The sequence below is a fragment of the Oryzias latipes genome, chromosome 19 (genome assembly GCF_053564925.1).
Source record: "Oryzias latipes strain Hd-rR chromosome 19, Olatipes_Hd-rR_3.1".
Taxonomy (NCBI): Eukaryota; Metazoa; Chordata; class Actinopteri; order Beloniformes; family Adrianichthyidae; genus Oryzias; species Oryzias latipes.
The window spans coordinates 9,252,005-9,396,148 of NC_136255.1; the positions used below are offsets into that span (position 1 = coordinate 9,252,005).

General features: G+C 42.2%; 1 protein-coding gene, 2 long non-coding RNA genes and 1 pseudogene across 12 annotated transcripts; 2 read left to right on the plus strand and 2 right to left on the minus strand.

The window, feature by feature from the left end:
• Window positions 1-6,448: 6,448 nt before the first annotated feature.
• On the minus strand, window positions 6,449-18,019 carry LOC105353809 (uncharacterized; annotated as a pseudogene). Its single transcript, XR_013651788.1, has one exon. The product of XR_013651788.1 is annotated as an uncharacterized LOC105353809 (transcript).
• Window positions 18,020-18,186: 167 nt separating this feature from the next.
• On the minus strand, window positions 18,187-42,501 carry si:ch211-214e3.5 (zinc finger protein 518A). Of its 9 annotated transcripts, none has more exons than XM_078938124.1 (6): window positions 39,559-40,373; window positions 35,962-35,993; window positions 29,956-30,066; window positions 29,367-29,419; window positions 25,352-25,366; window positions 18,187-22,447 (listed from the first exon to the last, which is right to left on the minus strand). In XM_078938124.1, exons 4-6 carry the CDS (start codon window positions 29,385-29,387, stop codon window positions 18,578-18,580), a joined length of 3,906 nt encoding a protein of 1,301 aa, XP_078794250.1. In that variant the 5' UTR covers window positions 29,388-29,419; window positions 29,956-30,066; window positions 35,962-35,993; window positions 39,559-40,373; the 3' UTR covers window positions 18,187-18,577. The 9 variants fall into 9 exon arrangements, with proteins under 9 accessions (XP_078794250.1, XP_078794251.1, XP_078794247.1 ...); XM_078938125.1 differs by having other exon boundaries at window positions 25,321-25,366; XM_078938121.1 differs by lacking the exons at window positions 29,956-30,066; window positions 39,559-40,373 and adding an exon at window positions 42,068-42,501.
• On the plus strand, window positions 38,966-48,530 carry LOC144988050 (uncharacterized). Its single transcript, XR_013651791.1, has 2 exons — window positions 38,966-39,115; window positions 40,838-48,530. It is a non-coding gene; the product is annotated as an uncharacterized LOC144988050 (long non-coding RNA).
• A 346-nt stretch (window positions 48,531-48,876) lies between these two features.
• Window positions 48,877-55,909, plus strand: LOC111946455 (uncharacterized). The gene is made up of 3 exons (XR_013651792.1): window positions 48,877-52,315; window positions 54,281-54,604; window positions 54,803-55,909. It is a non-coding gene; the product is annotated as an uncharacterized LOC111946455 (long non-coding RNA).
• Window positions 55,910-144,144: the final 88,235 nt, after the last annotated feature.

The following is a 144,144-nucleotide window of genomic DNA, read 5'->3' on the forward strand; positions in this document are numbered from 1 at the left end:
TCACTGTAAGGGTGGAGTCATGGGATAGCATAAGGGTTAAAAAGACGCGAGAGGCCTGTATTTTTTTTTTTATCATAAGTATACCTCAACTGTGAGAAAAAAAATCCAGAAAATCACAATCTGATTTTTAAAGAATTTATCCGTTAATTATGGTGGAAATTAAGTATTGGGTCAATTAGAAAATCTGAACTAAATACTGTGTTATGGCAATGTGTTTGGGATTATTGTCATGCTGAAAGACCAAGCCAGGTTTCATCTGCAATGCCCTTGCTGATAGAAGGAGGCATTCACTCAAAATCTGACAATACATCGCCCCATTCATTCTATCTTTACACAAGGGGTCGGCAACTTATGGTATCCGTGCCAACTGTGGCATGCAGAGGGAAAGACAGTGGTTTTGAGGTTGAAGAGTCATCATGCTGATCTTTTTAGAGACTTTTGCTCTGTTCTAACCCCTGTGGTTGAAAAAATATCAACCCTACAAGATGACATTAATTTCTGCAAAACCACAATTCAAACATTAATGGATGAAAGACGGAGCAAAGCCACCATTACATTTGGTGATGCTGGTGTTCAAACTCTCCTGGTAGCACAGCCAGATCAAGACCCTGTGGGTGTAGCCCGCGCACCTAGGTTGCAGTCTACTGTGCAACATGGATTTCCTGATGACCATATTGAAACTCCTGGAGGTTCTTTAATCCATGGAGAACCGAAATCCAGGTTCATTGGAAAAAGTCCTGTTAAATTACAATTTACAACTTTTGGAAGGATTGATGATGTTTCAGATCCTCTGCAGTATCTGGAAAGATGTGAGGATTTTCTGGCTCTAAATCCACTATCAGACGAGGAACTGGTTGCTACCCTTCGGAATGTGCTGCATGGGACAGCAAGAGACTGGTGGGATGCGGCTCGTCACAAGGTCCATACATGGAGAGACTTCAGTAATCAGTTTCGTACAGCATTCCTCTCTGAAGATTATGAAGATGAACTAGCAGAAAGTATCAGGAATAGAGTACAGGGTGAAGAGGAAAGCATTCAGGATTTTGTTTACGTGTATCAATCTCTGTGCAAACGATGGAAACCAACGATTCAGGAACAGGAAATTATAAAACTAATTTTGAAGAACATTAACCCACAACTGGCCAGCCAGCTGAGAAGTAGCCAAGTAACATCTGTGGACGCACTTGTTAGGCTTGGACAGCAACTGGAGAAAGATAAAGAAAACCAACAACAATATGAGCAAAGAAAAAGCTTAACAAGGAAACCAATCAAAACCATGACAGTTGAACCTCCAAAATTATCTCCTAACGAGATTCCAGCACAATTGCAACAAACCTATAAGCAAGGTCAAGCTTTTTGTTGGCACTGTAAGGGCAACCATTCTCCATCCTCTTGCCCCCTGTTGAATGCTACCGGGAATAACAAAAATCCTTTTCCTCCACAACGTCCTCCACCCTCTCAGCCTTCTGCCAGTGGTCAAGGTAGGCCTCCTATACTGAGTTCTCTTTCCTGTGACTTTCCCTCTCTAACTGAAAATAATCCATTCCCCAGTCAGTTATTCCTGCCACTTCATACTGGGACATGGAAAGGGGTTGCCATATTAGACACTGGATCTTCCTACACATTAGTGAACGAAAATGTATTGAAAATGATTAAGCAGCCACATGACCAGTTAACGGCCTGGATTCGTGGACCTTTATTCCTGGCAGACGGAGAAAGCAGAGAGCCATTAGGTTGGAGCCAGATGACTCTCACTTTACAGAACCAATCTGTGGTGTTGCCTTGTGTCATCATGCCCGCTAGCCATCTTACCTTTCCTGCTGTCATTGGATTGGATTTCCTCTGGTTGTCTGGTTTACAGTTCGATGTTTCAGAGAACTGCTACTGGTTCAAACATAAAAAAAGCAGAACTATCAGTTTTTACCTGAGCCTGCAGAAACCTCAGCCGTTTGTACTAATACTGCTCTGGCGTTGTATTCAGCTCTTCTTCCAATAACATCAACTCATGAGTATTTTGTTGTTAATCCTTTCCAGGAGGCAATTAAAGACGCTCATTTGGATGAATTCGGCAAACCCCAACTTTTGTGCCAGCTTAAGGAAAATGTAACCGTCTGCACTGAGAAATTGGGTCGTACTGACATGCCCACGCATAAAATATGGCTAAGTGATGATGTTCTGCTCAAACAGAAACCATACTGGGTCTCCCTTGCTAAGCAGCAAGTCATTAAAGAACATATAAAGGAGATGTTAGAGAAAAATATAATTGAACCTTCTAAGTCTTCATATGCTGCTCCTGTTGTTCTGGTGCCCAAGAAAAACAATCCCAAACCTCGGTTCTGTGTGGACTATAGGAAACTGAATGTTATCACACATACTGATGCATATCCTATTCCGAATATCCAGGAAATATTGGCATCCTTGTCAGGAGCTTCAGTTTTCACCACCTTGGATCTCAACTGCGGTTACTGGCAGGTAAAGATGGATGAAGACAGCAAGGAAAAGACAGCTTTCATCTGTCCAATGGGTCTTTACCAATTTACCGTCATGCCATTTGGTTTGAAAAAGGCAGCAGCTACTTTCCAGCACCTGATGGAAATGGTTCTAGCTGACGTAAGAGGAAAATGTTGTTTTGTGTATTTAGATGACATCATCATTTACTCACCCACATATGAGCAACATCACCTCGACATCCAAGCTGTCCTAGACAGGCTGAAAGAAGCCAATCTAACCATCAAAATGAAGAAATGTCAATTCTTCAGAACCTCTCTGCGATTTTTAGGTCATGTTGTTACTTCTGGTGGAGTTTAAGTGGACACAGAAAAGACAAAAGCGATCCAGGATTTCCCAGTTCCTCAAAACCTAAAGGATTTCCAGAGGTTCTTGGGAATGGCTGGGTGGTACCATCGCTTCGTACCACACTTCTCTGAACTTACTGAACCACTAAATGCACTCAAACGTAAAGTAGCCAAATTTGTTTGGACACCTTCATGCCACAACGCTTTTCAAACACTAAAAAAACATTTGATTTCTCCTCCTATTTTAGGCCATCCAAACTTCAGTCTTCCATTTTTTGTCTACACTGATGCCAGTGACGTCGGATTGGGTGCTGTTTTGACTCAGCTAACAGGATTGGGTTCCGAACGAGTCCTTGCCTTTGCTAGCCGCACTTTGAACCAGGCTGAAAGAAACTATTCTACGACGGAACAAAAATGCCTCGCTGTAGTTTGGGCTCTGGAAAAGTGGAGATACTACCTTGAAGGAAGGCCTTTTACAGTGATCACTGATCATTCATCCGGGAGCCGGTTTAGCTCGTGCTGGTTTGCGGCGCCTTCCGTCCGTGAAACCAGGGTTCGACTCCGGGCTGCTCCCTGTTCCCTTCTCTACTTCTGTGCCGGTCCCAAGCCCGGTTGCTTTGAGAGGGTTGCGTCAGGAAGGGCATCCGGCGTAAAACATTGCCAAGTTTACCATGCGACTTGTTTGCTGTGGCGACCCCTGATGGGAAAAGCCTGAAAGGGAAACAACAACTGATCATTCATCCCTTATCTGGGTTTTCAAAACACAAAAACCCAGCACCAGAATTCACATTCACAGTGGAATAACATAAAGGAAAATATAACACTGTGCCGGATGCTCTGTCAAGAGCTCCAGTGGATGACTTCCTGTATTCAACCGTCACTTGTGCAGCTGTCCTTCATTCAAAAGGGGACACATGCAAAGATTTTCAAATTACAGATGCGGACATTTGGAAAGCCCAACAGGAGGACTTGAAAATACAGAACCTGTACAAAAGAATTATGGACAATGGGGAGATAATTGAAAATGAAATAGTAAAATTCACGATAGTGGAGGACAAGATCTATCGAGTCATTCATCTACCACATAAAACGCTGTACCAGATTTACCTACCTGTTTCTCTGTGACAACAAGTCATTCATCATTTTCACGAGAATCCATTATCTGGCCATCTGGGAAGATACAAAACATATAAAAGTTTGCAAGCACTGGTATACTGGTCTAAGATGAGTTTGGATGTAAGCTCTTATGTTCAACGCTGCCATAATTGTCAGGTCCACAAACCTGCGAACCGGAAACCCCCGGGTAAGCTCCAACAGGTCACAGTACATGCTCCTTGGGAGATGCTTGGAGTTGACATTATGGGTCCTTTACCCCGAAGTTCAACCAACAACCAGTATCTTCTGGTATTTGTGGACTATTATACCAGATGGGTAGAGTTTTTCCCTCCTCGCCAGGCCACTGCTGAGACCATCTCTCAAGTCCTACGTAAAGAGATATTGACCCGTTGGGGGGTGCCAACGTACATTTTGTCTGACCAAGGCCCTCAATTTATATCATCTGTGTTTGAGGGAATGTTCAAACGATGGACTATCCAACAAAAATGAACTTCCCCATATCATCCCCAAACCAACTTAACAGAAAGAATCAACCGGAATCTAAAGGCGATGATTGCTTCTTATGTGGACAACAACCACAAAAGCTGAGATAAATATCTGCCTGAATTCCGTTTTGCATTAAACCCAGCAGTGCACGAGTCTACTGGTGTCACCCCTGCTGAGTTGAACTTGCAACGACCACTTAAAGGACCCTTTAATTCTGCACTTAGTCCTCAACTGTGTGCACCAGATATACCTGTATATATAACAGCAAATCAGATTGCTGAACTTCAAAAGTTAGTCAAAGCCAATGTTCATAAAGCAAGATTCCAATAAAAGAGCAACTATGACCGTGGACGAAGGGATGGGGAGTTCCAGGAAAAAGACAGGGTATGGCTGCGTGCACATCCATACAGCAGACTGGATAAGTCCTTTTCTGCAAAGTTGGCGCCACGATGGAAGGGACCGTATAGAATTACAAGACGAGTTGGACCTCTGAATTTTGAGGTTGTTCTTGAGGATACTGGTGAGGACCTGCGCATTGTCCATGTGGCCCAAATGAAACCATGTTATCCCACAGCAGCCGAACTGGACAGAGAACAACACCAGAGAGTACTCGCAATTTTCCAAGAAGATAGTGATGACGAGGACTTTGCAGGCTTTGTGTAATTCATTTACTGCATCTCAAAAAAAAAAAAAAAAAAAAAAAAAAAAAACAGGGGGAAGGGGGTGTGGCGATCTGACAGCTTGCATATCGCCCTGATGAAAATCACCTGTGCAGGTCAGAGAGGAGAGGCGTGCCCTCTAATCAGAGTGCCATCAGCTGTGGAAAAAGGGGACATTAAAAGACAGACGCAGAGGATCTGGGAGAAGAGCAGTCAGAGAGAGAAGGGAGCTGAAAGAGGATCCAATGACTAACCATGCGTGCTTCATTCTGAAAGACTGACGTCTTCTGAGAGGAAAACCTGATCAGATGCTGCAGAACTTTTCCAGACAGTTTACTGCACAAGGCCTCACCCTGCACTATCCACAACAGTGGTCCCCAACCAACGGGCCGCGGCCCAGTACCGGCCTGCGGGACACTTGGCACAGGGACGCACAGAAAAAAAAAAAAAAATTCCATTTTATTTTTTAAATTTTTTTTATCTCGAAAAATTTTTTGAAATGTGACCGGATTCTCTCTGTTACATCCTTCACACTTAACGAGGGTAGAAGTCGCGACACCAAACATCACGTGATACACCCCCTTAAAATTAAACCCAAACAACCAAAATGAGCAAAAACCAAACTTCTTTAGAAAGTTGCTTTGTCAAGGGGAAACGGTCCAATGAAGGGACAGAAGAGGAGACTGCACCCGCTTAAAATGGGAAATCTGCCTTTAACAGGCAGTATCAAGAAACTTATTTAAAATATGGATTTATCGCCACGGGCAATTCCCACGCACCAAACCCGCTGTGCGTAATATGCGGTGACCGGCTCTCCAATGAGGCGATGAAGCCTTCAAAATTGCCCCCCCACACACACACCGGTCCGCGGTAAACGTGCCTTGCGTTGCACCCCCCCACCCACCCACCCCCACTGGCCCACGGTAAACGTGTCTTGCGTTGTACCGGTCCGCGGTGACAAAAAGGTTGGGGACCACTGATCCACAAGACACCTGCTCAAAACCTGGATTAAAGTCACAACACAACAAATTGGACCAAGAACTTTAGGTTAAGAACTTAACCCCGGTTCTCTGAAACATGAGTGAGGTATCTCACTATGGGACACGCCCCCTGCGCTGTCCCCCAGAAGCTCTTTTACATTACGCCAGTCTTGACTGGCAGACAGAAGGTGACGTCTGCTCTCAGGAGGCGGGACTTCCTCCTGCTATAAAAGCCGGACGCCATCTTCTCTCCTCAGTCTAAGTAAGCACACCTCTTCTCGCTCCAGGCAAGGAGGGTGATCTGGTGAGATACCTCACTCATGTTTCAGAGAACCGGGGTTAAGTTCTTAACCTAAAGTTCTCTTTCAACATTCGTTTCGGTATCACACTATGGGATTTAGAGACTCCCGTATTGCCAGATAAGCTTACTCCGAAGACCAACAGAGATCATACAGGTGTAGGTGTGCACCCCACACCTAGCACTGCGTGAGGCAGCCCTGGTCTAGTGACATCCAATCTATAAAATCTGATGAAAGTGTGAGGTATTGCCCAACTGGCAGCCGTGCACACGTCATCCAGAGAGATACCCTAAAAAACTGCCCGTGATGATGCCATGCTGCGAGTGGAATTAGCGCGCAGGCCCGCCGGGGGTGTTAACCCCTTGCTGTTATAAGCCATGGTTATAGCGCCCACAACCCAGTGTGACAGGCGTTGTTTGATTATGGGCTTACCTGTGTGAGGAGAAGCCCACGACACAAACAGCTGCTCAGATTTTCTGAAGCCAGCCGTCCTCTCCACATACATGCGCAGCGCCCGCACAGGACACAATGTGTGAAGCCTCTCTTGCTCCGTAGAGGAAAATGGAGGCGGGTTGAATGCCAAAAACTCAATTGCGTGGTAAGGTATGGTAGGGTTGAAAACCTTGGGCATAAATGCCGGATTCAGTTTCAACAAAACCTTAAAATCCCCTCTGGAGAACTGCAAACAGGACGGGTGAACTGAAAACGCATGGATGTCGCTCACTCGCTTAGCAGAAGCTAGTGCAATAAGAAAAGCTGTTTTAAAAGAGAGCGCTTTGAGGCTCACTTGCCTAAGTGGCTCAAACGGTGCGCACGACAGTGCGTCCAGCGCCACCAATAAATCCCAAGGAGCAACAAGGCTCGGTCGGAGCCGACGTGCGCCCCTCATAAACTGACAAATAAGCAGGTGCTGGCCCACTGTTTTGTCATTAAAACCTATGTGACAGGCGGATATGGCCGCCAGATACACTTTAATGGTGGAAAAGGACAAACCTTTTTTAATCAGTTCCTGAAGGAACGATAGAATGACTGGGACGGGGCTCTGGAAAGACACTTCAGCCATTTTTACGCACCAGTCCTCAAAAAGGCGCCATTTGGCGCCGTAGGCGGAGCGGGTAGACCGCGCCCTGGCACTCTGGATCGTGTCCACGACGTTCTGCGGGAGTCCCGCTGCCATGAGATTCAGCCTTTCACGGGCCAGGCCCACAGAGCCAGGCGTTCCGGATGAGGATGAAAAATTTCCCCGCGGGCCTGGGACAGGAGGTCCCTGCATAAAGGCAGAGGCCACGGTTGGCTGTGCAGCATCTGAATGATGTCCGCTAGCCAGTGTTTCCCGGGCCACCGAGGGGCTACGAGGATGAAGAAGTGTTTCCCCTCCCGAACCCTGGTGAGGGTAGGGGCAATCAACTCCAACGGCGGGAACGCATACAGAAGTCGGCAAGGCCACTCGTGCGCTAGAGTGTCGACCCCCAGGGGGGCAGTGAAAGCCCCACAGACCGTTCACTGTCCTGCCCTCGTGAGTGGCTCCCCAGCCTGTCAGCGAGGCGTCTATGGTGATCACCTGTCTTGTTTGCACGGTTCCCATGACAATGCCCATGGTGAGGAAAGAGATATCCCTCCACTTGTGTAGGGCGAGAATGCACGTCACCGAAGCAAGCCCCATGGCGGGCGGGGCTTAGATTGAGCGACGCCACCCACCACAGAAAAGGACACATGTGTAAGCGACCAAAAGGGATGACGGACAGAGCCGATGCCATCAGCCCGAGGAGCCTGAGGCACAGTCTGAACGTTATCCACGCCCCCCTGCGGACAGACACGCTCGGAAGGCTGTCACTCTCTCTGCTGAGAGTCGCGCTCTGAACTCGACTGAGTTCAGGGATAAACCGATTAAAGTGATTGTTTGAACTGGTGTCAACACCCACTTTTCCCAGTTTACTGTGAAGCCCAGTGCAGTTAGGTGCGATGTGAGCAACCCGGCCTGCGTCCTGAGTTCTTCGGGAGACTGCGCTGCGAGTAGCCAGTCGTCTATATACGTTGCCAGCCGAACGCCCATCTGTCTCATGAGTGCGACCTCCGTGCATTTCACAAACACCCGCGGACTCAGTGAGAGCCCGAAGGGGAGCACTAGAAACTCGTGAATCTTCCCTCAAGAGGAAAATCTGAGATACTTTCTGTGAGGGGGGTATATTGGGACGTGAAAATATGCATCTTTCAAATCTATGGATATGAACCAGTCTCCTGGACGCACAAACCGTATCAGACCTGCGTGTGTTAGCATTCTGAATTTGTACTTCCTCAAGAATTTATTCAGTGCTCGCAGGTCTAGAATCGGACGCAGGCCTCCACCCCGTTTTGGGACCAGGAAGTATCTGGAGTAGAAACCACTGTGAGCCTGCTCCGGTGGCACTAGCTGAATGGCTCTTTTGCCTTGCAGTGTTTTGATCTCTTCCTGCAAAATGCTTGCGTTTTGCCCCCTGGCCAGCAGTATACCCTTGAAAAGGGGAGGGGGGGATGCAAACTGGAGTCTGTAACCTTTGGTTACAGTCCTTATAACCCAGTGTGGCGCCCCGCAGTGTCGCCATAGCTGTGATTTGTCCGAGAGCGGGACGAGCGGCTTCCACGCTGAGACACTGGTGGGCGTGGCCAACGCGAGCTGCGCTGACGCAGGGCTCGCTGCTACCACGGGGCTGGGCTGCTGTGCCACTGGTGGAGCAACAGCTCCCTCCTGTGGCCTCATGTGCAGCCGCGCCGCTCCCAGCCGGCTTCCCGTCATTTGTATGTGTTTTGTTTTTTGTTTTGTCTCTTTGTGTTGAGGCTGCGCCCTTGGCTCGGGGCCTGGTTGCATGCCTCGGGGATTTTTTTTGTGTGTTTGTTTTAAAAACCTTTTCAAACACTTTCTGGGACACAGCTGTGGCTCCACTGAGCTCTCTGTGGGTCCCTCTTTTTTCCTCTTTAACTGGCTGTGAACTGTGAGGGCCACCAGGGCCTCTGCACGCAGTTGGGTCGGGCTGGAACATGCCCTGGAGAAAAACGACGGGAACGGAATGTGTCGTGGAAGGGGGGAAGCAGGCTTCTGGTTGTGCCCGTTTCCCCCCCCCCCCCGGTGGTTGCGCCCTAGGTGGCACGCCTCTTTTTCTTTGCGCTCTCAGCGACAGGAGGCGCTGGCTGGGCTGCCGTTGTCACGTTGGGAGCAAACGGTTTCTTGGCCCAGGCCCCTCTGGCCTCAGCAGGCTTGCCGTGGCTCCGGTCACCTGGCTGAGGCTGGCGTTTTGGAGTGCGGTAAGCTGGTCTAGCTACCGCTTTCAGCGAAGGAAAGACACGGTGCAGCTGGGATAGGAGGGGGTACCTTCCTGGGCAGACACAGCTACAGCGCTTCACCTTCCCGTTTCTTCTCCTCACAGCGCCTTTGCATAGTGGCTACCACTGGTCCAAATAGGCTCTTTGGGTCCACCGGCACATCGAGGAGTTGAGTCTTCTCCTTCTGAGAGAGACTAGATAAGTTCAGCCACCGGGCTCTTTCCTGGACCACCATGAGGGCCATGGCTCGCCCAGAGGCTTGGACTGCGGACCTGTGGAGACGCAGACAAAGGTCTGTGACCACGCATCGCTCGTTCCACAGGTCTGGGGTTGGTGTGGCTGACATCTGTTCCTGCAGCTCTGCCTGGTAGGCTAGGAGCAGAGAAGATGCATTCAGGGCTTTCACTGATGAGGCAACGGCCTTGTAGCACTTTTCAGTGAGACTGGAAGCAGTCAGCTTTCGAGGGCAGGGCGGGGCCCGCGGAAGTCATGGTGGACTTCTGCGTCGGGTGCAGGTGGGATGCCAGCAGCGGTTCGACTGGAGGGATATGCGAGAATCCGTTATCCTCCATGTTAGCCCAGTCCAAAGCCGAGCCTCCCAGGATGGGGCTTTTGGCTGAAAAGGGGGTGCTCCAGGTCCTGGTCGCTTCCTCCAAGCACTCAGGGAACACTGGCAGCAGCTGTCTGCTGGAAGACTTGGCTTTAGGCAGTCTTTTTCCCTCATAGCGAGACGTGGTGGTCTCAGTGAGGGCTTCAGGCCACTTAATGCTCAGCTTTTCAGCTGCTCTTCTGCAGACATCATGCAGGTCCATCGCGGCGGTCGGGTTTGGGAAGCAGCCACACGCGTCGCCCGCAGCCAGCGGCTTTGCAGCCGATGGCAGAAGGAAAGGCTAGCTGTCCTCCATGTTGCAGCCCCAGACACGCAGCACATGCAGAATGGGTGTCTGCCCCGGCAATTTTGTTGCCGCATATGAAGGCTCTAGGCAGAGGTCTGACCGTTTCCATGGCGAGGAAAGGCTCAGGCTCCATGACGACTTCGTCGACTCCGGTTGAGAGCGAAGCGCGAAAAATACTAGTATGGTGACTAGTTCTAACGGGTGCTGTTTGGAGACAGACCAACCGCGTAACCCAGACAAGCTATGTAACACCCACTAGCGTTCAGCGACCGAGTTGTTAGCTCGCTCTAAGAACAGTTAAGCTAGCTTCGCATACTACACCTGCCGTCTGAGGATGCTTCCGGGAGCGAGAAGAGGTGTTAGACTGAGGAGAGAAAATGGCGTCCGGCTCTTATAGCAGGAGGAAGTCCCGCCTCCTGAGAGCAGACGTCACCTTCTGTCTGCCAGTCAAGACTGGCGTAATGTAAAAGAGCTTCTTGGGGACAGCGCAGGGGGCGTGTCCCATAGTGAGATACCGAAACGAATGTTGAAAGAGAACCCACAACTCTTTAACGTAAAACACGGAACTGCTCCTGTACAACAAAGACGGTTGGAAAACCTGGACCGGATCCCCTCTACCAAGGACTGGATTCAGGAAACAACGTCCCAGGAACCCGGAATGGATTTCGAAGGAGTACTGGACTGAACAAGAAACAAAAGGTACTCGGAAGAAGTAGACTGTGTGGCCTTGCTTCCTAACTTAATTTCAGGAATACCCCCCTCCCTAAAGTAATAGAGTTTAAACGAACTTTGGGCTTTTGTGTGTGTAAAGAGCAGAGGGTGTGGATAACATCCTTTGTGACCGTGGATTTTTTTTTTGTCTCTTATCTCAGGAGAGAGACCTGACTGGCAACTAAGAGAAAAGTCATCCACAAACTGTCACAATGTGACAACTGCCACATGTAAGGACTGTTAGTGGCTGAAAGATAGGGCGAATACATAAAATGAAGGATATTAAACAGCTAGGGAAAAGATCTGGGTGAGAGCACACACGCCATCAAAGAGGACCCGTTTTTTTTTGGCCACAACAACAATTTGTTAATAATAAAACCTGGCTGGTCACTGAGATGTGGTTAAAAACTATAAAATACATAAATCAGTTCTAAAAAGTCCTAGGAAGGATAAAATATAACAAAATGCTTAAACAGGTTAAAAACTACAAAAAAGAAATACTAAAAGGCTAGTGGACAGCTGGCACAGTAAAAAGCACCTCGGTTAGGCCACAGATCCGAGATTGAGCGGACGTCTTGATCATGGAAGTCCTCCGGTCACACGTACTAGGACCTGAAGGCAAACACATCTGCCAGCAGCAGAAGCGACCACGGCTGCCAAATGTGTCCCCCGTGCATACAGGGCCAGTGGTTCCCGGAGCGTGCTCCATGCTCCAGGGGGCGCGCAGGTCCAGGCGCCCCTGGGGCATGCGCCCTTCTGGCCGGGGGGGAACCTTTTCCCAGAGTCCAAAAACGTCCTTGAGCGAGCGCGCCTGTTCTGCTCTTCTCTCCCCCATATGGTCTCTGAATCAAGAGCAGGTGCATTCCACCTTGGGGGGAGGAGCAACTTGGCAGTGGTCCCCCTCCCATGGTTGCCGTATGGAATGGCCCCCCTCTCTCTCGGTTTTATTTGCACCTAGACATGTAGGGCCCTTGGTAGGGGGGCGTGCTTGGACATCACTGCCAGCAGGCAGCAGCTGTCCTCTTAGAGCCCTACCCGCCAATTTTAACTGCACCTTAGACATTTAGGGCCTCTTGGTGGGATGGGTGATGGGACACCACTGTGAGTAATCAGGAGATGTCCCCTCAGTGCCCTACCCGCCAATTTTAACTGCACCCCCTTAGTAGAATAGAATAGAATGCCTTTATTGTCACTATACATATGTACAATTCGCATCACACGCGCATACAGTGAAATGAAAGCCACTCACTATTCAGTGCAAACATGCATGAGAGAAGTAATTTTACAAAAATAATAGAATAATAAAATAAAATTATTTCACAAAAATAAAGAGCACAATTTACAAAGTACAATTTACAAAAGTACAAAATGTACAATAGAAATTTCTGAAGAAAGGTAGTTAAAAAAAAACAGCTGTGCCCATGATGATATTGCACTTAATAAATTGCTCATGAGATTATATTGCACATAATGAGATGGTGTTGACATGATGAGATGCGCATAGTGAGAGAGAGAGAGACATGGGGGAGCTGTCAGTGTCAGTGCATGTGTGAATTCAGGATGGTTATGGCTTTGGGGAAAAAACTTTTTTTAAGGCGGTTTGTTCTTGATCTGATGCACCTGTAGCGCCTTCCTGAGGGCAACAGGTCAAACAGTACAGAGCCAGGGTGGGAACTGTCTTTTAATATCTTCCCAGCTCTGATAAGACAGCGGGAGGAGTAGATGTCCGACAGGGAGGGGAGAGGGGAGCCGATGATCCTCTGAGCTGCTTTGACTACCCTCTGCAGTCTCTCCCTGTCCGCCATGGTGCGGCTGCCGTACCACGTTGTAATGCAGTACGTCAGAAGGCTTTCAATGGACGTGCGGTAGAAGGTTGTCAGCAGATCCAGATTGTGCTTCCTGAGGACTCGCAGAAAGGGGAGTCTCTGCTGGGCCTTTTTGATGACCACTGTGATGTGTTCTGTCCAAGAGATGTTGTTGGAGAATATGACTCCCAGAAACCGGAAGGTGTGGACCCTCTCCACATGCTCTCCATTAATGTAGAGGGGAGCTTTCCTTTCCTTGATTTTCTTGGTGTTCAGAGCTAAGTTGTTGTCTGAGCATCAAGTTGCCAGCTTCAGGACCTCCTCCCTGTAGGCTGCCTCATCTCCCTTATCTCTAGTACACACACCCTTCACTCCTCAAAATATACATTCCAACATAAACACACGCACATGCATGTAAACACACACCCTCACACACACACGCATTTTCTCCTGGGTGCCCTCCTCCTGGGCGGGAACATCTGGCCCCTGCCTTGCTCCTTCCTGGACCAACCGTGGGCCGGGTGGGTGGGTGGCTGCCTGGAGCGCGGAGCGGGTTTCCCTTGGGGGGTCCTGGCTCGTACCTGGGGTTGGGGCGGGGGGATGGGTGGTGATGAGGTGCTCTTCTGGGGCTGTGGGCACCCTTCTCGGGTGGGGGCGTCTGGCTGCTGCGGCTGCTGCGGCGGGGCTCTTGGTGTGGGGAAGGCTGGGCACTCTCCCTCCTTCTTTTCACATTTCACCATCCATTTTAGAAGAACATAGACACTCACTTGAGCACAGGTGTTAGCTCATCTTGGCACTAATAGTTTGTGTGATTGAATGAAATATTTCACACTAGTTGGTGTGAATGTATAAGTATGCATGTGTGAACACTATCTGTATTGTGTACATGTTGATATGTGAACATTTTTGCAGCTAACAGGTGTGTTTATAACATTTGAGTGTACGTGTGGACAGGCTCCGCCCTCAGAAATTTGTATTACATCTGAACCTTACCGTAATGATAAACATCCAGTAGCTTGTTGCTGTATGCCGCTTCATGGTCCCCCCCCCCCCCCATGATCACCCTCCTAACCCCCCCTCTCTAACATCCCTCTCTCTTCTTCCCTTCTTTCCTTTTCCGTCCGGTCCAACACAAAAGATTTTCAAATATAATTGAAATGAATAAAGTTTGGCCTCAATAACAAAAGGGGTTTATTCAGACATACCTCTGGTTTCTCAGAAGATTCATAACCCCTGTTGTTAAAGTAAAATATGTCCAACAGAAGAGGCCTTCAGCTCTCATCTGTTGGGCAGGACAAGTAAAAAAAAAAAAAAAAGCAGGTGCATCCAAGTCAGGGGCGTGTCCACATGCAGCATGCAAAGGGTTTTGAAACACAGCAAACATGTAAAACCACCCAATCATGCAGTTAGTCTCTGTCCCAAGTTGCTCACACGATACAAATCACTGTGAAGTCTAAACCAGCCCTTATACCCAGACATTTTGTTTCAAACAAACAGCTACAATACTATTTCAACTTTGGCCTATTTTCCTTGTGCAATCATTCATTTATATCATTCCACCACCACCCAAGGAGGACGAAAGTGCATAGAAAGCAAAACATTGTACAATTATAAAACATAAAAGAAATAAACATAAAACCAAAGTCAAACATTGAAGAGATATAAAATAGAAAAGAATAAAAAGCTAAAAACCAATTTAAAACACAGATTAAAACCAATATCATAACAGGGCTAGGCTGATGCTAAAGCACCGAAATGGAGGAACAATTATTTTTTAAAACTCTAAGAGTGAGACCTATATAATTGCCGGTGGCAACTGATTCCATAGTTTAGGAGCCAACACAGCAAATCTTCCCCATGCGCCAATATACAACCCTCCCGAAACTCACATTTGGTTCTTGGAACCATTAACACAAACTGGTCTGTGGACTTTAAGGTCTTTAACCCTTGTGCCATCCTAGGCACTTTGACATTGGTAGTCGGGTCATCTAGACCCACTAGACACTGCGCTGAACCCTTTTTTTTCAATGATTTGTGATCTTCACTGGTGTCCAAAGAAATCTTTCCACCTTTATCCACCTTTGTCATGGTAGGAATAACACGTTACATGACGCATTCTCTTTCCGATCAGGCGTTCTTTCCGATTACTTTTGCCCATGTAAACGCGGGTAATGGGGGACCTTTCTTTGTGGATTTTGCATGTTCTCCCCGTGCATGCGTGGGTTTTCTCCAGCATCTCCCACCGTCCAAAAACATGCTTCATGGGTCAATTGGAAACTCTAAATTGTCCCTAGGTGTGAGTGTGAATGGATGTGTGATATGTGGCCCTGCGACAGGCTGGCGACTTGTCCAGGGTGTCCCCTGCCTTCGCCCACAAGTGGCCGGGATAGACTCCGGCAGTCCCCTGACCCCAAAAAGGACAAAACGGAAGATGAACGAATAAAAAAAAAAGGATATACGTCAATTAAAAAAAACCTCACATTTATCGAAAAAACGGTTTTGCCCTTGGAGGAAATGGACATATTTCGCAAAAATGCAACTTAAATACTTTTTTCAAAATTAATGAGTCACTTGACCAACAACTTTGCACAGGTAGAAGTTTGCATCAATTTTTTTAACTGAAAGTTAACTGCGGTCGCTCTGCATCTGGGCATAGCAGCTTGCCATACCTGGCGGCAGAGCACATTTACTTGCCAAAGAGCACATTTATTTGTGCCAAATAGTACCCAATAGTTCCTGCAGTTCACCACTCTTCCAGGGGATGTATCAAATGCAGAGAACACATTTCACACACATTGGTGCGCGACAGCTAACAGAACTTTGACTTTAAGTTTATTTTTAAATACATACCAACCGCCCCGACCTCTCAGCAGTGACGTGGTGTCAGATTCTGCCAGGTCAAAAGATGTCCTGTCTATTTTCTATGTGAGCCTCTTTTTTCATACCATACAATACCAACAACTAAATGCAGCACTTAAAATACGTGCGAGCAATGCAGCAATGCGCATCTTGTCTGTAGGTACTACATGAGACCAGTATTAATTTCCATTACTTTTTGTGATGTTTGCATGTGAATACATTCAAATAACATCAGTCAATAAATAAATCCAATCTCAAAATATTTTTTGTGTCTACCATGCATTGTAATAAGATGTACACAGACAGAAATTTGAATCTCTTTTCTGTAAATCAAGATTTCACATCCGGGTTTTTGAATGACTTATCGAGTGAGATGGTTTGTGTTTAATTGCATAATAATTATTTAACGTAAACAGCCAAATTATGTTTATTTTAAATTTTTTAGATTTTTGATTAAGGTTTTGCACATTTGTGTTTTGGAAACACAGACTGTAATCATCTTTCCCTCTATACTGTAGATAACAAATGCTCAGGAGAGTTGTACAAGCCGTTAAGAGAGAACCATTCAAACATTTAAATCCGCATACAGTAATTTTGCGCTTTTAACCCTTATTCTTATTTTTATAGTTTTTCACTCCTGGTTCATCTGCGTTAACCCCAACAGACATGGGAAAATCTTTTGTTTCTTAAAGCTTTTGAAAGAATTTCGGAACGGAACAAGGTCTATCTTGGTTTATCGCCAATCTAGTGAGCATCGATGCACACCAGTTTTTGGCAAAGACTTCAGTGAAATTTATAGGGCACTCAATTTTGGAATTGTAAAGTCGGACAGCACAACAAATGCATCTAAGTGCGTGTCATAAAGGGGGGCGCGCGTGCCTCGAATTGCTGACTCACCACGTCTCGCGCTGCTGCAGTTACCCTGGCAAATGCTAGGAGATCGGATTGATGGTAAAACGTACTAAAATGTTCTCTCTGTTAATAACCATCCATCCATCCATCTTCCTCCGCTTATCCGGGACCGGGTCACGGGGGCAGCAGACTAAGCAGAGATGCCCAGACTTCCCTCTCCCCAGCCCTTCTGGGGGACAGACATGGTCTCTCCAAGGTGTCCGGGGTCTTCCCGGGCCCTCCGCCCAGTGAGACATGCCCGGAACACCTCTCCAGGGAGGAGTCCAGGAGGCATTCGGACTAGATGCCCGAGCCACCTTAACTGGCTCCTTTCGATGTGGAGAAGCAGTTCTACGCCAAGCTCTCCGCAGGTGACCGAGCTTCTCACCCTATCTCTAAGGGAGGGCCCAGCCATCCTACGGAGGAAGCTCATTTCAGCCGCTTGTATTCGGGACCTCGTTCTTTTGGTCATGACCCATAGCTCATGACCATAGGTAAGTATTGGAACGAAGATCGGCCGGTAAAGTGAGAGCTTTTCTTTTTGGCTCACCTGTCTCTTCACCACAACGGAGCGATACAGCGACCACATAACAATGGACCCTGCTCCAATCCGCCTGTCAATCTCACGCTCCGGTCTTCCCTCACTCATGAACAAGACCCCAAGATATTTAAACTCCTCTACCTGGGGCACTTTTGAAAGTCATAAAACCGATGTATGTATTTTCCAAGCGCTGGCAGCTACGTGCTAACGTAGATGAAGTGTCTGCAACATTCTTCCACAGTTAGGATATACTACCATTTACCATTTTTAAAGAATACCTGATCAACCATTTATTCATTCATTCATGAATGAAAAAAAAAGAATACCTGATCAACCATTTAGATTTGTAGGTCTAATAAGTTGAACTGCAGCCTTAATTTGACACTTATCATTTTTCACTTTTAAATGCATATAAATAAATCTGATCTTTACTATCATCAGTGTCTTCGATGTATTGTAAAGGAAATTTACATTCAATGCTTCCATTTAGTGATGAGGCTAAAAATTTTTGGCGGTAGCTCCTACCACATGAATCAAGAGCGTGAAGTTTAGGAACACATTTTTTGGACAAGCATTGAGCAGCGAATTTGACACTCGTTGAAAGAAAGGCATGTGGCATGAATTTGATGCGCAAATAGCCTTCAGTGGGAATGCTGAATTAAAGGTGTAGTGGGTTGAACATATCACTAAGAGAAGCTGACTAACCCTGACAGGAGAAGAAAAGAACACTTCTGACAGTACCTTATGAACAATCTATGAGTTTATTTAACATATTTTTGCTTGTCTCTGTACTCGTGAGCAAAAGTGTTTCCGTAAAATTAGAGTAAATCAACCCAGACAACACAGTAGTGTGAAATTATTCCACCTTTTTAATTAGGGTTTAGACAGAAAGATTTACTTTAACCAGGACAGTAACTCTGGGTTTTCATAGTCAGCTGTACAAACGTTTGGTTCCTGGCCCGATATGGGGAACAGGAAAATGTGAAAGAAAAAAAAAAATCACTTAAACTAAAGCCATGATTCTTTTTGACTAAAAAAGAAAGTAGTTTTATATAAATTACCTGAGGAAACTTGATTCCACTCTGCACAAAAACTTCCCTTCCAGTCATCTGTTGCTCTTAGTTTCAGTGTAGCATATTCACAGTTTAACCAGACTCTCGTGTACAAGGACCAGAATACACACCTACCAAAAGATAAAACATCATGTGCATTTATGTGGTCAGATAAAAAGATAGTGGAAAGTCAGAACAGCTTGTTCCAGTCTCTTGTGGCCTCCATCAGGTGCCTCTGACCATGACCAATCCAGTCTTCCTGGTTTGTGAAGATCCGCCCACAAAACCAGCAGTCAAACAGCACCGTGCTCTGTCTACAGCCAGATGATGGCTTAACCACCTCGTATTTCTTTTTGTTTTTTCTGCGCAGTTTCATTTTAAGAAGAAATCGCTCTCGTGCAAAAGTCTGAATCAGTCTAGGTCTTAGACGCTCCTCGTTAGACAAAGTGGAGTCTTCGTCAGGAACTCCAAGATCAGACAGTGCTTGAAGTGTTTTTTGACACAAAGAAACCTTTGTGACAGCACCCCTGTACCGATTTACAATCTTCATGATGTTGGCCACTTCAGGAATGTCAGCATCTGGATGATTGAGCACCACCACAGGCTGGTAACGACGGGGGCATTTGATCCGCTGAACTGAGCTGAAAGGGGCGAGCTTCAGTGTCCTTTCTACTTCCTTGGCAGCAGGAATCCATAATGCAGGAGTGTCTTTCTCAATCTGGAGTGTGTTGGACACTCTTCTTGCCTTGTGCACCATTGTTGCGGGCTCTTCAAATGTTTTCCTGCACCTTTTCCTTTGGCTTGGAGGTCTTATTGATCGTGGAGCTAAGGCTAGTTTCTCTGCTTCACACTGTTGGGCCTGTGGAAGGATCTGAGATAGCAAAATATCACATTTTTTGACATCTTTTTGAGCAGAGTTTTTTAAACCGATCAGAGTCTTTGCTCCACTATAAGCAGGTGCATCTGTTTTGTTTGACGACACTAGGAAACACTGGGTTTTAGGTCTGGTGGCAAGAAACAAAGGCTGGCCTCTTGAAGTGGGGGAACCGCTTGTGAGAAGGCTACCTGAAGGAGAGACTATTTTAAATATGACTTTGTTTCCAGAGTTTTCCCCTGTTTGGCTGGAAAGGTTTCTGGTTTTTGTCTCCTGGTTGTTAAGACACAAACCTGATTTGGGAGAAATGTATCTCAGCAGAAATGATTGGCGACCACTGGGCTTCTCTGCAGGGTTCACTGGCACTGCCAGGACTGGATGGGGGTTTTCCTGGGAGGCAGAAGCCATTTTGAGGACAGGACCACCAGGGCTCTTAACTGGGACAGATCTTTGCACTAAATAGCAAGTTTGTTGAGTTTTTGCCATTTTAACTTCGGGTGGAGTGTTGGATGAACTGGGAACAAGCGTCGGCCCCTTAAACCCTGCCCTGTTAATCAGGTAGTGGTTCTGAGTGGGATTTGTTGATGGCTGCAGAACTGAGGCCAGAGTGGTCCTGTTTTCATCAGACTGTAGCTTTGTTGGTGCAACCCCCACATTGTTTGATTTGTTCATCCCTGGCCTTATGTAAGACACGTTGATCAGGGATTTTTTAGAGTTAGTTAAAAGTCTAAAACCTGGAGAGGGGTTGACCTTCACAGGCACAGAAAACCGATTCTCTGCAGCTCTTAGGAGGATTGGCTGCTTTCTTTCAGGAAGCTGAAGAACATGTGAATTTGTTGCTTGTTTCAAAGAGTTGTTGCTGGTTCTGGAAGGTCCTCTTCTTTCCCTGTGAAGCTGCTGGCTGACAATTGCATCTGAGTGTTCTTCCACAAAGCAGCCCATGGAGGTCAAACAGCTCTGTAACTCTGGCTGCGTTGCAGAAATAGAAACAATGTCCTCCTCGACTTTGACAATATTCAAGTTCTGGAGCACAGAATCTGAATGGTCCTCATTTAGCTGATCAGCAACACTGGCCACACATTCATCCACTTCAATGTCTTCTTCTGAACTTTCTGTGAGACGCTCAGGAGATTCAGTCAATGTCAAGCTGAACAGTGATGGTTCACATTTGCTTTCACAGTCAGACAGGTTGGGATTGCAGTCCAAGTCTTGGGGAGGTTTAGGTGACATACTGAATGTTTCCTTGGAGTAGTTGTGAAAGGTAAAGACTTCCTGGTTTAGTGTATTCTGTATGGTCTTCCCTGTTCCTGAAGCACATTCTCCATTGCTGAGCAAAGAGGTTTGTAGTGACCATGGTGAAGAGTCAAGATCTGTAACATTTTGCTGATTTTGTTTGAAGTTTGAAGTTTTATCAGCCTGTGACGACAGATTTACAGCTCCAAAATTTTCTGCAGATTTCCTCAACCCTGAACTAAGATTTTTAGCTCTCTGAAGATCTGAAGGAGTAGATACACTTTTCACTTTACTAGCACTAATTTGACTGCTATTGCTTAGTACTGCACTAATTTGTCTAGCTGCAGTAGAAACACAACTGACCAGGGAGAGATTATTCCTCTCCTCAGTGCAACGTGCTTCATTTAGGTGAATTTGGTTGCAAACATGACATGAATCTTTCGTTACAGAGGTCATTGTATCTGCACAGGTTGTGATGCTGCTGTGTAAACCGTTTGTTTGGTCATCAACATTAACACTGCAAACTGAGGTCTCCTCCTCAATTTTCACTTGTATTGCCATTACATCACCCTGATGCACTCCTGACCCGCAGGAACCAGTTCTAGGTGAAACAGCTGAGCTCCTGGAATCCGAGTTTTCCTTCGTCTCACTGACTTTACCTCTGTCCAACACAGGCTTTGGTAACAAAGAAACATCACTGACTAAACAGTTGGATTTTGCCATCAAATCCTGCTTCGCTGATGGTATTACTTTAAGAACCAGGTGTTTTTTGCCATCAACCACTTTAAAGCCCATAACTTTGGTCGTGCAGTTAGGAGGAAGAGAAATTTTATTCTTCACCATGAGAACTGTGAGTCCATTAGCATTTGTGTGACATCCTGCGTCAGTGTTTTGAGATTCCTCTAACCCCACTGTCGCGGACTGCTCTGTGCTCTCAGGACTTTTGCTCCACACTCTGTGGTCTTTCTTCACAGGAGATCCTTCTGAACAGTGAAGAGCCTCAGGTAGATCTGGTTTGACTGATCTGCTGGTTTGGTTTTGTACACTACTTGACACACAGCTGGGATTAAAAATTCTCAGAGTCTCCAGTGACTCACCACTTTTCTTAAAGGTCTGCTTGGAATTTGCAGAGAAGTTTGCTAGTGCATCTTCAGCCACTTTCCATGTGTTCGTTGTCTCACTCATGTCTTTATGAACACTTGCTCTGTGTTTTCTGAGATACTCGCTGCTGGTTGCACCATAGCCACAGACCTGACAAGTGAAGGGGAATGTTTTCGAGTGAGCTTTCATATGACTCTGGTGGTCTTCTTCATTCAAACTGATATGTCTGCATTTTGAACATTTCCAGTGACTGTCATTGTGACGATGGATGTGCTGGACAAACGTCCCTGCATCACTGGTCCTAAACTCACACCAGTCACACTTGAACTGTCCATTGGTACTGTGACTCATCATATAGTGCCTCGTAATCAACAACAGGGAGTACTGAGTATTGTCATTGCAAAGCTCACAGGTAACTAGTGTATTCCTGTGCTCCATGCGGTGGCGCTGAAGAGCAGGGAACTCATTGGTGACAAAATCACACAGGTCACATGGGTATGTGGGAAGAGTTCCTTTATGAGCGGCTCTGAAATGTTTCAGTAGATCATTGGGACTGTAGGTGGAACTGTCTTTACACACAGAGCACCCAAAGCTCAGGATCTTTCCAGAAAAAACGGCGCCCTGCTGAATCTTACAGTGGGCTTTTAAGGTTTGTCTGTCAGTCTTTGAGGGGGCCCCGTGCTCCGTTATAGAGTCTTCTCCATTACTAAAAAGCTGCACATCTGCTGCTTCCCTCAGATGCTTGAACATCAGGTCCTTCACCTTGTTCTTTTCCTCCTCTATGGCAGAGACACTGCCATTTTTCACAGCTGCATCTTCAGGCCTTGTGAGGTCTTCCATGGCTGCAGACGTCTGGATGAAAACACAAAATAAAGTTCCACATGAAAACAGGAACAGTAAAGACACGCTACCACAAAACCGTGTGAAATCAAACTCTAAACCTAAACACAGGGCTGTACTCGAGACCTCCCTACATTATTGATCTTTGCGCTCTCATTAAGATTTGTTTGAGAAAGTTATCTACAGATGACAGATGATCATACTCATACCCCTTTTAATGGAAAAATAAAACCCTAAATCCAACACTGGCTTGGACAGTGCAAAAGCATGGCTTCCCAAAGTTGATTTTGTGGAATAGAGGGGAAATTGGGGAAAAAAACTGGGATGAAATGAGTATCACAGAGGTTATGATTTGAGGCCAGACTGGTAAAACTCGGAAAAACAATATATTCGTAAAGATCCTTAAATTGTTTAATACCTTTACCTTGCCATATAGTTAATATTGGGTCTAACAGATATGGGGGAAATAGGTGGTTATTGCACAAAGAACCCAGAGGAGAAGCTGCCTAAATTTAAAACGGCAAATAAATCTTAAATGTATTAAGGGCCACTTGGTTGTCAGTGTATAAAAAAGGTTTTGTAAAGATTAAAAGAGCAGAGCACATATGGACACAGTGCATGGTAATTGCTATTTACACCATGGAGAGCGAGGGGAATTTAATCAATAACATAGCTTTTGGATATGAGCAGCCCGATAATACGCCTGGAAATTAGGTAATTCCACAGATCTATTAAATGTACACCTGTGTAGTAGTTTTATGAGTCCTCTGTGGTTTTGCACCCCAAGTGAAAGCACCAATGATCTTGTCTAATGCATCAACAATTGTTTGGCAGAAAGAGAGGAATTGGCTAAAATAAAAAAAACCTAATTTGGGCGAAATATATTTATTTTGACAGTATTCATTTTCCCAATAAATGAGAGAGGGAGACTAAGCCACCTCTTGATATCAGAGTTTATCTTGGTGGCAAGAGGAGTGAAATTAGCAGATGCAAGATCTGAGAATGGGTCACGTTGATACCAAGATATTCGAATCCTACTGGACTGAATTTAAAGGGCAAGTCTGGTTGTCGGAGAGCAGGATTAATTGGGAAACGCTTTTTTTTTCAATTTAATTTGAAGCCAGATAGAGAACTGAACTTCTCTAAAATACTCAAAACCTAAGAAAGGCTAAATATGGGTTTAAAGACTTATAACAAAAAAATGATCAGCATTCAACAACAGTTTGTGTTTAAGCACACCTTTACATCAGTGTTAAGTAGTTATGTAAGGGTTAATGGCCGACGAAGTGTGCGGTTACTACTTTTTAACGCACGCCGTGGAAGCCTGAACCGTCCGACGCAAAATAAGGATTGCAAAAATTGAGATAAATGGTTGCCTTAAATATTTACACACATGCTAAAATCCAATTAAATTGAGACATTTTATGATGGGCCGGATGGACCCCTTTTATGTTAGATGCCCATCCCCTTTGTAGATGTTGGTCATTTGGAGAATAATTTAGATTATTTTCACTTTTATCTAAATAAACTGTAGCGGTGAAATGGAAATTATGTATTGTTTTGTTTTTTGATTTGCTATCCAGTGCCTTGCGAAAGTATTGGGCCCCCTTGAACTTTTCAACCTTTTGCGACATTTCAGGCTGCAAATATAAATATATAAAACTGTAATTTTTTATAAAAAAATCAACAACAAGTGGGACACAATCATGAAGTGGAGTGAAATATTATTGGATATTTCAAACTTTTTAACAAATAAAAAACTGAAAAATTGGCCGTGCAAAATCATCCAGCCCCCTTAAGTTAATACTTTGTAGCACCACCTTTTGCCGTGATTACAGCTGTAAGTCTCTTGCGGTATGTTTTTATCAGTTTTGCACATCAAGAGACTGAAATTTTTGTCCATTCCTCCTTGCAAAACAGCTCAAGCTCAGTAAGGATTGATGGAGAGCATTTGTGAACAGCAGTTTTTAGTTCTTTCCACAGATTCTCTATTGGATTCTTGTCTGGACTTTCACTTGGCCATTCTAACACCTGGATATGTTTATTTGTGAACCATTCCATTGTAGACTCTGCTTTATGTTTTGGATCATTGTCTTGTTGGAAGACAAATCACCGTCCTAGTCTCAGGTCTTTTGCAGACTCCAATAGGTTTTCTTCCGAAATGGTCCTGTATTTGGCTCCATCCATCTTCCCATGATTTCTAATCATCCTCCCTGTCCCTGCTGAAGAAAAGCAGGCCCAAACCATGATGCAGCCACCAACATATTTGACAGTGGGGATGGTGTGTTCAGGGTTATGATGAGCTGCGTTGCTTTTACGCCAAACAGGACATGCCAAAAATTTCAATTTTTGTCATTTCTTATGTCTATCTTACTTAACGATTGTTTATACAATTCAAATTTAGATATTTGTCTAACTAACTGTCATTTTACTCCAATTGAATTTAATGTTTATCCATCTTAACTTATTGTATTTCTTGAACTCTCACATCTAAGTTTTTTAACAATACAATGAATGATACAGCGTGGATTTGCACTATGAAACCTATGTTCAGTTATCATGAATCTGACTTTAACTTCAGCTCTTGCAACATTATTCTGCACAAGGGGTTTGGTCATCATCGTCTCCTTCCTTCTCACTCATGGTGCGTGTTAAGAATAATTAGAAACAGAATAGTTACAAACTCCTTTTTACTTTTTATTACACTAACATTTACTTTTATTACACTAATGGTTTAAACTTGATTCATTATGTGTTATCATCTCAAAATTATATTACATTTGAAGAAAGCACAACCAAGACTATTGTCTCATAACATTCCTTATCCTCCCTTTTTCCTTTTTGTGTGTCCTGGTGTTTATGCCCTGGTAAATGTTTGTGTTAACCTCAGAGATCTGACACTTGAAGCTTCCTGACCTTCGAGCATCTAGCCTGCAACAACAAAGCAAATAATTAAGTTAGATCAACAACATCGATTTACAACATCAATACGTGGTGTAATCAACCTCTCAAGGCAGAAAAGGTATTATCTGAGCTTCTTCATTCACTAAATATTCTTCAAATGGGCACGCCATGCTTCTCTGAAACCAACTAATCTTCAATTTAACCTGCTCCAGACTGGTTATGTTCAGAGCACGAGTTTCTATTTCAACTTCCATTTATAGAAACCGAAAGCGGAGGTTATCCGCTTCCTTATCCTCAAACTTAGTGAGCCAACTCACAAAACCTGCTTTCTGGAATACCCTTCAGAGGACCTTCTTCCACATGTTTGGTGTGCCTCCCAGGTGGTTTGTGGCAAACTTTAAACAACACTTTTAATGGATATCTTTAAGAAATGGCTTTCTTCTTGCAACTCTTCCATGAAGGCCAGGATCGTGCAGTATACGACTGATTGTTGTCATATGGACAGACTCTCTCTCCCACCTCAGCTGTAGATCTCTGCAGTTCATCCAGAGTGATGCCTTTTGGCTGCATCTCTGCTCAGTCTTCTCTTTGTTTGAGCAGAAAGTTTAGACTGACTGCCTGGTCTTTGTAGTTTTGCAGTGGTCTGATACTCATTCCATTTCAATATTATTGCTTGCGCAGTGCTCCTTGGAATGTTTAAAGCTTGGGAAATAATTTTGTATCCAAATCTGGCTTTGATATTCTCCACAGCAGTATCTCGGACCTGCCTTGTGTTCCTTGTTCTTCATGCGCTCTGCTTTAAACAGAACTCCGAGACTGCCACAGAGCAGGTGCATTTATACGGAGATTTGATTACATACAAGTGGATTCTATTTATCATCACTCGTCATTTAGGTCAACAATGGATCATTCAGAGATCCTCACTGAACATCTGGAGAGAGTTTGCTGCACTGAAAGTAAGGGGGCTGAATAATTTTGCACGCCCAATATTACAGTGTTTAATTTCTTAACCCTTGTGCTATCTTAGATGACCCCACCCTTACTTTGACGTGTTCTCCCTACCATGAAAAAGGTGGGTAAAGGTGGAAAGATTTCATGTAATCAATGGACACCAGTGAAGATCACAAATCATTGAAGAAAAAAGGTTCAGAGCACTGTCTAGTGGGTCTAGATGACCCAACTTCCAATGTTAAAGTGCCTAGGATAGCACAAGGGTTACACAAGTTAGAAATATGCAAATTAATTTTGTTACACTTCATAATTGTGTCTCACTTGTTGATTATCCACAAAAAATTACAGTTTTATATCTTTATGTTTGAAGCCGGAAATGTGGCAAAATGTTGAAAAGTTCAAGGGGGCCAAATATTTTCCCAAGGCACTGTATGGTCATGTATTGCAAATCATTAAACTCAGTGACGTGCGGTGAGGTTAATGGCTGGTGAGGCACTGACGTCATCAGTCAGATTTACAAACATATGAACCATACTGAGTATCTTATTCACCTTTTAATTGATAACAGTTAAAGTGTTTTGTTTAAAATATCATTTCAACGTGTTTTTTTTTTCATATACAAACTGCAGCATAGAAAAAAGCACAAACGTTATTATCATCTTACCTTTACTTGTAAATAAAGTCCATATGCCGCTCCTTCTGAAGAAAATGACTTGCTGCTTGCAATCACTTATTCTATTGTTTTTAGCGTCATAATCTCAGGGCTCACCGGCGCCCCCTAACATGAGGCACGAGAACTTCTGGCCTCACCCAGCGGCTTTTTCGCCGGCGTTTATCGCTCAGCACAAGAAACACGTCCCTCACATACAGTTATTTATAAAAACAAATACTGTACATCATATACATCTGCTAAATTATGCAAACTCAGCTCATATAGTACAAGTGATTGAACCAACATACAGAGAGACAGCAGTACCGTCTGACTGCATAGGTATTGCGCAATCCAAGGTGAGGCTCAGCGGGCTGGTGCCTCATCGCACGTCACTTCTTAGTATCTGAACGGCAAATGCGGAAATTCAGCGATTTTGAAAAGAAAAAACACCCAAAAATGGTACATTTAAATGGAAAATGACTGCAAAGCACAAATTACTGATTAAATATAATAATTGAATTTATTGTTTCTCTTTTCTTCCCATAATGACAGGTGAGGCTGTGCCTCACCTGCCTCTCCTGACTGCACGTCACTGATTAAACTACTGATCACTAATATCGCACATTGCCAGTTTTAATGGCATAAGATTTCTGTCCAAATAACACATATGTCCATAAACAAAATTGTGCACAAATTATTAATAGTGCTCAACTTTTCATAAAAATATGAATACAGTTTAATTTTACATTTACATGTGTGCTGTGAATAAGATTTGTCTTTGTCTTGAATACGACTTCTCTTGGTCTTTTTAAACGAAATTTCCGGTAACATTACTGTCTAAAAATTTGTCACTGGGATACAGGCAAAATTATTGAGTGCCACATAGGAGAAATTCATTTATTACCAAAACTCTGTTGAAATAAATAACAGTAAATAAAAGCAGCATTCTCCATTGTTTCTCTGCTGTTTTTGTAGCCAGGGACAACAGCTGATTATGAACAATTATCCATGGACCCTTTTAGATCTAGAAATGGTGGAAAATAGTCCAAAAAGGAATAACAGACATGCCACTACACTCATTAGGTGTAAAATTTAAAACAGTCTATGAAGGTCTATGTCAGTCAAAAAGATTGATAATAAGAGAATAATGACACAAATACACAAAAACAGGTAAGCTAACTCTGGTCTAAAGTAGTTGGGAGAATATAGTGCCGTCGGTTAAAAAAACAAAAACAAAAAGTCACATCAGTGAGATCAAAATACCCAACTATTTTTCCATTTCTGAAATTTCTTGCTAAAATTTGGCAAGATTGTTTTGTTTGCGCTTTTATGTACACAGACCTACATGTGGTGCAATTGTTTTTTTGTACTGTATTATTTATTGTTCATTATACCATGGTCTGGGTGAATACTCGATTTTGATTGGCTGCTGGATGTGCGTTAAAAAGTGATATACTACGGGATAACCGCTCGGTGAAAAAATAAGTTCCAGTCACCTAGCTTAAATGTTTTGTATCACTGCGCCAGCTTCTTTAAAACAACCTTTTGCTTCATCATTTGAACAAAAACAAGCGATAAGAGGTGAACTTTCTCTCTGAACTTCAACTCATCGGAAAAGATCACCATATATATATATATATCAGCAATTCTTGACTGCAGTGGTCACCACATAAAAATAGTTCACTTTTTGTGAGAAAAGCAATCCAAATTGGAAAAAAAACAAGAATTAAGGACTAAAAACTGGTTACTATTTATTTATTTTGTAAGTGACCATGATATAAGCGGGTTAATGGCCTTCGAAGTGTGCATTATCACTTTTTAACCCACGCCGTGGAAGCCTGAACCGTCCGACGCGAAACATGCTAATTGTTCATCGGTGCATGATTGTTCTCCATTGCAAAGGCAATTTTTATTACTTTTTATGTTCTCTATAGTGGTAGTCATGTTGTTGAATCGATGTTTCGGGAATTGATATAATATGTTTGTGACCCCGTGATGTATTTTGACAGTGACTTAACAGCATAACTTTTTCAATCAGTATACATTTCATTTTGACATTAATCTTACCCCATTAGTTTTCCTAATATTATGTAGCCCAATAACCTTCATGCTCAGTTCTGTGGTTCAACCCACAAATTTGGCGCCATCTATAAAGCTATAAAGGATATAAACATTCTTTCCAGAGTCAGGCAGTATTTTTTACAACAAAAAAATCATATAACAAACATAAAAGTCCTTATTCCTCAAGCCGTCTTTATAACCCGCTGCATATGAATGCAGATGTATTAAAGAACTTGTCAGTGATATCAAATAGCTTGAACTAATGCAAACCGAGACTTATCAAACTGAAACTCAAGATTGTAGAGATGAAGTTAAGCTGATGAGATCCACGGAAAAAACAAGGCTAATCCTTAAAGTTTTTACCTGCAATGTTGTCCTCAACATAATTGCATCCTGAGTGGGAGGGAACTGCTCATCTGAAAGACAGAACTGAGTGAGGCTGCAGACCATCACATAATAACAATATGCGTTCATTATAACCTAATCTAAATACAAACGCTGTTAGAGCACACACAGCAAGATGGATTTTAAACAATTTCTCAGATAAAAACATTACCAAAACATCAAATACAGCTTCTGTTTATTTCAACAAAGACAAGAAAAAATACACAAAGGTGAGAGGATTAAATGGTCTTTGACTCCATAGTCAGAGGATTCTTCAGAACTAGCTCCCTTATGGTTCCTACTCCAATATATTTGATCTGAAGTGACAGGAATCTCTGGATTTCATTGCTGATGTTCTCTTCCATAACAAGCCAGAAATTAATGTCCAAAATGTTTCTGTTAGTTTAAAGTCAAATTTATGGTTTTACGAATGGGCTAATTCACAAGACCCCCCATTTCTGAACATCTTCTCGAAGTTCCAGCAGTGGTCAAGCTTCTGCAGATAATCCAAATGCTGCCCTCCCCTTTGTGGCACCCACCTATTGAGTGGTCATGTCAGCAGCACTACCTGAGGTTCTTTATGCAAGTCTATGACCCCTCCTTCATAAAAAGCAGCAAGTGGTCTATGCAGCAGAAGATTACAGAGAAGATCCAGCATGCAGGAATGAAGGTCTGCAGCCTATAAGAAAATTTCAAAAAATGACAACTGACTCAATTCTGAGTGAGCCTGGCTTTCTGACAATCAGTCTTAGACGAAGTTCTGCTCAGGTGAAGTCAAGAATGAGCTGTCAGTATTCCAGTACAGGTATTTTTTAGCAAACCCAATGTTGTAACAATGTTGTACCATGACATTGGTTTCACTCTGAGAAATCGTCTAACCTCTGTAACAGTTTTCTTAAAAAACACTTTAAGATCACCTGTAAAGAAAATGTGCACAATTTATATAATATCAAACATAAATTCATTCAACCATCGACCTCATGTAAAAGTAAGAGTAAAACACTTCTCGAACTGGAGACACACCACCAATGCTGAAAACAATTAATTTAACCTAATCAGGGAAACTTTAAAGCATCTTTCTACAAAACACATTTAACTATAGATAATTTTTTAAGCCACAGAAATTCCTCCTTTGGCGACAGACTCAAGATAAGATGGTGACAAGACAAAAATTCAGGTCAGGAATTTCTAATACCGTATTTTCCGGACTACAAGCCGCTACTTTTTTCAAACGCTTACAGCCCTGCGGCTTATGTAGAGTTGCGGCTAATTTATGGATTTATTTAGCGGCCGCCTTGTGCGCTCGATCAATACTGGAGCGGAGGCTAAATGCATGATCCACCTTCGAACATCAAGCCAATAAGTTTTCGACACACCTGTAAGGAGCCAAACAGCATGGACCTCACTTCAGGTCTTAGACACTTCAGTCATGGTTCAACAAAAACGAAACACGCATGCCCAGCCGCATCCCACAATCCTTTGGTGCCATTAGACCCAACGTGCACGTGACCGCTAGGGTTGTGCCGATGGACGATACCATTGTCCATCGTGATGGGTGACTGACATCCCGATGGAGAGACACCATCGTGATGCCACGCCCCCGCCACGCTGCGAGTCGACACCATAAGCCGCGGTTACATGTGAAAAATATCTTGACCGGATCAATGGTCGGATTAGAATCCAACCGTGTACATGGTTCCAGAAAAATGTTTTCAGAATATAACAAACGTTCACATGGCTCACACTTTCGGTCGGAATAAATCATTCGCACATGCGCAGTAGGGTTTGAAAAATTCGGAAGCGGATATCAGTTCCGCCGAGCGGCTATTTTTTTCTCAAACTTTATTGAATGTAACAATTCAATACAAAACAATGTTGCCGAGCGGCTTTATACATTGATATGTCAGCTCGGTAATATACAAGACGATCTTCTAAACGTGCTTTTAATAATGTTACGATTATTATGAAGTGCCTGTTCGCTCATCATTTGAATTTTAATCCGTGTGGTCAGTTCTTTTTCTGTTGAAAAATGGAGCCGGAAAGAAGCCAGGATTAGCAGTATGCTAACACACGGGCTAACAACGTTAGCTTTGGGTGGTGCTGCAATCTGCATCTTGGCTGCATGTAAACATGTGGGAATAAGATCAGCCTTTATTTAGTCGGGACACGACTCGAAACACAAATCCATGTGATTGTTTGAACGATTTCTAAGGACTGAGCGGCCTTTCTGCTTTGAAGCTTACACCGCCCCAAAGCGCTGTGTGTGTGCTCACAATGACGATCCTCTGCTCAGACACACACTTTTAGACCCGGTTCTGAGTTCGGTAGCCCGTTTCCCTAGAGCTGCGGAACGGATCGCAGTCTTAAATCTCCCACATCCCGCTCATGTAACAAAGCACCTCCCCCCCTCCACTCAAACACAAAGCTGTAAGTCTGCGCTCTGCCGGTCCACTTGACTAGTTAAGTGCGGAAGTGGACCATTTCTTTTCTAGTTTGTTTGTTACTTCCCTCAGTTTATATTGGATAAACGCGGATGAGTCATTAGTTGGGAAATAAAATAAATAAAGTAAAATAACGAATAGCAATTATATAAGACCGAAATATTAAAAATAGCGCCCCCCCCCCACGACGATATCATCGTCCATCCCGATGGTTGACAGCAAACATCGTCAACGGCCAATTTAAGGGACATCGCCCAACCCTAATATATACAGTGCTGGACAAATTTGTTGGTACCCCTCAGTTAAAGAAAGAAAGTCCACAGTGCTCACTGAAATGACTTTAAACGTTAAAAAGTAGCAATAAATTAAAATGTATTGAAAATGAAATAATCAAAATCAGCTATTACTTTTGAGTTGTTGATGAACAGAATCATTAAAAAAAACACACTAATGAAATGGGGCTGGACAAAAACTGATGGTACCCATAACTTAATATTTTGTTGCACAACCTTTTGAGGCAATCACTGCAATTAAAAGGTTTCTGTATTTGTCAATGAGCCTTCTGCACCTGTCGACAGGTATTTTGGCCCACTCCTCATGAGCAAACTGCTCCAGTTGTCCCAGGTTTGACGGGTGTCTTCTCCAAATGGCATGTTTCAGCTCCTTCCACAGATGTTCGATGGGATTCAGATCTGGGCTCATAGAAGGCCACTTCAGGATAGTCCAAGGCTTTTCTCTTAGCCATTCTTGGGGGGGTTTAGGCTGTGTGTTTTGGAATCATTGTCCTGTTGGAAGACCCATGACCTGGGAATGAGACCAAGCTATCTGACACTAGGCAGCACATTTCTATCCGGAATGCCTGGATAATCTAGAGCAGGGATGTCAAACTCATTTTGGTTCGGGGGCCGCATTCAAGGCGTCTGATCCCAAGTGGGCCGGACCAGTGACATAAAGCAAAAAACAGTTTTCTTTTTTTTTTTTTTTTTTTACTTAGTTGGAAAAAAAGCCTCAGCCTACATGGTAACCTAATAATTTATTATTACACATTCATTTACAGAGGCCAATGGGTGTAAAATAAAATGCATTTCACTTAAAAAAATTGTTTTTTTATTAATTTTTATTCAGACTGAATATTTTACATCTGACACTGAATCAATTCCTATAATAAACTCAAGAGGGGCTACGGAAAAAAAATGAAACACCTGCCTACAATGTAAATCTGCAGATCAATAAATAATTAAACTAAATTAAACTTGCAAATATTTGTGAACATAACAAGAATTTGGAGTTAACCTCCTTTCTCCCCTCAAACTTCAGCCAGCCATCAATATCAGGATTCAGATCGATTCAATTTTATTTCTATAGCCCAAATTCACGACAACAGTCGTCTCGATGGGCTTCGTATCGATCTTGTGCATAAACATATTTACTGTTATTCAAGTGTGCAAGGCACAATGAAATGTCCAAGAATCTTTTCCTGGTTTCTGCCTTGGATTCCTTAATATGGCGCCCAAGTCTCCTCAGAGATGTTGTATCTGTAATCATAATCCTTGACAGACTGCTTTTTGGGAACAAGACTTCTGCCTTCAGTATTTTTCAATAGGTTCAGCATCTGAAAATGGTTTGGATGTTTGCTCCAACTTGTCTGCAATCAGGTGTCTGTCACTGCTCCATCACTGACGTCACGCTGCAGTAAATGCAGAGGGTTCTTTTTTTAGTCCAGCTTTTTGTTGGTAAATCCTCTCTTCTTTATTGCAAATGGTGAAACTCTCCTCATTGTCTCATTGTCTCATAGTATTGCTAAATGTTATACTCTTTGAGCACTGCTACCTGTTGATGACATAACAAGCACGCAGGTTTTGATTTCAACTCCGTAAACAAATAAAACTCAGCACTTCACTTCAACCCTTTTTTACTTTTTGACAACATTTTGGTCATTAGAGTGTCACTACTGATCATTCTTATAACAATGTAACAGCAGTGGGGCTTGCAGGGAACCAAACTACATCTTATTCATACACAGAGCCATTAGGTTTCACTTTTGGCAGGTGCAAAGATAAGGATTTTCACCTGTTTTGCTCAGCCTTTACTCACCCTAATGGCGGAATTGCGCATTTCGGTTATTTCTTTAAAAAATCATAACTCGCCACAGGAATGGACTAGAAACGTGCTTGTTTTTTTAAACATTCTTATAATTTTTATTCTTCATGACTGGGCCGGATTGAACCATCCTGCGGGCCGGATACGGCCCGTGGGCCGTATGTTTGACACCCCTGATCTAGAGATTTCATTTAACCTCGTACAACTTCAAAACACCCTGTGCCAGATGCAGCAAAGCAGCCCCAAAACAGAACTGAGCCTCCTCCATGTTTCACAGTAGGGACAGTATTTCTTTTGGTTGTATGCTTCATTTTTGAGTCTACGCCTTACCAAAAAGATCCAGTTTTGTCTCATCTGCCCAAAGGACATTTACCCAGAAGCTTTGTGGCTTGTCAACACGCATTTTTGCAAATTCCAGTGTGGCTTTTTTATGATTTCCTTTCAACAGTGGTGTCCTCCTTGGTCGTCTCCCATGAAGTCCACTCTGGCTCAAACAACGACGAATGGTGCAATCTGACACTGATGTACCTTGATCTAGGAGTTCCCCTTTAATGTCTTTGGAGGTTGTTCTGTCCTCTTTGGATACAGTTCCAACTATCCGTCTCCACAATTTGTCATCAATATTCCTTTTCCAGCCACACCCAGGAGGGCTGGCTACCGTCCCGTGGGTCTTAAACTTCTGAATAATATGTGCCACTGTCGTCACAGGAACTGCTTGGAGATGGTTTTATAGCCTTTACCTTTACGATGTTTATCTATAATTTTGTTTCTAATGTCCTGGGACAATTCTGTCCTTCACTTTCTGTTGTCCATGTTCAGTGTGGTACACACCTTTTCACCAAACAGCAACGTGACTATTTGTCTCAAGTTAAATAGGCAGACTGACTGATTATGGGTTTGAAAACAGCTGTGATGTCAATTAAAGGACATACCTGAGTTAATCATGACCCCCTGGGCAATTAGTTCTCAGTCTTTTATGGAGGTACCATCATTTTTGTCCAGCCCTATTTCATTAGTTTGTATTTTTTAATAATTCTGTTAACAACTCAAAAGTAATGGCTGATTTGGATTTTTTAATTTTCAATAAATTTGATTTTATTGTTACTTTTGAACGTTTAATGTCATTTCAGTGAGCATTGTGGACTTTCTTTTACTGAGGGGTACCAACAACTTTGTCCACCACTGTATATACGGACACATATACTGTATATATGTATATATACACACACACACATACATACAGAGCCGATCCTGTGTCTGAAAGAAACTGGGCCAGGTGAGTAGGAGTGTGAGCAACAGAGAAGGTGATCTAACAAATAAGCAATGTTTGCTTACAAATTTTGGTTACATTGCAGTTGTGAGCTGTAGTAAAATTAATTTTAAATAGAATTAATTTTAGAGAACGTTGTCATGCTGAACATCTATGGTCATTGTTGGAGATGTTTCATTATCTCAGTGAAAAAGGAATGTTCATCTCCAATATACGGAACAACACATTGTAGCACACTTTAACAAACTAATGTAGGACATCTGTGTTTCTTAGATGTGGTTTTGAACAGTGGACGTTTGTTTAGCTGGGTTTTCAAAGAGCTGTGGGGTAAAATGTTCTTTCTGGTCTGGTGGAAAGATGTACCACAGCATCCTGAACTAAAGCATATACCAAAAAAGCACTGGAGCTCTTTTTCTGTCCAGCAGATGCATGGACTAAAGCCCACTTGCTATGACAGACAGAGTTGTTTCCTGCAATTTTGGGTTCTTCCTAAGGAAAAAAGCTTAGGAATTTGGATGAACTCCTAGGTTACATTCGTGGACTGGATGAAGGTTATCTTCAGTGATCATCTGAAATAAGTCGCTGTTCCTAAACAGAAAATCTATACATCAAAGGGTTTCTGAGAAAAGATCTCTGCATCCCTTAATGATTTAGAACCACCCATGAGCAGAATCCTGCTGCTATGTGACAAAGATGAGTCTGACTTTTGAAGAAGGTTGTTTCCATTGACAACAGGAGCAGTCACTGACCAAAGAGGACTCACCTCTTTGTTGGCTCACAGTTCCAGTTTTTACCCTAAGAAAGGAGGAAAAAAAGAGAGATTCAAAAACGGTTTTTAAAGTACACCCAGAAATAAAAAATGTTAAGGTCAATGTTGCTCAAATCTTTTTCTTTACATACATCAAAAAGCTGAATAAATATGGCTGTTTTGACCATTATTATGTTCAACAGTTGCTCAAAACAAATAACCTAGTTTAATTCTGGTAATTAGGAGTCCAAAAAAACAAATCAGTCCAAGAGATTAAGATCAGCTCCTTAAATTGGTGTCTTTTTCAGTGATAATCAGGTTTAGTCTTACTCTGCTTGGCCCCAAAATGAATTGCGGCAGAACTGAGTGTTCTTCATTTTGGCAAGACCTGACCAAAGGTGATGTCTGTAGTTCCTGTATCCTGATGCTTCGTTTGGACAATTACGTTTTTTTTTTTATTTACTTTTTCTTTATGTCTGGCACAAAAGCTTTCCTTCTGCTCAGTTGTGTTCATCTAAATTGATTGATATAGTTCTTGTCTGACTTTAACGGCACTTCCCAACTGTCTCATAAACATGACAGAATGAGACCAGTGTGAATGCATCAGAGACTAGAATGACTAAATAATATTACATTAAATTCAAACGGAGAGGAAGTCGCGACATAATGGAAACATCAGCTAAAGACAAATGTTTTTTTCATAACAAAAACAACCAAAAACAAAAACAGCCATAACAAATAATCATGACAAAAACAGCCTAAAAACACACTCTTTAGTGTCACAAAGGCAGTTCTAATAAAGTTCTATAAAGTGGGTTTGTGCCCAGTATTATATCTATAAAATACCGTTTTTATAAATGTTCTATGAATTAATTTTGTTTTGTTTATCTGTTGTAAAATGTCTGGTCTGTGAAAATATAGAGTGATTTTAAACCGGTTAATGATTACACATAGGCGACACATGGAACAGCTTGTTAGCGTAGCATAGAGCATGATAACATGACTGCTTACAACACCACTGTCTCCAAATCAACACTTTTTACTAAACCTTTTATTGCTGCTGAAGGTCCAACAGAAAGAACTGGAGGATAATCCAGTTCTTTCTGGATCCTGTTAAAAATCCTTACATGTTCCCCGGCTTCATCAGCCAAAGCTAAAGGCTAGTACACAGAAGCAATTAGCGTAAGTTACAGGGGATGGGGGTGAGGGGGGGCTCTTGCAGCACATGCGCTTGGTTTTTTTTGTGCTTTTTTTTTCAGTCTGGCGGAAGTAGGTCCTCTTTGCCTGCTGCCGTTTTCACATCTGCACTTTGCGAGAGACTGGCAGAATGACTTTACTCCGATCAACGAAAGCGCAAGACAGCAGAGAGCTGGGGGAAAAAAATTCTCAAATTTCCCAAAAATAAATAATCTGAAAAAAACAATTCAAATTCATCAATACAATTGATTAATTGCCCAGCACTAATGTAAGGAACCAATTGTGTATTATAAATAAAAAGAAAAGTCAAAACCAGAAATACTTTTTCATTTTCAAAATGAAGCTGCATTTTTTGACTCAAAATTAAAATGAAAAACCAATCCACCAAAATGCTTTTTCATTTCCTTCCTCAACACTGCTTATTCTGTCACTTAATTAAAAATGATAATGAAAATGGTATTTGACATTCATTCATTCATTTATTCATTCATTTTCAAAATGTTCTCTGCTAAATGTGTAGCATAAGTCATTTAGAAATGTCTAATTTGACAATTAAAATGGATTAATAGAAATGCTTTTTAATTTTCAAAATGTAACTGCATCAAATGACTCAAAATTAAAATGAAATAGCGATACTTCAAAATTCTTTTTCATTTTATACTTAAAACTGCTTATTGTGTGTCATAATTAAAATGCAAATGCAAATAAGGGATTGCATTTGCATTTTAACATCCACCCTGCGTACATTGTCTCAATATTCATTTAGAAAAAGCATTTCCAGCGAGGAGGCGGGGCAATGACGTCACTGCCTTCTCCGTGTGTCCGGCCGCTGAAGTTGGCTTGCGATTCACAGCATGAGCAAAAAATGCAGCTTCATTTTGAAAAGGAAAAAGCATTTCTGGTTTTGACTTTTCTTTTTATTTATGCTACACAATCGCTTCCATACTAATGTGGTCTCACACTGAATGTTTAATTGACAGATTCTCCCAAGTTCGCTTTCACTCCTGATTGGTGTGAGTGGTTGCCATAGAAACAATGACTTACTAATATCGTCTAGCTCAAACATGGTGGCATTTGTGCCACACACAAAAAATGTAGAATGATTTATGTAAATATGTAATTTTATTTTGATCTTTTAGGGTGATTTTAACATATACCTAGGGACTGAAGATGAAAAATAGCCCTTTGACTAATTCTGGCATATTGAGAGAAATGTTTATTAATATGCACTGTCCCTGTAGCAAATAAATAAATAAATCTAAAAAAAAAATTAGTCAAAGCTAGAAGCAAGTCATTTTCAAGGGGTGATGTCACACTCACTCTGTCCAGTTCTTATTTACAGTCAATGTATCGGCAACTGAGGAGTTAAATCAATCAGTTAATCAGTTAAGATGGTATTGGTATGGTCAATATAAATTTGCTTATAAATCTAAACATATTTATTTCATCTGTCTTGCATGTGTTATCTAAATATATTTTATTACTGAGTTGAAAATATCAAATCTGTCACATCTGCTTGTGAGTTCAAGTTGCTCATTTAAGAAAACTGTCAGGTTTCAGGGTAAACATCTGAAATATCAAGTCAAAAACTTAATCTCAATGTGGCTATGAGAAAGGTGTTATAACGAAGCTACAGAAGAAATACACCTGTGTACATGAACACCGCACAACACTAAGTGGAGTATTTGATTACAGATGTTGATCAGAGCACCTTTCAAGCAGCGTGGGGTCACCCTTTGACTCTAAGGATCAAACCCCAGTTTATCTAGGTTCCTACTGCCCCGCGCCCCCCTCTGAGCTCTGCATTTCTACTTGAGACAGCACAGAGGGGTGGTGTTCTGCACTCCGAAGAACAAACACATCCTTGAAGAATAAGTCAGCAGTTATCCTTGAACCACATGAACCAGATCATACTGACTCAAAATGAGCAGTTTGGACAGAGAGGGGGTGAACTAGCGCGTGTGGCAGACAGGTAAGCTTCTCCAGGCCGCTCCGTGCGTGAGAGACGGACACGCGCGCACATCCATTCAAACAGCAAAAGTTGCATAGCCTCAAACGTGCAATTCAGTAGAAGCCGTGCTACTCAGGGCGAGGACACGAGCACGCGCCCTGTTGTGTGGCTCGGTTCGGTACAAAGCCAGTCTCTCAGATGAAGCTCAGTCACTTTCTTTGCTTGGTTCCTAAGTTTGGGGAAGGCAGGAGCTCTGCATCATTGAGGAGCTACATCTGCGCCTCTGAACCAAGCTCGGCCGCGGTCAGCCAACAGAAACCCACAGATATTCTTCTTTGGAACAACAGTTTCGGACCGCAGACTTTAAATACCAGTTTATTTTGTACCCCTAAATACCCCCACACACGCGCGCGCGCGCGTCGCCGCCCACGCGAAGCGTTTTAAAGTTACTGAAAACAACTTACTTCTGACTGTGAACTTGACAGAAGTTCGCCCTGCGTCCCCTCACCGATCAGAACCGCGAGAAAAGGTTCGGCCTGAAGAAGTCGCGCTTACGCAGCTCAGAAACCCTTTGCTTCTTCTCCCTCTCTGTGGAACCACAGCCACGGCGGCCATGACACTCCATCCGGGTACTACGTGGACGTGTACGCGCACCACCGGGCGGAGGAATATGCTTCTCTACTCAGTCATGAATTTAGTTCCAGCGGCTATTTTTACAGCGAGCACTCAGAAGAACGGCTCAGATCACCTATAATAGATCTAAAATTACAAAAGAACCACATGAGCAAGTCTGCGCTCGAACAACAAGAGCCTGCGTCATCAGATCAGTGTGTGTGCGCGCGCACGAGATCGTGTGGCCGGGTTAAAGAACAGCACTAATGGCGGATCCTCAGAGCTGTCAACATGGCCGACTTGCTTCCGCTGGTCTTACAGACATGTTTGAGCCGCTCCTTCCGGTTTCGAGGACAGCTGCTGCTCCCCTCCTCCCTGTGTATCCTGGCAGCATAATGCACAAAGACAAGCTCACACCTTACAAATTGTACAGATTGTGGCAGATCTAAAGCTCCTCCATTTTTTTCTCATGTCTGTGCACACATATCAGCACAGAATCAATCTGTCTGTCTGTGTGAGATGCATTTGGGGGGCATATATTAGTACATATGTTTATATGAGCTTACATTGTAGTGTACAAGTCTGTATGAGATGCATATGGGGGACACAACTCACATGTTATCTAATCTAGTCCAGAGGCAGTACATGTGTTAACCTGGTAAGTGGGCTCCAGTCAGAGAGTTAAGTTTATGTAAAACATAGCTGTAAGACATGACACAATAAAGTAATTTGCAATATAGGGTGAGATTGTGATGGGTGTAGGGCAGTGGTTCCCAAACTGAGGGGGGGCGCAGAGGTATTGCAGGGGGGGGGCGCGGTGGAGTTTAGAAACAAAGGATTTGTATGTTTGTGTCAGTGTGTGTGTGTGTGTGTGTGGGGGGGGGGCTCGAAAATATTCTACACCACACTCTACACCAGTGGGTGTGGCTCTGGCTTTAAAGCTTTTAAACAGGAAGGGGCGGAGCTGCCCGGCAGTGCCAGATTCTTTAGGGTGGCCAGAACGACTGCTGGGCCCACGCTGTTTTTGTGGCAGCTGTGAGCAAATCTGGTAATTTTGATTTTATTTTGATAATCATGTCAGTTTTTACAGTCCTTTTAAATATTTTTTTAATTATGTATTTTATATGACAGGGCTGTGGTATTGTGAGGAAACCTACTGGATGAAAGATTCCGGTTCCGGGTTACACGGCAGGACGCGTGGCGTGCCTCTCTGCGAATACAACTATCTTCAAATTACTTAAAAGAGAGCTGACCATGCCCTCGAAGAAACTCCAGGAATACGAAGACCTCAAAAAGACTCTTGACATTATTCAAGAAACGCTGAAAAGTTTTATGGAACAAGTGTCGGCTAGGCTAACGCCACTTTGGGAAATGATGGAAGAGTTCCGAAGATTTCGGGCTCAAAACGAGCAGCGAGAAAACTGGGTCGAGATTCTGGAGAAAAGACTGGACGATGTGGATCAGCAAGTAAGGATGAATAATGTCATTCTCACTGGATTACCAATCAAGCCTCGAGCGATACTGACAGCAGGAGCAAGCACTGCTAATGCTAGAGCTAGCGTAGCTGGCAGTGCTAATACGCCGGAGATCGGTGCAGTGTCTTTGGAGCAGCAAATACATTCATTTCTCACATCTAAAGGGATTTCCCTGGATCTCAATACCATCGAGACCTGCCACCTGCTCCCCAGGAGAAAGGAGACAGATAAACCAGCGATCCTCATCAGGTTTGTGAATCACAAACACAAGCTAGCTTTGATGACCCAAAAGAAACAACTGAAAGGTTCGGCTGCTTATCTGAACGACCATCTGACCAGAAGGAATGCTGAAATCTCAAAACATGCACGGCTTCTCAGGAAGCGTAAGCAGATTGAGAACACTTGGGTTAAAGGCTGCAGGATTTACGTCAAATTGCTCGGTCCAGAGGACCGGTCCAAGGTTCTGGTTGTGAGCACCATGAAGGACTTTGAGAAGTGCTTGACCACGGTCATCTGAAACAACATGGAGTAATAAACCAAAGAGCCAAATAATTTCAAGAAATATGACACGTGGATTCATCACTTTCTCTGTATGTCTGACGTAACCTGAATAACAGCAGAGTTCTGACCTGCAGACAACTTGACCTCAATTTTCACTGTCGCTGATATCAGCTGAAGAAGGATATGGACCTGAATCTAATGTCTGCAGACATAACATCGAAGAGAAATATTAACTGTTTTGAACCCTGTCACGGTGGAGGGTGGCTCGAGAGCCGGTAGGACCCAGAATGCAGAGGCGGAGGCACACGGTTCAAGGGCAAGGGGTTTAATTACAAACAAAGGGCGCTGCCGAGCAGGATGACAAAACCAAAAAACAAATACTCACTGTGACGTGGCATGAGACAAGGAACAAGGAACGAGGAACATGGCATGACATGACATGAACACCGGAACAGGAATAATGGACCAACACAGGAGGAAGGCAGAGACAAGACTTATATACAGACAGGGCAGACAAGACACAGGTGGACACGATCAGGGCTGATGGGGACCAAAGGAAGTAAAACTCAAGAAAACAGACAAGACAGGAGACTTTCAAAATAAAACAGGAAACGGAAACAGAAACAAGACAGAACAAGGACCAAAAACAAGACAACAAGTTCAAATCATGACAAACCCAGATGAATGGCTGTTATCAGTAAAAGAAGAAATACCAACCTTGGACAATCGACAGTTATGGACCCTTTTTACTTTTCCCCTACAGCATTACTTTATTATAAAAAAATAAAAAATAAAAAAATAAATAAAATAAAAATACAAAAATAACATTAAAAAAAGTAAAACAAATGATTAATCACTTATTGAAAATTGTTAAATTGATTGACTTTTAATGATATTACTTCACCTTCTCCAAAAACTGATAAATTGATTCAAAAATCTTTCCTAATGTAGCATAATTTTGGACGTTTTTATCTTTTGATACTTGATGAAATTTTGCTATGAAAATTCCTGAAACAGTGTTGTCTATTTTACTGATATAGTATTATGTTTTATTCATATGAATGGCTTTTATAAGTAACATAATCTGCAAATATTTCAGATGACTGATCTGCATTTGCCATGTTGTTTTCTAAAATAGTTATTTTTGACGTAATACTTAAGTAATTCATTTTTGTCATGTGCTTTATCGATATCTTATGATTTTTAATTCATTAATAAAAACCGGGAACCGGATTTTGATAAATCATGTAATAAACCCCGTTATAGTATAACGGGGTGGGATTATATAAGTTTGCTTCCTTCCACTCCTTTTCAAGCAATAGTTATTAATGTCTAATTATGTATTAAGTATCTAATTAAGTATGATTAGTTACTGTATGAATGTATAACTGATGTTTATATTGCTGTTGTGTATTATTTCTTTTTTTTTTTTTTTCTAACTTGTCATGTCCAACAGCTGGGCAGACAGATGAGAGCTGAGGGCCTCTTGTGTTGGACATATTTTACTTTAACAAGAGGGGTTATTAATCTTCAGACAAACCAAAGGTATGTCTGAATAAACCCCTTTTGTAATTGAGGCCAAACTTTATTGATTTCAATCATGTCTGAAAATCTTTGGTGTTGGACCGGACGGAAAAGGAAAGAGGGGAAGAAGAGAGAGGGACGTTAGAGAGAGGGGGGGTAGGGGGTGATAATAGGAGGGGAAGGGGGGTAAGACCATGAAGCAGCATAAAGCAACAAGTTTACTGGTTGTTAATCATTATGGTAAGGTTCAAATGTAGTACAAAAAGGGCGGGGCCTGTCCACACACACACACTCAAATGTTATAAACACACCTGCTAGCTGCAAAAATGTCCACCTGTCGACATGTACACAAAACAGATAGTGTTCACACGCATACTTATGCCTTAAAACCAACTAGTGTGAAATATTTCAGTCATTCAGTCATGCAAACTGTTAGTGCAAAGGTGAGCTAACACCAGTGCTCAGGTGAGTGTTTATGTTCTTCTAAAATGGATGGTGGAACGTGAAAAGAAGGAGGGAGAGTGCCCAGCCATCCCCACCCCAAGACCCCCACCGCAGCGGCAGCGGCAGCGGCAGCCGGAATCCCCCCAACGCCACACGGGAACCGGCAGGGAACAACCGCCGCCCGGGCGACCAAGCCCGCCACCCAGGCCAGGGCCAGCAGGGCCGCCGCAAGGCCCCCAGAGCCAGAGGCCAGGGAGGCACGGAGGGAAAGAGAGCGCCGCCCCAGCCCAACCAGGAGAGCAGCCCCCCCGCCGCGCCGGGAGAACCAACGCAGGGCCCCACCGGAGAAGGACGCCCACAGCCCCAAACGAGCACCCCACCACCACCCAGGAGTTCCGGGCATCCCCCCGCCCTAACCCCAGGTACGAGCCAGGACCCCCCAAGGGAGACCCGCCCCGCACTCCAGGCAGCCACCCGCCCGGCCCACGGTTGGTCCAGGGAGGAGCGAGGCAGGGGGCCCGCCGCCCCCGCCCAGGAGGGGGGAACCCCGGGGAAAAAAGAGGGCCCACAAGGGGTGTTGTAAATATGGCCCGACCAGGCTCGGCCACAGTTGGAAATTTGGCGGGGCCCAGCACCCAAGTGACGGTGAAGACGTGATTGAAACCTTAAGCCAGACTGATAGATCGGCACATACGTGCTGCCAGAGAGCCTGGACAGGCGTGCAGAACCATAGTGCATGCATGTAACTGTCGGGTAGATTACTGTCACAGTGCTGACAAATGAGTTACTGAGACCCATCTTGAACATCCTCTGTCCAGTGTAGTAAATTCTGTGAAGAGTTTTGAAATGGATTAGCTGCAGATTTGGACTTTTTGTCATTTTAAAGGTGTTTAGACAAAGTTCTGACCAAAAACTTTCATCTGTGCTGATGCTCAAATCCGCATCCCATTTTGTTGTCGGAAGTGAAATATTGTTATCTAAATTACATAAAACTTTGTATATTTTGGAGAGAGTTTTATTCATTGAGAAATTGATCAGAGTGGTAACTACATCTGGTAGCTTTAAATCGTTGTCTCTGTATTTAAACTTTTTAGTAATAATTGATTTAAGTTGCTGATATTCCAAGAAGTTATATATTCCATGTTTGTCTTGAAGTTCCTGGGGAGTTATGAATCTTCTTTCAATAATTATGTGCTCTAGTTGTTTTATGCCCCCTGCTTGCCAAGCTGGGAAGTGGATAATTTTTTTATGAGGATGTCTGGGTTGTTCCAGATGGGTGTCATTTTGCACGGATGAATTGATGATTTTGATATTTTGAGAAATTCCCACCAGGCTGTTAAAGTGGCATTTATATTAATACTTTTGAAACAATCCTGTTTTTTAACTATTTGGCTAATAAATGGAAGATGTGACAGGTTGATCTTTCCACATAACGCCTGTTCCAAGTCTAACCATGAGTTGGTTTCTGGATTATTTTTTAACCATTTTAAGATGTATTGTAATCTATTTGCAAGAAAGTAATTGTGGAAGTTAGGTAATTCTAATCCTCCACAGCTTTTTGCAGATTTTAAAGTTTTTAGACTAATTCTTGCAGGTTTATTGTTCCATAGAAAGCTTGATATGGATGAGTCTAATGTTTTGAACCATTTTAATGGCGGTTGTGTGGGAATCATTGAGAAGAGATAATTAACTTTGGGTAAGATTTTCATTTTTACCGTGGCTACCTTGCCCATAAGGGACAAAGGCAGGTTGGTCCAGCGTGTTAGATCGTCCTGTATGTTTTTTAGTAATGGGGTGTAGTTTAGCTGCACCAGTTCTGATATTTTGGGGGAAAAATAAATACCTAGATATTTTATATTGCCTGATTTAACTGGTATTGTGAGTCCTTGCTCCGCATTACTGTTCAGTGGTAATAAAACAGATTTATTCCAATTAATGGAATAGTCTGATATAGAAGAGAATTCATTAATGATTGTTGCCGTTTCATTTACAGAATGTATATTACTTAAAAACAGTAATATGTCATCTGCATAGAGACTAATTTTATGATGGCTGTGTTTGGTTTTAATTCCTTTAATACTCTCATTCTGTCTTATTGCTGCAGCTAGAGGCTCGATAAATATTGCAAAAAGAGAGGGGGAGAGTGGGCAACCCTGTCTAGTTCCTCTTCCAAGAAAAAACCTGTTGGAAGTCTGTTTATTAGTTCTAACTGATGCATTGGGGTTGTGATATAATATTTTGATCCAATTGATGAATGATTCTCCAAACCCAAACTTATGGAGGGCAGCAATGAGGAACTTCCAATTTACTCTATCAAAGGCTTTTTCAGCATCCAGTGATAGTATAGTCATTTCCTGGTTTTTGATGGTGGCAAAGTCTATTATGTTAACGAGTCTGCGGACATTGTCATCCGAGTGTCTGCCTTTGATGAATCCAGTTTGATCAAAGTCAATTATGTGAGGAGTGACTTTTTCTATTCTCTGTGCTAGTGCTTTGCAGATAATTTTTACATCTGCATTAATTAAAGAAATGGGGCGATAGCTTGAAGGACTCGTGGGGTCTTTGTCTGGTTTTAGAAGAAGGATAATGTTGGCAGAGTTCATGTTAGGTGGTAGAGATTGGCTTTCATTGATAAATTTTACCGTTTTATAAAACGTTGGTGCCAGTTGTTCCCAGAATTCCTTATAAAACTCTGCAGGAAAGCAGTCAGGCCCTGGTGCTTTACCATTAGGCATAAGTAACAGAGCTTCATGAAGCTCAGACAACGAGAGCGGAGAGTCTAAATTTGTGATTTGATCGTCGTTTAACTTGGGCAGGTTTATATTGTTGAGAAATGAGTTGATGCTTTGTTCTGATGGATTGATCTGTGGAGTGTATAAGTTTTGATAAAAGTCTTTAAACGCATTATTAATTTTTACCGGGTCATGGGTGACATTCCCTGTTTGGTCCATAATAGAAGTGATTGTTGATTTTTCTTTATTAATTTTAAGCTGATTAGCTAGAAATTTGCCAGATTTATTTGAGTTTTCATATCTTTCCAGTCGAAGCCTTTGTATCTGGAATTGTGTTTGTTTATTGATGATGTCATTTAACTGCAGCTTTAAATTTTTCAGGTCGCCCAGTATGTGTTCCTGTGCAGAAGCAGCATAAGCAGTCTCCAGGGTTTTGATTTTATTTTCTAGTTCTAATAAATCTGCTTTCTCTTTGCGTTTTTTATGCGTTGAATAAGAGATGATTTTCCCTCTCATGACTGCTTTTGCTGCTTCCCAAAGAATACTTGGTGATATTTCAGAAGTATTGTTGAATTCTAAGAAGGTTGCCCACTCTTTTTTAAAGAATTCAATAAATTCCTGGTCTTTTAGCAGAGATGTATTAAACCTCCAGGTTGAACCCGAGGGTCTGGGTACTTCCCTTGAAACAGTAACAGAAACTGGTGCATGGTCACTGATAATAATAGGATGAATGTTGGAACTTTTAATTTCTTTCAAAAGGGAGTTACTGATTAATAAATAGTCTAAACGGGAGTGTGAATGGTGAACTGGAGAAAAAAAGGTGAACCCCTTAGTGCTTGGATGACATGAGCGCCACGCGTCGCAGAGACCCAGATCATTCATGTACTGCTTTAGAATACTTGCAGACTGCCATGTACGCTGGTTTGCTGCTGTGCTGAGTCTGTCAAGTTCAGGGTCAAAAACAAGGTTGACGTCTCCTCCTATAATGATTGTGGAGTCAGAGTGAGCTGAGAGTGAGGTGAAGAATCTGTGAAAGAAGGAAGAGTCGTCAACATTAGGGCCATGAACACTCGCTATACAAAAGTCCTTATTCTGAATGGATATATTAATGATTACAAATCTGCCTTCTGGGTCAGTAACTGTATCCTTATGAGTAAATGTAACATTTTTATTAATCAAAACTGCAACCCCTCTTTGTTTGGAGTTGAAACTGGCAGAATACATAACTGGATACTGGGAACAGCACAGGAGATGACCAGCTGATAAAGATAAATGGGTTTCCTGCAGTAAAGCTATATCTGCTTTAAGATCATCCAGGTGATTTAACACTTTCAATCTCTTTGGCCCAGAACTAAGTCCACGCACATTCCAGCTAACGATGTTAAGACTGTTCATAGCTGTTCTAACCGGGAGAGTGCAAGGCTAAATAGTGCGTGTGCCCGTCCGTGTGCGCGTGCACGCTGTTCGTTCCTGCTACACTGACAAGCGCTGTGCGTTGTGGGTGAACGTGTCTTGGCTATGAGCTGCATAGGGTTAGGGTTAGTTATTAATGTCTAATTATCCTAAGTATGATTAGTTACTGTATGAATGTATAACTGATGTTTATATTGCTGTTGTGTATTATTTCTACTTAATTGCTTGAAATAAACCATTTCAAATCAAAAAAATCAAATCAAAGACTGGTGTGGGTGCCCGATACCAGAGGTATGCTGTATTTCACTGTGTCTGATTTTTTAAAGTAAATGTGTATTTTAACAGATGATTGATTTCTTTTATTTTTGTGTTTGTTCCCACTCCTCACATACCGCTACCTGCTGTCATTTTTACAATGTTTTATTTACTGTTTCAGTTAGTCCACTTTTTGGAATATACTGCGGACTTACTGATTTAAACTTTTGTTTATTTTAATTTGGGTCACTTCCGGATCATTCTTATTTCTGTCATGTTCTTCTGCGTTACATCCAATTGGTTTAGCATGCAAGGTGATTTTGCAGTGTCTTATTTTCCCTGTGTAAAAATTCTGTGCAGTGTTTACAGCGGTTTAAGCCACCTTACTGATGTGGGGAGTTTTTTAATCGGCTTTGTGACAGCTAAGCACCAGATGTTTGAGATAGGAATACCTTTGTGTTCAATAAATATGACAAATTTGCCTGAATGCAACTGTCTTTAATACTCCCATGATACACGGAAACACTTGCAACAAATTGAAATTCTTTGTTGAATATGGGTGTGAAAGTACAAAATGAAAAGCTTTAGACTTTGTGAAAGGGCTGCAGCATGGCATCATTAAAATATTTTTGCTTATGTGTCAGTTGTTATTTCTGTCTTCCTGTGAGGATCTCATTGTTGTGTTCCATATAGAGATAAGAAATAATTTCAAACATCCTCTTTTGTGACTCAAACGAGGAGAAAGATGGTGTTTTTGTATTTTTATTTAACAAAAGAGGATTAAATAATAATCAAAACAACCTTTTATGTCACGTGCAGTTATGTGTATAGTAACAGTATTTAATTTAGAAATTTTAAAATGTTAAATATAACTTTCTTACTGTAAACTAAATATTAAAAAAATGCATTTACAGATAAAAAGATAGATTGTAGCTTGTGTTTTCAGTGGTAGTTCTGGGCGAGCCACACCAGTAGCGCCCCTCTGTACCCCCCAATTACGACCCAGAAAAGTACAATTGCTTATTAATGTTTACTTTATTGTTAAAATATTTAACAAATACAAATTATTTTAAAAATGCAAGTAGAGGCTTGCAAATTCTGACACCTTATAGGACTGGTGAAAAAATACTAAAAGTAACAATAAGTCTTACAAGGACAACATCACACATGTTTTGCTTGAGGTTTAAAATGACCACCATTATAAGATTTAAAAAGACATACAACTAGTGCAACTAAAATCTTGAAGCCCATTGAGTTGAGTTGATATGATCTGGGCTATTGTCATGTGAGATGATCAAAGAACTGGCATGCTTCCAGACATTAAATCCAGGGTTTGTTAAACTAATTTTCTTTTTGGAAAAAACTTTGCAGCAAAAAACACAAGAGCCTATTATTTTTTTCTGAGTACACCAATGTTCTTTTCACCACTTCTCCACTAAATAACGTTTTTTGAAGGACTAGTGATGGCAGCTTCCTCCATCATTGTCATTTCTGGGAAAAACAAATGTGGATGGCACCTCAATTTCTCCTCTGCAAACCAGATGTGTTGGATTCCTGTCAGCAGGGATAAGGGCCAGTTATCTGGGTCAGTGGGCAGTTCTTCATCCACTGAAGCCACTGTAAAGGATGGGGATGTTTTTGTATTTGTAATCCAAAAAAAAGCACATATATTGTCAATAAATAAGTGTTTGTGGAATTTGTTGAGGCATTGTCATACATTTTATGTAATTATGTACACACTGTGACTAACTTTGAAATTATAAATGCATTGAATTTTATTTATACTAAACTAGTAATTTAAGTTATGTGCAAATCTGATGTTTCTTGCTGTTGTGGATAAGATGCAAATGTGCTTCAGCATCTGTGGAAATATTTGGTTCTGCAACCTGATCCAAAACAGATGGCTGTGGGATATCATTATTCTACGGAGCCCCTAAAGGGCCATTGATAGAAAAAAAATTGAGGAAAAAAAAAATTTTTTGAAAAAAAAAAATATTTTTGAAGTAAAAAAAAAAAAAAGACTAACTGGTGCGCACCAGTTTGTATCAGGTGCGCACCAGTTAGTTTCAGGTGCGCACCAGTTAGTTTCAGGTGCGCACCAGTTAGTATCAGGTGCGCACCAGTTAGTATCAGGTGCGCACCAGTTAGTTTCAGGTGTGCACCAGTTAGTATCAGGTGCGCACCAGTTAGTATCAGGTGCGCACCAGTTAGTTTCAGGTGCGCACCAGTTAGTTTCAGGTGCGCACCAGTTAGTTTCAGGTGCGCACCAATTAGTTTCAGGTGCGCACCAGTTAGTATCAGAAGATATCAGATGGTCTACCTGCTTGCTCATTGTGCACCAAGTAGCTACAGTTGTCAAGAGAATGGCTGAAGTTGAGGATGTGGACCTTGTAAACTTTCTGAAAACAAGAAATATTTCTGACAATGTCATCAAAAAGATTGTGGAAGACAAGGTAAGCAACATTACTGCTGTTAATATTTGCAATATGCTAATTTTAGATCCTCACGTCTCTTTCTTGCACATGCTGTGTGCTTACCATTTTTTTATTGTTTGTGTGTGTGTGTGTGTGTGTGTCGGGGGGGGGGGGTTGTTTTAGATCGACATTAATGTGATAAACGTCATGACTGACCAGGACTTAACCAAATATATAGAAAGATATGGAGATCGGCTAGCCATTAAAGCGTTCTGTCAGCAAAGAAGCGCGGCCCTGGAAAGGCCAGGATCAAAGTCATCGCTCATGCAGCGAGTAAGAGACAAAATTCAGGGAAACCGAAACCGAAACCAAACCTGCACTGGCAACATGACAGGCCGTCATGCTGGAAACAAGCATGCAACAAAAGACACTCGGCGGATTGAAATGGGATGGCTACATTTTTCTGACGGCAATTATCATCAGGTCCGAACAAGGCATGGAGGCGGAACTCGTCATTTGAGTGTCCAGAAGACGGTCACTATGGAGGAGCTGCTGGAAACCGGAAAGAACTTGTTTTTCTCAAACGGACACTCTTCCAAAGGCGAAGTGGGTGACTTCCAGTTTGACATTCGTGATTTCAGCCACAAGATTGTTCCACTTGGATGCACAGTAAATGAGTTATATGAGCAGACCAAAATAAAAATGCTGCGAATTTATTTGTGCACTCGAGAAAAGGAAAAAGAGGATTCTCCCACAGATGTCATTCTTTCGGACACATCTTCAGATTTCGAACCTTCTGAGGACAGATCCGCAAAGGTATGAAGGAATTTATATTTTTGCTATTTAGATTATATTGTTGTGAATTATTAATCAGATATATCAAGAGTGTAGATTACTAATGGTTTACATACAAACTATTGCACAGACTTGACAGATATTTAAGCGGTGTTGAGATTTTTTGTTTCGTTGTCCTTTTCACTACGACGCGGAAGTTAGCTTGCAATTCGCGAGAGCACTAAACTTGAACAGTCCACTGCATTTTTCACAGTAATATCTCATAGAATCCAGGTTTGAGCAGTCCAGGTCCTGTGGTTTTTGATCAGGTGCTTGGTGATCTTAGTGTGAAAAATGCGGCAGAATATTCCTTTATTAGTCCTCAACTTCAGCGCCGTTTTCTCACTTAGAAGAAATTTTAGTTTATTTATAGTTTATTTATAGACATAGTTTATTTAAAATTTGGAAGAATTATTTTAGACAACTAGATACGTCTTCGCACACTTTAAAATAACCCTGTTGCTCATCCCTCAATCTTTATTGACAATGTCATGATTCATGAACGACAAAACATCCTCTATAAATTACATCAACATGAAACAGCAGCTCTGCCTGCGCCTTAGTGTTCATAAAATACATACTTTCTGGACAACAACAACAACTGTTACAACATTTAATGTGTTTTCAAAAAAGGATGCTATATGCTACAAATATGCATGGGGTGGCCAGCATATCCTTGAAGGTGGCACTGGCCACCACATGGGAAGTCTCTACTTGATGCCACATTATTTTCACTTACAAAAAATATTAGCACCGTCAGAATAATTCTAAATCAAGCTAAAACAGTCTAAGCTGAGACGCACACCATATAAAACATGTTGAATAATTTTAACATGTATCAAAAGTCCATAAAATTTTGTTTTTCTTTTATAGAACAGAAGAAAACAGATAAAAGCTGCAAGAAGCCACATCATCAGAAAATCCGCCAAGAAGACTGAAAGAGGCAATCAGTTGGATCCCAAATCATCAGATTCTGATACATCACCCAGTGTCTTCACAAAGAAAAATCATGGACTAGTAAGCTCCAACACATATTGATGTAGTTTATCAACTCAGTCTGTAATTTATATTGTATATTTCATTTGTGTTTTCTTAAAGTATAGCTTCAACCAAAAAAAAACCCCACAAAGTATAAAAGTACAAGCTAGAGGCTTTTATAGCAAATAATGTACATGTGTTTAAAAATATAAACCACATTTGTACAAGGGCGTAAGTGCATTCCATGAAAATGGAAAAAATAAATGAAAATTTTGTGACTTTTATAATTTTGAATTTAAGTTTTAATTTATTTTTCTTTATTGATTTAATGCATTTGCCTTATTATGAGTTCAGTGATAAGTAGTTGATTTGCAAAGAGACCGCTTAACGTGGGTGGAGTCAGGTTTTTATTCTGATGCTTTAGTCCAACATATGCATCAAAAGCTATTTAACAAAAAATAACCTTTGTAATGACGTGTAGTTTGCATGATGACATGGGTCAAACAAGTGCCAAAGAGAAAATTCTAATTCACATCATCTAGCTCAACAGAAATGCCTTCAGAACCTCATGATCCATGATTTGGACCAGACCTGAAGATGTTGTACAATCTCTCCCTAGATAGGAACAAATAAGCTATACCTATCAATTTTAAAACAGTTTCTCATTAGCAGTTTGTTGAGAAACTAATTTGCTATTTTTTTCCTAGTTTTTACATAGGAAAATGTCTTGAGTTTAACTACATTGAAGTTTCTTGGTAGTGGGTAAATGCTTTGAGTTGAATGCTCCCTACAATGATGTAATACAATTAAAAATGTCTGTCAATGTACGTCTACATCAGGGGTCGGCAACCTTTACCACTCAAAGAGCCATTCGGATCAGTTTCCCACAGAAATGAAAACACAGGGAGCCACAACATCCTTTGGAAAACCCAGTGGTTCCAGTGAATGGCATAATTTCCCTTGTTTTTAGAGTTTCTAAAGAGATGTTCTTTTTTGAATCTTCTGTCATTTAATGGGTTCAAATAGAACTATTTCCCAAGAGTCCACAAAACTAGCACATATGTCGTAATTATCTAGCAGTCAATCCGCTTCTCCAATAGATTTTTGTCAACAAACAACTTTTTTTTCTCATCTGGACCAGGATGTTTTTGGGCAAAAGCTGCATATTTATTGTGGGATGTCTCGCCACATTTTAGACTTTGTTTTCTAATTCCTCTTTACGTATTACTCACACTGGTAAAGTCGTTCAAAGCAAACATATCTGCCCAGGGGCCATTAAATTGTTTTCTTCAGGAACTTCAATTCTCTCAAAGTTCTCCATCGTTGTCCTTTCTGGGTCTGGACATTGTTGCGATTACACACCAGCGGGAGTTGTGGTGGTGACGCAGGTTATTAGTCACATATAAATGTAGTTAGAAAATGTCTATATGTATAGATTTTTTTTAAACCTAATACTCAGCCCATTAGTTCTTTGTTCTGTTTTTTTAAATTATTTTTATGAATCTTCCCGTTTACCACTTGCTGACCGTAGCCGTCAGCCCTGAGAAGCTGCTCCAAAGACGAGAGGCTCGCCTGGTTCCAACCTGCTCACAAACATACAACAGCTGGTCGACAGATGACCTGGAGAGGTTGTGCATGATGAGGTTTTTATTCACTTGTCATTCAACATGCACTGTCTTTTTAGAAGAACATTCCATCCCATAACAGTCTCTGGTCTGCATTCACAGCTGTAGACACGCCCCCTATGCTGCTTTCTTCCTCCTGCCCGCTCGCACATGCCAGTGGTGTTAAAGGCACCACGACAATCTTAGAACATTATAGTTATTTTTCGAAACCACAGAGAGCCGCAATACAGGGATGAAAGAGCCGCATGTGGCTCTGGAGCCACAGGTTGCCGACCCCTTGTCTACATAAACATCCTACTTTAGATTAAGTGGCATGTTTATGGAAATAAATGTATGTTCACAAACTAAGATGACAGTATAATTTTAATATTATCAACAGGGAGGAGAATCAAGTAAGCAGTCAAGACCCCACTCTGAGTTGCACTACATAGAGATTCTCCATTCACCTCCTCCAGATGATGATGATGATGGGAATAATTCACATTTAACCACAAGCAACCAGGAAGTTGAAGATGACTGTCTAATCCTAGCTTTTCATGAAGAGGCAGAACAGTTAGTCGGTGAGCCTAATCCTCATCTTGCCCAGGCTATCAATGCATCTCTTGAAGACTTTGAAATACAGTTTGGACCTCACTCTGGCGATGATGGAGCGAGTCTTGACTCCACTCTTCCCTGGAATCCAGATACTCTCGACACAAATCAGGTAAGAAATGCTGTTTCTATTCATTAGAACTGTTTTTTAATAACTTGTCATCTTTTTTTTAAAACTAATTCTATTACATATTTTTAACTATAATCTGTAGATTAATATCTTCAAATTTGTAATGGACTACTAAAAAAATTAAATACATTCATATTGATTTGATTTTTAATAACTCTCTTTTTTTTCACAATTTGGAAGCATTCAACGTGGAGTGAAGGATCTGCATCATCAAATATCGATCAAGTGTTCCAAACCCCATCTGTAATGGACATCCGCTGTGTTTCAATTAGGCGTATCAATGTAGTTCAGGATCTCATAGATGTATTTATTGACGCAGAAGTCCTTAATACAAAGCTAAAGATGGATTTGAACAATGAAAAAGGTTTTGATGGTGACGGTGTATCCAGAGAAGTCTACTCTGCTTTCTGGGAGCTTTTCTTAGAACAATGTGAGGGGGAGGAGGAACGAGTTCCCAGACTTCGACCAGACTTTACGCAAGAGCACTGGGAAGCTGTTGGAAGAGTTTGGTTGAAAGGATATCTGGACCATGGCATCATACCAATCCAACTGTCACCAGCTTTTGTTCTTGCTTTTTGTCAAGGAGTCAGTTCAGTAGATGAGGAACTTTTGATGATGTCCTTTAATACATTTATTTCAGGGCCTGAGCGAATGGCAGTTGAGAAAGCTCTCCAAAACAACATGGATGAAACTGTTGAATAAGACCTGCTGGATCTTTTTTCTAGAATGGGCTCACACTGTCTGCCCTCAGGAGACCATTTACGGGCCTCTCTTTTAACAATGGCACATAAAGTATTGCTTCAAGAGCCAAAGTTTATAATAGACTGTTTCCACTCCATCATCCACAATGTGGTTCCACCTCTGACTGAAAAAGACATCAGGAATCTTTGAGTCTAAAAAGCCAACAAACAAAAAAGAGGCCCAAACAATAAAGCCAACAGTTGAAAACCTTGATCCACAGCAGCAGTCAGCCTTTAACCATCTGGTAAGGTATGTGAGAAGTGCTGACCAAAAAAAACTGGTGAAATTCTTGCGTTCTGCACAGGGTCCTCAGTTCTTTGCCAGGACAAAATCGAAGTAACCTTTAATAGGCTGTCTGGTTTAAGTCGAAGATTAGTGGCGCACACCTGCGGTGCCGTCCTTGAATTACCATGTACATATAGTTCATACCCAGAGTTTCGAGCAGAGCTGGACAACACTCTGTCAGGTGACTGCTACACAATGGATATTCTGTAATATCTGAATTTGGTGTAAATGTCAGAATTTAGAGCTCCGTCTCCCCCTCTGGTCACCAGCTGGAACTATCTCATGAGTTCTAACCACAATTCCTGTATGGTGCACACCTGACTTTCATTCACTCAACCACAGCATACTTGAGCTCTGTAATGAACTTACCACAAAGTATTGTTTGTGCCACACTGTCTTCCTTATCATATCTTGTATCTGGACCTGATCTTCTGTCTTCTGACCCAGACTCTGGTTGCCTGCCTGGACCGTTGCCGCCACTATTTTGAACATACTGTCTCTCCTTGGATGAACTTATGCCTTTTATTGATTGGCTGACTGACTAAAGTAATTTAAGTTTGTGGACTTTTAGCTGAGCTAATAAACCTGCTGCATTTGAATACAGCCGTCTGCCTGATCTTGTGACAGTGGCGAAGTATTCAGTCACAAGAACAGGCAAGACGGCTGGATCCAAATGCAGCAGGTTTATTAGCTCAGCTAAAAGTCCACAAACTTAAATTAGAGTCAGGCAGGCAGGCGTTAATAACAGGCATATGTTCATCCGAGGAGAGACGGTATGTTAAAAAAAGTGGCGGCAAGGGTCCAGGCAGGCAACCAGAGTCTGGATCAGAAGACAGAAGACCAGGTCCAGACATAACACTCAGTAAGGAAACCAGTGTGGCACAAACAATGCTTCACACTGAATCCAGCTCAATGATGTGTTTAAGTATGCTGCGGTAGATGGAGTGAATGAGAGTCAGGTGTGCCGCATCCAGGAAGTGTGGTTAGAACTCTGGAGATGGTTCCAGCTTGTGACCAAAGAGAGCGACAGTTCTAAATTCTGACAGTAAAGCCAGTTCTGTGTTTCCTTTATCCTAGTTTTTGATACAGCTGTTCTCTCTAATACTTTTCTTGCCATAACTAAAAAAAAAATCATTCTTGTTTGGATGATCATTCCATGATAAACTGTGTAAAAAAACAACAACACACATGTTAAAGGGCTAAGTTAATGTTTTTGCTAGTTAATTCCACTCCTTTTTTGTGGTCAATTTAAAACTGTTCTAAAGCCATAAAAGGTAGAACTTAGATGTTCTTAAATTCAAGATCTGTTCTTTTGTTTTAGCCCTCTCACAGGTATGAGATTGTGGTACTTTTTTATTACAGATTTTGTAATGGAAAGAGATTACTGGAAAAGTACAGTTGGAAAACAATGTTAAATACCCTCTGAGCTCTCCCTTAGGTTTTCTAGCGTTTTTGTTACAATAAAACTACATTTGAGGCTCATAAGTGGCTTGTGACTTCTGTTTAAACTAACTAAACATTGATGAAAACTTTGCATGGAATGTTATTTAGAAGAGCTTGTGCATTTATAATAATCCTCAAATACAAATAATCTAAACAATAACTATTTTTTTAATTCTTCTTGGCTCATGTCTCAGAACATATTTCTGAAATGAAAGATTCTGCACAAAATAAGACCTTCCAAGTGAATTTTTAAGTTTAAATACGTTTTTATATAAATTGAAATTGCAGGCATATTAAACTGTACAAAACAATGTCAAACTATTAAAACTAACATGAAAAAGTGATCAGATTAATAACAAAGGCATTCAATGTGATTTTACTTTTTTTGTTAGGGAAAGGTTCAAATGCATTATAACATGTAAATATAATATAATATATAAAATAATATAAAAAAATATAAAAATTTCAGCTTTAAGGCTAACAATACATGTTTGGTCATAAAACGTGCAGAACTTCTGAACAATTCTGTAATGCGTTGCTTAAATGTTTCACATCTGGCCATCAGAGATCACGGAGGATGTGATCACATTCCTCACGTGCAAGTACAATTTCAAAGCTTGATGAACATCATTTGGAAATGCAAATCTGATTCAGGCATCAGAATGCTGCACAAGTCGTAAATGTCTGTGTCACATGGCACTGTTGGTCTAAATGTGTAGCTTGCATGACACAGTTGTATGTCAGCATCATCCACTGGAGAAATGCAGTAATCCATTGCCATTACCTATTAGGGTTTAAAAGTGCGATCAATTCTTCTCGTAAAAAGAGATAGAGGTCAATGGCCATGTATGGGTCAACAGGAACATTTAGACTGTTTTCTGCCATAATGTGGGTACAGAGGGTGAACACATCATCATCACAAGCAATCTTGCTGCGGTGGATACAGTCATCTTCACACCTGGCCAGATCTTCCTCTGACACTTGGCACAAATAATCCTCAATCTCATAAAGTTCAGGAATCAAGAACATTGCATCAGGACGCCCATGAGGAACATGTTCATTACTAGATGGACGAATCACATGGCTGTTCCATGTTTCTTTAGTGGAGTCCAACTCATCCTGCAGAAGTAACAAAAAAAATCTAAATGCTGGAATTCATTAATCAACAAGTCATAAAAATGCAGTTACATAAGTCTTAATTACTATAAGGGCCTATTTGTTTACCTTTTTAATACAATGCAAGTAAAATTTTTGAGATCTAACCCTATGTTGCTCCTTTCTGCTGTAGCTTTTTGCCACTTTCAGATTTAAATAGAAAGCTGTGTAGACATACAAGAATATGATTGAGTCAGTTTTCCCCACCTACCTGTATCAGTCCAAGAAAGCAGAACAACATGAGGTTCTTGTCCAAAAAGTCACCAACAAAATACCCTTCATCTTTTAGTCTGTGAAAGTGGTCCAGCCAAAAGTCCACACACTCTTTGCGGAGAAAGCCCCACCAACTTTCTATTCTCTGATTAGTTGTGCTTCTTCCCCAAATAAAACTTCTTTCACCAGCATGAGCATCATCATTGTTGCGACGAAGATAACATTGCATATCTCGAATGGAGGTGTTTTCTGTCCCCATATCGGTTCTCAGGATCCGAGCACATCCATCCAAATCCTTTATGGTCTCAAGGAAATAACCTCCAATAACTTTGGGGTCACTGCTGGTAAAGTATGCATTCAGCCATAGGATCCTCCTTGAAAATCCATCAATGGCTCCATTGATGCATATACCAAAGGGTTTCAGTTTGTCGTATGAGTCAACATGCCATATAAAGTTTGGCCCCCTGGCAAAATACGCTCGTCTGTACTGTGCATCCATCTGTAGCCATGCAAAGCACCCGAACCTTGGAGCTGCTCTCTTATGAACTTAACAGATTCCTCTAAACTGTCAAAGTGGATTCGGCGAAACAGTCCATTATTTTTCAGAACTCGTTTTAAGGTTCTCAAACTGAGAATGATTTGATGATTTCTACTTAAAATACGAAGGATGTCCTTATAGGCAAGGCCTAAGTTAAAGTAAAACTTTATTAGGTCCAGTTTATCCATAGTTGAATGGCAGTTCAAGGGTAAAGCACTGAGAAATCAGGGTCACATCTTCCGTCTTTTCACAAAGAAATTGCCTGGAAAAGGAAAATAACAGAGGTAGGATTACCAGTAGTGTTAAAAACATCCTAATTAAAGAAACATTTACATAAAATTTTACAAACAATTTTGTAATTCAATATGTGTGTGTTGTGCAACAAAAATACAACTAAAAGATTAGTTGTACATTACTAATTGTACAGAAATTTGGTGCCTAATAAATTTTCATGTGTCAGGATTAGGTTAATACATACGTGCTAACAACATTAGCTGTGCTAGTAACAGATTTAGCTGTGGATCAACTTAAACTGGAATAACCATCAGCCTTTATTTTGTCTGGACCCGACGAGTAACACAAATTCACAGGGAAATGTGTGCACTGTTTGTCAGGACTGTTCTCCCAAAATCCGCCTCCGCCTGTCCCAAAGCCCGTCTTCTGTCTGACCATACAAATCTCCCGGAAGACACGGTTTTTCTGAGTCCGGGCGGCAGTCCGCTCACGCTGAAAAGGGAAACGGACTGCGGTCCGAAGTCTCCTCTGTTGCACACACTGTACAAAAGCATCCTCACATGCATGCAAACACGAAGCTAAGAGTCTATCTGCTCTGCTCATAGACATGCAAATGCAATGTGGGTGCTTGCATCTTGCAAATATTAACAGCAGTAATGTTGCTTACCTTGTCTTCCACAATCTTTTTGATGACATTGTCAGAAATATTTCGTGTTTTCAGGAAGTTTACAAGGTCCATATCCTCAACTTCAGCCATTCTCTAGACAACTGTAGCCACTTGGTGCACAATGAGCAAGCAGGTCAACCATCTGATATCTTCTGATACTAACTGGACCGCACCTGAAACTAACTGGTGCGCACCTGAAACTAACTGGTGCGCACCTGATACTAACTGGTGCGCACCTGAAACTAACTGGTGCGCACCTGATACTAACTGGTGCGCACCTGAAACTAACTGGTGCGCACCTGAAACTAACTGGTGCGCACCTGAAACTAACTGGTGCGCACCTGATACTAACTGGTGCGCACCTGAAACTAACTGGTGCGCACCTGAAACTAACTGGTGCGCACCTGATACTAACTGGTGCGCACCTGAAACTAACTGGTGCGCACCTGATACTAACTGGTGCGCACCTGATACTAACTGATGCGCACCTGATACTAACTGGTGCGCACCTGAAACTAACTGGTGCGCACCTGAAACTAACTGGTTAGTTTTGTTTTTTTTTGTTTTTTTACTTCAAAATTCTTTTATTTTACTTCAAAAAACTTTTTTTTACTTCAAAAAAAAATTTTTTTCCTCCATTTTTTTTTTTTTATCAATGGCCCTTTAGGGGCTCCGTATTATTCAATTCAATTCAGTTTTTTTTTATTTGTATAGCCCAAATTCACAACAACAGTCGTCTCGATGGGCTTCGTATCAGTACTTGAAAAAGTTAAACATAAAATGATAAAATTATCGTCTTGAACTGCAGCAGCTGCTTCCAAATATTATTAATATTAGAAGTGCATCCAATATGAATAAAAAAATAGAACATTCTTACAAAATATTTACCCAAATATACTTAAGTAGAGGTGTTTAAACAGGATATTTTTAATACAATTTCTGACAACAAGCTAAGGAATCACCACTAAGTAATTCAAATAATACTGAGAATAAGAGACAAAGTACTGAATATATTTTGTAATTACAATTATATAAATAATGGGACAGCAGGTCATCATGTCGTTTTATGCTATTTTAATAAAAGCATTAATAAAGGAAATAATTAAAATTGGTTGGATATGAGTGAATATAAAATTGTATTTAATTAGCTTAGTGCACAAATTTAGTTTGGATTCACTAAAAGTATAGGCTAACAATAGCCTTAGCTTAACTCTTCCAATATTATTGTGCATGTTTAATAAAGTTGTCTCATGTTTACATTTTGATATTTTTTTCTAAGTTGGGCACCGGGTGGTTTTGTCCTTTTCATTTTGTTGCGCTCACGAAAATAAACAAGTTAGCATCCTCCGACACCAAACACCGCTTAGCATCGCATCAGCTTCAGGCTAAACAAATACTTATTATAGTTTGTTTGAGAGATTGGAATTGGGCTTTTAAAAAAATACCTTCATGGTGAATGCAGTCTGTAATTTGGTGTGAAAGTAGTTTTTTTTTTAAGTGTGAAAGTAGTTTGAGCTAGAGATGATTGTTAAGGGCCGTACACACCGGGACAAATATTCGCCAGCCGTTATTCGCCAGCGTTTTTCAACACGTTTTTTGTGTTCACACCCAAGCAATTTTCGCTGACGATGAGCCGAGTGAACATGCAATTTCATTCCCTGACATTAGATGGCGCTTAGTGTAAAACAGAAATACCCCCTGTACACAAGGTGGCACTGCGCAACTTTACGCTTCTTAAAATCGCTTTTCACTTCATAAGAAGAGAGCAAGTATTTACGTGCTCGTCAGAATCATACAAAGAAAACATGAATATTTCAAGCACCAGTAGCTCCAGGTCCAGCGATGAATAAATTATTGTTCTGTTGAATGATGAAAGACGCCGGAAAAGACGCCGATTTTGGGTTCATCCCATAGTTACGAGAAGAGAAGAACATGGGGAGTTTTATCGACTGGTACAAGAGCGGAAAAATGTATCACGAGCGTTTTCGGGGATATTTTAGAATGTCCGTCAGTGAGTTCGAAAACTTACTTCAACAACTGGCTCCCTCGCTGATGAAAGAACAGACACATTACCGTAAACCAATTGACCCAGAACAGCGTTTGGCCGTGTGTTTACGGTGAGTTCGTTTACATTGTTATTCACTTCAATTAATGTTGTAAAAACATGTGTGAAGCGTTGTTAAAAACTAGTATTTGTCTATTTCTATTTCAGTTTTCTAAGCACTGGGGACTCGTACCGCACTATTGTGTCCAGCTTTCGACTTGGTGTGTCAACTGTGGCTTCGATAGTGAGTGAAACCTGTGATGCATTGTGGCACTGCCTCAGAGATGAACATTTGCCTGTGCCTACTGAAGAGATGTGGAGGAGTACAGCCAGGAGATTCCATGAAAGATGGAATTTCCCTAACTGCTTCAGAGCCTTGGGTGGGAAACACATATTCATCCAGGCCCCTGCAAACTCTGGTTCTCTCTACTTTAATTATAAAGGTACATTCTCCGTTGTATTGCTGGCCTTAGTTGATGCAGATTACCGCTTCCTGGTGGTTGATGTGGGGAGCTATGGCAGCAACAGTGATGGAGGAATCTTTGCCAATTCTGTACTGGGAAAGGCACTCAGAGATGGAACTCTGAATGTTCCCCCACCAAGTGAACTTCCAGGTGCTCCTGAGCTGGGAAAAGTTAACCATGTCATTGTGGCAGATGAAGCTTTTCCACTGAAACCATATCACCTCCGGCCATACCCTGGACGCCGCCCCCCACAGACAAGAGAATTTTCAATTAACGTTTGTCTCGGGCACGGTGCATCCTCAGTCAACGCTTCCGGGTTTTCCAAAGAACTTTACAGGTTCAACCAAGTGTTGTTGACAGAGTTGTCAAAGCTGCTTGTGCATTGTGCAATTATTTGCGCCCGAACGGAAATGACCAGAATTGTGCCGCAGAGGATGACCATGATTGTGAGCAACCACTACAAGGCTTTGAACATTGTAGAGGGCAGCGGGCATCTGTGGAGGCCCAAAATGTCCGAGAACTGTACAAAGAGTACTTGAACTCACTACCAGGAGAAGTTGCTTGGCAGTATGACCATGTTAACCATGCTCTGGGGAACAGATAATATCAACCCATAAATTTGAACCATTTTAATTACATTTTTCATTGTGAAAACCGCTAGTGTATGTGTATATATACAATTTCTGTGAACTTGAATACACTATCAAATCTATTGCATCTGATTCTTCATTAATATGGCAGCACTCATCAAAGCAAATTTAATTTTTTTGATATAACATGTTCTATCAAAGTTAAAGCATAGTTTTTTTTGCAAAATGTAAAGTATTTGGTCACTTCAACATATACTTATTTACAACTAAATGTAAGTTGTACTTTTGAAAATGTGTATTTTTAATAAACATTTTTACTAGCATTTTCTTTAAGATGTTCTCATTCCCTGCACAATGCTGTGCCCAAAATGGTTATGTTCCTGTAGTTTGAAATCTGTTGCCTATAAATGCAGTGACTCCATAATTAGGCACATAGCTATTTCAATAAGAGGTCAAGAATACTTATGTACAAATATATGCCAAATCCCAAAATATGTTACATTACTTTCAAGTCACTGATGCACAATTTCTTTTGGAAAAATGAAACTTTTTATTTTTAATGAACTATAAGTTGCAATAACAATCACAAACATAAAGTAAACAAAGGAATTCAGAAAAGGTTGTGCAAACAAGTCACAATGACTGTAGTGCAAGTGAACAATAGTGCAAATAAACATTTATTAAATAGCCATTTTCAAATAAATTTCTTGAATGTAAAAAAACAAACAAAAAAATACAGAATTAAAATGTATAAAGTAAACATCTATTAGGGTAGCCAAGAAGTAGTAAAGCAGCCATAGTTTGGTGGGGTCTGCAGGGGGGACCTGTTGGTAGGACACCCGCGACTGCTGTGTAAAAAAAGCAGAAGAGGCCTGGCCAAACTAAGCATCATGCAACAGCTGATGTAATTTTAATTTGACTGAAGACTGTACAGCTGGGGACAATCTCCTTGGTGCTGGTATCAAGCCAAGAGAATAACAAGTAATTTTCATCATTTTGTTGCTCTCTTCGTTGCTCTCTGAGCTCCTCTTTCTCTCTTCTCCATTCGTCTTTCTCACTTTCCCTTGCTTCTTTGGATAAAAGGTACCGGTCTGTTTGCTGATGCTTCTTCTCTGTCACTGACTTCATTTTGAACAACTACTTGCTAAACCCCTTCATCCATATTTTCAGGAGAAATATTGGTGTGAACACTGTAAAGACAAATTCAGTTTACATCAGAAACAATAACTCACACTGTGGGCCATGCCACACTTCATACCCATTTTGACAAAATACTCCAGAGCTTAATGTTTACTTACTAATTTAGTTTAGATTCATACTAATTTAAATGTACCATATGTCAGGCAACAAAATTTCAGCAGAGGTTACCTATACACAGAACATAAACTAATATATTGAACTAGAAGTGTGATCCCATGATGAACAGGGAACATGCAATGATATCATGGTAATCAATGTTTAATGTCAATGCATTATAGCACTTTTCGACCCAGACGCTGAAACCCGGAAGAAACACAGAGGAGGACGAGAGTGGCAAGTAAGAGGATTTAATAAGGAGGTCTGCAATGGAGGGAAAGCAGGATACGTGGCTTCCAGAATGCGGAACGTAGTCTTCGGTGGCGTCACTGGTGGATCCCTTCGCAGGCTTACAGAGTGAGTTGTCGTCGGCGGAGGTCCCGGGGGGGAGAGAGGAAACGGCAGAGGCTCGAGGTGTAACCAAGGAGTGAAGTCAGGAGGAAGGTTCTTCAGTTGAGACAGCTTCAGGCGACCACTTGCGGCAATGGATTCCTGAGGGTAAGTACAAATAGGTATTAGGCGTGGAACAAACGTAGCGTGAGAGCATGAACAAGACTTGAGGACCAACTATGCACCATCAGGGGCAACAGACTGGCGAGGAGTGATGATCCTGGAGTTCCTTATGAAGGCAGAAGGCAGGTAAGTGGTCGCAGCTGGGCTGAATCAGGAACCAAGCGGAGAGGAAGGGGGGAGGAGTCTGACAGAGGCACCATATCAGTACCCCCCCCCCAGCGACCGCCTCCAGGCGGTCAAGGGCGGCGATCTGGGTGGGCCCGGAAAAAATCCTCTATGAGCGAGGGGTCCAAAATTAACGAGCGGGAGATCCAGGAGCGCTCTTCTGGCCCGTAGCCCACCCAGTCGACCAGGAACTGGAACCCGCGACCCAGACGGCGAATATCCAAAAGCGCCGTCAATGATACGGGCGGGCGGTGGGGAAGCGGACGGCGGGCGCAGAGGACTGTTTGTTGACTGGCTTGACCTGAGAGATGTGGAAAGATGGGTGAACTTTCAGGGCTTTGGGTAGACGGAGACGGACACAGGTGGGGTTGACTAGTTTGTCTATGACAAAGGGTCCGATGAATCGTAGAGCCAGCTTTCTGGAGGATGCCTGAATGGGGATGTTGCGTGTCGAGAGCCATACCCTTTGACCTGGTTGGTAATCGGGTCCCACCACCCTGTGACGATTGGCGATCTGGCAGTTCCTCTCCTTGGTGCTGCGGAGAGCGGCCTTCGTCTGAGTCCAAATGCGTTGACAACGCTGCAGGTGATCTTGGCTGGAAGGCACCGCCAGATCCAATTCCTGTGACTGAAACAGAGGTGGTGAGTACCAGAGGGCGGCTTCAAAAGGAGAGATCCCGGTGGCAGTGGAGGGATGAGTATTATGAGCATACTCAATCCAGACGAGGAAACGGGACCAGTCCTGTTGATCTGTGCCGCCAGACAGCGGAGAGTTGCCTCCAGTTCCTGGTTCGCTCTCTCTGCTTGGCCGTTAGACTGAGGATGGTAACCAGATGTGAGGCTGACCGTGGCCCCCAAGGCCGTACAGAAGGCCTTCAAGACTTGAGAGATAAACTGGGGAACACGGTCAGAGACTATGTCCGTGGGGATGCCGTGATGGCGGAAGACGTGATTAACCATAATGTCAGCAGTAGCGGTGGCAGTGGGGAGCTGAGGAAGTGATATAAAGTGAGCCATTTTAGAGAATCTGTCAACCACAGTGAGGATGACGGTATTTCCATGGGACAGGGTTATCGTCAACTGATGTCGGCGGCGATGGCGGCGCGCCGTAGTGCAGCGGCCTCTCATGCTCCCGGTACCAACACCGTTTCCAGGACTGCTTTGGATGACTATGCTTTGTTAACAGACTCTATGGTCAGTTTCACCGATACTACCAGCGTTAAGAAGTGCATAAAATACAGCCGGACCGAAATAACGACCATAAAGGACAGTTTGGACACGAACACAATAACAGCGGGTGCTGGACTCAAGGCCTTACTGGGCAGGCTGCATCTCCTGAGGACACTGAGGTGGCGCAAGGATGTTGGCCGAACAGAGAGCAAGAGGAAGCGGTGTGCACGGAAACGCAAGAGGGGCAAACGAGGCGGAGTGCTAGCCAGGCTAAAGTCTAACGCCGGTAGGCCGCCAATCCCGTCTTTGTTCCTGGCCAACGTTAGCTCCCTGGACAACAAGATGGACATGCTTCGACTGAGGCTGGGGGCTTCCAGTGAGATGAGGAACTCTGCAGTGATTTGTCTAACAGAAACATGGCTGAACGACAACATGCCGGACCCAGCCTTTCAGCTCGACGGGCGGCTTCTGTTCCGGGCGGACTACAACCAGCAGTCGGGAAAAACCTGTGGGGTTGGACTGTGTATTTATATCCACAAAGGTTGGTGTACGAACTGCACAGTGGTGAACAGCCACTGCTCCGAGGGGATAGAGCATATGACTGTTAAATGCCGGCCACACTATCTGCCTCGTGAGTTTACGGCGGTGTTTGTCGTGGCTGTTTACATCCCGCCGGGTGCTTATGCTAATGCTAATGCAAACGAAGCGCTAAAGGAGCTACACAACAACATCAGCTCGATCCAGCACAAGCACTCGGAGGCCTTTTACGTGGTTGCAGGGGACTTTAACCAGCAGATCCACTTTCCAACACGCGGAAATAATATTCTGGACTGCATCTATACAAACAAAAAGGACGCATACAGAGCTGTCCCCCATCCCCATTTGGGCTTTTCAGACCACATAGCTATCATGCTGGCCCCTGTTTACCGCCCTCTGCTAAGACGACAGGCACCAACACAACGGACCATCACAGTGTGGCCTAGTGAGGCTGCATCAGCCCTGCAAGACTGTTTCCAGCACACAGACTGGCAGATCTTCAGGGAGGCAGCTTCACATGAGGGGGAGGTGGACCTGGAGGACTATGCATCAGGAGTCCTCGGGTTCATCAGTAAGTGCACGGAGGATGTCACCAGCACCAGGACTGTAACAAACTACCCCAATTAGAAACCCTGGCTGAACGCAGAGGTGCGGGCTCTGCTGAAACACAGGAATTCTGCGTTCCAGTCAGGTGACAAGGTGGCACTCAGAGCAGCAAGAAGGGAGCTGCATGCTGGGGTGAGGAGGGCCAAGGCCGCCTATGTTTAGAGGATTCAGGGACACTTTACGTCGAATGACCCTCGGAGTATGTGGAAGGGCATTAAGTGTATCACGGACTACAACACCAGAGATGCACAGTGCCCTTACGACCCTTCTCTACCAGACACACTCAACCTCTTCTACTCCCGCTTTGAGGACTCCAACACCGCCCCTCCCAGCACCAGACTCACCATCCCACCTGGCGAAGAGCCTTTCAGCGTGACGCCTGCTGAGGTGGGGAGGACCCTCCAGAGGATCAACCCTCACAAAGCTGCTGGACCCAACAACATCCCTGGACGGGTGCTGAAGGACTGTGCACACCAGCTCACAGAGGTGCTGACAGACATCTTCAACACCTCCCTGAAGCAGTCAGTGGTCCCCACCTGCCTGAAAACCGCCACCACCATCCCAATCCCCAAAACATCCACAGTGACATGTCTGAATGACTATCGGCCGGTTGCCCTGACACCGATAGTCATGAAATGCTTAAAAAAACTGGTCATGACCCACATCACAGAATCCATCGATATCACCAAGGACCGGCACCAATATTCATACAGGTCAAACCGATCCACAGAGGACGCCATCTCCTCTGTGGTCCACAAAACCCTCACCCACCTAGAGAACAAGAACACGTACGTTCGACTGTTCTTTGTGGACTTCACATCAGCTTTTAACACCATCATCCCGCAGACCCTCACCCAAAAACTACACACACTTGGACTGAGGTCCACTCTGTGCAACTGGGTCTTGGACTTCCTGACAGACAGACCACAGTCTGTGAAAATCCGCAACGTCTCCTCCTCCCCGATCACCCTCAGCACGGGCTCCCCCCAGGGCTTTATGTTAAGCCCCCTCCTGTTCACCCTGCTCACGCACGACTGCACAGCAAGTCACCCCAGCTGTCTGATCGTGAAGTTTGCAGATGACACAGCTGTGGTTGGACGCATCTCCAACAACGATGAGTCCGACTACAGGCAGGAGGTGGAACATCTGGAGAGCTGGTACAGAGAAAACAACCTCTGTATCAACGGGAAGAAGACCAAGGAGATGATCGTGGATTTCAGGAAGGACAGATGCCCCCCTCCCCCCATTCACATCGGAGGGGACGTGGTGGAAGTGGTTTCCAGCTTCAGGTATCTGGGCGTGCACATCTCCAGCAACCTTACCTGGAGCACCAACACCTCCTGCCTGGTCAAAAAGGCACACCAGTGCCTCTATTTCCTGAGGAGGCTCAGGCGTGCTGGGATGGGGATCTCAGTCTTGACCTCCTTCTACAGGTGTGTGGTGGAGAGCGTCCTGGCCTCCTGCATCACGGTGTGGCACGGCAGCTGCTCTGTGGCAGAGAGGAAAGCTCTGCAACGAGTGACCAAACCTGCACAGAGGACTGTGGGCTGCAGCCTGCCGTCCACCACTGACATCTATACAACCAGATGCAGGAAACGGGCCTCCCGCATCCTGAAAGACCCCACTCACCCCTCACACCCTCTGTTCTCCCTGCTCCCCTCAGGCAGGAGACTGAGGAGCAGAAAGAGCAGGACCACCAGACTGAGGAACAGTTTCTTCCCTGAAGCAGTCAGACTGCTGAACTCCGGTTTTGATCACTGCAACCCCCCCCCCCCCCCCCTCTATGGAATTACAAATCTGCCATAAACTGAAAGGGCGTAAAGACAACTAAGCAGGCGTATTTAAGAACTGAGTGAGTGAACCTTAAAACCGCGCAGGCGCAATTCTAACCCTGAAGTGATCTTGCGCGGTCAATTCCTTTTTGCGCGCTCATGTGGATTTACGCTCAGTGTTAAGGGGGCGTTTTTGTCACTTTTGGGGCAGGAACCTTTCTGGTTGATCTGATTGGCTGAAATTTGCATGGCCTATCGGCGAGGCAGAGGGGCGGGGCCTTCATTTTTCAGTGCGGGGGGGGGGGGTTAACAGGCGGCTCTTGGCTCTCTGCCTTTTATCATATTTTCTTTTTTTTTTTTTTTTTTTTTTTTTTTATTTAACTTGTACTGTCCAACAGCTAGGCAGGCAGATGAGAGCTGAGGGCCTCTTGTGTTGGACATATTTTACTTTAACAAGAGGGGTTATTAATCTTCAGACAAACCAAAGGTGTGACTGAACAAACCCCTTTTGTAATTGAGGCCAAATTTTATTCATTTCCACCATGATTGAAAATTTTTGGTGTTGGACCGGACGGAAAAGGAAAGAAGGGAAGAAGAGGGAGGGATGTCAGAGGGGGGGGGGGTGATAGTGCGAGGGGGGGGTAAGACCATGAAGCAGCATAGAGCAGACAGGTTTAATGGTTGTTTATTGTTACGGTACAGTTCCAATGTAGTACAAAAAGGGCGGGGCCTGTTCACACACACTCAAATATTATCAACACACCTGCTAGCTGCAAGAAATGTTCACATGTCAACATGTACACAAAACAGATAGTGTTCACACACGCATACTTATGCCTTTAAACCAACTAGTGTGAAATCTTTCATTCATTCAATCATGCAAACTATAAGTGCAAAGGTGAGCTAACAGCTGTGCTCAGGTGAGTGTTTATGTTCTTCTAAAATGGATGGTGGAATGTGAAAAGAAGGAGGAGGAGCGCCCAGCCACCCCCACACCCAGACCACCGCCGTAGCAGCAGCGGCAGCCGGAATTCCCCCAACGCCACACGGGAACAGGCAGGGAACAACCGCCCCCCGGGCGACCAAGACCGCCACCCAGGCCAGGGCCAGCAGGACCGCCGCGAGGCCCCCAGAGCCAGAGAGCAGGGAGGCGCGGAGGGAAAGAGAGCGCCGCCCCAGCCCAGCCAGGAAAGCAGCCCCCCCGCCGCGCCGGAAGAGCCCAACGCAGGGCCCCACCGGAGAAGGACGCCCACAGCCCCAGACGAGCACCCCACCACCACCCAGGAGTTCCGGGCATCCCCCGCCCCAACCCCAGGTACGAGCCAGGACCCCCCAAGGGAGACCCGCTCCGCACTCCAGGCAGCCACCCAACCGGCCCACGGTTGGTCCAGGGAGGAGCAAGGCAGGGGCCCGCCGCCCCCGCCCAGGAGGGGGGAACCCCGGGGAATAAAGGGTGGCCCACAAGGGGTGTTATAAATATGGCCCGACCAGGCTCGGCCATGTTGGAGGTTTGGCGGGGCCCAGCGCTCAGGGGCAAGGACCAGGACCCACCCCCCAGGGACACGAACACCCCCGGCTCAGGTGTAATATGAACCCCCCAACCGTGCGGAGAGAGCACCGCCGGGCCCAGGGAGCCGGCACCCAAGGGACACGGCCGCCATCGCCAAGGGGCCCGCACCCCCCACCAGGGAAGGGGTAGGGGACAGATGGACCCAGGTCCCCCCCTTCCTTGCAAAATGTGTGTGCGTGTATGTGTGTTTGAGAGGGTGTGTGTGTGTGCATGTGTGTGTTTATGTTGGAATGTATATATTGAAGGGGGAGGGGTGTGTGTACTAAGGGTAGGGCACTAAGGGGACATCTCCTGATTACTCACAGTGATGTCCCCCCACCCTCCCCACCAAGGGGCCCTAAATGTCTAAGGTGCGGTTAAAATTGGTGGGTAGGGTGCCAGGAGGACATCTGCTGCTTGCTTGCAGTGATGTCCAAGCACCCCCCCTACCAAGGACCCTACATGTCTAAGGTGCAAATAAAACCGAAAGAGGGGGGGCCCACTCCATACGGCAACCATAGGAGGGGGGCCACTGCCAAGTAACCCCCCCCCAATGCGCATCTCAGGCTAGACCCCCCCACCCCCTCACCCTAATATGAGGTTATATGAGGAAGGGGGTAAGTTGGGGACAGCTGGTCGACTGTGCCCCGGTGGTCAAACAGCTGTCCCCCAGCCCCCCCCCCCCAGCAAAGGGGCCAGGGCCACCCAGCCCAGGGGCCCCACCCCCGGAGGCGCCGACACCCCAAGCCCAGGCCCCCACCCCCAGACGCCGGCCCTAGAGGAGCTCTGGTCAGGCCTTGACGGGACCGAGGAGGCCAACCGGCCGAGGTAACCACGGATTGCCTCAGCGGAGACCCCGACCCGCTAGCCTCCCCGACCCGTACCAATAATGGCCCCCCCCTCCCCCCCAGAACGCCCCCCCACAGGACAGGGCCGACAAGCCCCCCACACCACCCCAGACCCCGCAGCCGAAGCGGATGACACCCAGAGCGACCGGGGGCCCCGAGAGGGTTGTCCCGTCCCGTCCCAGAGCCAGGGAAGGGCCGATCCCAGCCCCAGGTACAGATGGGCAGCCCATCCGGCACCGCTGGGCCCCCCCCCCCCCCCCCGAGCAGGGCCCCCCGCCAAACCCCCCCAGCGCAGGCAAAGGGACCACCCCCCCAAGCCAAGCCAGACCACCACCCCACCCCCCCACCACGCACCCCCACACCCAAGCCCAGAGGACCACGCAGCGCCCCAGCCCGCCCCACCCAGGCACCGGACCCGACCCCCCGACCAACGGAGCCCCCACCGCCCCCTCTAGGCACCGGAGGCCCCGACCCCCACCCCAAACCACGGCAGAAGGGCAAGGAGCAGCGACGACCAAGCCCCCCACCCCTTAAGTCATGGAGTCAACCACAGGAGACCAGAGAGACTGAATTCTTTCAAAGTTACTTGAACTTTGGGCTGACATTTTTTCCAAGCTGATATGATCAAGCAGCAGATTTCTGTGTTGACTTATATTTATATTTTTTTTGCTTTTCCAATTTATTAAAATAGTTTTTTTGGCAATACAAAGAGTTGTGAAAATGATAGATGCTAATCCTTCTTCTATATCGATGGCACTCATGTCATCAAGCACACAAAGTGACGGTGAGGCCGTGACTTATCATATTTTCTATATTCAGTACTTTCACAACCATAAGGCCGTGAAAGAAGACCCCCCCCCCCCCCCCCATAGTACAAAGGAGCAGATATATGAGTATGAATAATGCAGAACAACTTCGTTTGGAAACCCTGGAAATGCAAAGAGACACGATTATGAGGCATAGTTTAAACTGCAGCTATCAGCTACGCGGAGAAACACAGGAATAGAGCAGCTGCAGTTCAGTTAAATTAGATCTTCACAGATTCGGACTTCCTGCTTCAATACCTCTTCTGATAAACGTTCAAATGTGTCAGCAAGTATCTCACTCATTTTGTATTAACACAGAGAGTGAACTACAAAAGCATTTTTAAAGAAAAAAGTTCGTTTTTATTGCCTTTTAATCAGAATTGTTCGTTTCAAGCTGTGAATGCAAACAGAGCAGCGAGCCGGCTGCCAAGGGAGAGCAGAGCAACCTCTGTGAAACAGCATTATGTAAATATCAGTGATCTTTTAAAAAGTGAATAAATGTCTATATTTATATGAACTGGTAATGAAGACTCGTCGGCATAGTCATGCTACATTATTATTTATTATACTAAATTTTGTTAGAAAGTCAAAGTTAAAATTTAATAGAGATATGAATCATAACATAAATGCACTATAGCTCTGAAGATACTAAAGCTTCTGTCACCAAACCTCCTGTACTGACTAATCATGACCTTATTGACCTACTGCAACAAAGATTATGTCATAATTCACATTGTTTATTGTTAGGAATTTTTCATATTAAAATATTGATCAGATTTGGTCAAAAATGCTCAATGACTTTGAAGATGCTGTAGTTACTGACACAAAACTTCCTGTACTGACTAATCATGACCTTATTTTATTTTATATTATATTTTCCTACTAAAATAAAGATTATGCAAAAAAAAAATAATTCTGGCATCTTCAGAGCTATTGAGGATTTTTGACCACATCTGATCCATTTGTAAATATGAAAAATTCCTATAAATAAACAAAGTGAACTATTGACATTCTTTATTTTAGTATGACAATAAGGTCATGTCAAGTTACTGATAACTTTAGTCATGATTCATATTTATTAAAATTTGAAAAAGTATATGCAACAAGATAAAATGAAGATGAACTTTCCTACAAAATATGTATTGTAACAATAATATGCTTTATGATAATTTTATGATTTTTTTGTAAGATTATTGATTTTTACACAGTGTTGTTTCACAGTTCACAGAGGTTGCACTTTGTTGACGGTCCCTTGGCAGCCGGCTGCTGCATGTCTGCATTCACAGCTTAAAGCGAACAATTCTGATTAAAAGGCAGAAAACGATCTTTTTCTTCAGAAATGCATTTGTAGTTCACTCTCTGTGTTAATACAAAATGATTGAGATACTTGCTGACACATTTGAACGTTGATCAGAAAAGTGTTTTGAAGCAGGAAGTCTGAATCTGTGGAGATCTTTCTAACTTATCGAACCTCAGCTGCCAGATAATTTAAAATAATGAATCCATGGTTCACAAGTGAGGACGCTGGAAAACCAACTCCGACAAGACAAGAAGACGCAGCAGCAGCAGCTGAGTTTCCGCGAAAAAGGAAAGACCTGTGTTGGAAGATCGACTCGAGGCTGAGCGCTGCTACTTCCAGTAGATGACCGTGAAAAGCTGTCCATCCTCCCCCCTTAGCGGGACGCAGCGCCGGCAAGTTACTTTGGGACTGCAGGACTTAAACTTGGCCTGAGGTGTCTGCTTTCACTGTTCTTTGGATCCGCACGGCAAAGAGACGGACTCTGATGATGAGGAAAGGGAAGCTGGCATGTTTGATAGAGATGTAGTCCAGCTGTTTCAGATGCAGAAGATGAGGACTTTGATGGATTAGAAATGCTAATTGATGACTGAAAAAATAAATCACAACCAACTCAGTTTTGCGCTCGCTGCCTTTTTTAAACACACACCAGCGTGCACGTTTCACCGGTATATGTGTTAACGTTAAATACAGAAAAAACACTCAGAACTGAAACGGCGCCGTTTAATCCAGCGCTGTTGTAAGGAGAGGAGGGGGTTATGAGAAATAATATGGCCTTTAATTGTGTGTCTGTCTGGCAGGTCAGTGTGTGGTGTGGCTCTTTGGCTATCACAGTTAGAGATGTCGGCTCTTTGTGTCAAACTTGTTTGTCCCCCCCGTTAGAGGCAATCATAGAAAAAAAAAACGCGGATGTAACGTGGATTAAAACATTAACCAACGACCCAAAACTAAGGTAAGAAAGTGCAACGGGTTTTTCTGTGCTGTATGTTTTTCTCATGTGAAGTTCACTGTATTTGTTACCGTTTTAATGCTTTTAATCCACGTTACAGCCGCTGTTCGATTTCTATTAAAGCCCCAAAATTAAAGTCCCGCCCTGCTGCTTGGCATGCAATTTCAGCCAATCAGATCAACCAGAAAGGTTCCTGCCCCTAAGTGACAAACACACCCCTGAATGCCGCCCCCAAGTGACAAAAACGCCCCCTTAACACTGAGCGTAAATCCAGGTGAGGGCGCAAAACAGAACTGACCGAGCAGGATCACTGCTCAGTTAGGATTTCAGCCGCTCAGTTGTAAAATACGGGGTCGCTTGGTTAGAATTGCGCCATCACAGTTTTAAGGTTCACTCATTCAGTTTCTAAATACGCCCGCTTAGTTGTCTTTACGCCCTTTCAATTTTTGGCATTTATGTAATTCGATACCCCTCTCCATGGACAACAAGCTAATTCTCATGTGCAATATCACAGGGCTATGCAATACTTAATATAATATACTGTGCAGCTTGCCCCCAGGCGATCACTTCTGGGCGGAGAGCTGCTGGCACGAACAAGGTGCCCCTAGGAACGGGGGAGTGATTATTGTCATTTTTGAGGGCTTGAAGTACCTTGGTCTCGATGTCCCAGGTCAGATTTCCAATGATGCAGGTAGAAGGTAGGATGGTTGAGGCTGTGTGCTCTGAGGGACTGTATTTCCAGGACAGGGCGTCTGGCTTGACATTGCGAGATCCGGGTCTATAGGTGGTGGTAAACTGAAAACGATCAAAGAAAAGACACCATCGAGCTTGCCTGGAGTTTAGCCTCTTAGCGGAGCGGAGATAAGCCAGGTTTTTGTGATCTGTACATACAATGAAGTGCAGCTCGGCTCCCTCCAACCAGTGACGCCACTCTTCGAGTGCCAGCTTGATGTTCAGAAGTTCACGATTTCCCACGTCGTAATTCTGTTCCGCTGGAGACAGTTTACAGGAAAAAAAGGCACAAGGTTTTAACTTGCCCGTGTTGATTTCCTTCTGGGATAGGACGGCCCCCACTCCAGAGTCCGAGGCGTCAACTTCCACCACGAATTGCAGAGAGGGGTCAGGTTGGATGAGGATGGGGGCTGAGACAAACAGATTCTTTAATTTTTCAAAAGCTTGTTGAGCTTCGGAGGACCAGATAAAAGGATGGTTAGTGGATGTAAGACGTGTAAGGGGTGCAGCAATACTGCTGTAGTTCCTTATAAAACGTCTGTAGAAATTGGCGAACCCCAGGAACTGTTGTAATTTCTTACGACTGTCAGGGGGTGCCCAGTTAGCGACTGCCTCGATTTTAGATGGGTCTGGTCGGATGCACCCGGCCTCGATGACGTAACCTAAGAACTGAACCGTGGTAGCATGGAATTCGCATTTCTCGAATTTAACAAAAAGCTGATTCTCCAATAATCTCTCGAGTACGAGACACACGTGGTGTTCGTGCTGAGCCTGATCGTGGGAATAAATAAGGATATCATCTAAATAAAGGAAATAAATCACGAAGGACTTCGTTCACTAACCTCTGGAAGACTGCTGGAGCGTTGGTGAGGCCAAAAGGCATGACCAAGTATTCGTAATGCCACAAAGGGGTTTTGAAGGCAGTCTTCCATTTGTCGCCTTCATGATGCGAACCAAATGATATGCATTACGGAAGTCTAATTTCGTGAAGATGCGGGCCACCTGAACAGAATCTAAAACAGATGAAATTAACAGCAAGGAATTAAGGTCGTGGTAACAAGGAGGGATAGTAGTAAGATCGACCTGACTGGGACTTTCAACGCCATGAGAAGGTACACTGGGGACGGCAGACAGTAGGCAGTTAGCGAGACAGTAAGGACTCCATTGAGCGATAGTCCCCTGAGACCAGTTGAATTGGGGGTTATGTAATTTAAGCCAGGAAAAGCCTAACACTATGGGAGTATGAGCAGACTGGGTGACGAGAAAACGAATGGACTCCCTATGATTACCTCACACGATGAGCAGGATGGGCTTAGTGCGGTGTGTGATGCGTGACAGGTATTGGCCACCCAGACCGGGAGCTTCAATGGGGACGTCCAGGGGTTCTGAAGGAATCGATAAATGTTTTACTAACTGGTGATCAATAAGGCTCTGCTCGGCCCCAGAATCAACGAGAGCACGTAAATTTTGAACGAGGAGATCACAACAAAGCTTGACAAGAATTAACAAAAACTCTTTACCAGAATCCTTGGTGATCAGCTCCCCTCGCAGCCTGTCGACTAGCGAGGGGCTTGGGAGTTTAAACGTAATGGACATGTGGATACTAGGTGCCCTTTAGCTCCACAGTAGAAACAGGTTCCTTTTTCGCGTCTTTTGCGACGTTCCTCTTCCGATAATCTTGAATGGCCGATCTGCATAGGTTCGTCCGGAGGTTTAATGGGGAGGGAAACCTCGGTGTGGATGTTATGGTCGGCGGGCGGAGCATTGAATGGCTTAGCGATGGGGCAAAAGGGAAGGTGAGTTCGTTCTCTATGACGCTCCCGTAATCTGAGGTCTGACCTCAGCGCCGCCAAAACCAATTCTTCGAATGAGCGTGCTTCGGGTTAAGAGCAAAGATGATCTTTAATTTGTTCATTAAGCGATTGGTAGAAGATTCCTTTCAGGGCTACGTCAGGCCAGCCAGCTTCAACCGCTAGGATACGGAAATCGATGACATGGTCAGAGACGGGTCGACTCCGGTGTTTAAGAGCGAGAAGTCGCCGGGTCGCTTCTTCCTGCTTCCTGGGCTGGTCAAAGATCAGGCGAAACTCGCTGATGAAACGTAAGAAAGGTGAGTTATGGGATTGGCGGAGAGAAAGGCTTGAGCCCACTGGAGTGCTCTGTTTTGTAACAAATTAATTATGAGAGTTATCTTACTATGGTCTGTTTGGTAGTATCGGGGGGCTTGTTGACAAATCAGTTGGCACTGCAGTAAAAATCCTCCGCAGGCCTCCACCTCCCCTGAGAAAGGTTCCGGCTGGAGTCGGAAGTTTTCTGGAGCGGTAGTAGATCCGGAAGCGGAAGTAGCAGGGTTGACAGGAGCTGGGACTGCGGGAGTCAAAACATGGGTAAATTGTCCAGACAAATCATGTAAAGTCTGAGTCAAACCGTCTAGACGATGGAAAAGGTCCTGCTGGGCGGTAGCCATTTGGGAAATAGCGTCCGCTTGACGTCCAAGCATTATGCCTTGATGTGTAACGGCTAGTCTGAGTCCTTCCGGGTCAGCTGGATTGGTATTTTTGCCAGTCCGTTCTGTAATGGCTACAGAACACTTTTCGACCCAGGCGCTGAAACCCGGAAGAAACACAGAGGAAGACGAGAGTGGCAGGTAAGAGGATATAATAAGGAGGTCTGCAATGGAGGGAAAGCAGGATACGTGGCTTCCAGAATGCGGAACGTAGTCTTCGGTGGCGTCACTGGTGGATCCCTTCGCAGGCTTACAGAGTGAGTTGTCGTCGGCGGAGGTCCCGGGGGGGAGAGAGGAAACGGCAGAGGCTCGAGGTGTAACCAAGGAGTGAAGTCAGGAGGAAGGTTCTTCAGCTGAGACAGCTTCAGGTGACCACTTGCGGCAATGGATTCCTGAGGGTAAGTACAAATAGGTATTAGGCGTGGAACAAACGTAGCGTGAAAGCATGAACTAGACTTGAGGACCAACTATGCACCATCAGGGGCAACGGACTGGCGAGGAGTGATGATCCTGGAGTTCCTTATGAAGGCAGAAGAGACGTTGAGGTAAGTGGTTGCAGCTGGGCTGAATCAGGAACCAAGTGGAGAGGAAGGGGGGAGGAGTCTGACAGAGGCACCACATCACTCACACAGCTATGTATTGTAATGTTCTAATGATAATACCTTCAAAATTCAGTTTATGTTGCGAGGAACTCCATGGCCTTCATGAATTTCCACGGCTTCTTGTTTTTTGCAGCCTGTCCACTTTGGCAATCTTTATTCGCGCTTTTTTTGTGTATATGTATCTCGCAGGCTTTTCCATTTGTGTTTTACCTCCTCCACTACAGCACACAAACAATGGCGATTGTCAAACGTTTGTAGGAACGTACATGAAAGACATTTAAATGAAATGAAACTCACCATCAAGGCCCATTTGCTGTGCAATAATTAATTAAATTTGCGTTAAGGCGCCCCTATGATAACCGCATGTTGCGTATGTAGTTCAACACAATACTTTGTTATATACCTGTGAAGGAAATTGTTTTGTTATTATCATTGCTTAAATGTATTTGGTCAAATGTATGTTTAAATGTTAACTCAGATAGACCTTTTTTTACCTTTTTAGAAAACAGTTGTGTGTTTGTTCATCTGTTTCTCATCCCCAGCTAGGATGAGGGGCTTTTACGACACACTGTCCTGAGCTGATAAAGAATACTGTTTGAACTTAGAGTCCTCCCAAATGGTTCATTATATGACACCCCTTAATGAACTTTTCTCTTTGTTTGGAAATTGTAACCTCCTACTTGAATTCTTAATAAAAGGAGCACTGCGAGAAGCAGACCTTTTGAGAAGAGAAGCGTGGTGGACATCTTCCGCCACACTTGCTTTTCTCCCTTGTGCATAAGAAACTTGATTCTTGTTGTGGTTTGTTGTTTCTAATTGTGTTTTTCTTTAATGTCTAGATGCATTTATCTGACAATACCCTTTGTTGGCAGTGACAGCAGTCAGACATTTTCTGTAAGTCTTCAGAAGGTTTTCACAAACTGTTTCTGGTATTTTTTCCCCATTCCTCCATGCAGATCTCCTCTAGAGAAGTGATGATTTGCGCCTTTCGCTGGGCAACATGGCCTTTTAAGTCCCTCAAAAGATTTTCTATGGAGTTGAGATCTGGAGAATGGCTTGGCCTCTCCAGCACCTTGAAGCTACTCCTCCATTACCCAGGCAATGTGTTTGGAATCATCAACATGCTGAAAGGTATAATCTTCAGTACCCTTACTGATATTAGGAGGTATTCCCTCAAAATCTTACAATTCATGGTACCATTCATTCTTTCCTTTATACAGATCAGTCGTCCTGATGCCTTCGGTGAAGGCAAAAAGGATGTTTCCACCCCATGCTTTACAGTAGGCATGGGATTCTTTGGATGTAACTCTGCATTCTTTCTCCTCCAAATATGATTTGTAGAGTTTATACCAAAAGGTTCTATTTTGGTTGCATCTGACCATAGGACATTCTCCCAGTTCTCTCCTGGATCATCCAAATGCTCTCTAGCAAACTATAGTGGTCTTGTATGACTATGTTTTGGGCGGCAGTGGGTCAGGCGGTTGAGCAGGTCGTCCAATGATTGAAGGTTCGGTGGTTCGATTCCCAATCCCAACTGTTGCTGTGTCCTTGGACAAGACACCTCACCCTCCTTGCCTCCAGTGTGGCTCCACTGCTGTGTGAATGTGAATGAATGTCCCGGTGATGGTCAGAGGGACCGTAGGTGCGAACTGGCAGCCATGTCTCTGTCATCACCAAGTTTGAATGAGGAGTGAATGAATAATGTATGAACTTGATTGTGGTGAAATAATCAAAGCTCTTTTAATTACAACCAAAGAGTATCACATTGTAATGTGCATTAATTATTACTGAAAGGTTTTAATTACAATCAATAAGCTATCAATTTTGTTTACTTGATCTGCAATGTGTAGCAATAATTAATGGTTTATTGTGATCATGTTTTCTAACGATAATCAATGATTATTACATATTGGTACCTTACTGTTTACTGAAATTGTGAATGTTTCATGAGTTTTGAGGCTTCGAGACAGACCCAGATGCTGGAACCCAGAAGGAGACTCAGGGAAACAGTAAGGTAAGTAAAAAGGTTTTAATTCACTGTTCCAAGTTGGATTATGGGCGAAGAGGGACTCCGGAGTTCTAGAGACTGCAAGACGGTGAGGCTGGAGGGTCTTGATGGCAGCAACCGTGAGACGGAGTCAAAGCAGGAGGCAGGGCGAAGGCGAGGAGCATGGAGAACGGCAACCAGGTGAGCACTCGTGGGGTGAATTCCGTAGTACAACGAACTGGCGTCGAATACTGGTCCTGGATCTCCTTAAGAGGCTGCAGGCTGATGAGGTGAGTAGCTACAGCTGGTTGCGTCAGGTGAGGAGAACAGGAGGAGGGGGAGGAGTCTGAAAGAGACACCATGACAGAATGAATGTTTTCTGAAGATAATCAATCATTAATAGGCACTGGATTTGATTACTTGAAAAGAATCTATCTGATCACAACCGGATTTCAACAACTGTAAAACTATCAAATGAGTGAACTCAGTAGGGGTGGGATTATATAAATTTGCTTCTTCCCACTCCTTTTCAAGCAATAAATCAAGCTCTACTTAACTTTAGTAATTTAACTCTATATTTAATTAAGCAAAAGTGATTTTTTTTGTCTTTTTAAACTATGCATTTCAACATTTCTGTAATGAGTTTGATAAATATGTGTAAATTATCTATTGCTTTGACTACAACGCTTGAAATAAACTAAAATCAAATAATGGACACATTGTAAGCGCTTTGTGCATCTTGAAAAGCGCAGATGAATCTAATCCATTATTATTTCCATTTCCTTATAATTGTTCCCACAGTTGATTTCTTCACAACAAGCTGCTTACCTATTTCAGAATAAATATTCCCAGCCTGGTGCAGGTAAACAATTTTGTTTCTGGTGGCTTAGGCAGCTCTTTGGTCTTGGCCATGGTGGAGTTTGGAGTGTGACTGAGGTTTTTGACAGGTCTCTTGTATTTAGAAAACAAATTCAAACAGTTGGCATTGATAACGAGTGGAGAAGATTTGCTCCATATTTCTTTTAATTTGACAAAAGATATATTCCATATTTATTTTAGCGTAGCATAAGGCTCCATTCAGATACATAAAACAAAGATCTCCATAGAAAACTGGGTATTAAACTACCCCTAGCTCACAGGTGGAAGCTCACAGGTGGAAGCCAGGGAGGAGGGTGGGGTGACGAACACAGAGCTTGTGGAAATGGAAGAAGAGGGATTGGACCGCACCTGGAACTTAAGCTCCAGGTGAGTTGATTAGACTGACCGCCCACAGGGAGGAGTAACCAGGTAAACGCACTGTGCGAGTTGCATGCCTGAAATATTCCCAGGGTCATTCACTTTATTCCATATTTCCTTTACTTTGACAGAAGATTTATTCCATATTTCTTTTAGTTTGGCATAAGGCTCCGTTCATATATATTAAACAAAGATCTCCATAGAAAACCTTGCGTATTAAACTATCCCCCAAAACCAAAAAGGAGATCAGCAAGAGTTTGAAGTGAAAGTGAATGTTAAGATCAGTATTATGCGTGTTTAAGTCAGATGAAGTGTGTTTCAGAGGCATTCCATTGTCAACAGACTTACAAGTATGACTGCTATGTGTGACCCGGCACCATTGACTGTACGTTCGAGTACAGTGCCACGAAGGGAACAGACTATCTAGTGGATCTGCTATGTGTAACCCGGCACCATTGACCATTGGGCCGCTCCTGTTCGTGTACAGCGACACGAAGGGAACACACTACCTAGTCGAGCTGCTATGTGTGACCTGGCACCATTGACCGTTGGGCCGCTCCCGTTCGAGTACAGCGCCACGAAGGGAACACACTATCTATTAGGGGTGTAAGAAAAAAATCGATTTGGCAGTATATCACAATAGTTCATTTTGCAATACTTGTATCGATTCAAAATGCTGCCAGGACGATATTTATTTAATTATTTCTGAGCGTCCTTCAGTGTCTGACTCTTGTTGTCCACTTCACCCTCCGACCGCTAGTTGGCAGCAGAGCACACAGAGCCTCTTTGAGCAGCTCTACTCTGCACAAAACAACCGGAACACTGCTGCCAGAGGCAACTTGTTCTGTTGTTATGAGACATGAACTACTTTGTTTTTACTTAGAGTGGACAGCAAACAGAAACTCTGAGCCATGTTGCTGCCAGTAAGATATAAAAACGTGGATTGCTGTGCTTTTTAGCTGCTCAGATAAATACGAGTGAAGCACGGCAGCGACTAATGTGCTTAGCACCGGCTAAAATGCTATCGGCTAAGCGGGCCAGCAGGTTCTGCAGCGGGTTCTGCAGAACCTCCCAGCAACAGATTCTAGTTTAGTGACCTGTTGGATCAAAGGGATGTGTAAAACGCTCTGAAAAAGGCAGACATCGTCAGATCGTGGCAAGGAGCGTTACCAGTTACTTCCGTGTGTGAGAAGCGTGGCTGCAGGCAAAGGTGCAGCAGAGCAGACTGAGTGATATGTAAAAAAAGCCCCTTTTGGTCACATTAAAGCAACTTTCCTTCGTTCTGTCATGCTGCCTCATCATCACAGTTTATTGTTTCTGGAAAAAATAAGTGTATGTCCCCCACCCCACCCTTTATTTTTGAAGCACCATTCAGGCTCCTGAACTGTTTAAAAGCACGAGAGAAGCTACATTAAGCAATGCTGAAAATAAACAGCATTTTATTTCCCTAAAATAAACTTATTTGTTAAGGCTCATTCATTATTTGTTTTTTTCTTACACTGAAAAAAATATATATTTTATAAGACAATGTTGACTGTTCCCTTTCTAGATTTTAACTTACCAAAATAAAAGCAATATGAATTTGCTTTGGTAAACGCAACTTATATATGAGATACAATTGCAGTGCTTAACATTGTGATCATTTTTTTTTTTTTTTTAAACTTGTCCTGTCCAACAGCTAGGCAGGCAGATGAGAGCTGGGGGCCTCTTGTGTTGGACATATTTTACTTTAACAAGCGGGGTTATTAATCTTCAGACAAACCAAAGGTATGACTGAATAAACCCCTTTTGTAAATGAGGCCAAACTTTATTATTTTAACCATGTTTGAAAATCTTTGGTGTTGGACCGGACGGAAAAGGAAAGAAGGGAAGAGAGAGGGATGTTAGAGAGGGGAGGGTGACAGTGAGAGGGGGGGGGGTAAGAACATGAAGCAGCATAGAGCAGACAGGTTTGCTGGTTGTTTATCATTACGTTACGGTTCAAATGTAGTACAAAAAGGGCGGGGCCTGTCCACACACACTCAAATGTTATCAACACACCTGCTAGCTGCAAAAATGTCCACATGTTAACATGTACACAAAACAGATAGTGTTCACAAACGCATACCTATGCCTTTAAACCAACTAGTGTGAAATCTTTCATTCATTCAATCATGCAAACTATTAATGCAAAGGTGAGCTAACACCTGTGTTCAGGTGAGTGTTTATGTTCTTCTAAAATGGATGGTGGAATGTGAAAAGAAGGAGGAGGAGCGCCCAGCCACCCCCACACCCAGACCCCCGCCGCAGCAGCAGCGGCAGCCGGAATCCCCCCAACGCCACACGGGAACAGGCAGGGAACAACCGCCCCCCGGGCGACCAAGACCGCCACCCAGGCCAGGGCCAGCAGGACCGCCGCGAGGCCCCCAGAGCCAGAGAGCAGGGAGGCGCGGAGGGAAAGAGAGCGCCGCCCCAGCCCAGCCAGGAATGCAGCCCCCCCCCGACGCGCCGGGAGAGCCCAACACAGGGCCCCACCGGAGAAGGAGCCCCACAGCCCCAGACGAGCACCCCACCACCACCCAGGAGTTCCGTGCCAGGACCCCCCAAGGGAGACCCGCTCCGCACTCCAGGCAGCCACCCACCTGGCCCACGGTTGGTTCAGGGAGGAGCAAGGCAGGGGCCCGCCGCCCCCGCCCAGGAGGGGGGAACCCCGGGGAAAAAAGGGGGCCCATAAGGGGTGTTGTAAATATGGCCCGACCAGGCTCGGCCACTGTTGGAAGTTTGGCGGGGCCCAGCGCTCAGGAGCAAGGACGCGGACCCACCCCCCCGGCTCAGGTGTAATGTGAACCCCCCCACCGCGCGGAGAGAGCACCGCCGGGCTCAGGAAGCCGGCACCCATGGGACACGGCCGCCGTCGCCAAGGGGCCCGCACCCCCCACCAGGGAATGGGTAGGGGACAGATGGACCCAGGTCCCACCTTCCTTGCAAAATGTGTGTGCGTGTATGTGTGTTTGACAGGGTGTGTGTGTGCATGTGTGTGTGTTTATGTTGGAATGTATCTATTGAAGGGGGAGGGGTGTGTGTACTAAATTGGCGAGTAGGGCACTAAGGGGACATCTCCTGATTACTCACAGTGATGTCCCCTCACCCTCCCCACCAAGGGGCACTAAATATCTAAGGTGCGGTTAAAATTGGCGGGTAGGGTGCTAGGAGGACATCTGCTGCTTGCTGGCAGTGATGTCCAAGCACCCCCCCTACCAAGGACCCTACATGTCTAAGGTGCAAATAAAACCGAAAGAGGGGGGGCCCACTCCATACGGCAACCATAGGAGGGGGGCCACTGCCAAGTAGCTCCCCCCCAAGGCGCATCGCAGGCTAGACCCCCCACCCCCTCACCCTAATATGAGGTTATATGAGGAAGGGTGTAAGTTGGGGACAGCTGGTAGACTGTCCCCCAGTGATTAAACAGCTGTCCCCCAGCCCCCCCCAGCAAACGGGCCAGGCCCACCCAGCCCAGGGGCCCCAGCCCAGGGGCCCCACCCCCGGAGGCGCCGACACCCCAGGCCCGGCACCACCCACCCCACACAGAGAGAGAGAAGCCAGAAAGCGTCGCCCCCCCCCCCCCCGGAGCAAGCCCAGGCCCCCACCCCCAAACACCGGCCCTAGAAGAGCTCTGGTCAGGCCTTGACGGGACCGAGACAGCCAACCGGCCGAGGCAACCACCGATTGCCTCAGCGGAGACCCCGACCCGTCAGCCCCCCCGCCCGGTACCAATAATGGGACCCCCCTCCCCCCCAGAACGCCCCCCCACAGGACAGGGCCGACAAGCACCCCACCCCGCCCCACTCCAGATCCCGCAGCCGAAGCGGATGACACCCAGAGCGACCGGGGGCCCCGAAAGGGTTGTCCCGTCCCAGAGCCAGGGAAGGGCCGATCCCTGCCCCAGGCGCAGATGGGCAGCCCATCCAGCGCCGCTGGTTCTGGTCTGATCGCTGTATGGAGCGATGTGTTTATCAATGCATGGAAGACACTGAGAATGTGGAGAGATCAGTTTTATTATTTTGAAGAGTTCTACTTGGTAACCTCATTTCCATGTGTGAGTTCATAAAATCATCCCAGAGAAAGTCTCTGCTTCAACTCCTGCAGGGAAAGCTGCGTCTGAATCTGACGCCCGTGTTTGCATCTCTCTAACAGAGTTTGAAGCCAAAGCCCCTCCTCCGCCTCTCTACCTGCTTTTCCTCTCTACCTGTTCACCTGTTCACATCCTCTGCAGCTGAGAGTTGGTTTCCCCCGCGCTCCTCAGTGAGTCCTACACAGAGAGCGCAAAATACGAGTACGGGTCGCTCCAGCGCAGCACAAGGATGAAAGAGCCGGACGCAGGTCATAGTGGGGATAGAGCGGGTTAAGAAAATGAATGGAAGAAGGCGGCATGCTGAAGAAATATTCAATATTGTACACATTTTATTTTTAGTCTGAACTATCTTTTATTTAGAAAAATCTTTTATTTTATCAGTCCAGTATGAAAAAAAAACATCAACAAAAGCTGTGTTGGGCGGTTTTTGGCTGGGTCTGGCGGTTTTCAGATGACTTTTCGGCTGGAAACCTGTGACTCTATCTGGCAACACTGGCGCGAACTCTCAGTCTGTCATCAGCGAGTTGGTCTCTGCCCCGCGGTACGTCAAGTTCCCGGCAGAAGATCGGAGTGTTTATTGAAGCCGCCCCGCGTACCTCTCCCTGCTATCAGCTCTGCAGGTCTCGCCCGATAAATACGAGCTCATTACGAAGCTGTTTTTTTACGCGGCTCGTGCTTCGTGCGGAGCTAGCAGCGCCTTTGAAATGCCATGAAAAATGAAAAAACTAAAATAAAATTTAATTATTATAAAATACTTATTCTTTTCCAAAGTCACAGGGAGCCACAACAGATGGATGAAAGAGCCACATGTGGCTCCGGAGCCATGGGTTGCCAACCCCTGATCTAGTGGATCTGCTATGTGTGACCCGGCACCATTGACCGTTAGACCGCTCCAGTTCGTGTACAGCGCCACGAAGGGAACACACTATCTAGTGACACTGCTATGTGTGACCCGGCACCATTGACCGTAGGGCCACTCCCATTTGAGTGCAGCGCTACGAAGGGAACATACTATCTAGAAAGAAGAGAAAAAGAACCAGGCAAATTAAACGTGAAGCCAATGTCCACAAAGACGCTGTAGGGAACTATAAATTGAAACCACCATGAACCAAACCCTCTAAGACGACACGAAGCTTAACATCCAAAAATCCAACGCTTCTACTGGCATACCATGATACGAGCTTAAGTAACATCCATAAATTTGACGCTTTCTTCTGAAGTACTAAGATACAAGCTTAACGGCCATAATTTCGAAATTATTTTTCTTTCTGCTGCTACCATATTGGTTGATTTTATTCCGAAGTCTCTTTGGAATGTGGAGGAGGTCCACCGCCCCATCACTTTCAGTGCAGAAATAGGTACGTGGAGTGCAGTCGTTGTTGCTGCACCAATTCAAGGAGTACAGGGGCGCAATCTCCAGGCAAGCTGCAGGACGAGCAGAGACTGTGGAGCAAGCAAACTTTGTCAAGAGTTTTACGTCATCCTCCAGAAACTGAAGTGCTGACCGGGGATTAGGGGGTCGCAGGCTCAGGAAGCGATGCATAGATAAAGACAAAAGTAGTATTTGTTGGCAATGAATATATAAATAACTTAGCAGAACTGATCAGTTTTAGAATGCGTGAAATCAAGGGAATAAAGGTGCTTTTAAAAGAACAAATCTGAGAAAGTTAAATCAAGTAGTGAGTTTAAAGTGAAGGTTCTATTTGTGTATTGAAGGTATTTATATTTTTTGGTAATTTCATTAGTGTTGTCAGTCTTAAATTTTATTACATTGAAGATAAGTCATTTGCTGAAGTGTGTGCTTTAAAATCCTTTGAACCTTGAAGAAGCTTCCTTAAGTTGCATATGTGAAGAGGCAGCTCCACGCTCATCCCCCATCAGGGGAAAAGAAGGGGATTCTTTGATCTTCTGAGGCCATTTGGTTGTAGGTCTGACATGGGTCATAAATTAACTATCTCTGGGACTGAGTGAAGCTGTGGGAACCACTTCAGGCGTCCGCTCACGTGTGGAGAACAAAAGCTTTATGATCTACTGAATGCATGCTGGGAAGATCCGGCCGCCTGTGGAGGACCACGGGAAGCAGAGACCAGATGCTGTGATTTCAGGGAAGTAGGTGGGCTCCTCTGTCAGCCAATCTCTAGCGACCAGAGGCGGAGATTCAGCGGCCATCATGCTGCAAGAGGAGGGACTCTGACCACATGTTTAAAAGAGCCATACTTTGGAAAAAGCTGTGTCTCCAGACAAGCTGCATGTGATTCGGAATGTAACCTCTTACGTATTGCAGGCCTTGATTTTGGAAACCCAGATCGATCTGTTTTATTCTGTTTTATTTTGTTTAGAGCTCTTTGTTAGGGAAAATAAGACCTCTTAATTTTATTCCGTTCGCATTTTCTGGTCATTCTCCCGACACATGGAAGAAATCTTAAAGCGACAGACTTCTCATTTTTCTTCATCTTGGTGACCCCGACGTGATTGTTGGGGATCGGAACGCGGAACGAAACGTGGATTGGACCGGTAGTGGTTTATTACGAGAATTCTGAGACTTTCGGCGTAAAGTCTGGGGATTCTTCCTGCCATGCGGTCGACTTCTTCAGAGGCCTCATAATAATGGTGAGCAGAGCCTTTTGTAAAGTCTGCATATTGATTAACTCCAATTAAAGGAGAAGTCGATTGTGTGGGTGGCGGAGTGTACCCCGTATATGAATGGGCGGCATAGCGCACCCGACCCAAATATGTTTTGTGGTTCACCCTCCCCTGACTAACAGCAAATTATGAACTTTGGAAACAGCAAATTTTGAACATTCATTGAGTAACGGCAAATTATGCAGGTTTTGCGTCTGTTCAACCTGTGATACTTGGATAATAGCAAATTTGGGAGCTTGTGATGTTTCGATAACGGCAAATCGACTAGGTTTGTGTCTGTTCAGCCTGTACAAAAAACCCCGTACTAAAAACAGTGTTACTATAGGAACTAATTTTGCGTGGTAGGATAAAATTCGGCGACACGAAGAAGGCGGCGACCTTTATAAATTATTTTTTTAGATGGAGACATGACCAAAGAAGGATCCGCAACTAACACGGAAGGTGAATTTGGGGTAATATCAGGTATGTGATGCATTTTGTCCGGACAATGTACGACTGGAAACAATAGACAATACGACGACAGACGACGCTGACGACTTGACTTGACAACAGCGGTGAAAATGACTTGAATGAGGATGAATGGAATGAAATGTATGCGATTTTGGAAAGAATGGGATGAAAAAGTGTTTGGAATCTGTGAATTTTAACTTTATTTTCCACATTTCCCTGTGTATTGTTTTCTCTATGGACGCAGCCATCTTGTTCATCATGTTTACGTCGAATGGACCAATGACGGGACGTTTTAGTTGCTTTCGAATGTGTCGATGGCTCTTGATTGGTTTTGTCCGTACCACGTGGTAAGCGTGACGGAGTCCTAGCCAAAATGGCGTCGACGGCTATGATTTGCTTTGTTTGTACCACGTGGCCGGCGAGCCCGGAAATCGTAATGGCGGAACACGCTACACTTTTTCACGAACAAATTTGAAGAGTTTGGGATGTAATTTGCGGTAAAATCATGGCGGGGATCGTCGTAATCGAGCGTGGTCATGACCTTGGTTGTAAGACGTCGTTTAAAAACAAATTTCAGTGGGTTTTCGGTTCGCCGAAAAAGGTTTTTAAGTAGCGCAGCGCCTCCGACGGAAGACTCCGCCACAATGGCGAGATGAATGCATGCATGGCTGCAGCGGCCGTCTCTGTTCGAACGAAAACGACTTTCTCGGGGGGTTCCCCAAATCTTTTCAAAAACATGGTAAGGTAGTATCGGTCTAATACATTTTGTGTAAAATAATTTTGCAATTGTTTTGGTTTTCTTATTTTGAATACATGTCTCTAATTTGTTTGTATGTCCTAATAAATAACAAATAGGAAAAGCTTAAATTTTGTTGCTTTTAGTACTTCTCCAAATTCTTTTTGTAGGACAGCAAGTCCTTAATGGTAAGTCAAAACAATTTGACTTTGTTTCTTGATTAAGAGGGAATGATTAGCTGCCAGAATGCATGTAAGACAATATAATTTTCAAAGATTTTGCTCCCCGTCCGTCATTTCGGACAAAGAAAATTTTAGGGATTTTTCCCTTTGCTGGCTTTCATTACTGATCAACTGACGGCGTTGGAGACGGTGAAGAATGAACATGACTAATATATTTTCTAAATCTCTTTCCAAGCAGAAAAGCAGACCCTCCTGAGACCGCATAAAACTTTAGACAGAAAATCCCCCTCTGCTTCGTGGGTGAGTGACAAAAGGCGCAGCAGTTTACCATCCTCCGCAGCTCACTACCTTCACAGGAGGGGGCCGAGTCAGGACTGACTGACCCTCAGGTCAGCTCTCCTAGTCAATTGAAGGCATGATTTTGCACATGAAGAATGCATTGGAACGTCTGGCAGGTGAGAAGAGTCGATTTTAACATACATCTGATTCATCACTGCAGAGCACATTACAGGGCAGAGGGAGAAGTTGATCAACTGAAAAATTATTGACACTGCAGGCAAAATCCACTCAGGATAATAAAGGTGTTTAACAAAAAACAAAGCAAATAACATGATGAGTTTAAATACCCTCAGGACCTGCAGCAATGTTCAGGTATCGGAGGCCGAGACGGGAAAAAAGGCGGATATCCTGTCAGATGTGAGCCACCCAAGGGACCCCCCCAGCAGCAGCTGGAAATGGCATCTGTGGTGCTCAGGACAAATGGGCCCGACTGCCCACAACGAGGTACCCAACAGCGGGCGTGGCGAAAATTAACAGTACCCACAACCGCTCCAAGCCCCTCCTCCAACGTGGCGTGGACCACAGGGGTGGCAAGTTGGACAATACCACTTGATGATGCAGAAGCCATGGTCCCTTATAAGCTCAGAGGTAAATCCATAAATGGACACTAGTGCAACGTGTTCCTCCATAAACTGCCAGTTGCCTCCATCTGCTCTGACAAATGAACATATGACTCCTCAAAACCGGCAAAGGACCATCTGACTGACTTTTGACCAGATGATGGAACATTCATTTGTGCATTTACCACACACTCCTGTGAATCTGTTGGGACGGGACATTCTTGTCAAAGCAGGAGCCAGCATTCTTTCAGACTGGATGCCATGCCACAAGCCACAACCAACCCCCACTGCAGACATCCAGGGGCCCCTGACACGCCAGGTCTGTACATTAATTTCAGGTATAGAAGCCACGAACACTGTCCTAGAAGCCTTTTCCGCCTCCGATAACCTGAACTGCACACTCTATTATGACAGAGAGGATGATCAGGAAGCAGTTCATTAGGTACAAGGCCATATGTGGCATTTAAACTACACTAACATATAGTGGTCCTGTGGGTTTAACAGTTTATTTTACATTCAAAAACTCACAAATGCAATGGTACACAGCTGTACCTCCCTTAGCACTCCCCCTAGTCATGAGGCTCTGCAACTCGGACCCCTGACTGGGCGGGAAGTTAACACAGACTGGCAAAATTGTGTTTTTTCAGGTGTTCACTTTCCTCCCTCAATAGAAATGTACAGGTTAACTTTGCCTTCAATGACTAACTCCTGAGTTTGTCATTGCATTTCTGCATTGTCGGTCATCGCAGCAGAGAGGAGACAGATCATGAAGATGCAGAGGTGATATTAAAAACGCTCTCTGATGCTTCATGGTCCACAGGTTCAGTTGATGTTCGTTCATTCTTCACCGTCCCCCCGGGTAACTACAGGAGCACAGGTTTTTAGATCTCAGTGCAGCTGGGTGACTGATGCAGATGAAGGGATGAAGGAAACTCAGTCTGGGCCGTGGAACTATGGTGTCATTGAATATTCGTATTCTTCATGGTGTACTTCTTTAAGACCGGTTTTAAAAGCTGATGGATTGCGTGGCATATGATTTAAGCTAATGCTAATTTAAGTTGACGACGACACCATTATTGTAAAACCTATCCGTCCCTGATCCATATTGCATGCTGTCAACTTTAACCCCACAAGGTGTTTTGTTTGTTGCTATTGCCTTAGCATACGTTTTCTTTTGCATTCCATTACATAAAAATAGCAGACAATTATTCGCATTTTAGTACAGAGGTGTTCATAAAATCCTTCTGGCATTTTTAATCACTGTTTAAAGTCTCTCTGACAGAACATTATGCTATAAGAGGTTTGTGTTTTGATGATGTAGGTTTATGACATCCTGCTAGCAGCACCAACTGCTGAACTCTGCCTGCAATTAATGAAAGATCTTCTGTTGCAGTTGTATTATTTCTTCTTGTGACCTTGCCTTTTACAGGAGTGTGGACAGGACGCCTGTTCACCTTATCGATGCACCAAACTGTTTATTGTTTTTATGTTCTTGCTTTACATTTAATTTGTTTTATGTGTTTGTGTCCTGGGGCTTAGCCCCAGGCCAAGAGAAAAAGATGGACGAAAGAGGTCTTAATATTTAGAAGAAGGACATTATTTTATTATTATCATCGTTTAAATGCATTTGTCTAGAAAGAATGTTTAAATAGTAATACAGATTGACCATTTTTAAATTTTTAGAGCTTTGTGTGTCTGTTCATCTGATTTTCTCTTATCCACAGCATGAGTAGGTTTTATAACTGGGTCATTAGACGACAGACCCTAATAAACTTTTCTTTTTTCTTGAATTTGTATCTTCCACACTTGAGTTCTTCATAAAACAGCACGAGGGGAAGCAGACCTCTGAGGAGAGAAATGTGGTGGACCTTTTCCATCATATTTGCTCTTCACCTGCGCACGCGTAAATTGATTCTTGTCTCATTGTCTTTTGTGTTTTGTTATTGTTCTTGGTTATTGTTTTTTAATTTTTAAAGTCCTGACCCTAACACTAACAAATATTTAGACCCACAGCAGAATCATCTTGGCAGAACAGTACCACAGCAGTGGACACCCCAAGTTCTTTTACAGCCGTTCTGTTGTATCACCATGTGTCAGATCTCTAATTACAGGCTTATTGAGAAGTCCATAGGAGGCCAGGTCCAAGCTTGCCAGAGCTTGTGGGACATGCAGAAGGAGGACGTGAATGTTCGAGGCCCGGAATGACCTTTTGGACTTTGTTGCATTTTGCAAAATTGCTTGTTTGACAATGTTTGACAATTCTATTTTTCTTTTCATTGTCTGTGTGATTTTGTTCTTCTTTAACATGTCTAAATTCCCCCCCTTAATTCCAGGTGTCCCTTTTTCTTACAGGAAGTGCTATTTTTATTGTCTTTGTTATCTTTTACTTTTTAGAATAATTTGAATTTGTATTGGTGCATTTTCTTTATTTACTATTTTGTGTCTTGTTCTTTGTAACTTTTATAAACACCAATGTGCCAAATATCTAATGAAGCATGAGTATCCTTACGGATGGCTGCCGAGGGGCACGGCGTCATAGCAAGAATTTTTCCTGTCCAACTGAATGTTTCTTAAAGATGATTAATGCAAGCTCGACAGGTTTTCGCTGCTATACTTATGAATAGATCATCCATACCTTTGAAATGCACATTGGTTCTGTTATAGATTGTGAGGGCTTGAGACCACAGCTACCGGGTCATGTGGACCTGCTGAAATGTTTTGATTGTCTGATGTGATAATGTGTTTTTATTTTTTATGTGACCTCACTTCGTGAGGTCAAGAAAGGGAAGCTGAAGGTATTTATATTTTTGGTAATTTCATTAGTGTTGTCAGTCTTAAATTTTATTACATTGAAGATAAGTCATTTGCTGAAGTGTGTCCTTTTAAATCCTTTGAACCTTGAAGAAGCTTCCTTAAGTTGCATATGTGAGGAGGCAGCTCCATGCTCATCCCCCATCAGGGGAAAAGAAGGGGATTCTTTGATCTTCTGAGGCCATTTGGTTGTAGGTCTGACATGGGCCATAAATTAACTATCTCTGGGACTGAGTGAAGCTGTGGGAACCACTTCAGGCGTCCGCTCACGTGTGGAGAACAAAAGCTTTATGATCTACTGAATTCATGCTGGGAAGATCCGGCCGCCTGTGGAGGACCACGGGAAGCAGAGACCAGATGCTGTGAATTCAAGGAAGTAGGCGGGCTCCTCTGTCAGCCAATCTCTAGCGACCAAAGGCGGAGATTCAGCGGCCATCATGCTGCAAGAGGAGGGACTCTGACCACATGTTTAAAAGAGCCATGCTTTGGAAAAAGCTGTGTCTCCAGACAAGCTGCATGTGATTCGAAATGTAACCTCTTACGTATTGCAGGCCTTGATTTTGGACACCCAGATCGATCTGTTTTATTCTGTTTTATTTTGTTTAGAACTCTTTGTTAGGGAAAATAAGACCTCTTAATTTTATTCCGTTCGCATTTTCTGGTCATTCTCCCGACACACGAACACGCATGGAAGAAATCTCAAAGCGACAGATTTCTCATTTTTCTTCAGTATTCACCGCACCATAAAAACCCATCAGAAGCACAGATTCCAACAGAGAATCGACAGTGAAATATGGAACCTGCACGTAATCTTAACACCAAAATTTTATATGCACCAATGGTAGGAGAAAAGTAACAATTTGTAATTTCCGGAGGGACACACCTTTAGAAGGCCATCGAGGAGCAGGCGAACGGAAGGGTATCCAAGGACCAAGGAGATATGTAAATGAGGAAGTTTGACATCTCATGTAGCAATGGACTGTAGCTTGCCTGGATTTGATGCTTTGTACTTTAAATCAGCGGTTCTCAAATAGGTGGACAACAAAAGCACAGACTACTGAATTATCAATTGGCCTTTGCCAATGTCTGGATACTGTAAAGGAAGAACAATTTGAGATCCATGAGGGATCGTAGGTTTTGATAGTATTTTAGCTGGGCTGAACTTCATGCATTTAGAGGCGGAGTACAACAAGTCTTTAAATGGAGATGTTCTTGGTCAAGTGTCATCTGCTTGAAAGCAGGGCAGATTGAGGATTGGCTTGTGGACACAAAATTTTACTCTTGGAACTGATGCAAGGGAGCGTCAGTGATATTGTTTCTACGACCAGGAAAAAATTTGCTTTTAGTGTAAAGTTATTTAAACACTAACCAAGTCAACGGATGATTCATTAAACTATTTATCATCACACTTCTTGAAACAACCTTTGTAACTCATCTTGCTAAGGACTGTAGATCTACAGTAAAGTGCTCTGAATGTGAAAGTAAAAGGCATGAAACCATCATGCATCCTGGACCTCCACAGCAAGCCTTCAAGGCTCCTGCCCCTGCTTAAGAGGATGGCAGGGAGGAAGAAAGCTGATGGACAGTGTTGCAGTAACTACAACATGCACCAAAGTGTGCGGTCCAGGTCAGGGGGGTCGTTCTTGTTCTAAAATATGTCTCGCGAAGGTGTATCCCGAAGGTCATAGAGACAGTGCAGTTAAAACTTACGTCATACTTGATGACCAGAGTAATCGTTCCTTAGCTGGCCCAGAGTTCTTTGAACTTTTCAACATTAAGAACGAACCAGTCAGTTACAATCTAAGAACATGCGCTAGGATTGTAGAAATATGGGGAAAAATGGCTGAAGGCTTCCAGCTTGAGTCTTTAGATGGGTCAGTGCTCCCGCTCCCTCATCTTTTTGAATGTCAGGACATTCCTAACAATAGGAGTGAGATCCCAACTCCAAGTGCTGTGATGCACCAGCCACACCTGCAGCCAATTGGAAAGTACATTCCAGAGCTAGACCCAAATGCACAAATACTCTTACTGCTAAGGCGAGACGTTTTACGTGCACACAAAGTCAGGAAACAGGTTAACGGCCCTCATCATGCGCCTTTTGCACAACGCCTAGGTTTAGGCTGGGTTGTAGTTGGGGAGGTGTGTGTAGGTAACATCCACAAGCCTGCAGTCAACTCATACAAGACAGTTATTCTAGAAAACGGTCGCCCAACAGTTTTTGCAGTGTGATAATTTCCGACAGCTTAAGGAAGCACCCTGCACTAACTCGCTTGGCAAAGCACCAGAGCAAACTCTGGGACAGTCAGCTTTCCACAGAAGCGAGAACGACAACAAGCTGGCTCCCTCCATAGAGGACAAAGTCTTCTTAGACATCATGGAGAAAGACATGTACCAAGATGAAGAAAATAGTTGGGTTGCCCCACTTCCCTTTAAAGAGCCTCGCCAGAAAATGCCGAACAACAGAGAACTAGCAGTCAGACGTTTTTTGTCCCTCAAAAGAAGCAGGCAAAGAAAACCAAAAAATGCAGCTAGATTACGTTGAGTTTATGGAAAGTATTTTCTCCAATGGTCATGCCGAGGTGGCACCACAACTTGAGCAAGGAGAAGAACGCTGGTATCTCCCAACATTTGGGGTTTATCACCCTCAAAAGCCCAACAAGATCAGGGTGGTTTTCGATTCAAGTGCCCAGGAGAACGGTGTCTCCCTCATCAGTGTGCTCCTCACTGGCTCTGACTTAAACAACACGCTTATAGGAGTTCTTCTCCGATTTCGGAAAGAAAGCATTGCTATAATAGCTGACATACAGCAAATGTTTAACTGTTTCGTAGTGCGTGAGGATCATCGAAACTATCTCCGCTTTCTGTGGCACAGGGACAATGACATTGAAAAGGAGATGAGTGACTTCCAAATGAAAGTCCACGTATTCGGAAATTCACCATCTCCTGCTGTAGCTGTCCATGGACTGCGCAAGGCCATCAAAGCCAGAGCAAAAGACTATGGGGCTGATACAGTCAACTTTGTGGAGAGGCATTTCTACATTGATGATGGCTTGGTTTCTGTGCCTTCTCCAGCTGAAGCAATTGATTTGCTGCAAAGAACTCAAGCTTCACTTGCCGAGTTCATCTACATCTGCATAAGTTTGTTTCTAACTCACCAGTAGTCATGCAAGCCTTCTCCCCGGATGATTGTGCAGTGGTGCTTAAAGATCTGGATCTAAGTGGTGAAGAAACACAATTGCAGTGCAGTCTAGGCCTCATTTGGGAAACTATGAGAGACACATTCACGTTTTCTGTGACCACAACAAACAAGCCATTTACTGTGGTGTCTTGTCATCTGTCAATAGCATCTTCGATCCACTAGGACTGTTGGCACCGGATACCATTTAAGGAAGGGCTCTACTAAGAGAACTCACATTGGAGAACTCAGGCTGGGACACGCCACTTCCAGAAGATAAACAGAGCAAATGGGAAGCTTGGAGAGACTCTCTGAAAGACTTAAAGGAACTACAGAAGAAAGAAGGAAGAACTATGTTTGTTTTCAGATGCATCAACCAAAGCCATAGGCGCCGTAGCCTACTTGGAAGCAGTTTACCTAAACGACAAAGTGGAGGTCGGGTTTGTCATGGGTAAAGCAAGACTAACTCCTCATTCAGAACCAACAATACCAAGACTTGAGCTGTGTGCTGCTGTTTTAGCTTTGGAGACGGCTGATCATCAAGACTGAGCTGGACATACAGCTCGACAAAGTTCACTTTTACACAGACAGTAAGGTAGTCTTGGGCTACATCTACAACGAATCCAAGAGATTCTACACATATGTCCACAACAGAGTGCAGCGCATTTGTCAGTCCTCAAAGTCGGAACAGTGGCACTACGTGCGCACAGAAGAAAACCCAGCGGATCATGCATCCCGCTCGCTCACAGCATTTCAGTTACCGAAAACAACTTGGTTCACTGGACCCTGCTTCATCCATCGTCCACTCACAGAGACAAAACAAAAAAGCAATAAGTTCAAATTGATTGAGCCAGACAGAGACTGTGAAATCAGGCCACAAGTGAAAACCTGCACCACCAACCTTCAGTAGTCTCCTCCAAACGCATCGAATGCTTCTCTACATTCAAGTCCTTAGTCCGTGGACTTGTCTTTCTCATTCATATTGCAAAATCCTTCAATGGAACCAACTCAAACTGTGAATGAAAGGGGTGGCACACATGTCAGTTTCCTCGTTCACCAGATGAAATGGATCAAGCAAAGCTTGTCATTCTCAAACAAGCACAACAGGACGCCTTTGAAAAGGAGTTGTCTTCCCTCAAGGCTGGCAAGACCGTTGCCAAACAAAGCCCTTTACATAAACTCAGTCCGGTCATAGGTGAGGGCATGATTTCAGTTGGAGGTCGACTCAAATACTCAGAACTGGAGAAATCTGAAAAAAGTCCAATAGTCCTTCCAAATGACAATCATGTTTCTCTCCTGCTCACTCGCCACTGTCATGACAAGGTCAAGCACCAGGGTTGTCACCTCACAGAAGGTGCAATAAGAGCAGCAGGGTTGTGGATACTGGGCGTAAAGAGGGTTTTCAATTCTGTTATCCACAAATGTGTTATCTGCCGCAAACTGCATGGAAAAGAGGAACAGCAACTCATGGCAGATCTTCCTCCAGGACGATTCAAAACATGTTCCCCCTTTAGCTACGTTGGCCTTGATGTTTTTGGGCCTTGGACGGTAACTACCAGACGTACTAGAGGTGGACATGCACAAAGCAAGCGTTGGGCCATCATGTTTAGTTGCATGAGTTCAAGAGCCGTGCATATCGAAGTGATAGAGTCTCTAGATACCAACAGTTGTGTAAATGCCCTAAGACGCTTCTTTGCTGTGAGAGGCCCTGCCACAAAACTCTTATCCGATCGTGGCACAAATTTCATCGGAGCGTCTAAGGAACTGGGTATGGACAAGGCCGTGCAACAGTACCTTAATGATCAAGGTTGCACCTGGGACTTCAACCCACCTCATGCTTCCCATATGGGAGGCTCATGGGAACGGATGATCGGCATCGCTCGGAGAATCCTGGACTCAATGCTGCTGCAGAATAAGGTGCAACTTATTCATGACGTGTTGTGTACACTAATGGCTGAGGTCTCAGCAATCATAAATACTAGGCCACTCTTTCCAGTTCTTTCTGACCCAGACAACCCATTCATTCTCTCTCCCTCAATGCTGCTAACTCAGAAATCGTGCCTCTCACCTCCTCCTGGAGATTTTCTGGACAAAGACCTTTACACCAAGCAATGGACACAAGTTCAAGCTCTTGCCAATTAGTTTTGGTCTCACTGGAAGCGAGAGACACAAATGGACTGTACCATATCAAAACCTTCAAGTTGGTGACCTTGTCTTGCTCAAGGACAAACAAGTTCCACGCAACAGTTGGCCCATGGCTAGAGTCAGTGCGACCTTTCCTGGGAAAGATAGCCGGGTCAGGAAGATTGAGGTTACAGTAAATGACAAAAGCTGTAAAAAGACTTATGCGACCAGTCACTGAGGTTGTTTTTCTTTTGCCAAAGGACTGATTCTTGTTAAGTATTGAGTTAGATTGTGACCTCTTAGAGGCCAGGCGGGGAGTGTGTTGCCTCCAGGCACTAATTTAGTAAATAAGTTAAAATGTTAATAGTGGTGAATTTAAATTTTTAAAATGTAAAACTTAAAAAAAAAAAAGAAAGAAATTCCGCGCAACTTCCGGTTGACGGGCAACTTCCGGGGTCCAGCCTTATGTAATCAGAGCCGGCGAAGTCCAGCATTAGGTCAGAGATATCTGTCGCCTTCCACACCGAAGCTCAGGCAAGGCAATGCCGTAAGTTCGTATTTTTGTTTATATACACTCAGGGAAACATATTTTTGTATTATTTGTAGGTACGCTTAGTTTAAAGCGAAGATAAAAGATTTATTTTTGTGTTATTTATACATCATTTTTTAGAGAGAATCTTTTACATTTGCTCTCAGTTTTCACCATCTGGAGGAGAAATTAAAAGCTCTAAAACGTTCCTAGTGGTCCTGGTCTCCTTCAGTGGTTTATCTGCGTGTTTTTGTGGGAACATAACAGTAGTCAAAAACATGAGTACTGTTACGACAGCCGAAAGGTAAACTGATAGATAACACCTTGAGCACCACCAAACACTAAGAAGATGCCACTGGGAGGGATGGAGAGGCAGAACAGTGAGAACATCTGCGATATCCGCCTTCCCCAGCCATGCATTGTGTCCGGTGGAATTAAACACGGAGATGGCATGGTCAGCCAAAGTGTAAAAAAGCAAACAAAACCGGAAGGATCATGAGGAATTAGGCTGCTGATGCCCAGAATGGATGAACTGCAAGGCGCCGACAGGTCTAATATAAGTCGCGTCAAACCTGAATGCTTCTGAGAGGCCACCCTTAGGGGCTGTCTCGAAAACAGGGCCCTGGAAAGAGCCCATCATATAACCCCCACAAACCAGCCAGCATTCCCTAAAACAACCGCAGAGAGAGAATAACAAATATCTGTTAGGTTGAAAAGACGGGGCCGCGTGCAAAGCTGACACATTCACAAGGGTGGCTGATGTAGTTCCCCAAAGGCTAGGGCTGGACTCTCTGGGGAACACAGAGCAGGGTGACTGTCCACACACCAGCTGCTCAAGAGGGAGGAAGGGTGGAGCAGAACCAGACAGCTGAGCATGCGGTTGTGACAACACGAGGATGGCTGTTTCCAGTCCAAGTGAAATAAAATGAGAAAAGGAGTCACATATGCTGCACAAAAGAGACCAATGACAAGTAAAAATGTCCACAGATGAGAGACAGGTCCAACGAAGGACCAATCCAAACGCTGGTTAAACTATCAAATGAACACAGCATCTTTAACAGAAAAGAAACAAAACAGAGAGCCAAAATAACAAAGCACACCTGGCTCCTAAATAACACACAGCAACAGAGAAATACGCCAAAAGCCACAACAAATTCAGCCAGCATGAGAAACCCGTCCAGACGAGGACTGCCAGCCCTCATAACCACGGAAAATCCCCGAAACAATAACCGGACGACGCAGAGCCACACAGCAGAAGCTGAACCAGGTGCACATCATTACGTTTGAGAAAAAGAACTGCAATTCCCAGGGTCCTTAGGGGCGTGACGTCACACTGAAAAAATGGGAGAGAAAAAAATATTTTTCAATTTACAAATACTAAAAGTGTGTTATATATGAACAAATTATGTTTACCTTCGAAACATATTATAATCTTGAAAATCACACAATTTCTTGCAGTGTTACATTGATATATTTAAATAATGTTTACAAAACATGAAATAGTTATGTTTGATTCTTTGGCCCTTAATTTTGAATTGGTGAAACCCATCTGTCAAGAAGCATTCCAGGAGGGGAAACTCAGCCATTATAGAAAAGCTGCAAGCACCTGCTGGCTGGAAGTACTTGTAAAAGGTAAGTTGATTTACTCTAACAAATTAATTTAAAGAAGTGGAAGCCGTTAATTTATCACTAATGTTATTCGTTTTCACGGGGAAGAGCTTTGTAACCCACTTTTGAATGAAAACTTTATTAATCCCAACAAGGAGAAACTCAGTTCCAGTACATCTCGATGAAGAAGGTCAGACAAACAGCAACACAGGATACACACACACATCTCGAGAGGTTACTGAGGTCAATGCAGCCGAGCGCCTTAGATGACCTGCGCCGGCGCACCTTTGTATAGCATGCAGATGGACCACGAAGAGGGCCTGGGGTTGGGTTTGGTGACAAAAAAAAGTCGTATCCCTACACTGCGTACAATGTGTTGATACAAGAAAAAAACTACACCGTTTAAACACAAATAGCACATATTCAGACAAACACAAAGTACATGAGGCTCAGGGGGGAAACGGTGGTGGACGGGAGTGGGGGGCCCCCCATGAGTCTGTCCATCAGGTGCAGCTCTGTGAGTCCTTTTGTCGTAGTTGTCAAAGTTATAGCCTCTGCGCGCCACTTTTGTCCCTGCCGGCCGCAGCCCTCGACGACAGATAGGGGGAGGTGTACGCGGTATGTTGTACTTTCACGCTGCAGGCAGATTCAGCAGTAAACGCTGTGATTTCCAATGATGTGCGAGGAAGAGTAGTGAGTAGTTATGCCCTGGGAATTTGCTTTAGACAAAGGGGCAGTGGGCGCTCGCGGGCACTGCGTTTTAATTTGTTAAGGCTGAAAAGTGTCAATTTCACGTCTCCTCCATCCAGTTCCTCGGTTACATTCTCGAGGCAGAAAGCATCCGCCCCGATCCGGCAAAAATCAAAGCAGTCTCCCAGTGGGAACCTCCCGCCTCTCGTAAGAAACTACAGCAATTCCTAGGCTTCGCCAATTTTTATAGAAGATTTATTAGGAATTACAGTAGCATTGCCTCGCCCCTAACTCAGCTGACCTCCATTACCAAGCCTTTTCAGTGGAACTCCGACGCCCAGGCCGCCTTTGATACCCTCAAGTCTCTGTTTATCTCGGCACCCATTCTCACTCAACCCGACACCACATGGCAGTTCATTGTGGACGTTGACGCCTCGGATACTGGGGTCGGCGCGGTTCTCTATCAGAAAGAACATTCCTCTGGAAAACTCAAACCCTGTGGTTTCTTCTCTCTGCTTTCCCCTGCAGAAAGAAACTATGACGTGGGTAATCGTGAGCTGCTGGCCATCAAACTCGCGCTGGAGGAGTGGCGTCATTGGCTGGAGGGAACCGATTTACCGTTCATAGTCTGGACTGACTATAAGAACCAGGCCTACTTATGCTCAGCCAAACGTTTAAACTATCGTCAGGCTCGGTGGTGCCTATTCTTTGACAGATTCAAATTTACTATCACCTACAGACCAGGCAGCCGGAATACCAAACCCGACACCCTCTCACGCAAATTCAGTCCCGACGACTCCACGACCCCTACCACCATCATCCCGTCGATCTGTATCGTGGAGAACTTAACCTGCGACATCGAAAACCGGGTTATCAATGCCCAAGGTGAGAAAGCTAAACCCGACTCCTGTCCTGATGGTGTCCTCTTCATCCTCTCCTCACTTAGGTCAGACGTTCTTGCCTGGGGCCACAGCTCATGGGTCGCTTGTCACGGCAGAGTATTTAGGACACTAAATCTACTACGGAAGAAGTTCTTCTGGCTTAAAATGGATAAAGATGTTTGTGAGTATGTCGCCGCCTGTACCACCTGCGCTCGGTCCAAGTCCTCCAGCTCTCCCCCCGCTGGTCTACTACATCCTCTGCCTACTCCTCATAGGCCCTGGTCTCATATTGCAGTAGACTTTGTAACTGGTTTGCCCACGTCCAAGGGCAACACTGTGATTTTTACAGTCATAGATGGTTTTTCCAAAGCCGCCCCGCTCATTCCGTTATCCCAGTTACCTTCAGCCACAGAAACTGCCGATCTCTTAGTTCTTCATGTTTTTCGCCATCACGGGATCCCAGCTGATATCGTTTCTGACAGAGGACCTCAATTTATTTCCCTCATCTGGAAGGCCTTTTACTCCACTCTGGGGGCCACTGTAAGTTTATCTTCCGGCTACCACCCCCAATCCAACAGCCAGGCTGAGCGGGCTAATCAAGAGTTGGAGGCTGACCGCATCCTCAACCCCTCCTGTGTCCGTCTCCGTCTGCCTGCAGCCCTCAAGGTACATCCCACATTCCACGTTTCTCACATTAAGCCTGCTTTGGACAGCCCTTTGTGCCCGCCTTCCACTTCCCCGCCACCCGCCCGTATCATTGATGGGGCTCCGGCGTTCACTGCCTCCCGCATCCTGGATATTTGTCTCCGTAGCCGTGGCCACCAGTACCTGGTGGATTGGGAAGGGTACGGTCCTGAGGAGCGCTCCTGGGTCTCCCGTTCCCTCATTCTCGACCCTTCCCTCATCACCGACTTCTTCCGTGCTCACCTGGATCGTCGCCCTGGACCGCCGGGAAGTGGTCGTTGAGGGGGGGGGTACTGTCATGGTGGCCTGTCAGACTCCTCCCCCTCCAGCTCTGCTGCTCATTCATCTCAGCTGTGACTACTCATCTCATCAAGCCACCTCCTACAAAAGGAGACCCAGCTTCATCACTCTTCGCCAGTCCGTTAACCCTGATGGTGCTTAGTCTCCAGAAGCTCACTACATCTGGCTCCCTTGTCTCTGTCTGAGTTAATCTTGTCTTGTCCTCTGCACTCAGGTTCCTTTCTCATGCCACGTGAGTCACCTGAGTTGACCACCTCAAGCAGCAGCGGCAGCCACAGCACTCCACCGCTGACGCATCCAGCCACTGTGAGTCACAGTCTCGTGCTCCTCAAGACCACCAGCCACGCCACGCATCAAGAACCTAGTCACGAACTTTGTCTCACTCCACGTTCAGGGAGTTCTTCCCCCACCGTACCAGAACCTCCAATCAAGAGCCGCAGCCTCGATTACCCACAACGTTGTTTGGAAACATCAAGAACTCAAAATAAACTTTGTACTTACCTCTTTACTTACCTGTTTCTGCCTCCTGGGTTGCAGCATCTGGGTTTGTTCCACGTTCTAGTCATGACATTATATTTACTTTGAATTTGTCTAAAATACATAAAATCACCTTTTTCAAAAAAGTTACTTACAAATCTTAAGTCATTAGTGTATCATTGGTCATATATACTAAAGCCTATACCCGGTGGGAAAGCTTTATTTTTAATTAGAGGTTGCATTGCACTACAAAACTTCCTTTGCCCACAAAAAGTCACAATGTCATGCAACACCTTAATTGTAGTGAGCGTAATATTATTAAATTATTATTATAAAAAAGCGTGCAATCACCCCGACACTATTCACGCATGACAAGCCCAGTAATAAAATAAAAAATTAGGAAGAGCCTGACCCCCCCTGTCGAATGGCAGTTGTAAAGTCCTAATTTTCTATCTAGGTTTCTTCCCATGCCAGATAAACTTAGACAAACATTTCTCCAGTTCTGAGAATGTTTTCCTATTAATTTTGAGAGGTAACATTTGCATAGGATATAGTACCCTAGGCAGAATATTCATTTTTATCAAACTTATTTGTCATGGTCCCCCTGGAGGCTTCCACTGATTGGACCCAGCTGCAGCCACTTCCATCATCAACCCCACAGTATATCAGAGGGCCAGTTTCCAGTATTCATCGCCAGATCGTTGCCAACTATGGTGAAGTACCTGGTCTCATGCTCCTCGTGTTCTAGTGAACTTCTGATTACTCCTGAACTTCCTACTCAAGCTATTGTTTCTGTCTTTAGGACAAAGCTCTGCAACCAACCACCTGCCTGGGTCCAGTTTCCACCTCGTGCATTCCAAGCCATCATCACGCCAAGCCCTCCAGCCTCGCCGTGCCACACGCCACACTCGACCACCGCTCCACCAGCAGTTCCCAGGGACCACCTCCTGAACAAGACCCCGCTACAAGAGGGATACTTACCGCCAGTCCGCTCCTCGCCACAGAACTCCTGCTCCACGGATTCCCGTTCATGCTTGGCAAATAAAATCCTTCATTGCCAACGGGCTTCAAGCGTGATCTTTTCAGGTTTCAGCATCTGGGTCGATTTCCGTTCTCAGTCATGACATTATTCTACCTAGCCATGACAATGGGAGGTCAAACCATCTATTAAGGTCCCTTTTCACCGAAGTCAGGACTGGACCAAAGAGCTATACAAATTAAACAATTTGTATAGCTCAGCAATATTTGCACTAACTCTGATACCCAAATAGGTAAAGCCAGTGCTTGACCGCCTAAATAGAAAGTCTAATGGAGGAACCCACTGTTTTTGATCCCCCAAGAACAATGCTTCACATTTATCAAAATTAATTTTATACCCAGAAAGCTGACCAAATTTGCCAATAATTGAGGTTAACACTGGGATCGATGTCTCTGGGTTAGTAAGAAATAATAGCACGTCATCGGCATACAGGGAGATTTTGTACTCCGTAACTCCTAATTTGACCCCGGAAATCTTAGGATTGGTTCTTATGGTTTCCGCTAATGGCTCCAATGCAAGCGCAAATAATAAGGGGTATAGCGGGCATCCCTGACGTGTTCCCCTGCCCAGGAGAAACATTTCAGAGCCCGAACCGATTACCAGTATCCTTGCAGCTGGTGCCCTGTATAGTAATTTCACCCACCGACCAAATTCAGAACCCAAACCATACCTGTCAAGAATCTTGAATAGGTACTCCCACTCCACTGGGTCAAACGCCTTCTCAGCATCTAATGAGATTGCTTAGGCCCTGTAGTTTGTGTTTTATGAAAATTGCAGAACATTTAAAAGGCGACGTACATTTGAGTGGGAGTATCTGCCCTTAATAAATCCTGTCTGGTCAGACTTCACCAGTGATGGCAGAACCCCTTCTAGTCTCCTCGCCAAGATTTTTGATAAAATTTTACAATTAACACCAAGCAGACTGATTGGTCTATAGGAGGTACATAGATCTGGAGGTCTGTTTTCTTTCAGAATTATGGCAATGTGGGCAAGATTCAGTGTGGGTGGGAGCGAGTCCAGCCTAAAGGATTCCAAATACATATTTAACAATTGCTGTGCAATATGTTTGGCCATTTTTTTGTAAAAATCAGCCCCAAATCCGTCTGGGCCAGGAGCCTTTCCAGCCTTTAAAGATTTAATTGCTTCTATGACCTCTTGAGTCTTTATAGGTCTGCAAAGGTCTGATCTGTCCTGTTCAGATACTGTTGGAAGATTAATATGGTCAAGAAAAATTTTCAGGGGGGCTAACAGCTTCTTGATATTCGGAAGAGTACAGTTCTTGAAAATATTCTTTTAAAATTTTAATTATTTGTTTGGTTTCAAAGTGCAGGTTGTTTTTTTTTTTGTCTTTGAGGGAATATATCACATAGGATCTGTTTTTCCCTTGTGCCAGTCGGGCAATAAGGCATCCTGGTTTATTACCTGAATCAAATAGTCTGTGTTTTGCATAGAATATTGCCATTTGTGCATTCTGAGTTAGTAGTTGGTCCAAAGCTGATCTAGCAGTATCTAGTTTTTCAAGCACCGCAATAGCATGGGACTGTTTAAAATCCCTCTCTAGAGTAGCAATGAGTTGTTCAAGTTTTAACTGTCTGGCCAGGGATTTTTCTTTTTTGAAATGTTTTACCTGCTTCCCATAGAGTGGAGGCACTGACCTCAGGTAGGTCATTTTTGGAGATGTAAAGCTTCCACTGGTCTTATAAATATTTAACAAATAAAGGATCGTTAAGGAGAGTTGGATTTAGACGCCAATGTCTGGATAAAGGGTCAAGATAGGATGGTAAAAATTCCATTGATACCGATGAGTGGTCTGAAATAATACACGGATTGATTGAGCATACCCTGGTTCTATCCAGGAGGAAGTCAATCCTAGAAAAAGAGAGATGAGGGCGTGAAAAAAAGGTGACATCTTTAGTTTGTGGGTTACAGATTCTCCAGACATCAAAAAGATTTAGATCTGAGCACAACTCAACTGTAGCCCTTGACATTTTTGAGGGTGCCTGAGGTTTAGGTGGATTATAATCTGTGCTGGGTGTTAATCCACAATTAAAATCACCGCCATATAGTATGTGAGTTGAAGATACGGAGCAGACTCCTGCCAAAAATTTTGAGTAAAATGAGCTATCAAAGGTGTTTGCCATTTGTGCAGGTGTTAGGTTCATAAACACTCCCTAAGAGGATTTGTTCTCCATATAACAGTAACCAAGACGTAACGGCCATCTGTGTCCTGTATCACCTTATCCACCGTTAAAGCTAAATTTTTATGGATGAATATTGCCACACCTCTGCTTTTAGAGTTAAAAGAGGATTCATTAATTTGACCTACCCAGTCTCGTTTCAGTTTTAAATGTTCCAAGTTGGTCAGATGGGTCTCTTGTAACAATGCAATCTGCACCCCGTCTCTTTTAAGCATGGACAGGACTTTTCGCCTCTTAATGACATGATAAATTCCCTTGACATTGAGAGATGTGATTTTTGTGTTACTCATTAGCAAAATAGACAGTTACATCATACAGTATAGTAACCCTGAGTAACCAAAACCCATCATAGAGAAAAAAAGGATGTGCTGCCCATGTTGACCAATACGCAGAGTCAGCTGTGCTGGAATGAACAATACCATCATTCTTTGATGGCCAAAAAAGAACACACAGAACCAACAAAACATAAGTCAGTGGTAAAGCAAATATTTGAGAAAATCTATTTGCAACATAAAAAGCCACACAACAGGTGGTATAACAAAACCAAGTGTGGCCAAAAGCAGTCTCAACTCTACAGGAAAAATAATTATCCCACCTCCACCCCACCAAGCAAAAACGAAACCATAATCTAGATGCTGTCAATTATAAAACACAATATCATTGAATCAGGACAAAAAGTAAACCCTTCACACTTGCCTGAAACAAAGTCCACTGACCCATTAACAGTTATATGATCCCCCCCCTTTTTTTTCTCTCCCTCAAATATGCATGCAAACGTGCACACAAACATAACCCTCATCTGAATTTAGGCAAAGTTATTGCTTGTTATTAACTTTGTTTTCGTCATAAACATAAACCGGTTTAGTCTCAACCTTACTTCAATCTAGAGCGTTAATGATGCTTTGTGCGTCCCCCGGCGACGTGAACTTCTTTTCGATGCCGTTATGGGTGATGACAAGCGTAGCTGGGTAGCGCATGTTAAATCGAATGCCTCTTTCTATCAGGGACCGGCAGGTGTCGTTGAAGCGGCGCCTTTTCTCCCGAACTGCTGAAGAAAGATCCTGGAGTATGAAGAGCTCTTGACCTTCATATTGCAGCGGGGGCGATGTTTTCACTGCTGACATGATACTTGTCTCTGGGATTGTGGAGCTTAATTATCACCGGTCGTGGACGCGCACCGCGGGGCGCCAGGCTTCGATGCGCGCGGTCCACTTTAATACGGGCTTCAGCATTGGGGCTCTTATCCAAGCCAAGTAGTGATGGTAACCATTTTTCAAAGAACTGAATGAGTTTTTTTTACCCTTCGTACCTTCATTCAGGTTGATAATGCAAATATTTTCCCGTCTGCTCCTGTTCTCCACGTCATCCAGAGCATTCTCCATTGCCTTGATTTTCTTCCCTGCATCAGCTAACCTCCCGGCTAACTCGGCAACCGTGTCCTCCACATCAGAAACCCTCTGTTCTGCCGCAGTAATGCGAGTAGTATTACTTTCCAGCGTAGAGGAGATGGTCTCCAGAGTCTCTGAGAGCTTAGAGAATTTCTGCACCATTATCTCTGTAAAGCTTCGGGTCACCTCGCGAATGAGAGCTGAAGTCTCTGCTGAAACCTGGTCACCTGTTTGGCTGGCGCTAGCAGTCATGGCGGGCGTCACTTTCTTTGGTTGAATTTTAGTTTGTTTTGACATTGTCCGTCGTTCAATGTTTAAAGTTATATGCTTGAAGTATTTAAAAAAATGAACAAGCACGTATTCTGGGTTGTAATGTTGACAGTATTCCATTTTGCTGCTTAACCCTTATGTGGTGTTCGGGTCTGTGGGACCCGTTTTCATTTTTTATCAAAAGAAAAATCATACAATTAATTAATTTTTCAAACTCAGACTCACTGGCCTTGGCTCATTTTCTGTGAAGAACATATATCAGAATATATTTTTAATGACCACACACCGTATACCCCCCCAACACATTTCTATTACATATAAGATGTTCGGGTCCACTGGACCCAGGGCTAATAGAAGTGTGGAAATTGATGTTTTTATGTACCTACACTCTGTCCTCCACCTGTCTGGGCCTGCTGTGTGTGTGTGGGTGTGTGTGTGTGTGTGTGTGTGGGTGTGTGTGCGTGTGTGTGTGTGTGTGTGTGTGGGTGGGTGTGTGTGTGTGTGACCAGTGAGAAAGAGAGAGAGAGAGTGGCAGAGAGAGAAAGATTCACTGTAAATGTGAGTTCTGTTTCTGCACCTGCGGTTCTCGCACAAGGTTGCAACATTGTTAGAATAATTCAAGCATCAACTTTGTTTGCTCTCGTTCTCCCGCACATTTGATCATTTAACTTTCTTGCGGGAATCTTTAATATCTCACATAGCAGATAAAGATCTGCTACAAATTGGAGGCGGGACACTATAAATATAGCTTTGCCAGTGTGGTTTCTTATCACAACTGATCAAAATGGCCAAAAGACTTTCTGCGCAGAGGGCCCTGGAATTGATTTTAGAAGTGAGAGACGTTTTTGATGATGATGTAGAGGGAGACGATTCAGAAGAGGAGGTTTCAGAATTGGAGGATCACATTTCTGAAAATTCAGAGTCTGACAGTGAGATGATTAGATTGGGGCGGCCGTGGTGCAGCGGTAGGGTGGTCGACCCCTGATCGTAAGATTGCAGGTTCAATTCCCGCCTTGCAGGCCCATGAGTCAAAGTGTCCTTGGGCAAGACACTGAACCCCACCTTGCCTCTGGTGGTAGGCGGGCGCCTGTGTTTGGCAGCGGAGCCGCCATCCAGTGTCTGAATGTGTGAGTGAATGTGTGTGTGACTGGGTGAATGGGTCCGTGACTGTAAAGCCCTTTGTCCTTGTAGGAAGAAAGGCGCTATATAAGTATACGCAATTTACCATTTACCATTTAGATTGAGCATCAGCCAGTTCCAAAACAAAGCCATCAGCCAGGACCAGGCTGTCAGCAGCCAGGACCATGTGTTGTAAAGGCTAGTGGCTAGAAGGCCATGGGGCTGATCTGTTGTCTTGACAATAGGTTTACTCTGTGTTCAGCTTGTGTTGTGCACCTGAATGGGTTCAGTTTCTGTGTTCAAATAAATAAAAGTTAGTAGTTTTGAAAACCATTGCTTCACTTGAAAATTTGTTTCCAATCATATCTTGATTTTAATTGATTTTCTTTATCACGTTTTAATAATGAGTTATGAATGTGATCTAACAAAGGTAAAGGGCAAATATTAACCAAATAAACTGATTGTAATTGGATGAGGTAAACATCTGTCGAGTATTTTAACATCAAAGTGTTTGATTGTGAGGCATTAAAAACCACAACATGCAACGGGTCCACCAGACCCACGAACACTGGCTGAGTAACAACAATATGAACACCACACAAGGGTTAATAAGCCTGGTGGTAGAGGGAGCTCAGCACAGACACAACCTCTAGCCAGCAATGTTCACCCAGAAGTGATGATTTAGTTTTCAAAGAACTGAATGGGTTTTTTTTACCCTTCGTACCTTCATTCAGGTTGATAATGCAAATATTTTCCCGTCTGCTCCTGTTCTCCACGTCATCCAGAGCATTCTCCATTGCCTTGATTTTCTTCCCTGCATCAGCTAACCTCCCGGCTAACTCGGCAACCGTGTCCTCCACATCAGAAAGACCTTGAAAGTGATTGTCAGAATAACAAACTACTGTCCACACAAAGAGTCAAGGTGCTCTCAATCTTTATGTAGTTGTAAGGCAAAATGGGGGAAAAATGCACCCATTGAAAATAACGTGGCAGGGCTGCAGCCTACAGTGCAGCAGCATGGCAGCCAGACATCACCAGACAGCCTCCATCTTGAAAAGAGGTCCTCTTTTATAGGTGGTTGGCTCCACCCCTTACCAAATAAACACAATTAACAATCAAAATCAAAGTCAAACATACCCGGCCCGCCAGATGGTTCAATCTGGCCCAGTCATGAAGAGTAAAAATTATAAGAATGTTTAAAAAAACAAGCACGTTTCTAGTCCATTCCTGTGGCGAGTTATGATTTTTTAAAGAAATAACCGAAATGCGCATTTCTGCCACTAGGGGGAGCAAAGGCTGAGCAAAAAAGGTGAAAATGCATATCTTTGCACCTGCCTAAAGTGAAACCTTATGGCTCTGTGTGTGAATAAGACGTAGTTTGGTTCCCTACAAGCCCCACTGCTGTTACATTGTTATAAGAATGATCAGTAGTGACACTCTAATGACCAAAATGTTGTCAAAAAGAAAAAAAGGGTTGAAGTGAAGTGCTGAGTTTTCCAGGAAAAATGGACAAAGTTTTTGTTTACGGAGTTGAAAGCAAAACCTGCGTGCTTGTTATGTCATCAACAGGTAGCAGTGCTCAAAGAATATAGCATTCAGCAATACTATGAGACAATGAGACAATGAGGAGAGTTTCACCATTTGGAATAAAGAAAAGAGAGGATTTACCAACAAAAAGCTGGACTGAAAAAAGAACCGTCTGCATTTACTGCAGCGTGACGTCAGTGATGGAGCAGTGACAGACACCTAATTGCAGACAAGTTAGAGCAAACATCCAAACCATTTTCAGATGCTGAACCTATTGAAAAATACTGCAGGCAGAAGTCTTGTTCCCAAAAAGCAGTCTGTCAAGGATTATGATTACAGATACAACATCTCTGAGGAGACTTGGGCGCCATATTAAGGAATCCAAGGCAGAAACCAGGAAAAGATTCTTGGACATTTCATTGTGCCTTGCACACTTGAATAACAGTAAATATGTTTCATGCACAGGATCGATACGAACCCCATCGAGACGACTGTTGTTGTGAAAAAAAGCAGAGGTTCTGCTATTTGGTCCAAGTGACGTCTCTAAGGCACATGTCGTTTTAAATGATCACCTGAAACTGACAGCAAGAAGTCTAGGTGTGAAACTGGATAGTGATTTAACTTTTAATGCTCATATCAACTCAGTGGTGAAATCCAGTTTTTTTCACCTGAGACAACTGGCCAAGGTTAAACCTCTCCTCTCTCGCCATGACTTTGAGATTTTAATCCAGGCTTTTATTTCAACACGTTTGGACTACTGTAATGCTCTCTATGTTGGGCTTTCCCAGAAATTACTTGCTCGTTTGCAGTTAGTCCAAAATGCTGCTGCCCGTCTTCTAACTGGTACACGGAAACAAGAACATATCACTCCCATTTTAGCATCTCTTCATTGGCTCCCAGTTCGCTTACGCATTGATTTTAAAATTCTCTTATTTGTTTTTAAAAGTCTCCATGGACTCGCTCCAAAATATCTGTCTGACCTGATTCAGGTGTACACTCCCCCCCGCTCCCTTAGGTCAACAAATCAGACACAGCTGGTCGTCTCGAAGACCAGGAGAAAACTGAGAGGTGACCGAGCCTTCTCGGTCTTCGCACCAAAAATCTGGAACGAATTGCCCCTGTACCTCAGACAGATAGACTCACTTAGTATTTTTAAATCTGCTCTTAAAACATATTTTTTCACTTTGGTTTTTAACTGAGTTGGAATCCGGACCTATTTTATGTGTTTTATGCTTTATATTTTCATGTTCTTTTATTAATTTTTGTGTTGTTCAGCACTTTGGTGAACCTTGTTCTGTTTAAAGTGCTTTATAAATAAAGTTGAGTTGAGTTGAGTTGAGTTGAATTTGGGCTATAGAAATAAAATTGAATCGATCTGAATCCTGATATTGATGGCTGGCTGAAGTTTGAGGAGAGAAAGGAGGTTAACTCCAAATTCTTGTTATATTCACAAATGTTTGCAAGTTTAATTTAGTTTAATTATTCATTGATTTGCACGATTACATTTTAGGCAGGTGTTTCATTTTTTTTCCGTAGCCCCTCTTGAGTTTATTATAGGAATTGATTCAGTGTCAGATGTAAAATATTCAGTCTGAATAAAAATTAATAAAAAAAACAATTTTTTTAAGTGAAATGCATTTTATTTTACATCCATTGGCCTCTGTAAATGAATGTGTAATAATAAATTATTAGGCTACCATGTAGGCTGAGGCTTTTTTTCCAACTAAGTAAAAAAAAAGAAAGAAAGAAAACTGTTTTTTGCTTTTATGCCACTGGTCCAGCCCACTTGGGATCAGACGCCTTGAATGCGGCCCCCAAACCAAAATGAGTTTGACACCCCTGGTGTAGAACCATCACGGTAACGCTTTGTTTTACAGTACAGTACTCACAGTGTACTTAAGTCGTATTTACATGGTACTTATAGTGTAACTACTGGGTAATTACAGGCTATTTACGTGGTCCTTTTTATGGAATTTATTGGGTACTTGCAGGGTGTTTACATGGTACTTTTTAATGTGACTTACTGGGTACTTTTTTTGTGTTTTTGTATTTGGTTCATACTTATGTGGTACATACTGGGTATTATTAATATACTTCCTGGGTATTTACATGTTGTGCAACGGTGTCTTTGGTGGTACTTACCACATGTAAGATCAAGGAAAGTACAAATAAAGTACCTTGACCTTTGGGTCTGCACTCGTATGTTTCATAGTATTTACCATGAATTTACCACAGAAACTACCCTTTAAGTACAATGAAACTGGACTGTAAAAAAAAAAAAAAGTCAGCCCCATCACCACCACATGTCACATTTACCATACCCTCTGTTATATTCACACGACCTGTTTACCCTAAGAAACGTAACAGGAACTATAATAATCTTAAAACAGTGCACATCCAGAACTCATCCAGTCACCACCAACCCAATCAGAGCAATAAATCAACCAAACTGAATTTTGCACTATTAAATGTTCAATCACTTTCAAACAAATCATTTCTTATTCATGACTTTATTTTAGATCACAATCTTAATGGCCTGTTTTTAACAGAGACTTGGAATTCTGGTGCACCAATCTCTCTGTCAGAGGCAACACCACCCCTTTTTAATTTCACAAATAAGGACAGAAAACAAGGCCGGGGTGGTGGGACTGCTGCAATTTTATCTGCAAGCATTGGCTTTAAAGACACCATGTTCAATGAATATTCCTCGTTTGAATACCAGGCCATTGTATTTAATAATCCCGTCATGTTGTGTTTGATCGTGTACAGACCTCCTAAATATAATTGGTTGAATGCTGTAAAGCATTCAACCCTTTGTTTTCCTGTTTCTCTTTATTGGTTGAATGCTGTAAAGCATTCAACCCTTTGTTTTCCTGTTTCTCTTTATTGGTTGAATGCTGTAAAGCATTCAACCCTTTGTTTTCCTGTTTCTCTTTATTTATTATTATCGTATCTTATAGTATCTTCCGCCGTTTTTTGGCGTTTAACTACTTCTACAATTTTTAACCTATTTTAACCATTCTACTATTAAAATGTTCATCTCTTTCATCTTATTTCTGCTATGACTTTTGGTTTTTCAAATCCTTTTACTTTTTAAGATATTCCAGGTTTTCCGGGAATTTTTGCTCCATTGAAATACATGGAGAATTTTTCGTTCAGAAGTTTCACAGTTAAACTCCTTCTACAATTTTTCACCTATTTTAACCGTTCGACTATGAAAATGTTCAGCTCTTTCATCTTATTCTAGCTATGACATTTTGGTCCTTCAAATCTTTGAACTTTTCCAGATATTCCCGGATATTCCCAGATTTTCCAATGGTTTTGCTCCATTGGCCACACCTTTGCTTCTTTAAACAATTGTAACTTTAACATTCTTTTGGCTAGAGACACCGTTCAAATATTGAAATGTTCACAAGGTTTTGGACTTCAACATAAAGTTCAAAATTATTATGGGATGGCAACACCACCTACAGTTTGGCGGCCATTTTGTGCCAAAATGTGAAGCAATTTTAAACTTCTTCAAACTTTCACCTATTTTTACCATTCTACTATTACAATGTTCAACCTTTTCAGCTTATTCCTTTCAGCTATGACTTTTGGTCCTTCAAATCCTTGAACTTTTCCAGATATTCCCGGATATTCCCAGATTTTCCAATCTTTTTGCTCCATTGGCCACACCTTTGCTTCTTTAAACAATTGTAACTTTAACATTCTTTTGGCTAGAGACACCGTTCAAATATTGAAATGTTCACAAGGTTTTGGACTTCAACATAAGGTTTAAAAATTATTATGGGATGGCAACACCACCTACAGTTTGGCGGCCATTTTGTGCCAAAATGTGAGGCAATTTTAAACTTCTTCAAACTTTCACCTATTTTTACCATTCTACTATTACAATGTTCAACCCTTTCATCTTATTCCTTTCAGCTATGACTTTTGGTCCTTCAAATCTTTGAACTTTTCCAGATATTCCCGGATATTCCCAGATTTTCCAATCTTTTTGCTCCATTGGCCACACCTTTGCTTCTTTAAACAATTGTAACTTTAACATTCTTTTGGCTAGAGACACCGTTCAAATATTGAAATGTTCACAAGGTTTTGGACTTCAACATAAAGTTCAAAATTATTATGGGATGGCAACACCACCTACAGTTTGGCGGCCATTTTGTGCCAAAATGTGAGGCAATTTTAAACTTCTTCAAACTTTCACCTATTTTTACCATTCTACTATTACAATGTTCAACCCTTTCATCTTATTCCTTTCAGCTATGACTTTTGGTCCTTCAAATCTTTGAACTTTTCCAGATATTCCCGGATATTCCCAGATTTTCCAATCTTTTTGCTCCATTGGCCACACCTTTGCTTCTTTAAACAATTGTAACTTTAACATTCTTTTGGCTAGAGACACCGTTCAAATATTGAAATGTTCACAAGGTTTTGGACTTCAACATAAAGTTCAAAATTATTATGGGATGGCAACACCACCTACAGTTTGGCGGCCATTTTGTGCCAGAATGTGAAGCAATTTTAAACTTCTTCAAACTTTCACCTATTTTTACCATTCTACTATTACAATGTTCAACCTTTTCAGCTTATTCCTTTCAGCTATGACTTTTGGTCCTTCAAATCCTTGAACTTTTCCAGATATTCCCGGATATTCCCAGATTTTCCAATCTTTTTGCTCCATTGGCCACACCTTTGCTTCTTTAAACAATTGTAACTTTAACATTCTTTTGGCTAGAGACACCGTTCAAATATTGAAATGTTCACAAGGTTTTGGACTTCAACATAAGGTTTAAAAATTATTATGGGATGGCAACACCACCTACAGTTTGGCGGCCATTTTGTGCCAAAATGTGAGGCAATTTTAAACTTCTTCAAACTTTCACCTATTTTTACCATTCTACTATTACAATGTTCAACCCTTTCATCTTATTCCTTTCAGCTATGACTTTTGGTCCTTCAAATCTTTGAACTTTTCCAGATATTCCCGGATATTCCCAGATTTTCCAATCTTTTTGCTCCATTGGCCACACCTTTGCTTCTTTAAACAATTGTAACTTTAACATTCTTTTGGCTAGAGACACCGTTCAAATATTGAAATGTTCACAAGGTTTTGGACTTCAACATAAAGTTCAAAATTATTATGGGATGGCAACACCACCTACAGTTTGGCGGCCATTTTGTGCCAAAATGTGAGGCAATTTTAAACTTCTTCAAACTTTCACGTATTTTAATCCTTCTACTATTACAATGTTCAACCCTTTCAGCTTATTCCTTTCAGCTACGACTTTTAGTCTTTCAAATCTTTGAACTTTTCAAGATATTCCAAGATTTTCCAGGATTTTCCAAGATTTTTGCTTCATTTAAATACATGGAGAATCCTTGAAAACCTTTGTTGCTTTCAAGCATTATAACTTTAACAAGCTTTCAGCTAGAGGCACTGTTCAAACATTGAAATGCTCACAAGGCTTTGGACTTCAACATACGTTTTGAAATTATTATGGGATGGCAACACAACCTACTGTTTGGTGGGCATTTTTTGACAAAATCTGAAGCAAATGTTGCAATAAACTTCATCCATGGCTGGAACTGAGCATATTGAAATTCACTGGATCTGGACATATAAGGAATGTGGGCGTGGTTAGCAAACAAACTTTTTTGCTAAGGACGTCCAAAGGTTTACTTTTTCCGATTTGTCTGAAACTGACGTCGATTTGTTCGTCATCCCCAGGCGACCGAAACATAAAATGGTTGCTATGGAGATAAAATCAATAGGAAAGCCGCCATTTTGGAAAAAGTGGATTTTCTGTCAACTTAGAACATGTAGCTTTTAACAATATGATACTCTCAAACAAAGTGTTTTTTTGAGTCAGTTGATGATGCTGATTCCAATGCTAGCACTTTTAACCATTTTAGCAACATCTTCAAATTTTCAACAGTCCAGTCATTTTTGTATCAACTTAAGCTTTCATGCTTAACTCCTTCTACATTTTTTGACCTATTTTAGCCATTCTACTATTACAATGTTCAACTTTTTCAACTTTTTCCTGCTATGATTTTTTTTTAAATCTTTTAACTTTTAAAGATATTCCGGGATTTCCCAGGATTTTTGCTTCATTAAAATACATAGGAAATCTTTTTTTTAACTTCTTTTACAGTTTTTTACCTACTTTAACCATTCTACTTTTAAAATGTTGAGGTCTTTCAGCTCTGTTCAGCCATTTCTTCAGCAAATTCAGCTTTCATTCAGCATTATAGCATTCAACCCTGCATTTTCTTCTGGAAATGCAGCTCCTTCTAGTTGGTTGAATGCTATAAAGCATTCAACCCTTTGTTTTCCTGTTTCTCTTTATTTATTTATACTATCTTCCGCCGTTTTTTGACACTTAACTCCTTGTACAATTTTTAACCGATTTTTACCATTCAACTTTTAAAATGTTCAGCTCTTTCAGCTCATTATTGCTATGACTTTTGGTACTTCTAATCCTTGTACTTTTTAAGATATTCCAGTTTTTCCGGGAATTTTTGCCCTATTAAAATGCATTGGGAAGTTATGGTACATGGGGTTCCGGGTTCGACACTCGGTTCGGACCCTTAAATTTTTTTTTACCATTTTACTTTTAAAATGTTGAGCTCTTTCAACTTATTAGTTATTACTTTTGGTCATTCAAATCATTGAACTTTTTAAGATATTCCAGGATTTTCCAGGATTTTTTGCTCCATTAAAATACATAGAGAATCCTTGTGCTTAGCCCCTTTTACAGGTTTTTACTTACTTTAACCATTGTAAACAGTTCAATTCATTCCTTTCCTTCAAATCTTCAAATTTTCATTAATTCAGCCATTTTTTCAACTATTTCGGGCCTTGTTTAACTCCTTCTACAATTTTTTTACCTCCACAATTTTTTTACCATCAATTTTGGTCATTCAAATCCTTCGACTTTTCAAAAGGGAAAACTATCGTTCGTTTTTCCACGTAAAATACGAACTGTGGCAAGAAATCGTTTCAACTCGGCTTCGCCGACTAGAACGGTACACGACAAGCCTTATTTAGTTATACCGGCTGCATTGTATTCTAACTGAAGTGTTAGCTCAGTGGCTAAGGTGAATGGTTTATCATACTGAGGTTCTGAGTTCAATTCCGGCTTTCGACTTTTTCTGCATGGTTCTTTACCTTGCCTTTCTTGATAAAATTCAGTTCCACTCACTTAAATATATTTCGATTCATGGAAGAATTTTCTTTCAGGTGGTGTTACTCATAAATTTTGACTTATTATCCTTTAACTTTCAGGGATTTTCCAGGATTTTCCAGGACAGTTCAGCCATTTCATCAGCAAGTTCAGCTTTCATTAAGCAGTACAGCATTCAATCTTTGACAACCTTTGATTCTTCCAACCCTTACAACTTCCACACAATTTTAGCTAGAGACACCATTCAAATGTTAAAATGATCAGAGCAGCTTAAAGCACACACACAAACACTCAATGTATGTTAGAAAAAACAGTGGGATCAAATCTAAGATAGTTTTGATGTATTTTTTATTTTCCTCCTCATAGCTGAAAGCTGCAGTTCAAACATGTGCTCCAGCCATCTTGTGAAAAAGCGGCCGCTAAGGCTCATGGGAAGTGTTGATTCCAAAACCATGAGTTAGGTGGCTGTTACGAGAAGTGACTATCATGTTTTTGCACCACATTAGTTAGTGGTTTAATGAAAATACAATGCAGTATCATTCAGCTAACTAGCTGATGATCAATATAGCTCTCCATTATACATGGATGTGTTTGCAAAAAGTAATGGCACATGCATAGTTGAGAAAATTGATCTTGAAGCTCTGCATATGCCAGAATATCTCCTGCTGAAGGATGCGGCTACACTTTTACTGTCAAATGATTGGTGCTTTGGATTATAACATCAAGGTTTGAAGTCATTGTGGGATGGAGACTGTTTGGCAGCCATTTTGTGTTTTTCAAATTTGAAACCTCTGTTTCTTTCAACCAATATAACTTCCACATACTTGTAGCTAGAGACACCATTCAAACATTAAAATGATCACAAGGCTTTGGACTATTAAATACGTTTAGAAATCATTATGGGATGTCGACACAACCTACTGTTGGTGGCCTTTTTATGACAAAATCTGAAGCAAATATTGCAATAAACTTCATCCATGGCTGGAACTGAACATATTGAAATTCACTTGATCTCGACATATAAGGAATGTGGGCGTGGTTAGCCAACAAACTTCGTTGCTAAGGACATCCAAAGGTTTACTTTTTCCGATTTGTCTGAAACTGACGTCGATTTGTTCGTCATCCCATGCCGACCCAAACGTAAAATGGTTGCTATGGAGATAAAATTAATAGAAAAGCCGCCATTTTGAAAAAAGTGGATTTTCTGTCAACTTAGAACATGTAGCTTTTACCAATATGATACTCTTAAACAATGTGGTTTTTTGAGTCAGTTGATGATGCTGATGCTAGCACTTTCAGCCATTTTAATATCATCTTCAAATTTTCAACAGTACAGCCATTTTTTCACCAATTTTTTAGCTTTCATGCTTAACTCCTTCGACAATGTTTGACCTATTTTAGCCATTTTACTTTTACAATGTTCAGCTTTTTCATCATATTTCTGCTTTCATTCAGCAATACAGCATTCAACCCTGCATTTTCTTCTGGAAATGCAGCTCCTTCTAGTGTTACATTTGTTTTCCTCTTATGCTATCTTCCGCCGTTTTTCGGCACTTAACTCCTTCTACAATTTTTAACCGATTTTTACCGTTCAACTTTTAAAATGTTCATCTCTTTCATCTTATTTCTGCTATGACTTTTGGTTTTTCAAATCCTTTTACTTTTTAAGATATTCCAGGTTTTCCGGGAATTTTTGCTCCATTGAAATACATGGAGAATTTTTCGTTCAGAAGTTCACAGTTAAACTCCTTCTACAATTTTTCACCTATTTTAACCGTTCGACTATGAAAATGTTCAGCTCTTTCATCTTATTCTAGCTATGACATTTTGGTCCTTCAAATCCCTGAACTTTTCCATTTATTCCCGGATATTCCTGGATTTTCCAATCTTTTTGCTCCATTGGCCACACCTTTGCTTCTTTAAACAATTGTAACTTTAACATTCTTTTGGCTAGAGACACCGTTCAAATATTGAAATTTTCACAAGGTTTTGGACTTCAACATAAGGCTCAAAATTATTATGGGATGGCAACACCACCTACAGTTTGGCGGCCATTTTGTGCCAAAATGTGAGGCAATTTTAAACTTCTTCAAACTTTCACCTATTTTTACCATTCTACTATTACAATGTTCAACCCTTTCAGCTTATTCCTTTCAGCTATGACTTTTAGTCCTTCAAATCTTTGAACTTTTCAAGATATTCCAAGATTTTCCAGGATTTTCCAAGATTTTTGCTTCATTTAAATACATGGAGAATCCTTGAAAACCTTTGTTGCTTTCAAGCATTATAACTTTAACAAGCTTTCAGCTAGAGGCACCGTTCAAACATTGAAATGCTCACAAGGCTTTGGACTTCAACATACGTTTTGAAATTATTATGGGATGGCAACAAAACCTACTGTTTGGTGGGCATTTTTTGACAAAATCTGAAGCAAATGTTGCAATAAACTTCATCCATGGCTGGAACTGAACATATTGAAATTCACTGGATCTGGACATATAAGGAATGTGGGCGTGGTTAGCAAACAAAGCTCGTTGCTAAGGACGTCCAAAAGTTTACTTTTTCCGATTCATCTGAAACCGACGTTGATTTGTTCCTCATCTCCAGGCGACCCAAACGTAAAATGGTTGCTATGGAGATAAAATTAATAAAAAGCCGCCATTTTGAAAAAAATGGATTTTCTATCAACTTAGAACATGTAGGTTTTACCAATATGATACTCTCAAACAATGTGTTTTTTGGATTCAGTTGATGATGCTGATTCCAATGCTAGCACTTTTAGCCATTTTAGCAACTTCTTCAAATTTTCAACACTTCAGCCATTTTTTCAACAATTTCAGCTTTAATGCTTAACTCCTTCTACAAATTCTGACCTATTTCAGCCATTCTACTATTACAATGTTCAACTTTTTCATCTTATTCCTGCTAGGACTTTTGCACATTTAACTTTTCATGGTTCTTCCAGTACAGTTCAGCCATTTCTTCAGCTAATTCAGCTTTCATTCAGCAGTACAGCATTCAACCCTGCATTTTCTTCTGGAAATGCAGCTCCTTCTAGTGTTACATTTGTTTTCCTCTTATGCTATCTTCCGCCGTTTTTCGGCACTTAACTCCTTCTACAATTTTTAACCTATTTTAACCGTTCAACTTTTAAAATGTTCAGCTTTTTCATCTTATTACTGCTATGACTTTTGGCTTTTCAAATCCTTGTACTTTTTAAGATATTTTAGTATTTTTCAGGATTTTTTGCTTCATTGAAATACATTGAAAATCCTAGCCGCTAAGGCTCATGGGAAGTGTTGATTCCCACACCATGAGTTAGGTGGCTGTTACGAGAAGTGACTATCATGTTGTTACACCATACATCTCAGTGGTCAAATGACTAACTTATGCTGTGTCAGTCAGCTAGCTTGCTATTTAGCTGATGGTTCACAAACCTCATTCTCTATACATGGAGGAGTGTGCTGACACTGATGGCACATGCATAGTTGAGTGAACTAATCTTGAAGCTCAGCATTTGCCATTATACCCCCTACTGGAGGAGGTGACTCCAGCTTTACTGTCAAATGATCAGTACTTTGGATTACAACATCAAGGTTTGAAATTAATGTGTGATGGAGACTGTTGGCAGGCATTTTGTGTTTTTCAAATCTGAAGCCTTTGTTTCTGTAAATGAATATAACTTCAACATACTTGTAGCTACAGACACAGTTCAAACATTAAAATAATCACAAGGCTTTGGACTATAAAATACGTTTAGAAATCATTATGGGATGTCGACACAACCTATTGTTGGTGGTCTTTTTATGAAAAAATCTGAAGCAAATATTGCATTAAACTTAATCCATGGCTGGAATTGAACATATTGAAATTCACTGGATCTGGACATACCGGCTGCATTGTGTCATCACAGAAGTGTTAGCTCAATGGCTTAGAAAGCGGTCTTACAATGCTGAGGTTCTGAGTTCGAATCCGGCATCTGACTTTTTCTGCATGTTTTTTTACCTTGCCTTTCTTGATAAAATTCAGTTCCACTAACTCAATTATATGTCGTTACATGGAAGAATTTTCTTTGAGGTGGGGTTACTCATAAGCTTTGACGTTTTAATGTATTTTAGAAAAAACAGTGGGAGCAAAATCTAAGTTAGTTTTGATGTATTTTTCATTTTCCTCCTCATAGCTGGAAGCTGCAGTTCAAACATGTGCTTCAGCCATCTTGTGAACAAACGTCGCCCACGGCCGCTAAGGCTCATGGGAAGTGTTGATTCCCTAACCATGAGTTAGGTGGCTGTTACGAGAATTGACTATCATGTTGTTACGCCACACATTTTAGTTAGTCAAAGACAATAAAATGCTATGTCATCCAGCTATCTAGCTGATGGTTAGCACACCTCTCCATTATACATGGATGAGTATGCTAAGATTGATGACACATGCATAGTTGAGAGAAGTGGTCATGAGATTCAACATAAGACAGGATGCCCCTTTCTGGAAGAAGTGACTGTACTATCACTGTCAAATTCTTAGTGCTTTGGAATATAACATCAAAGTTTCAAATCATTATGGGATGGAAACTGCATGGCAGCCATTTTGTGTTTTTCAAATTTGAAAATGTAGTTTTTTTTCAACCAATATAACTTCCACATACTTGTAGGTAGAGACACCGTTCAAACATTGAAATGTTCGCAAGGCTTTGGACTTCAATATAAGGCTCAAAACTATTATGGGATGGCAACACCACCTACAGTTTGGCGGCCATTTTGTGCCAAATTGTGAGGCAATTTTAAACTTCTTCAAACTTTCACCTATTTTAATCATTTTACTATTACAATGTTCAACCATGTTAGCTTATTCCTTTCAGCTACTACTTTTGGTCTTTCAAATCTTTGAACTTTTCAAGATATTCCAAGATTTTCCAGGATTTTCCAAGATTTTTGCTTCATTTAAATACACGGACAATTCTTGAAAACCTGTTTCTTTCAAGCATTATAACTTTAACATGCTTTTGGTAAGAGACACTGTTCAAACATTGAAATGCTCACAAGGCTTTGGACTTCAACATACATCTTGAAATTATTATGGGATGGCAATACAACCTGGAGTTTGGCGGCCATTTTGTGCCTAAATGTGAGGCGATTTTAACCTTCAGTTTTTAACCTATTTTAACAAGTTTACTATTGAAATGTTCAACTCTTATAGCTTATTCCTTTCAGCTATGAATCTCGGGCCTTCAAATCCTTGAATTTTTCAAGATATTCCAGGATATTCCAGGATTTTCCAAGATTTTTGCTTCATTTAAATACATGGAGAATTCTTGAAAACCTTTGTTTCTTTCAAGCATTATAACTTCAACATACTTGTAGCTAGAGACACCGTTCAAACATTAAAATGATCACAAGGCTCTGGACTATAAAATACGTTTAGAAATCATTATGGGATGTCGACACAACCTACTTTTGGTGGCCTTTTTATGACAAAATCTGAAGCAAATATTGCAATAAACTTAATCCATGGCTGGAACTGAACATATTGAAATTCACTGGATCTGGACATATAAGGAATGTGGGCGTGGTTAGCCAGCAAACTTCGTTGCTAAGGACGTCCAAAGGTTTACTTTTTCTGATATGTCTGAAACTGACGTCGATTTGTTCGTCATCCCATGCCGACCCAAATGTAAAATGGTTGCTATGGAGATAAAATTAATAGAAAAGCCGCCATTTTGAAAAAAAGTGGATTTTCTGTCAACTTAGAACATGTAGCTTTTACCAATATGATACTCTTAAACAATGTGGTTTTTTGAGTCAGTTGATGATGTTGATGAAAGCACTTTTAGCCATTTTAGCATCATCTTCAAATTTTCAACAGTACATCCATTTTTTCAACAATTTCCGCTTTCATGCTTAACTCCTACAATGTTTGACCTATTTTAGACATTCTACTTTTACAATGTTCAGCTTTTTCATCATATTTCTGCTTTCATTCAGCAATACAGCATTCAACCCTGCATTTTCTTCTGGAAATGCAGCTCCTTCTAGTTGGTTGAATGCTGTAAAGCATTCAACCCTTTGTTTTCCTGTTTCTCTTTATTTATTATTATCGTATCTTATAGTATCTTCCGCCGTTTTTTGGCGTTTAACTACTTCTACAATTTTTAACCTATTTTAACCATTCTACTATTAAAATGTTCATCTCTTTCATCTTATTTCTGCTATGACTTTTGGTTTTTCAAATCCTTTTACTTTTTAAGATATTCCAGGTTTTCCGGGAATTTTTGCTCCATTGAAATACATGGAGAATTTTTCGTTCAGAAGTTCACAGTTAAACTCCTTCTACAATTTTTCACCTATTTTAACCGTTCGACTATGAAAATGTTCAGCTCTTTCATCTTATTCTAGCTATGACATTTTGGTCCTTCAAATCTTTGAACTTTTCCAGATATTCCCGGATATTCCCAGATTTTCCAATGTTTTTGCTCCATTGGCCACACCTTTGCTTCTTTAAACAATTGTAACTTTAACATTCTTTTGGCTAGAGACACCGTTCAAATATTGAAATGTTCACAAGGTTTTGGACTTCAACATAAGGTTCAAAATTATTATGGGATGGCAACACCACCTACAGTTTGGCGGCCATTTTGTGCCAAAATGTGAGGCAATTTTAAACTTCTTCAAACTTTCACCTATTTTTACCATTCTACTATTACAATGTTCAACCTTTTCAGCTTATTCCTTTCAGCTATGACTTTTGGTCCTTCAAATCCTTGAACTTTTCCAGATATTCCCGGATATTCCCAGATTTTCCAATCTTTTTGCTCCATTGGCCACACCTTTGCTTCTTTAAACAATTGTAACTTTAACATTCTTTTGGCTAGAGACACCGTTCAAATATTGAAATTTTCACAAGGTTTTGGACTTCAACACAAGGCTCAAAATTATTATGGGATGGCAACACCACCTACAGTTTGGCGGCCATTTTGTGCCAAAATGTGAGGCAATTTTAAACTTCTTCAAACTTTCACGTATTTTAATCCTTCTACTATTACAATGTTCAACCCTTTCAGCTTATTCCTTTCAGCTACGACTTTTAGTCTTTCAAATGTTTGAACTTTTCAAGATATTCCAAGATTTTCCAGGATTTTCCAAGATTTTTGCTTCATTTAAATACATGGAGAATCCTTGAAAACCTTTGTTGCTTTCAAGCATTATAACTTTAACATGCTTTCAGCTAGAGGCACCGTTCAAACATTGAAATGCTCACAAGGCTTTGGACTTCAACATACGTTTTGAAATTATTATGGGATGGCAACACAACCTACTGTTTGGTGGGCATTTTTTGACAAAATCTGAAGCAAATGTTGCAATAAACTTCATCCATGGCTGGAACTGAACATATTGAAATTCACTGGATCTGGACATATAAGGAATGTGGGCGTGGTTAGCAAACAAAGCTCGTTGCTAAGGACGTCCAAAAGTTTACTTTTTCCGATTCATCTGAAACTGACGCTGATTTGTTCCTCATCTCCAGGCGACCCAAACTTTAAATGGTTGCTATGGAGATAAAATCAATAGAAAAGCCGCCATTTTGAAAAGAGTGGATTTTCTATCAACTTAGAACATGTAGCTTTTACCAATATAATACTCTCAAACAACGTGTTTTTTGGAGTCAGTTGATGATGCTGATTCCAATGCTAGTACTTTTAGCCATTTTAGCAACATCTTCAAATTTTCAACAATTCAGCCATTTTTTCTACAATTTCAGCTTTCATGCTTAAGTCCTACAAATTTTGACCTATTTCAGCCATTCTACTATTACAATGTTCAACTTTTTCAGCTTATTCCTGCTAGGACTTTTGCACCTTTAACTTTTCATGGTTCTTCCAGTACAGTTCAGCCATTTCTTCAGCTAATTCAGCTTTCATTCAGCAGTACAGCATTCAACCCTGCATTTTCTTCTGGAAATGCAGCTCCTTCTAGTGTTACATTTGTTTTCCTCTTATGCTATCTTCCACCGTTTTTCGGCACTTAACTCCTTCTACAATTTTTAACCTATTAAAAGCGTTCAACTTTTAAAATGTTTAGCTCTTTCAGCTTATTACTGCTATGACTTTTGGTTTTTCAAATCCTTGTACTTTTGAAGATATTCCAGTTTTTCCGGGAATTTCTGCCCTATCAAAATGCATTGGGAAGTTATATACGGGCCTTATTAATTTATACCGGCTGCATAATGTCATCACAAAAGTGTTAGCTCAGCAGCTAAGTAAGTGGGTTTATAATACTGAGGTTCTGAGTTCAAATCTGGCATTTGACTTTTTCTGCATGGTTTTTTACCTTGCCTTTCTTGATAGAATTCAGTTCGACTAACTCAATTATATTTCGTTAAATGGAAGAATTTTCTTTCAGGTGGGGTTACTCATAAGCTTTGACTTTTTATCCTTTTACTTTTCAAGATTTTCCAGGACAGTGCAGCCATTTCATCAGCAAATTCAGCTTTCATTTATTGTTCCTTTAAACATGTGCAAACATGTGCTCCAGCCATCTTGTGAACAAACGTCAGGACCCATTCCTTAGCCCCGCCCACGGCCGCTAAGGCTCCTGGGAAGTGTTGATTCCCACACCATGAGTTAGGTGGCTGTTACGAGAAGTTACTAACATGTTGTAACACCATACATGTTAGTGGTTAAATGACTAAATAATGCTGTGTCATCCAGCTAGCTGGCTAACTAGCTGATGATCCATATATCTCATTCAATATATATGAATAAGCGTGGTAACATTGATGGGACATGCATAGTTGAGAGAATTGAAGCTCAGCATTTGACAGGATGCCCCCTACTGGAGGAGGTGACTTCACTTTTACTGTCAAATGATCAGTGCGTTGGACTACAACATCAAGGTTTGAAGTCATTATGGGATGGAGACTGTTTGGCAGCCATTTTGTGTTTTTCAAATCTAAAGCCTTTGTTTCTTTATACAAATATAACTTCAACATACTTGTAGCTACAGACACCGTTCAAATATTAAAATGATCACAATGCTTTGGACTATAAAATACGTTTAGAAATAATTATGGGATGTCGACACAACCTACTGTTTGTTGGCCTTTTTATGACAAAATCTGAAGCAAATATTGCAATAAACTTCATCCATGGCTGGAACTGAACATATTCAAATTCACTGGACCTGGACATATAAGGAATGTGGGCGTGGTTAGCAAACAAACTTCGTTGCTAAGGACGTCCAAAGGTTTACTTTTTCCGATTTGTCTGAAACTGACGTCGATTTATTCGCTATCCCATGCCGACCCAAACATAAAATGGTTGCTATGGAGATAAAATCAATAGAAAAGCCGCCATTTTGAAAAAAGTGGATTTTCTGTCAACTTAGAACATGTAGCTTTTACCAACATGATACTCTTAAACAATGTGATTTTTTTGAGTCAGTTGATGATGCTGATGCTAGCATGTTTAGCCATTTTAGCATCATCTTCAAATTTTCAACAGTACATACATTTTTTCAACGATTTCAACTTTCATGCTTAACTCCGTCTTTAAATTTTGACCCGTTTTGGTCATTCTACTTTTACAATGTTCACCTTTGACTTTTGGTCCTTAAACTTTTAAAAATATTCCAGGATTTTCCAGGACAGTTCAGCCATTTTTTCAACAATTTCAGTTTTCATGCTTGACTCCTTCTACAATGTTTGACCTATTTTAGACATTCTACTTTTACAATGTTCAGCTTTTTCATCATATTTCTGCTTTCATTCAGCAATACAGCATTCAACCCTGCATTTTCTTCTGGAAATGCAGCTCCTTTCTAGTTGGTTGAATGCTGTAAAGCATTCAACCCTTTGTTTTCCTGTTTCTCTTTATTTATTTATACTATCTTCCGCCGTTTTTTGACACTTAACTCCTTCTACAATTTTTAACCGATTTTTACCATTCAACTTTTAAAATGTTCAGCTCTTTCAGCTCATTATTGCTATGACTTTTGGTACTTCTAATCCTTGTACTTTTTAAGATATTCCAGTTTTTCCGGGAATTTTTGCCCTATTAAAATGCATTGGGAAGTTATGGTGCACGAGGCGCCCTGTTCGACACCCGGTTTGGACCCTTAAAATTTTCTTCCAACCAACTTTTAAAATGTTCAACTCTTTCAACTTATTACAGTTATTACTTTTGGTCATTCAAATCATTGAACTTTTTAAGATATTCCAGGATTTTTGCTCCATTAAAATGCATAGGGAATTCTTGTGCTTAACCTCTTTTACAGGTTTTTACCCTTTTTAACCATTTTACTTTTAAAATTTTGAGCTCTTTCAGCTCAGTTCAGCCATGTCTTTAACAAATTAAACTTTCTTCTAGCAATACAGCATTGAATCCTGTATTTTCTTCTGGAAATGCATCTCCTTCTACAATTTTTTTACCTCCACAATTTTTTTACCATCAATTTTGGTCATTCAAATCCTTTTACTTTTCAAAAGGGAAAACTTTCGTTCGTTTTTCCACGTAAAATACGAACTGTGGCATGAAACCGTTTCAACTCGGCTTCGCCCACTGGAACTGTACACGACAAGCCTTATTTAGTTATACCGGCCGCATTGTATTGCAACTAAAGTGTTAGCTCAGTGGCTAAGGTGAACGGTTTATCGTACTGAGGTTCTGAGTTCGATTCTGGCATCCGACTTTTTCTGCATGGTTTTTTACCTTGCCTTTCTTGATGAGATTCAGTTCCACTCACTTAAATATATTTCGTTACATGGAAGAATTTTCTTTCAGGTGGTATTACTCATAAGTTTTGACTTTTTATCCTTTAACTTTTAGGGATTTTCCAGGATTTTCCAGGACAGTTCAGCCATTTCATCAGCAAGTTCAGCTTTCATTAAGCAGTACTGCATTCAATCTTTGACAACCTTTGATTCTTCCAACCCTTACAACTTCCACACAATTTTAGCTAGAGAAACCATTCAAACGTTAAAATGATCAGAGCAGCTTAAAGCACACACACAAACACTTGATGTATGTTAGAAAAAACAGTGGGAGCAAATCTAAGTTAGTTTTGATGTATTTTTTATTTTCCTCCTCGTAGCTGGAAGCTGCAGTTCAAACATGTGCTCCAGCCATCTTGTGAACAAACGTCAGGACCCTGGCCTTAGCCCCGCCCACGGCCGCTAAGGCTCATGGGAAGTGTTGATTCCCACACCATGAGTTAGGCGGCTGTTACGAGAAGTGACTATCATGTTGTTACTCCACATATGTTACTGGTTAAATGACAATATAATGCTGTGTCATTCAGCTAGCTAGCTGATGATCAATATGTCTCTCCACTATACATAGATGACTGTGCTATGATTGATGATACACGCACAGTTGGGAAATTTAATCATGTGACACAGAATTGTACATGGTGCCCCCTACTGGATGAAATTACTGTATGTCTACTTTAGTTTTAAATGATCAATGCATTAGACTGTACCATCAAGGTCTGAAATCATTAAGAGATAGGGAGGGTTTGGTAGCCATTTTGTGTTTTCAAATTTGATACCTTTTTTGCTTTTAACTTTCCTACCTTTGACATGCCTTTAGCTAGAAACACCGTTCAAACATTAAACTGCTCATAAGACTTTGTATTTCAATATAAGTTTTGAAATTATTATGGGATGGCAACACCAACTACGGTTTTGCTGCCATTTTGTGCCTAAATGTGAGGCGATTTTAAACTGTTTTTTTAAACCTATTTTAACCATTTTACTGTTGCTATGTTAAGATCTTTCAGCCTAATCCTTTCAGCTATTACTTTTGGTCTTTCAAATCCTTGAACCTTTCAAGGTTTTCCAGGATTTTCCAAGATTTTTCCTCCATTAAAATACATTGAGAATCCTTGAAAACCTTTGGTTCTTTCAACCATCATAACTTCAACATGCCTTTAGCTACAGACACTGTTCAAACATTAAATTGATCACAAGGCTTTGGAATATAAAATACGTTTATAAATCATTATGGGATGTCGACACAACCTACTGTTTGGTGGCAATTTCATTACAAAATCTGAAGCAAATATTGCAATAAACTTCATCCATGGCTAGAACCGAACATATTGAAATTCACTGGATCTGGACATATAAGGAATGTGGGCGTGGTTAGCAAACAAACTTTGTTGCTAAGGACGTCCAAAGGTTTACTTTTTCCAATTTGTCTGAAACTAATGTCGATTTGTTCGTCATCCCCAGGCGACCCAAACATAAAATGGTTGCTATGGAGATAAAATTAATAGAAAAGCCGCCATTTTCAAAAAAGTGGATTTTCTGTCAACTTAGAACATGTAGTTTTACCAATATAATACTCTTAAACAATGTGTTTTTTTGAGTCAGTTGATGATGCTGATTTCAGTGCTAGCACTTTTAGCCATATTAGCAACATCTTCACATTTTCAAAAGTTTAGCCATTTTTTCAACAATTTCAGCTTTAATGCTTAACTCCTTCTACAAACTTTGACCTATTTTAGCCATTCTACTATTACAATGTTCAACTTTTTCAGCTTATTCCTGCTAGGAGTTTTGTACCTTTACCTTTTGTTTTCCAGTACAGTTCAGCCATTTCTTCAGCTAATTCAGCTTTCATTCAGCACTACAGCATTCAACCCTGCATTTTCTTCTGGAAATGCAGCTCCTTCTAGTGTTACATTTGTTTTCTTCTTATGCCATCTTCCGCCGTTTTTCGGCACTTAACTCTTCCTACAATTTTTAACCTATTTGAACCGTTCAACTTTTAAAATGTTCAGCTCTTTCATCTTATTACTGCTATGACTTTTGGTTTTTCAAATCCTTGTACTTTTTAAGATATTTTAGGATATTTCAGGTTTTTATGCTTCATTGAAATACATTGAAAAAAAATCCTTGCAAACCTTTGTTTCTTTCAACCATTATAACTTCAACATACTTGTAGCTAGAGACACCGTTCAAACATTAAAATGATCACAAGGCTTTGGACTATAAAATACGTTTAGAAATCATTATGGGATGTCGACACAACCTAATGTTGGTGGCCTTTTTATGACAAAATCTGAAGCAAATATTGCAATAAACTTAATCCATGGCTGGAACTGAACATATTGAAATTCACTGGATCTGGACATATAAGGAATGTGGGCGTGGTTAGCCAACAAACTTCGTTGCTAAGGACGTCCAAAGGTTTACTTTTACCGATTTGTCTGAAACTGACGTCGATTTGTTCGTCATCCCATGCCGACCCAAACATAAAATGTTTGCTATGGAGATAAAATCAATAGAAAAGCCGTCATTTTGAAAAAAGTGGATTTTTTTATCAACCAAGAACATGTAGCTTTTACCAATATGATACTCTCAAACAATGTGTTTTTTGAGTCAGTTGATGATGCTGATTCCAATGCTAGCACTTTTAGCCATTTTAGCAACATCTTTAAATTTTCAACAGTTCGGCAATTTTTCATCAACTTAAGCTTTCATGCTCAACTCCGTCTACAAATTTTGACCTGTTTTGGTCATTCTACTTTTACAATGTTCACCTTTGACTTGTGGTCCTTTAACTTTTCAAAATATTTCAGGATTTTGCAGGACAGTTTAGCCATTTTTTTGAACAATTTCAGCTTTCATGCTTAACTCCTTCTACAATGTTTGACCTATTTTAGACATTCTACTTTTACAATGTTCAGCTTTTTCCTCATATTTCTGCTTTCATTCAGCAATACAGCATTCAACCCTGCATTTTCTTCTGGAAATGCAGCTCCTTCTAGTTTATTCTTCCACCTATCTTCCGCCGTTTTTCGGCACTTAACTCCTTCTACAATTTTTAACCTATTTTAACCATTCAACTTTTAAAATGTTCAGCTCCTTCATCTTATTAATGCTATGACTTTTGGTACTTCTAATCCTTGTACTTTTTAAGATATTCCAGTTTTTCCGGGAATTTTTGCCCTATTAAAATGCATTGGGAAGTTATGGTACATGAGGTTCTGGATTCGACACCCGGTTCGGACCCTTAAATTTTTTTTTACTATTTTACTTTTAAAATGTTGAGCTCTTTCAACTTATTACAGTTATTACTTTTGGTCATTCAAATCATTGAACTTTTTAAGATATTCCAGGATTTTCCAGGATTTTTTGCTCCATTAAAATACATGGAGAATCCTTGAAACCTTTGTTTCTTTCAACCATTGTAACTTCAACATGCCTTTAGCTAGAAACACCGTTCAAACATTAAACTGCTCATAAGACTTTGTATTTCAATATAAGTTTTGAAATTATTATGGGATGGCAACACCAACTACGGTTTTGCGGCCATTTTGTGCCTAAATGTGAGGCGATTTTTAACTTCAGTTTTTACCTATTTTAACCATTTTACTGTTGCAATGTTAAGATCTTTCAGCTTAATCCTTTCAGCTATTACTTTTGGTCTTTCAAATCCTTGAACCTTTCAAGATATTCCATGCTTGTACAGGATTTTCCAAGATTTTTGCTCCATTTAAATACATTGAGAATCCTTTTTTACCACCACTTTTGGTCTTTCAAATCCTTTGACTTTTCAAAAGTGAAAATTGTCGTTCGTTTTTCCACGTAAATAACGAACTGTGGCATGAAATCGTTTCAACTCGGCTTTTTCCAATAAGATGATACACGACACGCCTGATTAATATATACCGGCTGCATTGTGTGATCACAGAAGTGTTGGCGCAATGGCTTCGAAAGCGGGCTTATAATACTGAGGTTCAGAGTTCAATTCCAGCATCCGACTTTTTCTGCATGTTTTTTTACCTTACCTTTCTTGATAAAATTCAGTTCCACTAACTCAATTATATTTCGTTACATGGAAACATTTTCTTTCAGGTGGGGTTACTCATAAGCTTTGACTTTTTATCCTTTTACTTTTAAAGATTTTTCAGGATTTTCCAGGACAGTGCAGCCATTTCATCAGCAAATTCAGCTTTCATTCATTGTTCCTTTATCTTTTCAAGAACCTTTGCTTCTTCCACACAATTTTAGCTAAAGACACCATTCAAACGTTAAAACGATCAGAGCAGCTTAAAGCACACACACAAACACTCAATGTATGTTACAAAAAACAGTGGGAGCAAATCTAAGTTAGTTTTGATGTATTTTTTATTTTCCTGCACGTAGCTGGAAGCTGCAGTTCAAACATGTGCTCCGCAGCCATCTTGTGGACAAGCGTCTGGACCCGGGCCTTAGCCCCGCCCACGGCCGCTAAGGCTCATGGGAAAGTGTTGATTCCCAAACCATGAGTTAGGTGGCTGTTGCGAGAAGTAAATATCATGTTTTTACACCACATAAGACAGTGGTTAAATGAAAATATTATGCTGTGTCACTCAGCTAGCTAGCGGATGATCAATATAGCTTTCCATTATATATGGATGAGTGCGTTAAGACTAATGGCACATACATAGTTTAGAGAATTGATCTTGAGGTTCATCATATGACATGATGTCACCTGCTGCAGCATGTGGCTCCACTTTTACTGTCAAATGATCAAAGCTTTGCATTACAACTTCAAGGTTTGTAGTCATTATGGGATGGAGGCTGTTTGGTAGCCATTTTGTGTTTTTCAAATCTGAAGCCTTTGTTTCTTTAAACGAATATAACTTCAACATACTTGTCGCTAGAGACACCGTTCAAACATTAAAATGATCACAAGGCTTTGGACTATAAAATACGCTTAGAAATCATTATGGGATGTCGACACAACCTAATGTTGGTGGCCTTTTTATGACAAAATCTGAAGCACATATTGCAATAAACTTCATCCATGGCTAGAACTGAACAGATTGAAATTCCCTGGATCTGGACATATAAGGAATGTGGGCGTGGTTAGCCAACAAACTTCATTGCTAAGGACGTCCGAAGGTTTACTTTTTCTGATTTGTCTGAAACTGACGTCGATTTGTTCGTCATCTCATGCCGACCCAAATGTAAAATGGTTGCTATGGAGATAAAATTAATAAAAAAGCCGCCATTTTGAAAAAAGTGGATTTTCTGTCAACTTAGAACATGTAGCTTTTACCAATATGATACTCTTAAACAATGTGGTTTTTTGAGTCAGTTGATGATGCTGATGCTAGCACTTTTAGCCATTTTAGCATCATCTTCAAATTTTCAACAGTACATCCATTTTTTCAACAATTTTTTAGCTTTCATGCTTAACTCCTTCTACAATGTTTGACCTATTTTAGACATTCTACTTTTACAATGTTCAGCTTTTTCATCATATTTCTGCTTTCATTCAGCAATACAGCATTCAACCCTGCATTTTCTTCTGGAAATGCAGCTCCTTCTAGTTTATTTATTTATTTATGGTATCTTCCGCCATTTTTTGGCACCTAACTCCTCCTACAGTTTTTATCCAATTTTAACCATTAGACTATTAAAACGTTCAGCTCTTTCAGCTTATTCCAGCTATGACTTTTGGTTTTTCAAATCCTTGTACTTTTTAAGATATTCCAGGTTGTCCAGGATTTTTTACCCCATAGAAATACATAGGAAACCCCCCCACCACCCCCTGCAGAAGCTCGCCGGTTCAAGACCCGGCTCATCAGCTTTTACAAAAATATATATATTTTTAGTTTGCTTTTCTTTTTAATTTTATTTATGGTCAACTTTGATTATTTCTTAATTTAAACCTTTTTCCCCCCACAAATTATCACCGTTTAGACCAGGGGTCGGGAACCCTCGCGATCCATAACTGGCTCTTTTGATGGCCACTTGATCTGGGTCGTAGACAAAGGGTTTCTCCGGAGCGTTTCACCGGAGCGTGTCAGCGTGTTCTGTCGGTCGAGTTGTAAGAACGAGATGTCGAGACCTGCTCAGTTAACAAGATCCATCATTTATTTTCTTCTTCCGTTTTGGAATGACAGTCTATAATAACACCACACAGCGGTGACTGTGTCGCCGGCGACAAGCGGAGCTGGCGAGCCAACAGTGGGAAGAAATGAAAAAGCTGACACGCAGACCACTTGATCGTCAAAACTTGAAACGCGCTTCCTGTCACACTGACGGCTGATTTGACACCGCAGATCCGAATGAGAGCTACTTTGTTTGCAGTTTTCTTGTGACCCACATTATTTCAAGAGAGGATCATGCGGTGCGAAGCGATGCCCTCCTGTACCGCGCGATCCGAGGCACGGGGCTTTTCGCAGCGCATCCGCGGCGGATCGCGCGGTGCCGGCGGCTTTCCACCGCTTAATGCGCTGCAAAAAGCCCCACGCCGCTGATCGCTTTCACTCCGCAATGAAAGGCTGGGTGTTTGCACGGCGTTACCGCTCGGCAGCACCCGGTCCTTTCTTAAAATAATGTGGGTCACAACAGAACTGCGGTCAAGCCAGCCATCATTCACATACCACACACTGCAGCGTGTGAGTATTGCTGTACTGACAATGTTTGGCTCTACGTCTGCACGTGAGCAGTATTTCTCACATCTAAAGAACATTAAGACTAACCTACGATCACGTTTAACGGGTGGAAGTCTCAACACCTGCATGAACCTTAAACTCACCATGTAGGTATGGTGTCAAATTAATGCCTAAACTATTTGGCATTAAAACTGTAAAACCAGGAATCAAAACCCCAAATCTGCGAATCAAATTCTGAAATCGTCTTTTGAGTTGAGCTTTTATTACGGATGAACCAGATTACAAGACCATGAGCAAAACCATGCAGCACCAGAAGTCGCATAAGAAATACTTATCATTAATAGCAACAGCATCACAATCATATTAAGAAATAATCCACAGATGTTTTGTACTTTAAAATTGTTGAAATTACATAAAATTCACACATTCACTTAAACATGTTGTATGGCTCTCATGTAATTACATTTAAAAATGTATGGTGTTCATGGCTCTCTCAGCCAAAAAGAATCCCGACCTAAAGAGCCTAAGGAGCCTAAATAAAAGAGTTTGTTCGTCATCATTTTTTTGTCCATTCAGCCCTGTTTTGAGCTAATTCAGCTTTCATTCAGCAGTACAGCATTCAACCCTGCATTTTCTTCTGGAAATGCAGACTTTCTAGTTCATCTTTTATTTCTGATTTTTCTGAACTGCTTTCTTCAGTATACATAGATTTTAGAAAAATAATGGTTCTAGGTGATTTTAATTTACACATTGATGACCCTTCAGGAGTTCATGTCCATGATTTTATGAACATTTTAACAGTTATGGATTTTGTTCAACATGTGAGTGTGCCCACCCACAACAGAGGACACACTCTGGACCTCATTATTACTCATGGCCTGAAAGCCTCAGTGACTTCTGTTGTGGATGTGGGCATTTCTGATCATTCTTGTGTGTTTTTTAAAGTACACGACTGCATGATTGAGAAACCCCCTGAGAGAACCATTAGAAGGCGCCGTCTGCACCCTGAAGTGGCTGCAAACTTTATCTCACACTTGGAAAATCAGCAACCAACTCTTCCATATCCATCATTGGACGTATCAGTACAGCATTTCAGTAATAAACTCACCGGAATTCTGGACAAAGTCGCCCCATTTAAACTACAAACTGTTAAAGAGAAAGTTCCACCTCCCTGGAGAACAGAAGATGTTAAGAGACTTAAAAGAATGACAAGAAGGGCAGAACGACATTGGCGAAAATCAAAACTCACAGTACATTACCAAATTTTTAAAAACACTCTAATACATTAAAATAACTCTATTAAAAAGGCAAGGCAAGACTACTTTTCAAAGTTTATAGCAGAAAACCAGTCAAAGCCAAAAATCCTCTTTGCCACAATTGATAAAATAATAAACCCAACCTCTGGCCCACCATCCAACTTTGACAGTAAAACCTGTGAGGAGTTTGCAGTCCACTTCACCACTAAGATAGATGACATTAGATCATCTATCCTACAGGGAAGGAATCAACGACCCTGTGTTGACCTTTCTACTGCTTGTCCTCCTATCATTGAGAAAACGCTCGACAGTTTTGTCTTGATTGACGGTGCAGCACTCAGAGAAGTGATGTCCCAAATGAAAACAAAAACGTGTTCTCTTGATCCCATCCCCACCTCACTTTTTAAGTCAGTTTTCACATAGTGTGAGGAGGAATTACTAAATATCTTGAACTGCTCTCTTCAGACTGGAGTCTTCCCTGCAACCCTAAAGACAGCTATAGTGAGACCCAGTCTGAAGAAGAGTGGTTTAGATATATCCGATCTAAACAACTACCGGCCGGTATCCAACCTGTCATTTTTAAGTAAAATTTTAGAAAAGCTTGTTTTTACTCAACTGAATGATTTTATTAATGAAAATAACATTTTAGAAAAGTTTCAGTCTGGTTTTAGATCTCATCACTCAACAGAGATGGCACTTGTCAGGGTCTTAAATGATCTCAGGTCCAATGCTGACATGAAGAAAGTATCTGTTTTAGTCTTGCTGGACCTGAGTGCAGACTTTGACACAGTTGACCACTCAATCCTTTTAAACAGACTTCATGACATGGTTGGAATTACCGGGACAGCTTTTAGTTGGTTTAAATCCTACCTTACAAACAGAGATTTTATTGTTAATTTAAATGATTTCTCATCTGAAAGGCACAAACTGACTTGTGGGGTGCCTCAAGGCTCCATCCTGGGTCCCACACTTTTTAATCTTTACATGATTCCACTCGGGGATGTCATCAGGAGACACGGCATTAACTTTCATAGCTATGCCGATGACACACAACTATATGTAGCCGTTTCTCCTGATGACACTGGACCCCTGGATAGCCTTTTAAACTGTATTTTAGATATTAAAATGTGGATGGGAGAGAACTTTTTGCAGCTCAATCAGGACAAGACTGAAGTCTTGGTTATCGGTTCTGAAGCTGAGAGAGATAGGGTCCAATTTTATCTGTCAACTCACTTTATGAAAATATGTGATACAGTAAGGAACCTCGGTGTGATTTTAGATGCAGATCTTAGCTTTGAAAAACACGTCAATCAAGTAACCAAGACTGCATTTTACCATCTCAGAAATATCGCCTGAGTGAGACCCTTTCTCTCTAGAGCCAGTGCTGAAATCTTAATTCATGCTTTTATTTCATCAAGATTAGATTACTGTAATGCCCTCTTTTCTGGGGTAAAGAAAACCACTCTCAATCGCCTGCAGCTAGTCCAGAACTCTGCTGCACGCCTTCTAACGAGAACCAGGAAGAGGGAACATATTACACCGATCTTAAAATCTTTGCACTGGCTCCCTGTCAGCTTCACGATTGATTTTAAGATTCTTTTAATAGTTTTTAAGACTGTCCATGGCCTAGGTCCTTCTTTTATATCAGATTTGTTTTTAGATTATGAACCGTGCCTAAGATCCTCAGGCACGGGCCTGCTGATGGTCCCTATAGTCAAGACAAAAAACCACGGCGAGGCCTCGTTTAGACACTACGGACCTCGTCTGTGGAACAGCCTGCCTGAGGATGTGAGGACCTCATCCTCTGTTGAGGTTTTTAAAAAGAAACTAAAGACTCATCTATTTAACTTAGCTTTTAATTAGATCTTATATGTGGTATTTTTACTCTTATATTTTATATGCTGTTTTATCAAATATTTATTTGTTTAATGTCTTTTAGTCTTTTTATATTCTAACTTATTCTAATTTATATTTAAGACTTTTTTAGGCACTAAAACATCTTATCTTATTTTAATTAATATTTGCATATTTTACCTGTTTTTATATTTTAACTTTCTTATTTTATTACTTTTACATTTTAGACTGTTTGAGTGTTTTCTCACCCTTGGCCAGGGTGTTAATGTTCGGGCTCGAAGAGATTCTGTCCATGCTTGCCCTCTGGCACCTCTTGTTCCGACTCCCCGGGCTGACGGGCCTGGTGCGCCCACGTTTGGTGCTCTGGGCCTGGGGATTGGGGGTCTCTGGGGTGGGGGGTGCTGGGGATGAGTTGTGCTTGTGTTGCTTAGATGCTGACACCCCGGCCAACAGGAGGACAGGGCGGACGGCGCCTTCTGGGTTCTCTTTTCTTAAGCTCTGTTATTTCTCTTTTACTTGTGCTTGTTTTTGTGTGTTTTATTTTGAGGGGCTTATTTATTATTTTACTTCATGTGTGGGGTTTGTTTTTTTTGTATTCTTGTTTGTTTTTTATGGAAAGCACCTTGAGCTGTCTGTTTGACATGAAAGGTGCTTTATAAATAAAATTAATTTGAATTTGAATTTATTTCCACTTTATTACTTGGTACTTTTAGTAGTAAATGCTGGGTATGTTCACGTATTACCTTCCCGCACAGTGTACATACACACTTGGTCTTCTGACCTTATCAAAGGAGACAATGCTAACTTGTTGGTAAAGGTGAAGTAACTGCATTGTAACAACATATTCTGGCCTGATTACTTCTTGTAACATGTGGCAGATTTAAAGACAAACAAGACAGCAGTGAAAACAACAATCTTTAATATGATACACTTCTACAGCATACAAAGTGTCATGACAAATTTGTTTTAGGTTCTCAACAAAACAGTAAAAAGCAGCATTCCAAAGAACAGATTTTTGTTCATATTATTTATCTTTTCTTTCCGAGTTTTGTGTTGTTTCAGGAATGATTCATACTCCTTTGCATAATATTGCTCATGCTTTAAACATACAAACAGTTCACACCTTAACCTTATTTATTTTATTTTTTTTGTAACTGTTGTTCCAAACATGTACTTATTTTAATATAATGTCGGGAAAAGATGTAAAATAGCAAGGCTAAATATTTACTTTTAATACTGAATACACCCTGAGTGTCTGTTTTTGTTGAGTAGGTCGGGCCGAGTAAATCTGCAAATTCCCAGCGCACTTGAATGTAGTATGTCTAACCTAAGGTGAACGACTGCATTAATCCAGAGCGCTTTGAGCTGCGCCGCAACAGTTTGAATTTCAGTCAAAAATATACATGCACAGTGAGTGACTTGTGTCCTTTACCTTAATGATTACTGTTTTCACAACCTTTGATCAATCAATGATGCCGACATGACCGGTCACTAAGCTTTTTATTAAACCCTTTACATTAATTGACATTTTTTTAAATTATTGGAAGAATGATATGTAAATATTTAAACTGATCAAATGTTACAAAGAAGCTAACCTCGTGATCTCAAGCAGCTCTGTGTTTGAATTGAAACGTGACGTTAGAGCATGTCTGCTACTTTAAACTGCAACAATTTCAGTTATTTCAAAAATGTATAACTTTTCAAAGTTTGTAATGAAAATCTACAATCATTTTTGTTACTTACCAGGAGAGAGGCTGCAGTAAAAAAAGCGCGTAGCCTAAATGATAAAGTCTGTTGTTCAGTGCACGTTTGAGTCGCACGTCTTTCTGGGAAAATCAAAGAAAGGCGTTTATTTAAAAATAATGATGACATACTTCCGTCTTTTTACCGCTTTAGAGCTGCTATGGTGAAGAAGACATCCCAGACGAATCCGGTAAACCACAGAAAAGTAAGCAAAAGTTAGCTAAATCCACCAAGTGGACATATTATTTACATGAATGAAAAGTTTAACTGCTTTTTCCCCATTGTCTTTTCTTTCTTCTTTTTTTTTATTTTATTTTTTTCAAATATGATAGAGACAACAATAACACCCAACAGTGAGGGTAACTCACTGTCTGTATGTTGAAAACATTTTCTTTTTACACTGCCATGTGTTTTATACTTGTTGTTGGTGCAAATATTTTTAAAGAAGAAAAACCCACAGCAATTGCCTGTTTAAGGATCACTTTTGTAATTCTTTGTCTAAACAAAGTAGATTTTTTATGGCAATTTTTATTTTTTCCTTTATTTTCTTTTTTGTTGTTTTTGTTTAATGTAGCTAAAATATACTTTGTACTTCATCAAAAAAGTGAAGTTGTGAATAATCTATCATGTTTATAAATGAGAATAATTGATGTATTTCCAGCATTGCAGTCAAAGCAATAAAGGATTCACAGAGATTTATCAAAATCATTACAGAAATGAATAAATAACTAAAACATACTTTGTATTTCAGGCAATAACCCACAGGGATATTCAAGACAGCAAGGCTAACTTACACTGACTGAATATAAACAGTATAAGAAATAAATCTTACACTTTAAATACACTTACAATTTAAATAAGGCATTTGGAATCCATTTTACAGTCCCTACTTCAATGAGTCATGCATTCTGATTTTATATTTTTTATTATATGTAATGCATTTTGATTTTATATTTGATTTTATATCACTGCATAAAATGTATACTGTTTTCTAATTTTCCTTTACTAGGTGTTTGTTTGACAATATACATTGAAAATTCTATTCGTTTTATTGTATTGCAGATGCTGATGGTCAGTTTGTATTACTGGAGCCTCCTGCACCACTACACTCAGTCATAATTGTAAGTTATAATTGTTTTTAGATCTTTATTTTTCTGTTTGCTAGATAAAGTATAATGACATATTTTCACTGCAGGGTGAAGGTGAAGAGACCACTTCTGCTGTAACAAAAAACTGACACAGCGAGACCCATCGAGGTATATGATGCCCCCCCCCCCCCCCTAATTTTTATTTTTTCAAGAGATAATTATAGTCATTGCAATTTTACAGAATATTGCTATAGATGTAAATGCAGATGAGGGTCACCTCCACCATGAATCTTGGCAGTGTAGGTGTCATGGCTAACGGAACTAAACAGACCCAGACGCTGGAACCCAGAAGAAGACGCAGGTGAGTTCTGTAATGGTTTGAAAAGGGTTTAATATTCAGATCTTTGTTTTGAGGGCTGTTGATGAAGCGGCAGACTCCGGGGAGGACCCACGAAGAAGATGTTGGGTTTTCGTCGGCTTGTGACGTCACTGGTGGTTGCGACCGCAGCTTGTGAAGGGCTGAAGGCTCGGCAGAGGCTCGTGGTGGATTAAGGGAACGGCAGAGGCTCGTGGCTTGACAGGAGGCTATGACGAGGCTGTGTTCCAGAAGGGCTGCAGACTCAGGCGACCACTCGTGGCAATGAATTCCTGGAGACAGGTAAGAGCAAGATTTTAGGCAAAGGCTTGAAACAAGGGCTAAGAACGTGACGATCATGTTAACCACCATCAGGGGCAACGGACTGGCGAGGAATGCTGATCCTGGAGCTCCTTAAGTAAGCAGGCAGGTGATGAGGTAAGTGGCCGCAGCTGAGTCGCATCAGGAGCCAAGCAGAGAGGGGAGGGGGAGGAGTCTGACAGAGGCACCATGACAGTAAGAACATTTCTGCAGCTACAACTCATGTTAATATTTGGTTTATATTGCAACTGTCAAATTCCAATTATCTGGGAATTGATTTTTCTTTGTAGCTGCCTACCAGTGAGCTGAATAAAGTCCAGCTTCTAAGGCAAATTAGAAAATGTGACCTTGATATGGACGTTTTACAAGTTAACGTCAAAAAGACCAGTCTTGAAATTGAATTGCTGGAGCACCAGTTTAAGGTTAGAAACAGTATGTTAACATTCTGTTATTTGTTGAATAGAATATAAAGCAATAAATTAACTTTTTTTATTACAGCAAATAAAGAGCCTTTGACCCTTAATCTTATTTTTACATAATTTTGGCTAATCATGTCCTGTACCACCCTGCCATCTCTTTGGTCAGCTGGGTTCAATGGGGCATCCACTTGGCCATCTTCATCAAGAAGTGGTGGCAGGGCCCTCTCACCTCTTATTGTGGCGATGTTGTGAAGAACAACACATGCAGCTGTAATATCGCATGCCCTCTCTAGCCTGACCCAGAGCCCATGTAGGCACTGAAATATTGCCTTCAGAATGCCGTTTGTCATCTCCACCCTGACCCGGGTTCTGCTGTGGGCCAGGTTGAATTGTACGTGTTGTCCAGGCTGGGGTTCAGGGTAGAGGGTCATTGGACATGGCAGACAGGCTTACCCCCTGTCCCCAAGCAGGTATACTTTGAAATGTCCTATAATGGCAGTTAAAGTGCATAATTTGCGTAACATTTAAATGCATGACATTGTATTAAAACAGAAAGTAAGGTAAATTATACCCTGGTGAAATTTGGGCACAATGATGACTCTCTAAAAATGCTGGCATCATGAACAGATCCTGGCCATTTGGCTTCAATGTTTGTGATGATGTGGGTGGCATCACATATTACCCAGATAGTAACAAACAGTAATCAGTATGATTTAAAGTATGATAAAAAGATTTAACAACTATAATATATTGTTACCTGCACATTGATGCTATGCATTGACATCCTGTTAACATAGTCTGCTTTATTGACTGAAGGAACTTCAATAGGAATGTGTATTCCATCAAAGCACTCAGTCACATTTAGGAATCCTGAAATTGGAGGAAATATAATTAGAAACAGTGTAATGACTGCACTGAAAAAAATATTTCTTTGAATTTACATGATTTTAATGTGTACATCGGTCCCACACAATTGGTATGTGTAGAACCAACACAATTTTCTTCTTTCTCACAATTAATATTTATTTGTAAAACCAAATCATTTTAATCATGTTAGATATTTTAAGGGAATCATGTTAGATTATTTGAATGAATTGTGTTAGATAGTTCAAAA

Bases quoted from the DNA above. Each gene is read 5' to 3' on its own strand.
- si:ch211-214e3.5 (XM_078938121.1), bottom strand. From the start codon at position 42,123: ATGTCATGTCATGCCATGTTCCTCGTTCCTTGTTCCTTGTCTCATGCC. The intron at 35,994-42,067 runs GTGAGTATTTGT...CTCCTTTCTTAG, and splicing joins TTGTCTCATGCCACGTCACA to GGTAAAAACTGGAACTGTGA. The intron at 29,420-35,961 runs GTGAGTCCTCTT...TCTGTCTTTCAG, and splicing joins AACTGTGAGCCAACAAAGAG to ATGAGCAGTTCCCTCCCACT.